The sequence below is a fragment of the Hermetia illucens genome, chromosome 2, assembly GCF_905115235.1.
Source record: "Hermetia illucens chromosome 2, iHerIll2.2.curated.20191125, whole genome shotgun sequence".
Classification (NCBI taxonomy): domain Eukaryota; kingdom Metazoa; phylum Arthropoda; class Insecta; order Diptera; family Stratiomyidae; genus Hermetia; species Hermetia illucens.
In genome coordinates, this window is record NC_051850.1 from 134,105,364 (window position 1) to 134,238,127 (window position 132,764).

A 132,764-nucleotide genomic window follows, 5' to 3' on the forward strand; every position below is an offset into this window, starting at 1 on the left:
TCGGGGATATGGGCGTGCGGTCATCAAATGCAACATGCAATGAAATACATATCTTCTTCATACCATCGAAGACGAACCTCTCTTGCAAATATTTTCAGATCGTTATAACCCCATATCGATCGCGGATATCCTCATTTCGGATGTGATCAAAAAGTGGCACACCACTAGTCCAACCCAACATATTCGTCTTCATTACCCAAAGACGCCATTCATTGTCGTTTATAGTCGGCCAACGTTCAGAACTATAGGGAGAGACAGAATGGACAACATTGCCACAAATTTTAGATTTGAGACATTTGTTGATGTGTCGATCGCAAAGAACATCAGTTGTGAAACGCCACTTTATCCAGGTTGCGCTAAGGCGTCAAGCAATTCCATAACACAGTTCTCCATTGTCTGATAGCATTGGCCCGAGATATTTTAATCAGTGGGTTGATGTGTCCGAAAATAAGTGGTGTATACGTGTACAGCTGCCATTTCACGTCCGCGGACTTAATTTGCGGCGACCCATGTCTATTGCCAGATTGTTGCGGCCAGTTGATAGTTCTCTTTTCAGGAGAAAAAAGCTCTGTGTTGTTCTAAAAGAGACGAAGTAAGAAAAGTGATTGTAATTTCAGAGAATATCAACCTGACACTTCCTGCTGCAATTAATTGAGTTCGCTAAAAATATTTTTAACACACAATGACAATTCAGTCCGCGATATCGTTCCAGTTGAAGTTTGAATCAAAATGCTCACGATTAAATGGAACGAGAACCACGCCGCAGCGAGCGCCACGACCTACAGCAGCAACGTAGATCAAATCTAACATTGGGTGAATTTGGAGTCATATTTACTCAGTGAGTCATGGCTTAAAGACGAAAATGATAAAACGAATGGTCATAGAAACTTCAGTTGAATTAACAACAGAATGTTCATTAATATAAAGCTCCATTTCTTATAATAACGTGAAAGTTTTCATTCTATCCTTTTTTACCCTTATTTAAGGTGGGACTATGAGAAAAAAAAACCACAATCAGACCCTCTTTCCAGAAGCAGAAGATAGGATAGTTGGAGAAACAATTAACAAGTAGACTAATTAAATCATTGTAGGTCACCACCAGTACAGAAAACAGTGAATGATAGGAACAAATGTATGTTTTTCACAAATATTCTACAGTCAGTTAGAAGGAAAAATAAAAAATTGACAAATTGGTAGTTTTGTCTAGACCTCTCCTCTTCCGTGGGAATATCTTGGTGGAAATTAGTTTCTAGGTGTTTGCCGCGCACTTATATTTAAATTCAATTTCTACTGCAAACACGAAAGATAGCACTTCAGTACGGATCTTTCTCCACAAGCTAACATTGTTTTTGCATGTTTGGAAGAAATTATTCTATACATTTTACATTTGTAAAAAAATGTCATTATATAGTTTCGAAAGCATGCCACGAAAATATCACTTTGAGGTGTTTTTTTAAAAGGGCTCACCAACTTCCAGGACAACTAGATTTACTTGCTTTAGTTTCCAAGAATGACAAAAGTAAAATTATCCAATGAAAGTTCTTCTAAATAGATGGAGTCCATTGAACTCCAATAGGTAGTTAATTATATGTTATTTCACCGGGCTCTAAGGCTTAGATGCATTTCGAAGTGTTTAGTACAGCATTAGATGCAATTTGATAAATTTTCTGATCCGGAAAAAAAATAGTAATAAGGTCACATAATATACTCATAAGAAATAACCATTGTTGATCCTAATAACAATTTTTCCAAGCCGATACTTTTTCAACGAAGTTAGACAGTAATTGGAAACTTTGGTTCAAAGCAAACTTCTTGTATTATATTTTATATTAAAGTCGTATTATTTATAATATATTTATGTATATTTGCATTATAATGTAGATCCTCTACGAGGAGGTCCTAGATTTCCTGAATACACAAATTAACAATTCACTTTGAACCACTAGCATTTTTTGACGGTGTAAAGTACCACAAGTACCAACGAAAACAGAAACGAATTCTACCACGATCTCACTGCATTTATAATTAATTAGCAACAAATTGCTACATTTTGGATCAATATACACTTTTCTATTTTATAAAATAATTATGCATCAAACTATTGTAAACTTTTTAAACCGAAGTAAACTACTAAGATGAGTCTGACTCATAACATCGGAAGCAACGACTTACCTGCTTCACGCTCTTAACACACGAATTGTAAGTCACTATCTTTCACTCTTCATTTATACTAAATTTCTCCGAATCTATCAAAACGATTGCTAATTCCTAACCGAATATCATTATGTTTACTGTCATTAAAAGATTAACAAATTTTGTACAACATTTCATACAGATTAATTCGCGACCTGATAAGATCAATTGAAACTGATTGACGGTAAACCGGTATGGGTTGCCGGATATTTTTAGATATTGTAATGATAGTTAGTAGTGATTGAAGTGTTCATTATACACGCATGTGGATCGGATCTATTATTAGTTCTGCTACCACATAAATAAACAAAAAGTTAAACACTGTCGAATGGGTTCAATTAATTTCTAGAGAATGATACGTCTGATAGTCGTAGCGAAAAAGTACGTACGCATGGATTCGCTATTCTTTAAGGATCAAACTAAAAGTATTGATAAGTTCTATGATTTTAAGTCATTCATTTAGAACTACCATGTCCATATGCATACTTATAACTAGAGAGGGGACTTTCCCGAGAAATTGTTAATCGTCTGCATATTTATTTGAAGAGCTTGGATGGTGTGATTTTAGTGTTATTCAAGAAATAATAATTTCGATTCTCAATAAGTACTCAGAGGTTGAAGTACCACTGCAGCTCTTTTCAACATACTTAAGATCCACTTGAATTAACAAAATAAATTGAACCTTAGGTATTTCTTTTGTTTCTATTTGTGAGCATAGAGACTCCACTTCTCTGCTTTGGTATAATTGTTTTTTAAGGTTTTGTGTAAAACGGAACCTCATTAAAATTGCTTCACTGTCTGTCTGTCTGTCTATCACACACATTTTTCTAGGAAATGGTTATACCGATTGACAATAAATTTTATGGAAAACTGGAAACTGTAAACGCACACGCATGCAGTGAATTAAATCGTTCTACGTCAATTCAAGTGGACAGTTGGGCGTCGAATTTAAGGAGGATGGGAATTTTTTTCTCACCAAAGATAGCCATGTTGGGTATCAGATTTTCAAAACTGATCTCAACTGTGACATATAATTTACAAGGGGGAAAGGAGGGGACTGAAAAGTGGTCATTTCTTTCACGGATCTACTCTCAGAACCTACCCAAAAATCTGGAAAAAATTAGGAAGCTGCCACTGCACAGTGCCTTTGCTCCGAAATACCCTCCCACCGATATTTGATAAAATAAAGTTAATAATAGTATTTTACTATAATTTTTATTAATTGACTGCAAAACCCCCCATAAGTTCATTCTAGAATAATGAAATTGAACTGAAAATGCAACAATATAGGTTATAATATAGAGCGGGATTCAACTAAGTTTGGTGGAAATCTATCTACTATTACTATTATTACTACTACTAATAAAATTATAATAGGTTTGAATGTTAGTATTACGCAAAAGTGGATTTCTGACATAATATATACGTATACATTACGTGCTAGGTACTAATGGAGCAATTGTACACAATTGTACAATGATTTTATAAAAGAAATGCACAAAACCTTTTATATCTCCAGCGTCCAGCTTCCGTTTTCCCGACTTGTTTAATATTTCTTCTTCAACGAGATTGCGTTTTAGTGTCATTATCACCGCGCTTAGCTCTGCAAGTGACAAACATACAGCAGGGCAAGCACCAAAACTACAACCATCTATGACCGACATGAATTCGAGCCCAGGGCAACGGGGTCGAGAGACTGACATTCAATTAACACAGTCATCATAACGTCGTTACTTCAGATCCTATTTTTAAGTTAGGTAACAAAGTTCAATTCAGAATATGAAATAAATATATTTAATATAAAAAAAATTTTATAAAAAGTATAAAGTTGAAACACTGAAGATAAGTGAACTTGATGATCAGGAAAATTGCCACGATGAAAGATAACGTGGTGATATATCAGGCAATTAAGTAAATAACAATAGAAATTATAATCTTGATATGAATAAGGATAGCAGCAAGTTTGGGAAGAATAACACAATGATTTGCCCAAATATATAGGCATATGCGGAAGTGTTTTATTTTTAATTCTCATTCACATATACCATCGTAAGAATGGAGATTATGATTGTAATACAATATTTTGACGCCAAAAAACTGAAATTAATTCATATTTCATGGAAAAATATCCAAGAATAGTATGGCAAGTGAAGATATGGATAAGAAAATTGAGTTCGGTTGGTTGTATTCCTTGCACGTCGTAAAGGGCCAGCAATCTGAAACTCTATCTCTCTGCTACTAGGCCCCCAAACTGGGTTGATTTTTCGAATACGACCTTTTGCTTGCATCAACGGTGGGACCCTGATGAGTAGTTCTCTCTCCCCGGCGGCCAGAAGTAAACTCGAATCCGATGTTGGGGTGATCACCCGCTAGGTGTCAGGCAGAATACTAGCTGCAAGATATTGGCGCAGGATGAGGAACTTTTCAATAGTGCGATGTTACGCGCCAGCGGAGACTTCGTTGCAAAGGAGAAACAATGGTGTTCGGGAGAGGCTTCCTAAAGGTAACGTTGCGATCGTAATGGGAGAACTTAATATAAGGTGTTGTCTGATAACACCTTGGTCGGATTTATGTTGAGAAGATAAGGTGTTCCGTCCCGTCACGATAATGGTGGGAGATTTGTGGCTTTCTGCAGCTTCCACCACCTCGACATTCATCATCATCAATGGCGCAACAACTAGTATCCGGTCTAGGCCTGGCTTAGTAAGGAATTCCAGACATCTCGGCTTTGAGCCGAGGTCCACCAATTTGATATCCATAAAAGCTGTCTGGCGTCCTGACCTATGCCATCGCTCCATCTTAGGCAGGGTCTGCCTCGTCTTCTTTTCTACCATAGATATTGCCCTTATAGACTTTTCAGGCTGGATCCTGCTCAGCCATAGCCCATAGGTGACCCACCCACTGAAACCTGTTGAGGCGGATTTTATCCACAACCAGGCGGTCATGGTATCGCAGGTACTTCCAACAACCATACCGTGCGATACTGCTTACTGAATAATCCACAGTCCGTTATTATTGGTATCCTTATGTAAGTTATGGGAGTCAACATATCGCCTGAATACGGGCTCTCCCCCTACGTGACTGTTAAAATCTCCAAGTATGATTTTAATATTATTCTTGAGACAGGCTTCCGCTCAACTGCCTCGTAGAAATTATCCTTTTCCGACTCTGCAGTCCCAACAGTAGGGTCGTGAACGTTAAGGATGATTATATTGCTAAATTTGTCTCGCAAACGCAGAGCGCATAACCGTTCGCTTATGTTTTCAAACTCGATAACAGTTGGTTTCTTTTTCTGGCTGACTAGGAAACCTACTCCGAGCACATGGTTTACTGGATGGCCGCTATGATATATGGTGCCGTGGCTCTTCACCAGGAACCTAGTCCTTGTGCAGTGCATCTCTTTCAACGCTGTTATATCAGCCTTATATTGGGACAAGGTATCGGCTAGCTGCTAAGCAGCATTCGATCTGTACAGAGAGCGCAAGTTCCATGAGAAAATGCGTAAATCGTTGTACGGTTTTCGTTGCCTTGTTTGCGGTTGTGAAATAACTCCTGTCCGAGGCTCCTTCCGTGCCTTCGTAACTTGGGTTTCCGTGTAAGAAGGACCAGTTGGTTGTCCCATTTTTAGGCACCTCCTCGTCATTGTAGTACATTGTTTAAGCACAGAGCTTGCCATAAGGTAAGTTGGGTCTTAATTGACTGGCAACATATATCTAATAACATCGACCACATCGCGATCAGCAGAAGATTTAAGAATTTCTGTTGAGTGTGCGAAAAAAGTGAGGGACTGACATCAACCTCGAGCGAGACCATAATTTGATGCGTCCGTATTTCCATGCAAGCATGGCGAGCGTTGACCCACAAAGTTCAATACGGTTCCCTTACGGGACACGGTTGTCGTTCGACAGTGGGAAAACTAACAAGTTCTCTTCTCCCCAATGTAAATAATGTTGTTAACCACGTACCGAAGGGTCTAGCACGGTCTAGCTGACTGCTGGAACAGATGATGGAGAAGCCTATGGATCTCAAGGCTCTTATTGAAGCTACGTATGAGGATGAACGTAATGCACTTGAACTCTCGGTATCGCGGAAAATCCCGGAACGTGAAGCGTAGCGTGCACCGTGACAAAAGGGAATTTATTATTTTGCCATCCAGTAAAATAGAAGTTGGTAGGTAGGTAAAGCAATTCATCACGGTGCTCAACAGTATCATATCTGGTGAACTTCCATCTCTTATAGATGATATAGCTAGACACCGTCACATGCAAATACGAACTACTTTTCCCGCTGGGTCTGGTTTCCCCACGGAAGTGTTCACAGTTGCCCCTCATTCTTCCACTCATCCGTAAATCCTATGAATCTAAGATATTTCCCAGTGAATCGAAGAAGAAGATGGTAATCAAGATGCTGAGAAGAGGACCTGCTCTGAGTGCGACATTTGCAGGAATATTTGTTTGCTTCCGGTTGTCGCAAGATCTTCGAAATAAAATTTCTGATGAATTTGAAATTCAAAGCAAAATTCGACAAGGTTTCATTTTATCGCGGATACTATTCCTTCTTGTTATCGATAGCGCGTTGGCGTAGCGGATGCCCTATGCTCCATTTAGGAGACAGTAGCCACCATATAAAAAGCAACGACCCTTCTCCTGCCTTCCCCCTATGTATAGATTAATGGGACTATCTGGCAGCTCATGGCACTTTGTATTTAGCCCATTATGCTGCTGTGACGGCTTTTTGCACGGGAAGAATTCACCTATATATATACACATTTAATTTCCGCGTCCGACCATCGATTAAGGAGTGTAAAGACGATATCCGCCATTTAAGAACGGCCCCTTATGTATCCATTTCCATTATTCCACCAGGCATGTATACTTTCAAAAGGACTAGTGCGAAGTTTCCCATAATATTAACACTTTTTAAATACCGCTTATAATAAAGCCGCTTTCCACAATGAAGTTAATTTTTCCGTTGTGGTGCGTTTATATCATATCTCAGAATTTTCGCTTACTAATCCTAACCAGTAACTCATCACTTATACTCATACTTCCCATTTTTTACTGCACTTTTCAGCTGCTTTTTCGCACCTAATCAGAACAATTTTCCCAATATCGGTGCATCCCTGCTATTTTGAGAATATATAAACGTACATACTTCCTAGCAATGTTTACTTTTTCATTTAAAAAAATGAATCTTATCCACTGAGACATTAATACACCTGCACGATATCGATTAAATGATAAAATGAAACACAATAGCGTTATCTCTGAAATTTGGTACAGATTGTGCATAACATGTAATTTCTTGCAATTATCAGCTTAAAGCCCTTGGTAACCGATATTCGCTAACGACAAAACTGATAAAATTAAATAACAAAATATTAGCGTATCGCCATAAGTGGTTTAGTATCTTTTTTTTACAGAAGTAAAAATTGAGTGGCTGCTATCCCATAAGACCACCACAAAAGTTGTCACAAGGACAAACTGTGCGCTGCTTAATATTTAACAAAACTCCTTTATCACGCATTACAAAACTGATTAAATATCCTTCCAATTCATGGGAATTATCAAGCAACGAGGTGGACATGAAATTATAAGAAGTTTAGAAAGTTCGAAATAAATAGAAAACAACCAGTCGAGGATCGTATTCAATATAGACCAAACTTTAGATTTTATGAATTTGAGTTCTATTTGAAGGGCGGACAAAGGGTAGTATAGGTCCCAGGGCGAAACATGAATTGGAGCCTCAAGCAGGATGGATTTTACAACGACGAACCCAGCAACGACAACGGATTAACGATTTGAGCATTTTTTCATGGAACGTGCGCCCCCTGTACAGACCGAATACTGCTGAGCAGCTAGCCGATACCCTGTCCCAATATAAGACTGATGTAACGGCATTCCTAGAGATACGATAGACAGAGACCGGTTGCCTGGGTGCTCGGAGTAGGTTTCCTAGTCAGCCAAAAAATGAAACCTGCTGTTATCGGCTTTGAAAATATAAGCGAAAGGCTATGCACTCTGCGTTTGCGAGGCAAGTTTAGAAATATAGGCCTCAGAATCGTTCACGCACGAGGAAACTGCAGAGTCGGAGAAGGATACTTTCTACGAGGCAGTTGAGCAGACCCTCGAAGCCTGTCCCAAGTATGATATCAAAATTCTCCAAGTATGATTTTCAACAGTCAAGTAGGGGCGGAGCCCATATTCAGGCAATACGTTGGCTCTCATAGCTTGCATAGGGTTACCAATGATAACGGACTGTGGATTATTCAGTTAGCAGTATCGCACGAAATGGTTGTTACAAGTACTTGGTTTGCGCGGAAAGCGGTTCACAAACATACGTGGGCCTCTCCAGACAGGATTACTTTCAACCAAATTGACCACGTGTTGATTGCACGCCGCCACCTCTCAGCCTTTATGAATGTCAGAACATGTAGGGGGGTCAATATAGACTCGGACCACTATCTCGTTGGCATGGTGCTCCGAGCTCGAATTACGACACCACCCAGAATCCCCTCTAACAATCAGATTAGAGTGAATACCTAAGCCATTCACAAAACAGCCCTCTGCGACACTTATAAGAGTCTTGCTTCATCCAGATCGAGCAGGCGGCGCGAGATCTTGGGCTGCACATTAATGAAGGCAAGAAGAAGTACATGGTGGCAACGTCAGCGCCAAAACCAAAAGAACGAACAACATCGAATCGCACAGGTCAAATCAAAGCAATGAAGATTGGAGACTACAACTTTGGGACCGTTGAAAATTTCTCATATCTAGGGTCGAAAATCACGACCGATAGCAGCAATGACGATGAAATCCGCGCGCGGTTGTTGTCAGCCAACAGAGCCTATTTCAGCTTAGAAAAACTGTTTCGCTCGAAACGTCTTACCATAGGGTAAAAGCTCTTACTGTAGAAGATTATGATCTTGCCAGTCCTTACGTATTCCTCGGAGACAAAAAAAACTGCGCACTCTTGGCCGCGTTCGAGAGAAGAATCCTCCGAAGAATTTTTGGCCCCCTACATAAGGATGGACGATTCCGGCTCAACAGGTTGCATGATCCCACCCGGAAAGTCTATAAGGGCAATATCTATGGTAGAAAAAGAAGACGAGGCAGACCCTGCCTGAGATGGAGCGATGGTGTAAGTCAGGACGCCAGACAGCTTTTAGGGATATGGAATTGGTGGAAATCGGCGCAAAATCGGGATGTTTGGAGTTCCTTATTAAGGTAGGGCTAGACCGGATACCGGTTATTGCGTGGTTGATGGTGGTGACGATTTGAACATACGAAAGTGGGAAGGAAGTGAATGGCGAACGAATTTGGTATTTTTCTCGGTCATAGGCTTAGTACGCTTGAAGTCGAAAGGCTCTCAGTACCAGTACCAGTAGCGCATCGAAAAAATCATTATTTTGGTCGGCAGTAACTTCCCAACGACTTCGGTGTTAAGACCAATTTAAGCTGTCAGTGCAAATTACATAACTAGACCATTTTAGAAGCTTCTTTCGCAACTTTTATATTTTTTGTGTAATCCCATATCGATCGCGGATGTTGAATTTAGCATATGATTATAATAGGTGACGCCGCTGATCCAATGAAACATCTTCGCTTCCATTACCGCGAGGCTGAGTTCACTGTCTTTGAAACTCGCCCAGAACCGTAGGAAGCAATAAGGAGGAATATACTGAGGTAGATTTTGAATTTAAAATTTTCGTTGATACGTCGCGTACGAAGAACACCAGCTGCGGGACGCCACTTCATCCAACTTGCGTTTATGCGTGAAGCAATCTCATAACGCAACGCCAATGGCTGTTGATCCGACGTATTTAAATGGCTCAGTTCTCAACAGATTGGTGTCATTGACAATAACGATGCCGGTTGTATCGGTCGTCAAAAAATCGGTTTTATTCAGAATCAGTCTCAGACCATGTCACGTGAGGTGATTATTCCACTTTTGAAAAAGTCGCGCGAGATCAGCTTTGTTGCGAGACGCTAGGAAAGCATCGTCTTATAGGTCAGTGCAGTGCGTAAGGCGCTGGACGTTTTGACAAAGAGGAGGGGTGAAATAGCACTCCTTTGATGAACATCGATAGAGATACGGTAAAGTCAACGGCGAAACGGCTTCTCTAGATCCGAAAATACTATGTAGAAAGGGTTATGCTTCTCTTGATCTTTTTCCATGAATGACTGCACAGCTTGTATTGCATCAGTAGTTTTGTAGCTAACACGGTTTCCTTTATGTTAGTTTCAACGATGTGATGCGGCCTCAAAATAAATCTCGTCCCATTATCTACTCAAATAAAGTTAATAATGGTATATTACTATATTTTCGAAATTTATCAGTAACTCCGCATTTCATTCAGCTTCAGCTTCAGAGTTACAAAAATTGGAATTAGTATAAATGATAATAGATGACATGATTTAGCTGCTATCATGCTGATATCATGCTCAAAACATATTCTATATATGTAGTAGGTGCGCAATTAAATTCACACATAGATGAGGATAACATCATATTTAGGTTTTTTTAAATGTCTAAAGTTGTTTTTACTGCTTGGACATCTGTCAACAATAAACTGTCATAATACAAACGCATCATATTTTTTTAAACATTGTAAGATGCCAAATAAAGGGCAATTGCGGGAAGCTTTGCTTTTCAGCTTTAGCTTACAAACGAGTCGGGAAACCGAAAGCTAAGCGCTTCAGGTATGAACGGTTTTTGTGTATTTCTTATATAAGCACATTTAAGTGGGCATTTATCCCATTTATTCCTATCTCGTAATGTTTATGTATTTCCTTTGCCAAACCATTCACTTTAGCATGGTAAGAAATTTGCACAAAAGTGACAACTTTGACCTATTATAACCATGTTAGTAGTGCGATATGCACCAAACTTGGTAGTATTATGCTCTGCAGTATAACCCATATTACTGATGATTCTAGATTAAAGATAAGTCAATTTGTGTAAAAATATTCTATTTTGAGGTCTAGAAACCAAGTGTATGGATCACCATATTTCTTTTCCGATGTTTGGGTTAGGTCGTTTTTGAGAACGGTTCCTTGAAGTAACTGACCCAGTTCGGACCTCCGCACTAATTCCCTTTTGCAACCAACGTCAAAACTAATATTGGTTTCGGAAAGTACTAATCAAGACTATTTGATCCCTCCAGTGAAAAAAAAAATTTTAGCACCCCCCTTTTGCATGCTTTAGGCGGATATAGTGGTTATCGAGGATGCTTCCATCGATTTAACCATGATGATTGTCCGAACTGGCCGATTTGCAAGTGCGTAACGGAGGATGCGGAACATGTACTTTTCTATTGCCTAAGGTTCACACAGAACGGAAATGGAAGTGGTAGCCAACACCCTTATCAGCGGGAAACATAGTGGATAATATGTTTAGTTCGATTGAGGTATTGAAAGCGGTGGAACAAGCAATAAAGAATATTCCCAGAAAGCGACGCGGAGGAGTTTAGAAGGAAGAAAGGGAGAGGATCACCATCTCGAATAACAGTTAAATACTGATCCAGTCCCGCAACGTAATACCATGCGGCAATTCCGCGGAGAGAGTGGATGGAGAAGGAAGTGGTTTTAGTGAGTAAAAGTTCCACATAACCGTATAGCAGAAGTCAGCGGTAGCTTTTAAAGCTTTCCGCCTATCATTAGAAAAAAGACGGACGGACGGTCAGACAGAAAACCGATTTTAATAAAGTTTTGCTTCACACAAAACCTTAAAAATGTAGCCAAACCACGCCATTCATACTCTTCAAAGTATTTCTAAACGTCTACAAGCCACGGTAAAAATTCAAGAAGGAAGGAAATGGGTGGCCATGAATGAAGAGAGTCAATGAATGTGAAATAAATGGAGAATTGAAGAGTGGCTTTCGAAACTTCACTTTTGCGGTATAAAAGACAGAGTTTTCTCTATTTAATTTTTTACTGGTTATGAGAAATGGATACATTTTGAGAATCCCAAACCCAAACAAGTCGAAAAACTGAAAGCTGGACACTTCGGGATTGAAAGGTTTTTTGTATTTTTTATATAAAAATATTTGTGTAGACATATGTATCTAGCACGCATGATATGTATATATTATGTCAAAATATTCCTTTTACCATAGCATAATACTGACATTCACATTTTAGAATTTGAACTGAACCGATAACCTTGACCTATTATAACTTTGTTAGCAATAGTGCGATTTCCTGTCGATCTATGGTTCTGAGTGTTGGCCGACTACAAAAGCCAATGAACGGCGCTTTGCGGTAATGGAAACGAAAATGTTGCGTTGGACTAGTGGCGTGACACGTTTTGATCACACCCGAAACGAGGATATCCGCGATCGATATGGAGTTGCACCGATCATGGAAAAATTGCGAGAGAGGCGTCTTCGATGGTATGGTGACATAATTCGCGGTAACGCCAAGGTTGGTCTCAACATCGAAGTCGATGGTAAACCAAGAGTCCGGCCGAAATAACAGCGGTTTGATACGCTGGATGAAGACTTAAAAGCCTCGAGATTGCATCCTGATCAAGCACAGGGTCAAATGGCGAAACCGATCACAACGAGCCGACCCCACTAGTGAACGTGACTAAGGCTGAAGAAAAAGAAGAAGTAATAGTGCGATTTCCAACAAGCTTAGTAGAATCATGCTTTATAATATAGCCTATATTACTGCATTCATGATACTAGGATGAACTTTTAGAGTCAATTACTAAAAGTAATAGTAATATCTAGACAATTATTAACTTTATTTGAACATCGGTATCGGTATGGAGGGTATTTCGCAGCCTATACACGGTACAATGGCAGCTTCATGATTTTTTTTCAGATTTTTTCATTGGGTGGGTTCTGAGAGTGAGTTCGTGAAAGCACACCAATTTTCCAGCACAACACATATATATCAGTAAACATAATCGATGAGCCTTCTGATGTACTGAGAGCCGGATGGCAGCGCCTTACTACGCAGTCTCCATTTCATTACAAGTTCAGGTGCTCGGGTTCAAGAACCCTATTTTCGCTAATGGCGTGAGAGGGACTGAAGTGCGAAACAATCAACTCACCTTCCCGAACTGGCCAGCAAAGTGACTAGTAAGTGCATGCCAGACCTGAACCTGAATAGTTAAGCTGCATGATTGTTTGATTATCCATAATTCTGGAGTTTATCACAAACTTTCCCTCCTTTTTAATCAAACGTATAGGGATGAGGCAAATTTCTTACGACACTCCTCCCTTCAAGCGAACGAATATGATAGTTTCCGAGCGCCGGCTTACGGCAAAAAGAATCTTTCATACCGCAAATTCACAAATGAATGTAACGGAAACGGAATTTTCTTTTTCTTTAGCCTTTGTCCTGTTTACAAGCGGCGCCAGCTCAAGTGATTGCCATTTTGTTCTATCAAAGGCCTAATCTGGATGCAGTCGCGAGGCCTTAAAATCCCCATTCAGTGTATTAACCCACCGTTGTTTTGGCCGGCCTTTTGACCACTTACCATCGACTTCGATGTTCAGACCATCTTGGCAATTGAATTCACGTTGGTGCACATTAAGTGACCATACCATTGAAGACGCCCCTTCTGCAATTTTTATACGATCAGTGCAACTCCACATCGATCACGGATATCCTCATTTCGGATCTGCTCAAGGCATATTAAGACGCTAGTCCAACGCAACATTTTCGTCTCCATTACGGTGAGACGCGATTCATTGTCTTTTATAGTCGCCCCAAGAACAGTGGTGAGGGGGCAATTCCTTGATGAACACCGATAGAGACACGAAAGATTATGACAGCGCAATTTAAACCTGCGCACGAGTTCTTCTGGCACTAAGTGTTATCGTAGAGCATACCAGAAGAGTTCGTGTGACACACGGTCAAATGCCTTCTCAAGATTCGGAAATTCAATATAAAGAGGGCGATATCAAGAAAATAAAATACGATTTGTAAAAAGAATTCGCATAGAAAACGAGCGGTTGAAAATGGAATGGAAATAGAAACTTTACCGCCTTTCTTGACGTAGATGCACGATAATAAATTAAGGGTTCCAGCGTTCAATGTTACCAGATTTCATCTTCTTGAACTTTTATTTAAAATAAAGAAATCTTATTAACCCTGACGTTATCTAACTCCTCTTTAAGATTTTGTGTAAATCTCTGTCTGTTACACGGACTTTCCTCCAAAATATATGGGAACTACGAAATTGAATGTTGGAGCAGTATCCATTATAGAAACAGGAAATGTAAGAAACCCTTCTTCATAAGAAGTGGTGATGTTGGTTGGGAAACTGGTGCTGTAAAGGATATCCTACTGGTGGACCTCAATGCAAAACCTTAGTGTTTCCTTTCACTCCTTGATAAAAGCACAACAACGAGGCAAACCCAAGACGAACACAGAGACAGAGCAGCGAGACCAACCATCGCGCCGTCAAAAGCTTGGCGTTTGCACATCCTCATTAAGACTGGTCTAAACTAGATACCAGTTATTGCACCATTAATAATAGTGATTTGAACTTCAGTAAGCATATTAGGAGGAAGGATTTTGCACTTTCTCTAGAATGGCTTTTAATGTACATATAGTAATAAATAATATTCTGTCTACTCTAAAGGACCAACTAAAAAGCAATCTACAAATGGATGGTATCAACAAACGTTATTCTAAACTTTTCCACCTTTTTTTTATGTTAGACTAGATTACAACGCAAATATTATTATCAGGATATGTTGAATCCCTGGATGATAATGATCAACAGTGGTTTCTAATTATCTATTGTCGTCCAAATCAATTAAAAAAGTCAAGCTGAAATATGACGTCTTTACGTAGATATGAGTATGTTTCTCTTATAAAATCGTAACAACCAAGCATTATGACGTCTACTGAACAAATAATAATTAAAAAATGATAATCTGAATGTAGCGTCAATGCATCAACTGAATGATAGACGTGACATTTTCATGCCATATGCGGCTGAAAGAAGATTAGTAAGGGACTTGAATTCGGGGTATTTAGTCAAGTTGGTCTGCAGAAAACTACTTCCTATTCCCTAATCCTCAACCAAGTTAGGGAGTAAGAAGCATAATCGGATACGGATGACGTTACCCTTTTAAGGCTATATTCAAAGCAAAGCCTTACCAACCTTCAAGAAGCACAAATTAAATTTCAAACAGTTAGATACGCCCTTGTGAGATTAAAAATTAGAAGAGATAATTTTGATAATTATCCAAATGTTTTATTGTAATAAGAGATATGAATAAAATCTTCACATCAAAAATAGATAACTAGGAAATAACTCGACCTTACAAAGTAAATTAAGTTGTTTTTCTATCTGACCACATCCCTTATAATGAACCCAAGTTCATAGGGGCAGCCAAACAACCATCCCAAGTTGACGTTCGTCAACCATGGGCCAATTAAATTGTACTCAATGCCTGTTAGCAACTTTGCTTTTAATATGGTCTCAATGAACATAGCCCATTGGATTATGGTTCAGTTGAAGTTGAACTCCTCTGCTCGAACTGTGCACCTACTTTATTAAACATTTCCCGCTTTTATACATTCTGTATATGTGTATCGAAAAGATTTGAATTTCAAATTCTCGTTAGTTCTTCATTTTGCTACACCATAGAGGCCTCCTGATGTAGTCTGATTTCGAAAAAACCTATGCAACAGTGATGCTGGAATCAGAATTCATAAGAAGGCAAGGCGTTTTGACTAATTTTTTTGCCGTTTGCGTAATTTCCCAATTGGCGCCCAATGTGGGACTACCAAAAAAGTAGGTGGTATACCTATAAGTTCTGTGAGTACGATGCAATGCTAAATTATGCCAGAAGGTACAAAATAGTATAATAAGTAAGCGTTCATAGTAGTTATTCGAAATGTTCGCCACGGTTCTTCACACAAACTTCAGACGCTTAGGCCACTCATCGATCGTTGCACCAACTCTCTTCAGCGGCATTTCACGCGCGGCTTTCACTATGCTGGCCTTCAAAGTTGCAAATTGGAGTGCCGAGGACGACACGCGCAACGGATTCAAGTCGGGGCTTCCGGTAGGCCAGTCAGCCAACGCTATGAAATTTGCCACGTTCACCTTCTTCTTTTCTTCTTCTTTTTCTTCAGCCTTTGTCCCGTTCACAAGCGGGGTCAGCTCGTCGTGATCGGCTTCGCCATTTGGCTCTATCGAATGCCTGATCCGGGTGCAATCTCGAGGCTTTCAAATCCCCATTCAGCGTATCAAGCCACCGTTGCTTAGGTCTGCCTATTGGTCGTTTACCATCGACTTCGATGTTCAGACCAATCTTTGCAAGTGAATTCTCGTTTGTACGAATTGCGTGACCATACCATCGAAGACGCCTCTCTCGCAACTTTTCCACGATCGGTGCAACCCCATAACGATCGCGGATATCCTCATTTCGGATGTGATCTAAACGTGTGACGCCACTAGTCCAACGTAGCATCTTCGTCTCCATTACCGCGAGACGCCGTTCATTGTCTTTTATGATCGGCCAACACTCAGAACCATAGAGAGCAACTGGACGGACAACATTGCGGTAAATTTTAGATTTGAGACGTTCGTTGATACGTCGATCACAAAGGACACCACACCACGTTCACCGATAACCAAATTTGAATTTTCTTGATCTTGAGAGCTGGCGCAGAATCCTGCTGAAAGCACTAATCATCACCCTCGGACAAGCTATCATTTAGAGGCTCAACTGCCGTCTCTGTTTATACACCACCGAATTGGTCTTGACACCGGTTCCACAAAATGAATGTGGGTCACACCATGGTAGAAAACTCCCCACCACACCGCCACTGAAGGAGGGTAGTGCCCCCTTTGACCGCATGGTGCTCGATCCTTAGCCTCATAACATGGCCTTCCAAACATCCGATCATTTCAACGATTAAATTTTTTTTCGATAGAAAAGATTTTTCCATCCGTAGAAAGGATTTTGTGATGTTAATTTTTTCCGAAGCGTTTTATCAATTTTTTGCATCACTGAAAACAGATTTTTTTCAATTTAGGCGTAAGTAAACGTGTGTCCGGATAGCTGAGTGGTTAGAGTACAAGGCTATCGTACGGAAGGTCGCAGTTCAAATCTCACTGGTGACAGTGGGATTTGTATCATGATTTGACGTCGGATACCAGTCGATTCAGCTGTGAATGAGTACCTGAGTCAAATCAGGGTAATAATCTCGGGCGAGCGTAATGCTGACCACATTGCCTCCTACAGTATTCTGTAGTGTACCGTTTCGATCTTGCATGAAGTGCTCTAACACACTTCAAGGCCCTGATCCAATATAGATTGTTGCGCCAACAATTATTATTATTAAACGGCTTTCGCAGCATCTATAAGCCCCTAATGGGAGACCGCCGCGCAAAATACGATTCATTGTATGCGTGGAGACGTTCATTTCACTCGCTAAACGCTTCTATTTGTGCAGTTTGTGCACGAACAGCCTGCACAAAGTTCGGCTGTCGGATGCCCCTCTCTCTTTCGCCGATCTTCGATGTCGTCTGCTCCTCTGTACCGTTGTAACGTTCGGTCCATGAATCGTTTACTTATGGATTGCGGTTTATGAATCTCTTTGGCCATCTTTCTATACTTGTATAAGGCAACAATAGCCACGTGTTTCTCGTACTTGACGAACCTCATCGTTACGCTGCTCACGAATGTCGGCCTGAAAATTAAGTGGGGATAAGAAGGTATCCTATACTACATTTTCACAGTGTTGCCACTGTTTTTCGTTTCTTATTTCTCTTGCTACGATATTTCGCGATTTACTGACAGTACTTACGGGTATACTATGTACAATGGTTATGACCAGTGTTGTCTTTCTGTTACCAAAGGAAACACTTTTGAAGTTGACCAGCAGCCCAGCACTATTTTTCATTCTTCAGTACTTTTTAGGCAAATAAGTACGTTAAAATGTTTTCCAATGAATGACAAAATAAGTAAAAGCTCATTAAATTGTACTCAATGCCTGGCTCAGGGGTGGACTTATGCGAACCGTCCTCACCGAAGGAACCAGTCGGAGAGTATTTGTATGCAGCTATATTAGCTGGTTTGGGAATGCAAATAAGGTCCTGGTAACGTTACGCTGCCCGCAGTCACCTCTTGGAATAAATCAACATTTTCGCAAAATCGGACACCATAAAAGGTATAAAATAACCCACTAAATTGGACTAGACGGAGGAAAATTTCAAGCCATGCATGGGCAGACAAGTTCGCTTTTAGAACATATTCCACCTTAGGCAAAGAACAACCATTTGTCTTCCAGCAAAAAAGCAATGTTGTTTGTTTTAATCTTTGCATTTTATCGCATCATACGTGTTTAAGTGTGTGTTCTTCAACCCTCTCCTTGCTAGAACAATTTCGCAGTGTACGGAAAATATTGGTAGTCACATTGCAAGATATACATGAGTATGACACAAATTAAAATAACAACAGAGGTGGAAATCTTCTATTTTTCTTTGAAGCTAATTATTATACATTCAAATAAAAATATCATGAAGTACTTTTTTGTCACGTTTTTTGATACTTTTTTTCATTTCTGATAACACTGATACTGATCCGATTCAAGGTCTTAGCGATTATTCAGATTGAAAGCTAGAAATAGCACTTTACGACAATTTGATGTGTGGACATTCGATATGGATGAATCTCTTACATTTGCGCTATTTACAGATATAACTGTTTTGAACCCTGAGAGGAGTTAGCTTCAAGATTAGCTTGAAGATTAGTTAATAGACTTCTCAATTGAATGGATTGATGGCCTCTTCCAATTCACGTTGAGAGGCGAATAGTAACGATTTGATTTGGTAGCATTAGAACCGGAGCATCTTTCCTTTGAAGTAGATATTTTCTTTCCGAACCAGCTAGCTGTTTGATGGCCGCTGGTGGAAACTTCTTGCTGGTTGTACTACGCACCCCAAATTGTAGGAGGGAATATATCATTATATTATTTCTTCTATCTAACTCAGCAGGAGTGTTAAATAGGCCAAACCAGCGTATGCTAAGCGTAGGCCAGCGCTGGTGGACCGATATTTTCTTAATATCAAAGTGAGAGGACGTTAAAAGATATTATCCCTTTTCTGGTTTTAGGTCGTTTCGGTGGGGGCGGTGGAGTTACAAATTCGTGTCTTTCTATCCTTAGATGTAATGGTCCTAATATTTTTTTCAATTAGATGCTCTTAACAATGTCAAACAAACAGTTCCATTTGCTTACATTTTATGTTGCACGTAGGCAATAATTAACTTTTTAAGGTTTTATGTAAACACAACACATGTAGGGTATCAAATTAAAGGTCTCGGTTAGTATTTTTCGAAGCCGATCTTAGTTTTGATATTTGTTGGAAAGGTGTGGAGTGCGGGAGGTTGAAAGGCAGGAAAACCCCCTTAAGTTCCTCCTAGAATCACGAAATTTTCCAGTATTGTAGGCTACAACATAGAGATTTGGTGAAAATCGCACTATTACTAACAATTATAATGGGTTAAGGCAGTCGCTTCTGTGCAAATTAAAGACTTTGAATGTCAATATCACTTGAAAGTGGATATTCTCACATAATATATGCATATATTACATGCTACATACTAATGGGACAAATGCACACTCAAATCTCTTTATAAAAGAAATACACAAAGCCTTTCATACCTGTAGCGTCTAGCTTCCGGTTTCCCGACTTGTTTTTCATTTTTTTAACTCCCACAAAAAAAAAATAATCATTATAAATCTTCACCATTTGATTAGTTCTATTTACCGTATTCTAGTTAATTTCAGTATTTCAATCTCCTTATATATATGTTATATGGTTGCCGTTTACCCCTTGGTGGGATATAGTGCGTCAAGCACACTTACGCGCCATCGTTTGCGGTTGCCTGAAATACCACCCAACTACCCCTATGACTTCCCGAGACACCCGCACTCCCTCTCTTCTCTTCTGGGCCACGTGCCGTCGAGGCTACCCACACGTCGGACATCTTGGGTGAGTGGAGTCCACTGTTTGGCGCAGATATCAGATGTCGTACATATATTTCAAAGTTATTCCAACCCCCAGCTGACAATAACATAGCCAAAGATCTACTTCACCACTTCATCTACACAGGCGAATCCGTCAAAAAATTAAGTCTAGCATAAGCAGCTTTAACAAGAAGATATCTCTCAAGCAGAATTTGCAAAATAGGCCCCCTTGTAGTTTGTTACTTCATACCTAAAAATCGTTATTTCAAATGTTCCACACCATTTAAAATATTAATTCATTTCATTTATTAAGTTCTTAAAATAACCTATTATGGACAAAAAATAATACAAATGCCGAAGAAATTTGCACCTTAGAAGATCGAAAATCCACCACGAAGATAAGCAAATACTAATAGTATGGCTACCCATCGGCTGATCCCGCTTCTCGCGCAACCATTTCCGTGACTCCCCTTTGCAGCATATCTTGTGCAAAACAAGTTTCCACAGTCTTCATCGACGAACCTTTCATATCTTTTCGTTAGGTCTTCTAATCTACATAGTCCATTAACACAGTTATCCATCTTCAGAGCCCGTTGATTTAAGAAAAATTTCAATTTAGGTGAGGGATCACTTTCGTCCTTTGAGCAACTAGAAAATAACGAAAAAACGTGTGAATCAATTATGGTCAAATCAAAGCAGTAACATTTTAAATACTCATATTTGATGATCGCATAATTTGCGGCAAACGGATCCATTTTACTAGAACGCCATTTCCTATTTTCCATGGAGTCATAATTAGTACTCGTCATTCGGGAACTATCCTCAAAAATCCCTAAAGACCAAAAAATTAAATGGATTGCTCCTACCAAAAGGATGTTTTTCAAATACCCAATGCAGTTGCAAACATTTGAAGAAATGTAGAGTGCGAGAAATAAGCAGTTACACGTGGTTCCTCATCTTTAGCCATACGACTCAACATGTCCTTCATAACTTCACATGGTAGGTTGTAATTGTAATCATTACCATACCCGCTTTTATATTGGTAAAATAAATCGTAATCATATTCTATGATTTTAACTTGATCTAGTGTAAGCACCTAAAATTGCAAGAAGTGTTCATGTTTGCAGGCATTTGGTATTACATCTAACATAACTTACCGAACACCAAGGACTTGGTTTATCTAAAAACCAAGCTTTTTCGTATGCACACATGTTATAAATCAGCTGTGCTCGTTTGAAAGTCAATGGTTTGTCGAATCTGTTGGATATGTTTTTTTACAGTGAGTTGAAAAACCAAAAACATTTTGAAACAAAGGCATATGGAAAGGTCTCTAAAACCTATCATAAAAAGCAAGAGGCATATATTATCGAATTGCGCCCATGTCCAAGACCAAAGCAGTAGTGTCCAAGTTAGAAATACTCACTTTCAGCTCGGCCCAACGATTCAGTGATATTCATTGTAAATCTGAACAGGCTAACATTAGGAGAGAACTACTTCGTCATTGATAGCACACTGTTCCACTGCTGGGCTGCCCAAAGGTCATGAAGGTCGCGATATAGGCACAACCACAATCACCATGGGGCTCCCACAATGGTGTCAACTAGAAATAACCGGGTCGAAAGCACATCTTCCAGGAATTATCCTGGTTTCCATGGTACCAGATAACCTCCGTTGAGGCTTCGTGACAAGAGTCACATAAAGTAAGTCCCTTAATAATAATCGTTGGCACAACAATCCATATTGGATCAGGGCCTTGAAGTGTGTTAGAGCACTTCATTCAAGACCGTAACGGTACACTACGGTATACTGTAGGAGGCAATGTGGTCAGCATTGCGCTCGCCCGAGATTATTACCCCGATTTGACTCAGGTACTCATTCACAGCTGAGTCGTCTGGTATCCGACGTCAAATCACGATACAAATTCCACTGCCACCAGTGAGATTTGAACCGCGACATTTCTTACAGCAGCCTTGTGCTCTAACCACTCAGCTATCCGGACACCCGGATAGGTGAGAGTTTAATCGTCTTCCTCGAATACTTGGAAAAGCACTACCCAATGACTTGATGGAAATGACCCCCATACGCTGAACAGACTCAGAAATCAGTTCTCTAAGTCTGCCTGCACACAATACAAGTCTGCCTGAAGGCAAGTTTCCGCGAGTACAGAAACTCATTCAAGCTAGCATCCCCCGTCAGAAGGATGCCCATCTCGATCACAAAGTGAAACTCCCTCAGGTAAACTCGCATTTCATCACCTTTCCTACTTTCGTGCTGCCTCTCATCGAACCGCTTTCTGACCACCAGATCACTGCTTATAAGATCTGTTTGCTCCAAAGGCACGCTCCCTTCTGATCCTGAACACCATGCATACCATGCACTTCATCTAGATCAAGAGGAAGGTCACCCGAAGATACCAGCATTACATATAGTGCAATGTACGGAAAGATACGGCAACAGCGCAACTCGCGGGCAAGCGTAAAACTGTTTTCTACCCCTCACCATCATCACAAAGTCGTACCAGGGAGGAGCCCCTACGCGGCACATGCAACAAATATACCGCGTTCACACTTCATTAACCGCCTGAGTGCTGCGGGGAAAAGTACATATATGCGTTATTCAGATCATTTCTTCCTTCTTCTCACGAAATCGCCACCATTTAATGCGCGCTGGTCAGTGTGTTCCTCACGTTATTCACGCTATTCGGCAATCAACGATCAATATTACGGTGCGATGGTCTCATAGGGAACGACTTTGCAATCAGTGACGGTGGTAAAATATCGGCGTCTTATGGGAGTATAGTCGATTCGCGTTTTACTTTTCCCACTATAAAATATAGGGTGATCAGACAATCATGAACAATGTACATATTCATAAGTACAAGTGCAAGTACAAGTCCGTAAAATCAATTATACGCTCGCCGCCCCCATTGCGCGCGCTAAATCGCTTCCCCCCATGGCACCTGTTACCGTCTACCTTTTTACCAAACATTACCATTATAATTCCTGCAGTGATGGTATGTCAGAATGCATTTTTCTTGGCATCAGGTCGACACGCATATCAGCTGGTATAATAGTTAGCTTCGTAAGCCGGTCATCAAATCGTTCCACTTCTTTAATGGCGTCACGGAAATTCTCTGAGATGGTAATGCTAACATCGTATAAAGTGTATGTGCCACCAAGCTAGAGAAGTTTATAGCCATTTTCACCACGTTCGCGTTCTATGTCGCAGCTTTTGCAATCAAACCATCGGGTTCCTTGTAGAGCGGAGACAACAATGCGCCTTTTCCGCAGGGCTTTTGCGATGTTCTTGGTCTTTCTAGTTAGAGTGCCAATATTTAGCGTGCAGGCACGTATTTGTTTTGCTTATTTACGTCCTGACCACTTCTATGCGTCAAAAACCCTTGCCCATTTATCGACAGAGCCGGGGCCCATCCAGCCGCGTCGACTAAGGTACTAAGGGATGCCTTAGCTTTTCCCCGGGGCTTGTAACTCATTCATGTTGTTTTTAACGATATTGGATGCATGTTGTCACGGGACCTGTCACCAAGTGAGAGCAAGTACCATTACTAAACTAAGTATTAGTTTCCAATTGATTTCTTCCTCTTCCTCCATGCGCGACCTATCCACTGCCACTTCTATTTTCTGATAAACGCGTTTACCATTAGTGGGACGCATTCCGATTGTGTCGATCTAGAGTACCCCGATAACAAGGCAATAACATCTGATAAGGAACAACTAAACCTCCGAATAACAATGACGGCTGTTCTTCAAGTGCTGCAGCCATCAAATAGCATAAAAAGAATTTCGGTGAGGAATAAACACAAATTGATATAGTTGTTGCGGTAACTGCATTTTCCAGATTTTAAACAAAATAGCGAACGCTTCCTAGATTTACACTTTTTTGACGTCCTCAATTCTCTGAACATTTCCGGAATGTTCCTTCTGCATAGAGGATTCAGATAGAATCTCTGTCGAGCACTTTCTCGAAATGTTAATATTGTCGGTGAAGGAAAATTCAGAGTTGAAATTAGCCCGCTCTCTCTCGACCGAGTTATCAGGTGTTCTTTAACGCATTTCAGGACTACATCAGCTATTATTCTTGGGACATTAAGAAGCCACCGCTCTTACATTGAAGGCTTCCGTCCTTCTTCTTAAGTTGGTGCTTACCGCACCAATGGAATGGTGGATTCTTTTCTCACGATAATGGAGCTCTATCATGACGTACCGATGAGCTGTTCTTCTGGGACATAACAGAGTAACGACGCGCAAGCGAAGGTAAGCAATCATCAAATGATGTTCACTTTCAGGCCGATTTTAGCACTTTTTTTGTTATGTATATTCAAAAGACAAATTTGTTTCTGGTCACCCGAAAGCCAACTGATCTTGTGACAGGTCCTGTGCTCGAACAGCGTACCCCCGATGATGAGGCGGTGGTATTCATAGAAGTCCACCCACTCTTCACCCTAGCCGGTCGACCGACAGTTTCTAATATCAACTGAACACAAATTTTATCCCCAACTTCTCCCTGAATGTTTCTTGACGATTCAGGCTCTAGTTACTCTTCTTGACCCCTTTTTCAAGGCGATTGGTGACTGCTTTTCCAACAACATATGAAAAGATGTTTTAATATTACGAATCAATGAAAATAAATGTAAAAAAGACTGGAGTTAAATGTTAAGGGTCCTTACCCAAGACGCTTGCCCACATCATCTAGCATTTGCGCAACTAGCGGGGATGTTAAAAATTTACTCGGTGCCGAATCAGGTGCTTTGAGATTATTCAAGACAGCCGACCAGGAAGGACAATTTTTCACTGGGACCAGAAAAGAATCATTTTCAGGACGAGCAGGCTGAGATATGGCATTATACGCTCCAGGCCCAAATAATCCTTCTATGAATGCTTTCATGCTCGCTTCCGTCCGTTGCTTTCCCGTATGATGAAACTAGAACGAAAATGGTTAAACTAATGGCAACCTTCTAAATAATATAACCAAAAAGATAACTGAAGTCCGGAATAAATTCCACAAGATTATTTGCAGAAGTTATGATTAACTTAAACCTTCAATTATTATTTACCAAAAATTTACTTGGTTCATATTCTCTTCCAAGTAACTCCGGATAGACCTTTTTGTAATCTTCCGCAATTCCTTTCAAATCATTCCACCCCTTGGAGAAAAGCAAGAAAATAACTTTGGAATTGGTTACTTTTTAACAAGCAAAAAAAACAGATGCAGAAATTTTACCTGAACTGTCAAATATTCATCTTTATCGTTAGTTATATTTCTATCTATTACCCAGTCTTTTAGCAATTTCAAATCTTGGACGCAAAGAGCTCCCTTTGCAGGTGCTGATTTTTTAACTTCATAATTTTCGATAATTTGATCACGGAGCTGTTGATGGCAGTAAAAAGTTATAAAAAATTTGTTTCATAATAAAAAGAGAGACTAGATGGTGTTCAAATGCTTACAGATATTAACTCCGAAATGGCTTCTACTTCCTCTCTCTCTGGTAACCTCGTACCATGTCTAGATAGCAGCCAAAATCGTACTGGCTTACAATCTGAAATGAAACCTTGAAAAATGTTGTATTGCACGCTGAAATGGCCATACTCACTTGGTACCATGTACTGATCGGCGTAGTCAGTTCCTTTTACTAACTGGTAAGCTGAGTTGCTTGAGCGATGCTTTATCTGCTCCTGATCTTTATCCGTACTGTAGCAATATTCTTCGCAACATTCAGCTCCAAAATGTTTTCTTGCGAATGCATTTTGATAAAGTATGGCAGGAACCAAGAACATAAACAGTTGTTTTTTACCCATGTCGGGTTAAAAAGGTAGAACTGTGTAAAAAAGCTATATATACTATAAGCTACTATTACTTAACAATTATAATTAAAAAAGGGAATGGTTTCTTCACGGCGGAGATTTGAAAATGACAGAAATAAAGTATTTTGGTATTGATATCAATACTAGCAGGATTAAAAACCTTGATCACATTTAAAAATTATTCATGTTGAAGTTGAAGCAAACTGAGAAGACTAGCATGTTAAAACACATATTCGTATATTTATTTAGGACGAATTATCGCTCAGACTGATGAAATGCAAGCTGAGCATTACATATCATGTTGAATGCTAAAATGAAACACTCCATGGTCCGTTGATGACTTTCCACTTATTGAAACGTATCTTTTCCTACTAGATTATGTAGTGCCCGCGACTTGTCCAATGACAACCTGACGAGAGAGTGCATTTACTAATACGCAGCATTTCTTCTTTTTCTCAAGTGTTTAGCACTTTTTAGTTTATTCCAATATGCTTCCTTTCCTAACTCCCATCCCGACATTCATTTATATCCAACATTTAATATTTAAAACTATTGATTTTATTTTATTTATAAGAAGCTACTGCCTGGTACTTTTCCTTAAAAATCTGAAAACCCATTTCCATCTAAATATTTTAATTGTACCATAATAATTCCCTAATATGAAGTGTTAGTTGAGGCGAATATAAATTTATTTTGTGATCAGAAAATTTTGCGTAATTTTTGTTTTTACACGAGGTCGGATTAGCGGAACTGGACCGGCTGGGGAAGACGGACCGGTGATCAGCTGTACTTAGTGTGGAAGAGTTTATAGACGTTCTTGCAGTGATCGAGAAAGGAGAAAGTCGCTAGTAAATTTATGATGTGTAGTTCGAAAGGAATATTAGTTGAATATATTAGATAGTTCATAGTTCATATATTAGATACATAGTTCGTCGGAGGGAGAGAGTAAATACCAATTATTGAAACAAGTAAGACTGCGCGGGGATGGTTAGGTGTTCTCACGGGATGCGGTCAACCTTAGTGTTCTTCGTGGAGCTTAATTTGACTTATGTTCGTTGCACTCGCATCGACCGTCAAAAATTAATGTAAATTCATAAATGCATTTATTACTGTACTAACTTTATAAACGTATTGCGCCTTTGTATGGGGATCGGTAAGCGCCTGGGGATTATATGCGTTACGATGTTCTTCAAGTGAGATTAAAATGAGGAAACATTTCAACTCCTTTGGAACCGACATTGTATATATTCATCATCATCATCAACTTCGCAACAACCGGTATCCGGTCTAGGCCCGCCTTAATAAGGAACTCCAGACATCCCGGTTTTGCGCCGAGGCCACCAATTCGATATCCCTAAAAGCTGCCTGGCATCCTGACCTACGCCATCGCTCCATCTTAGGCAGGGTCTGCCCCGTCTTCTTTTTCTACCATAGATATTGCCCTTATAGACTTTCCGGGTGATATCATTCTCATCCATACGGATTAAGTGACTCGCCCACCGTAACCTATTGAGCCGGATTTTATCCACAACTGGACGGCATGGTATCGCTCATAGATTTCGTCATTGTGTAGGCTACGGAATCGTCCATCCTCATGTAGGGGGCCAAAAAAATCCGTAAAAATTGTATATATTGGCTGCCCTTAAAGCTGGTATATTAGCATCCACCGCGACCACTATGGCCATTAGCCTATCATAATTCAGACAAAGCAGCGTATAACAACTCCACCCGTCGATGCAATGCAGGACGAACGTATGTATTAGCGTATCTCTGACATAGTCCAGAAGGATGCTTTCTATTAGCAACGGCACGTAGTTCAGAAGAGGCTTACCGAAGGTGACATTGTGATCGTGATGAGTAAACTGAACGCCAAGTGGGACAACAGGTTGCTCGTTTATGTGCTAGAGAAGCACAGTCTGGACGACTGCAACGATAATGGTGGTAGGTTTGTGGCTTTCTACAGTTCCCATCACGTCGTAATTGGTGCCACATTGTTTGAACACAGAGCTCGCCATAAGGTTAGTTGAATTTCAGCTGATCGACAACGTACGAGCGCGGATGTGGGTAACAAGAGAAGAGCTGACAAGCAGCAAGCGACCATTAGATGATCAGCCTTAAAAAGAAACACCATGTAATGATCGCTTGAGCACCTGTTGCGTCCGAAGTTTCTCGCAGTGTTGGGGAGCTGCAGCCCCGAGCTCAACATCGATCGCTTATATCACCCAATTGTTGGGAAAGCAATCTTGCTGATCAAATAGCAGACATCTGAGAATATTTATAAGCCTTCAGCCTCCAATAAAAATGTTTTTTTCTGGAATGCTAGGCCGGTCAACAATCATACCTTTAAGGGGGTTCACAAGATTTGCTTAGCTCCGAAATAATGGAAGCGAATTGGAGAATGTAAGGTATTGAAGGTTCTACTGACCACTCCCAACGTTAGTGATCGTCACGGGCTCCAAATCCGATGCCGTACAAATTCTCGGAAAGTTCACCTTAGTGTGCGCCGTGTGATTTGTTTTTGTTGTTTGTCGGTCACGCTTCGCCACAATTGTTAAACACAATCGCATCCAATTAAATTCCTTCTCTTGTGAATTAAATAGTTAGTCGCTGTAACATGTGAATATTGGCTGCTTGTCCAAGTAGAAGAGAAATCATCTCGACAATCAATGCACTCAAATCAAGCAAAACCGTTGGACTTGGCGTTCTCAAGTTAGAGTTATTTAATGCTGCACCTGCAGTTTCCGCAAATCTACTACTTCCACTAATACAGAAATCCTGGGAATCCGATCGATAAAATTCCAAAGAAGTGCATTTGTCTTGAGTACTGCAATTAGAGGGGTATCTGCGTGCTCCCTGCCGTCGCAAAGATAATAGCTAAAATAATACTGGAGCGCCTCAAGAAATATCTCGAAAGATTGATCGATAGACAGCAGGCTGATTTCCGCTTTGGATCCTCCCGTATTGACCACATCAATACCTTACAGAACATTTTGGAACAGTGCATGGAGTTCAGATGTTCGGTTAAGCTACTCTTTATCGATTTCTAGAAGGCAGCGTGAATAGGGAGTATATCTGGCGTATTCTACGCAGAGATTCTAATAGCTATTATCAAAATGTATCGAGGTAAAACCTCGGAGTAATTGCATCTTCTCAGCGATATTCTTCTCCTTGCTATCGGTGATCTAAAATTCCTCTCCTACCTCTACCACGCTCATGACATCTGCTTGCTCTTTCATCAAGTCATGGACTTTGCAAAATGTCTCTGAATGAACAAAACTAAGGTTCTTAGCCTGAACCTGCATTAATGGGCGGAGCATCGAAGGCATTGATCAATTTGTATATCTAAGAAGCGCGATTTGTGCCGTTGTACCAAACTGGATATCGCTCGACGCATTAACATGCCTCCTCTGCCTCATCTAAAATTTGCAAATGCACCACCAAGTTCAAGTTGAGACTATTTGTAATAATGTTCTTTCCATGCTGCTGTATGGGAGTAGCACATGGAAAGGGAGCCCCATTGTTACTCAAAACCTCCAAGCCTTTGTCAACACTTGCCTGTGGCGTACCATTGGAGTACGCCGACCCGGTACTATTTCGAACAAAGAACTTGGTTGACGATGTGATCAGAAGGATAGGTCATACATTAAGGAGGGGCCACAATTCCATTGCTGGTATGTCATGCAGTGGAACCCACTACCCTAAGATGGCGACGACTGGGTTTCCTCAAGAGCACTTGGCGCAGAACAGTATAGGAAGAGTGGAAATGTCTCAGGAAGTCCTGGGGAAGTTGAAGAGCATTTCAACGAGCCATGAACGATGGCACATAGGCATTGTCCCATCAAGAGGTAAATGTGAACCACACAGGAGGCAAGTGCAAAGCAGAAGGATAATTATTCATAATGTCCATATTGCTCATTGAAGGGCAGAAGCTGCAGCCGCAAGTGCCAGAAAAATAAAAATTATAAAGATACAACTTTAGAAGGTGTTACTGGGGAGGTTTGAAAATGATAAAATTGAAATACAAAAAAAAATGTGTAACTGGCTTGGGACGATCCGAGAAATTACTGGGTAATGAGGTACATCACTCGACGATAGTAGGGATGCATGGCCGTTGAAGTCATATGTACGATATTGATTGTGACGCTAAGAACGAAGATTCTGAGGAGCAAGTGTTGGCTACCGTTTAAAAACTAGCAACTTGCGAATCAGGTCTTTCTAATTGATATCACTCGGTTTGCAATGATACCATCGACACTTCAAAAAATTAACAGAAGGTCATATTGCTGATTTGGCTTCAGTAAGGACCTCCAAAATCAAGATAATTTTCGACATCATTCTGGAATATTTGCCCGTCTAAATTGTCTCTGCCTCGGCTCTGGGAGCAGCGTGACCGAAGTGGTGGTCTGATGAGTTGCCCCTGCCCTGGACGAAGCAGCAAGTCGTCATTTTTTTAATTTTGGGGTTCTAGCCCAGAACAGAGGGGTTTTTTTCCGATTAGTACGGTCCGCCATCAAGTGCGTGGCGAACTCCCATATATTCTTGAAAAGTTAGTCAGTATTAAAATTTATAAATTATTCCAAAATCCCCGTATGGCTTCCCTCGATATTTTAATTTTACAGCAACTTACAAATAAATTAATTTTAAAAATAAATGATTTGTTTCCTCCGTCCACCAAGCGCTTCCGCACAATCCGTCCCGACATAATTGGCTCCTTGCAAGACTGTCAGGGCTTCACAATCAACGGTAGGTTAACCTGGTGGCCTGAGGCGATACCTCTGAAAGAAATTTCTGCATAATTTTTATTCCATACTTTGGCGTGCCGGCAATTATAACCAACGAAAAAGGAACGCAGTTCGAGGCAGAGTTCGGCAAAATCGCGATGAATTTGTTACAAGTCTTGCGGGTGCTCAAAAGTAGCGATGAGGAAGACGGCGCAGCAATCCTGTCGCCAAACCAAAACCAAGTGGCCGAGGTAAACCTCCATAGTGGTGACACTGGGAAACGCTGTATTCACTTTGGTTTGTCAGCCTTGGTGCAGTAGCAAATGTTCCAAGCTGTAGCAGGGCGATCAGACCCGAATCTACACGGGAGCTTATCTGAAGCGGCTTTAGTCACGAAACCTTATCAGGGGATAGCCCCTGAATTCATATGTTCCGGGAGAATGTTTGGAGGATGTGAATTCAGCTCGGTTGTTGCGGTTGATGATGAAATCCGCGCACGGTTGTTGTCAGCCAACAGAGCCTATTTCAGCTTACAAAGACTGTTCCGCTCGAAACGTCAAAGCTCTTACTGTACAAGACTATGATCTTGCCAGTCCTCATGTATTCCTCGGAAACTTGGGTTCTTAGCAAGAAAAATTGTGAACTCTTGGCCGCGTTCGAGAGAAGAATCCTCCGAAGAATTTTTGGTTCCCTACATGAGGATGGGCAATTCCGTAGCTTACACAATGACGAAATCTATGAGCGATACCGTCCGGTTGTGGATAAAATCCGGCTCAATAGATTACGGTAGGCGAGTCACTTAATCGGTATGGATGAGGATGATCCCACCCGGAAAGTCTATAAGGACAATATCTATGGTAGAAAAAGAAGACGGGGCAGATCCTGCCTAAGATGGAAGGATGGCGTAGGCCAGGACGCTAGACAGCTTTTAGGGATATCGAATTGGTGGACCTCGGTGCAAAACCGGGATGTCTGGAGTTCCTTATTAAGGCAGGCCTAGACCGGATACCGGTTGTTGCGCCGTTGATGATGATGATGTTGCGGTTGTAGCTTTAGTAAGAGCTTCATGGAGGTTGTGATTGCGTTCAAATAAACAGGAACACTTAGGCCTCAAACGTGGTATTGCGTCTCAACACGGGTACCGTACTTGCATCCACCAATATGAATACTGAACCATGCACTCAGTATAGACTGGTACCGTTGCGCTAGTCACGGTGGGGCTCTGATTGTGGTCACAAAATCAATCTGTGTGTTAAGAATTGACAAGTACTCACGGAAATCCTCAGAGACGTAACTGCGAGTCTTTTGGAGCTGGCATACAGGGAAACGTGAGACTACTTAGCGACTTTGTACTCGACACTAGATTAAGCCTCAACACCCCCTGATTATTGCGTTTGCTCAAGGACATCAGCTTTACGATATCCTCCAAATCACCTAACCTAGCATACGTTCTTTCTTTGATATTTGTAGAAGTTTGCCTAGGTCATAGCTTGGATGTGAAGTTCATCAATGCCGCACGCGACTCATAATGAGCTTCTTTTTTTTCTTGGTAAATAAAAATGTTTTCCACTACTGTTGGCGGTAGTATCACAGAAGAATACTTCTGGTACTGTCTCCGTATAGTTTTGTGAGAAACTTGGCGTCAACCGATACGTAATACGTACGCTCAAATTATATATGTATATAAGTAACGACAGAACACGGCTCTCAATTATTTAGGCAGGACCCAGGGAAATCACCAATTTAAAGATGATGTGAAGTTATCATTATTATTAATTTTATAACCAGTTTTATTAAAACAACTTTGGATTAGGTCGGATTAAATATCACTTTTTACTATATATCATCTAACTCCGTCTTCTTCGAGATACTGGCCCAGTAAACATTTTATTTGGTTCCACTTTTTGTTATATTTCGTTTAAATAATGAGGGCGATCTTGAGTATTGACTGGCCCCCGCTTTGCTTAAAGTTCCTCACGAAAATTTTAAACTCATCGCAAAGAATTAAAAAAAAAAGATACGATCTGAAACAATTATAGGTTTTTGCTAATGTAATTTATTTTACTCGCATATACCTATATTTCGGAAAACACTTGCTTTCTTCATCAGTGCTAGATGTCCTTGTAGAGAAAAAGCAAAGAAACCTCTAATTATTGCAAATAATTTAATCGTTAGAAACACCCCAAGATTACACTTAGAATCTTCTATTTCTTTGTTCGGTTTGGAATAAATCATGGTGAATGTGTAATAAGCCATTGGATTTTTCACTTTTCTGAAAAGATACGCTAATTCTACTATTTTAATTTTGAAATCCACGCCCAAGTGTATATGAGAAGTAATTATTGAAGTTGATACGCGGGGCTATGTTTGGGCTGGGGTTCGAGTCGGTAAAATGCGTTCGAGTATAAATAATTACAATTGAGATGACAATTGACAAAATGCACTCACCTAAAAGTCCTTAACGTAAGTTTACAACATTTGAACCGAAAGATTTGGATTCATTCCACTATAAGGGAACTCTGAGCAAAAGTATTCTCAGCACCGAACTATTAGACTGAAGGGCCTAAAAGTCCATCCTAACTTGACTGAATCACCGACACTACCATTTGTGGTATCCCATACTAGATTTCTATAAAACTTGCGCTTATGAACTTTCCCAATATTTCGTCGTATGAATCGTTTATGTTTGTAGCTTTGACCATATCTTCAATAAACATGCTATTATAAGACACTTTTTGTACAAAGAGCACGCCCATACATACTATACATATGTGATTAGCATATCGCAAGCAATGTTGTGATTACTACATGTTATACATTGTCAAACAATGGCCACAATCGCCGTGCGTCTAATGCACGTTAGCAGCCGTTTGAGGACATATTTACTTACTTCATTGGAATAAGGTTAGCTGCTACTAAAATTGTCGCTAGGTCTCATTAGTGGATTACGAAATTTACCATAAATAGAGCTGACATTTGCAAACTCGTTAATATATAAAGCTATTGATTGGTTAAGGATTGTTATTTTCCATTTATTAGTGTCCGAATATGTTGAATGATGAACTGTGTAACTATCCATGTGGACAGATGCGTGATGCATAAATTGAAGTGATAAAATATCTTAGGAATTGGAAACCGGAAGCTCGGCGCTTCTGGAAAGAAAGGTTCCGTACACTTTTATGTAAGAATATTTGAGTGCACGATGCTTCTATATATACATCGCTGGTAGTGTATATTCGTTGAGGATATCCGACTGGTCACTTCAATGTAATGCTCGGTGGAATGGTGTAGTCACTTGGGCGAAAGAGACAACATTGACCTATCATAGGTTTGCTCCTAATAGAACGATTTCCATCAGCATGAGGCTCCATATTATCGCCTACAGAATTGCAAAATTTGATGGTTCTATGATGAACTTAATAAGGTTGGCAGTAAATTCATTAACTTTATTTGAACAGATATCGGAGGTATTTTGAGGCCTATTTGTCACATGCGCCTGCATACCATCGTTTTCCTCAGATTTTTTCGATTCCTTTGTTTTTAAAAATGGGTCCTTCAAATAAGTCACCACTTTCAAGCCACTGCATTGCGTCCTTTACAGTTTATGTTAAAACTGAAATCATTTTGGGAAAGTATTAATCAAGACTTTTGCATGACTATATTGGGTGATAAAAAATTGTACGCATGTATGGCGACCTTTCCTAAACTCAACTTGGAACGATGTTATTCGCTTTATGTGTGGGGGTTGGCAATTCCAATTTTTTTACTAAATTCCGTATGCCAACCTTTGCTCGAAATTTCGTATCGTGACACGCAAACAGTCTAGGCCCCACAAGAATAATAGGGAGTAACGGTTTCATCCAGGCCAGAGGCAACTCATCAGACGCTGCCTCACCTCTGCCCTGGGAGCAGCGTGACCGTAAGTGGCAACGCCCCTTTATATATTCGCAAAAACACGCCAAGGGTGCGACTTATATCCGGTAGTCCCTATTTTTAAATGCTTGGGTGCCATACCCCAAACGAGGGATCTGTGGATTAAAAAACGTGAGAATAAGTTGCTCTCCATTTGGTCCGGTCCAACATCAAGTGGATGTCGACTTAGGATGCCTCACTATCCTAAACAATAACCCACAAGAATAGTCCCTCACCATGCAGCCTTCGCCTTGAGAACATCCTCCCTAGCAGAGAAAGCTTCTGCTTGCAGAGTGAAAATGAGATGTCTAATAATCTTCATGGTTCAAGAAAACCGAGATGCTGGGGACGGGCTTTCGGAAACCCATAGAAGCTTTCAAAATTTTTTTGATGTTCTACGGGTCACCAAGCCATTGAACACCTTCCCAAAGACTGTAAATGCAAATCCCATTTAATCCAAACTCTAACAGTTACAGACGAGATATGGCTAAGGCATGCTAACAATACTGCTTACAAGTCAGTTGAAAAGACTTCACTTTTATGGCATTTGACGCCATTCAAAGGGATAATCAGACTTAGTGTGCCTACATATCTCCTGATGTCAACCTTGATAGATGCTTTATCTAAACGAAATCTCCAACATCACAGCATCATAATCATTAGGCCTTATGGAGGGCTAACCTTAATGGCGGGAACTTGTTTATTTGAAAAAATCATAAAACAATAATTTTTGGAAATGTAATTTCAATCAATCCATTCGAAAGTTTTGTTCTACTTTGGCCAGAGTGTCCATGCTGATATTAGTAATAGCAGCACGAAGATTGGCCTTCAGCATACCAAAGGCCTTTGGACGATTAGTATACATCAACGATTTCAGATATTCCCTAAAAAAATCACAGGGTACTAAGTCTAGCAAGCATGCTAGCCATTCAAGATCTCCCCTCAAAGAGATAAAAGGTCCAGGAAAATGCTCGCGCAAGAGAGCCTTTGATGTTCGAGCCGTGTGAGCTGTGGCGCCATCTTGTTACAACCACACATCCCTCAGATTCATTTTTCAAGTTTGGGAAGGAAAAATTCTTAAATCATCTGGATATAACGGTCAGAAATAACTATAGTTGCCTTGTCGTTTTCTTCAAAAACCCAGAGCCTAATGATTTGAAGTTTTAGGTCTTCATGAAGAATTCCTGTTACTGTGCGATCAAAAATCCTAAGAGCAACTGAATGTTTGCGTGCTAATCGCTTGGAGGATTTCAAAATCGCTTTCCGTACCTTCTCGACGTTCTCTGGACTCCTGGTGGTTTTTGAACGTCCTGGCTTTTTTTAGACACACACTGTCAGTATCCCTAAACGTGTTCACCCACTGAACAATCAATTTCCGATGAGGAACAGGACTGGTAGGCGCGATTTTAAATTTTGCAATAATCGAACGATTGTTAGAAAAGTAAATCACCACGGCGAACGCACGCTGCTCTCTTGTCCACTGCATGGTCGTTACTAAACTAACCGTACAAAAAACGTTTCGAATACGCACACGCCCACTTTCGTAAGACTAATGGCCGCTGTGTGGCGCACAATTCAAATAAGGAGTTCCCGCGCCGTAACCTGTCTTTGTAAAATATAATATTTCCACTTGTCCAATGAATTATATACTTAGTACTTAAAACTTTTATTCGTTTCAGTCGTAATCATCAACGGCGCAACAACCAATATCCGGACTAGGCCTGCCTTAATAAGGAACTCCAAACATCCCGGTTTTGCGCCGAGTCCACCAATTCGATATCCCTAAACGCTGTCTGGCGTCCTGGCCTACACCATCGCTCTATCTCATGTTGGGTCTGCCTTGTCTTTCTCTTCTACCACAGATATTACCCTTATAGACTTTCCAGACTGGACAGGAGTTAAGTCACCCGCTCCCGCAACCTTTTGAACCGGATTTTATCCACAACAATATCGTTCATGGTATCGCTCATAGATTTCATCGTTATGTAGGTTACGGAATCGTCCATCCTCATGTAAGTGGCCAAACATTATTTGGAGGACTTCTCTAGAACTCGACCAAGAATTCGCGAGGAATACATGAGGACTGGCAAGATCATTGTCCTGTACAGTAAAAGCTTTGGCCCTATGGTGAGATGTTACAGCGAAACAGTTTTTGTAAGCTGGAAAAGGTCTGTTGGCTGACAACAACCGTGCGCGGATTTCATCGTCCTAGCTGCTATCGATTGTGATTTTCAACCCTAGATAAAAGAAATCATCAACGGTCTTAAGGTTGTAGTCTCCTATCTTTATTGTTCCCGTTTGGCCAGTGCGGTTTGATGTTGTTGGTTGGTTGCTTTTTGGTGGTGACGTTGCCACCATATGTCTTGCCTTCATTGATGTGCAACCCAAGATCTCGCGTCGCCTGCTCGATCTGGATGAAGGCAGTTTGTACGTCTCGGGTCGTTCTTCCCAAGATGTCGATATCGTCAGCAAAGACGAGTAGTTACACTAAAAGAGGATCGTGTCCCTTGAATTTACCTCCGCATCACGCCAAGTTAAAGAGGGCGCATGATAGGGCATCCCCTTGTCTTTAACCGTTGTTAATGTCGAATGGTCTCAAGAGTGATCCTGCTACTTTTATCTCTCGCACATTGGTCAGGGTCAGCCTAGTCAATCTTATCAATTTCGTCGGGATACCGAATTCTATCATGGCCGTGAAGAGTTTTACCCTGGCTGTGCTATCATAGGCGGCCTTAAAGTCGTTAAAAATTTGGTGCGACTGAAGTCCATGTTCCAATATTTTTTCATCGCTTGCTGCACAGAGAAAATCTGATCTGCTACTGATTTGCCTGGAGTAGAGCGTCGTTGATATGGGCCCATGATGTTCTGGGCGTATGGGGCTATCCGACCTAGCAAGATAGCGGATGATAATTATGGATGGTACTCAGCAACGTGATACCTCTATAATTGCTGCACTTCGTGATATCTCCCTTTTATGTATGGGACAGATAATGCCTCGTTGCCAATCGTCAGGCATTGATTCGCTGTCCCGTACTTTGAGCATAAGTTGACGAATCGCTTGGTGTAATTGCTCCATAATTAACGAATTTGGCTATAATTCCATCGGCTCCTGGAGACTTATGGTTTTTAAGCCGATGATTTGCACGGGCTGTTTCTTCTACACTTGGTGGCGGCAGTATTTGTCCGTCGCCTTCAATTGGCGGGTCCTCCAACTCGCCGATATTCTGGTTGTTGATGCGATTGCTCCCTGTAATTTTCGAGTTCACAAACGAGTTGATTCTCCCAAGCTTCTTTTTTCCGTCTGTGAAGTCGCTTCTCCGCTCGACGGAGTCCGTAATAAGTCTCCGCGCGTGCCCGCGTCTTTTGAGAATACAACATTACTCGGTATGCGCCATTCTTCCTTTCCGTTGCTAGCTTAGATTTATCGTCGAACCAGGCGTTCCAACTTTTCTTGCGATTGAGGCCAAGTATATTTATGGCCGTATTTACGATATGAGGTGAAGACAATTTGTTGATGCTTCATCTCTAGGATCTCTGTTGACCGTGGTTATTACGGCATCGATTTCCTCCTTGTAGATGCCGCGAAGGGCTGTGTTATGGATGGCTTCAGTGTTACCTCTCATCTGATTGTCGGAGGGGATTCTGAGTGGTGTTGTTATTCCAGCTCGGAGCATCGTGCCAACGAGATAATGATCTGAGTCTATATTGGCCCCCCTAGATGATCTGACATTCATCAAAGCTGAAATGCTTCATAACAATTTGTTTCCCGTATAGGGTTGTCAGCCCTACCCAACCCCCAACCTGGATGACCAGTTGGTACAATTTGTCCCATTCTCGACTCGCCTTTATCCTTCTCCGTCTGCAGCTTTTCGTTAAGAAAGAGCTTTCGGCGGTCACCACGTGAAGGTGGAGGTAGGGTTTAGTAGTAGAGCTGCTGGTGTTGATTCAGCAGGCGTTTCCCAAGTTTTAGGCTCCATCGTGGGGTACTAATCCACATTTCGCCCTGGGAGCAATACTACCCTTTGACGAACAGTGTCCGGCTATTTTCATATAGTGAAAGACCAGCACGGCTTTATTAAGCGTATTTCCATTGCCTCCAACCTTCTCGACCTTACCAACTTTGTCACCAAATGTCTAAATCCGCGGCAAAAAGTGCATACCTTTTAAACTAACCCTCCGAAAACCTTCGCCACTCTAAATCACAAGATACTTCTGTCCAAACTGTCGTCTCTAAGCGTTCCCATACCAATTGTTTTATGGTTTGTCTCTTACCTTTCCAACCGATTCTGCCGCGTCTCTTTTGATGGCTGGACATCCCGCTCCTTCTCTCCCTCTTCTAGCGTCCTACAAGGATCTATTCTGCATCCTTTGTTATCTTTATTTTTTATCAACAACCTTCCTCTTCCTTTCTTTTTCCTGTTTGCTCTATGCTGACGACCTTAAGCTGTTTTCCGCCATATCGTCCCCTATGGACTGTGTTTCCCTTTAATCAATCCTAGACGCTGTGGTTCGAAGTCACCAATCGTGCAGCAAATCTTATACTTCGTTCCTCATCGGATTTTGACTACACCCAACCCTCCTTACCTCTCTTCAATTCCCTCGTGAAGTGTACCCTCGAATATTGCTCCGTGATCTAGTCACCTTCCCATAACTATGACTTTCTTGCCCTTGAAAGTATGCAATGTAAATTCACCCGTTCCTTCTTCTTTAGGAAAAACTTGCCTCGTGTGGACTATCGCGCCCGCCTCCGCCTCCTAAACCTCCTCTTCCTACAACAGCATAGAACCTATTTGGATTTATGCAGTTTGAGGGACTGTTTCGCCTCTAACGACATCACCTGCCGTCCTGCGTCTTAAAATACACGCAACGCAGACATTTTCAGCTTGTCCTTCCCAAAGTTCGAAGTCTACTTCCATTCCCCGATTCCTAGACTTTGTCGAAGTTACAACACTCTACAGCTTGGTCCTTTAAACTTCTCTTCCCTAAGTAAGCGTAGGTTGAGATTATTGCTTTCTCCTCTTCCTGAGGGCAATAAATAACTAGAGTTTACTCTGTTTGTTGTCCGTTAAATAAAAATATAAATATCATAAATGCTTGTTGTTAGGGCGACATCTGCAAAATATTACGAGCTATATCCAAAGAGGAGTCCGCTGCGTTTGCATCCTGTCACCGATACATTTTCTTCTCGTTATCAGAGCATGGGAGACCCATGCGGTGTTCGATTCACTATGTCGTCTTTGAAATGAACTACACTGATCTACTTACAAGCCCTTGGGGCCTTGGCCAAATAGTTCTGCATTTGGGGAAGGTTCATGTCTGCATCGTGTTATCGGGATATTCTGGCCTGGGAAAATATTAAATGAAGGTTTCCATGAGAAAGAGAGTGTATATTTTTTCGCCAAATATAGCCATGTGGGGTATCAAATGAAAGGTCCCGGTTAGTACTAGGCCGGTGTCAGTCCTGGCATTTAATGTACAATGAGGGAGGGCAGGGGCTGAAAAGTGGACTTTTTTTTTTCTTTCTCAGAACCTACTCAACCGGAAAATCTAAAAAAAAAGAGAAAGCAACCACGATTTAGTGTCTAGGCTCCGAAATACCCTCCATATAGATATCTGTCCAAATGAAAGTAATAACAGGACATCACTATAATTACTAGTAATACTCCCATCATGAAATTTAGCAGTAATATAGAGTATAATATAATATATAATAAGCAGAGTCTACCAAGTTTTGTGAAAACCGCACTATTACTAACAAGGTTATAATAGGTGAAATTTGTCGCTTCGGTCCAAATTGTAGTACTTTCAATGTTAGCACCACACGAAAGTGAATATTCTGACATAATATATGCAATATATTACGTGCTAGGTACTAATGGGCCAATGTCCATTCAAATGTTATATAGGTAATACACAAAGCCTTTCATATCTGAAACGTCCAGCTTCCAGTTTCCCGATTTGCTTTCAAGTGAATTCACTGCATCGTAGAACATTAGAAAGAACTATTTGCGTAAACGGGTTGAATTTGTAAACACGTATAAATGGAGCATTCGTGTACCCAAAGTTTCTCACACGAGAAGAGCACAAATCCTTTCATAATTTCCATCCATTTGACTCATATGATGCAGTGATTTCATATCCCCTGCGAACTGCATGGTCGGAAATCATATACACGCAAGAAAATACAGAAATGATAATAGCAACATAGTGTATGAAATACTACCAAAATTATTATCGCTGATTATTGGAAATTGATATAATTGATCACACACTCGTGAATGGTACCGCAATAATTTAACAAAGTCAGGGCTACTTTTTTCTATAATCGACAAAAAAATCCTATCAAGGGCAACTATTTGTTAATATTGTACTTATCAGAATTCTGTATAACTGAATTGATTCACAACAATGAGACCTTAACAAAGTACATATTTTTATTTATATATAAAACTTCGACGTACGTTTTTAACCCACTATTAACATACTAGCGTTGAATTGGATTACTGAGAAGACTATAGATAATTTCATGCATCAGTCGCATTGCCGCCAGTAGAGAAAGCAACAGAAACTGGTCAATAAATTATTTTGAAAAAAAAGCAGACAAAAGAAATGTGTATTGAATGTATACTCAATAATATACATATGTGTACACAGAAAAACCTTTTGACATATCCTGAAAACGAATTGTAAGCCCGGCCTACAAATTTATCCGTCTGGCAATATTTTCACATGAACCTGATTTCGAAACGATAGACTAAATATGTTTTCAATCAGCCCATAATACTCTAATTACCTTGGGAAGTTGGACATATACATATAAGATAAATTTTCTTATTTCATATAATACATAATTAACTTTACCGCACAAAATATTTTAAAAACAAAATTGGAAACACAACTTACCCACAACGAACTATAGTAAAATAATGTCTCTGTTAAATGAATCGGTCACTGTAACTTGATCCAGTTGAAATGTTGATAAGTAGATGGTCAATTTGGAAATGAGCGCTGAGTGTGTAATAAACAAACAAATGTTTCAGATACAAACCTAATCCAATCAATTTTTTGGATCGTATTGGAGTCGGATGTTATTTATATAAATCATTTGCTTTTATAGAAGAAAAAATATAAAATGTTCCTGCATGCCACAGTAAGTTGTGAAGCATGTTTTTTTAACCCTTGCTCCAGCCCTGATTAAAAATTAAGGAAATTTTCTTGTTCAGTTGAAGTACTCTACATATAGGGTGTTTCAAAAACCAGTTACCCACATCTCCTGCATTGAGAGGCTTCAGGATAATTCATACTTCAAGGTGAAGCAAATTCCTATAAATGTTACAGCGGGTCTTTTTGTTAGCATTATAATGAATTGCGCCAATATCAAAACGAAGGCTTGCTGAGAAAGTCCTATTTGAGCCCTTTAATTTAGTATGCAACATATTGGAAAAAAAGATACAATTTCTCTAAGGACCCTCCTCCCCCTAAAACTCCACACAAAAGCATGCCATGTGCTGCCTGCTTAGCACTTAATAATTTCCTTTTTTTTCTTCTTCTACGACACTGCAGTCCAATGTCGGTACTCCGCCTCCCAAAATCTTCGACTCGACTCTTTTCGGCCGGAGGAGTGACTCCTCGGAAACTGAGCGTGTAACTTGCAGTGTCCACTACGGGTCAAGCAGCGCACTGCAGGATAGACTAACGCGGAACATAGCTCCCTGAGGCCAACCTATCTCTATCTGAGGATGAGCTGTCTCTCCTCTTGGGCGATGCGTGGCTACCAAGACCTTTAGTGAGTGGTGATAGCCACACCCTGTACGAGGTGACCCTACTATTAACAAAACGCTACGGATCTAGACTTGGGAGTCGAAAAACACCTCCCCCATTCAGGGTGTTATGCGAATCGTGCCCATTGGATAGTTCGCAGTCGGGGGTAACTGACTGTATTCGAAAGGAGCCTCACTGATACCTGGCCGCATCAGTGAGTAAGTTAGACCTTACCGTGCTACGGGGGGCTATGGCACGGCGGACTTCCTAACCCCCATACTTGTGGGAATCAAACGAGTACAAACAAAAAACAAAAATCAAAATGAAAACCAACTAAACGAGGCCCCGTACCGCACAAAAACTAGTTAATCAGCCGGAGGAACATCTCCGAATTACTGAGAGCCAGGTGGTTACACCCAAGAAGGGAAAAGTTGGGACGTTAATCAGTGGATCCAAGGTTAACATTGGTATACTGCGTGGACAACAACCAACGAACGCCACTGCTCAAAGAACAGGGACCAGCAAAAGCACGTCTGAGATAAATATAACAGACGTAAGGAAGGAGACAGGTCTCAGTCGCGCCGGTGTTAAACTGGCCATAGTACCAAAAATGTTTCCCGAGCAAATACTCACTCGTGAGGAGCAGGAAACCATTGTGCAAGGGATGGACTTTGAAACTTGTATTCACCAGGATACGCTTTCGACCAGGCTTGGTGGACTGCGCGACGGAGGACACTGCAGAATGGATTAGATCCATAGTTTCTAGATTGCCAAGCTGGGAAGGGTTGGAACTATCAACATGTGCTGGGGATAATATACCAGGAGCCCGCATGGTGACAGTTCTTCTGGAAAAACGGAAGACCTTATGGGCCTCCTAATCACCCAGAGTGAAGATCTCTATACCCGACTATGGAGAGTCTTCAGAAGCAAGGTGGAGGGCAAGGGTAAACGATTGGGGTAGATGACCGATCCCTGGAGACAATTAAACGTCGGAGTTGCCATATCAACTACCGATTTAACAACATACCCGTGCGCGGGGAAAAACCGAGGAAAGATACCTCGAAGGGAACACCGGGTGAAAAACATACCGAGTTCCCCGAAGAAGTCTCGAAAGCCATAGAGGCGGAAAGGACTGGATCAACCAGAAAGTAGACCTGCTGCCCAGTGAAGAGCAGACGCTGGACGACCTAGACCTCGGACTCCTAGGGCTCAGGGTGGATAGCAATGCGCAGGAAAGGGCCATGTCGGAGGAGGAGGGTGATACTCCGACAGCCGAGAAGAGTTCCAAACAATAACGGAGCCAATGGCCAACACTAAGATAGCTCAGATAAACCTCCACCATGCGAAAGCTTCATCTGCAAGGGCAAGTTCCAAGGAGAACATTGGAATAATGCTGGGTAGGAACCCAGGGTGTACCGGGGGAAGATTCGCGGTCTGCAAGGAAGAAGCATGCAGGTAATTTGGGACTCCTCTTGTGAAAACCAAGAGCTTGCATAATTCTTAAACGTAATTTAAAATACATATTTCTTTCAGAGTGCCTGACCGGGAACCTTGTGGCTATCCAAGTCTCATTGGAAGCCGGGAGGAGCACTACTTTCCAGGAGAAGAAATCCGGGCTCCACCGGCACAAGTCGCAAAACGGACGAAGTATTGTGAGAAGAGGGCGTTACCACTTCTCCTCGGCTGCGATGCCAACGCCCACCACGAAGTCTGGGGAAGCAGCGACATCAATCTTAGAGGCGAGTACCTTCTTGAATTTATTCTTAGCAATAAGTTAGAAATATACAAGGTAGGGAACACTCCAACATTTGTGACCAGCACCAGACAGAAGGTACTAGATATAACTTTAGGAAATACCCTAAGGAACTAGGATAATCAGATCCGACATTGACGGTAACTCCGAAATAAGAAGAATAATAAGGAATCCCAGGAGAACGGATTAGGAATCCTACGCAACGCACTTAAGCAACAACATTGCCCACCTTCAAGAGGGCGGTGACATCAGGAGCGAACTGGAATAAAAAACGGTGGTGGAAAACCTCATCACAATCGTCATTGACGCACATGAGGCCTGCTGTCTGCCTACACCCCAACAACGAATAATAGAGGAAGGAAGGAGAGCTGGAAACTAACAAAAGAGGTATGCTGAGACGCTAGGCTAAGATGGGCAGTGGGAACTTTTAAACCTATGAAATCTCCCGGAGTAAATGGCATTTTCCCAGGACTTATCCAGAGAGGCCTAGGAATTATCTTAAAGTCACTTCTGAGGGTGGTAAAGGGGAGCATAGCACTGGGATACATACCAAGGGCATGGAGACGGGCAAAAGTGGTCTTTATTTCGAAAGCGGGTAAAAAGGATCCTTTCACCCTAAATCTTTCAGACCAATTTGCCTAACATAGACAACTATATTAGAACTAACGTTCTAAAGCGTAATCCCCTACATCACTGCCAACACGCTTACCGGGCAGGACGGTCAACTGAAACTGATCTGTATCAGCTGACAGAGGTACTACGGGATGCCATAGAAACAAAAGAAATTGCACTGTGCGCGTTTTTGGATATCGAAGGAGCATTCGACAACACATCGCACACAGAGATACAAGATGCCCTGAGCCGCAAAAGACTGCGGATCAACCCAGCCAAAACCACTATAGTACCATTCACTAGGAGGCGTAAGCTTGATCATCTGAGAGCCATAACATTATATGATATGGAGGTGAAACGAGAAACAGAGGTCAAATATTTGGGAATTACGCTAGACCAAAGATTACTCTGAAAGACACATATCGGAAACACTTGTCGGAAAGCCACGAGGGCTCTGATGACTTGCAGATCCATAGCAGGAAAAAAATGGGGTTGTAGCCCGAAGATACTACTTTGAATATATACTGCAATAGTAAGGCCAATGATTACCTATGGAGCGGTAATCTGAGCAGAAAGAACCGAACTCAGCACACAAGCTAGGGAATTACATAAGCTCCAAAGATTGGCTTGCGTGTGTATCAGTGGGGCAATGAGAACATGCCTAACGGCATCCCTGGAGGTCCTTCTGGGATTAACCCCTCTCCATCTGCACATACAGATGCAGGCAAGGAGGTCAATATTCAGGATGGCCGGTAGTATGAGTGAGGCGGGGAGCTGCCTAAATCGAAGGAAGATTGATATTCTTTCTAGGCGGTATCCCGAATTACTGATACCAAGGGATAACATGACAACGAGGTTTCACTTCGATAAGAAGTTTGAAACACGTTGGAGTAACAAGGCAAACTGGGAGAGCGTGGCTGCGTCATACGGCTTAAACCAGCAACTGATTACTTGGTACACTAACGGATCCCTTACAGCAGAGGGAGCGGGTGCCGGTGTCATTGGTCCAGGGAAAATGTACTTTGAGCCAATAGGCAGGTACACTAGCATATTCCAGGCGGAAATTTACGCCATTGACAAATGTGCCTCCTTTAATCTGCAAAGAAACTACAGGGGGCAGAACATAGCTATTCTCACCGATAGCCAAGCAGCGATCAAGGCACTTAGGTCCAACCAGGTGAACTCTAAACTGGTATGGGAATGCCTTGAGAGACTGAATACACTCAGCTCGTCCAACAAGGTCTGGATACTTTGGGTTCCAGGCCATGCTGGGTTGGAAGACAACGACGCAGCGGATGAACTAGCCAAGAAGGGAGCAGGGATGCCTTTACACGGGCCAGAACCCTTCTGTGGAATCGGAAACGGTTTCATGGCTATGAATCTAAGAAACGAAGAGAAACGGTTGAGGGAACTATATTGGGCGGGCCTACCAGGGATGGAGCAGTCCAGGGTGCTTATTGGGGGATACGAACCCATGCGTACAATGGATTGCTTAAACCTCACCAAAAAGAACCTCCGAATCATAGTGGGAATTCTCACTGGTCATTGTCGGCTGAACTATCACCTACGGAAGCTAGGGATATCTACGGACACTGCCTGCAGGTTTTGTGAGGAGGAGGACGAAACCTCTATACACGTCCTGGGACAGTGTCTGGCACTTGTGCAAAGTAGGTCGATACATCTGGGAGAACACTTAATACCAAATGCAAAGCTGATAGATCTGAAAGTAGGGAGCATACTAAAGTTCCTAATGCTTATAGGCCTGCTTGAGATACTATGATCAATAGATACACTATTATCAGTAAAAGGGACACAATAGTTCTTCAAGGACGCATGGCGACTTTCCCTTATATAAATAATCAGACAAAATAACTGTAATATATAGGGGCTAAGCTGATAATGAGTATAATGTTGAGATGACTAAAATGGCCACCCGAGTATGGTCAATTAGAAAGGCAAAACTACCCCAAAAACCTGAAAATATCAAAAATTTACCATACATGTCTGCTAGCACCTAAAGGCAGTTCTTCTGAAATGCCCCATCAACATACGCTTGCTTGGCTCGGTACTAACTAAACTCACAAATGTGAAAGGAAAACAGCGAACCAATATACCTACATACGAACGCTGAAATTTGAAAATAAAGTTGGTGACTTCAACCAACGTGAGGATGCAAATTCTCATATAACCCGGAATCGAGACCCATAGAAAAGAATCCATAACGATTAAATCTTCAACTTCATTCTTTCTAGGGTCTCTCGTGTTTATAAGGCGCAACTACGGGGTTCCCACCCACCATTGGCATCTTTTAGCGGCAATATGCAAAAAAGCTCTAAGGTTCACCCATAGGTCGTTTCTCATTAGTTTAGTTTTTTAGAGAATCCATGGAAAAAGTGACATCGTTTTTTAAACTGCATTCCTGGCGTAATTTCATTTTCAATTTTAGCCAACAAAAGTCATTGCTAAGAAATAAAGTTTTCCCCTGTCTTTCTTTGTAGAGAACAATTTCCTTCCTCATCCTGTCGCCGTCATATACCATGAAGACTCGGTATTCTTGTATTTATCTCGCGATTTTTTCTCCTTTGTCTGGGAAGCGGGTCTAGTGGGTTTCTCCGTATTCAAGAGATAATTCTTAGTTCGTCCTCTGATTTGAAACAGGGAAAATTGCGGTTACTGATCCACTTTACCGTGTATTCCATGGAGAGAGGTAACTCGTCTCATTCTTCTTCAATTTTGACAAGCAGTGCATACTAACCTAATTCGAGTCATATTTGTTTGACTCAGATAAAAGCAGGAATTTTAATATTTTAGAGCATTTGTTTTTGTTTTTATTAATGTTCGGGGTCGTCGGGATATTAGAGGCATATTTTTCCACTCCTACTTCTTCTCCCTTCTGCCCCCGGGGCACTTGGCGCAGGACCGTAGAGAAAGAGTGCAGAGACCTCAGGAAATCGCGAACCATGGCGCGTAGACGTGGGGTAAATGGCCACCATATATTTAAAACAAAATTGTATTTGTTTCGGCCAGCTTTATTGACGAATATATTTAAGAAACCAATTAATACCTGGCCGCCAATTTCAGTCCCCTTACTTACAAGGCAGAGGTAGGGCAGTATCTTTCGCCTTTCGCTACTTTCGGGTCTGCTATAGTTATTACTCTCACGAAATTGGTGTACTATTCAGCCAGAGGACCGAGATACAACAGCCTCAAGGGGTCATATCTGTTTGGAAAATACTTTTTCCTCACTGTTTCTTATTGGCTTTAAATCTAAAACATTCCTAGATTCACAACCAATAGCAATCTTGTTTAAAAACAACTTAGAAATATTTTTCAATTTAATTTTTCTGGAGTAACTTCTAAGAAGAAACCACAAGGAGACTTGGCACTATGAGAGCAAAATATAATTGTGAAAGGGCAATTGTGTGATGCTAAGATAACAGAGGGAAGTTAAAAAAATGTTTTTGAACCATATCATTACGATTTCAGCAAGTTACAGCGTTTTTACACTTTCAACTCGCAAAACCATGTTTTCGAAATCGACGAGCAATATAACCCAAAGACTTTGGATCAAATACTGCCTAGGTAGGTGAAAGATATTGTACCACGCTTCCAGATGATGATCCAAAGCGGTTCTATTGCTCGCCGCGTAGGACCTTCAAAAAATCAGTCTTCCAGCCGCCATTTTGTGAAAAATAATAATTTTTTTCTTACTCCTGAAGAGTTACTTAATCGACCGGTATATTAGTGTGGACGCTTCAGGTATGAAAGGTTTTGTATTTTCCTATGTGAGGAACTTTGAGTGCCAAACAGTTCCAAAGGTACATAGTTAAATATTCAACTGCGCGCTATTTTTAAAGATCCTCAAAAAAATTGAACTGGATAGCACTGCATTGATAATAACAAACCTTCTAGGCTTCACACTAGGAGTTCAATATTATTCAAGAATGCAACGAAGTTAACCTACAACACATACAAACAAGTCGGGAAACCGGAAGCTTGGCGCTTCAGGTATGAAAGGTTTTGTTGTGCTTCTTAGTTGCAGTTAACACGTTACACGATAAAGTCAATTTTGAGGTACTGTAACTTTGTATGTAATAGTATGATTTTGATCAAACTTGGGGATAATATGCTTCACATTATATTCTATACTACTATAAACTTTTATAAACCTAGGATAAACTTAAGGACGTTTCTACTCAATTTCTCCAAAAATATGGTAATGTACTATTATTAACTTAATTTGAACAGGTATTGATATGGAGGGTATTTTGGGCACCATCTAGAGGTAGCTTCATATTTTTTTTCAGATTTTTTGGTTGGGCAGTTTCTGAGAATGGGTCCGTTAAAGAAATCATCACTTTCCGCCCCTCCCACTCCCCGCCTTGTTAACAAATGTCAAAACCAAAACCGCTTTTGAAAAGTACTAATCGACTCTATTCGGTTGAGAAAAAATTTTATATCCCCTATTAATCTCAACGTGGAAGGATATCACTCACTGCATGTCTGGGCGTTCCCAATTTCTCACCAAATTTCGTGTCAATCGGTATAGTTGTTTCTGAGTAAAGTGCGTGTGACAGATCGACAGGCGGACAAACAGGCAGACATTGAACCGATTTTAATAAGAACTGTTTTGTTTTGCAAACAAAACCTTAAAAAGAACTGGAGAGAAGTAAATTCTTCATGAAGCGTCAATTATTCTCGTTAATTTCGACTTGCATGGTTTAATAATAATAATAATAATCGTTGCCGAAACAATCCATATTGGATCAGGGCCTTGAAGTGTGTTAGAGCACTTCATTCAAGACCGTAATGGTACACTACAGAAAACTGTAGGAGGCAATGTGGTCAGCATTGCGCTCGCCCGAGATTATTACCCTGATTTGACTCATCATGGTATCCGACGGCAAATCACGATACAAATCCCACTGCCACCAGCGAGATTTGAACCGCGGCCTTCCGTATGACAACTCAGTGCATGGTTTAGGGTGCAGTTAATTCGTACAAAATTGATAGGCTTGAAATGTTGTAGCTTTGACACTAACAACCGGATTTCCATGAAACTTGGTATGCGTATGCGGGATACTCTATACTCGTGGAAAATTTAGTACTCCTACGATGAATTTAAGGGGGGTTTTTCAGTTAATTTCTAAAAGTTGGTAATATACTATGAGTAAGATATCGGAATGGGACATACTTTGAGATTTCATATAAGTGCATCTTCCTGATTTGTTCAGATTTTTGGGCTGGGTAGTTTCCCAAAATCTAATCGAATAAAAAGCATTTCACCGATCCTGCACGGTCCTTATTGATTCAATGACACCTTTATGTGAACTGACATAAATGAATGAAAGAATAAAAATCCAAATATTAACATGTCACTTCAGAAATTTCGAGGTGGGAACCCGAATAGGCAAATATCTGATATAACAACGTATCTTCAAGGAATATCGACATTTCTGGAGTTTTCGCCTAAAAAGAAACTACAAAACCAATGAACCACCAGGAAATGTCATGCTCTCTTACAGTTTCCTACCCAATACCTAATAATTTTCAGTCAAATGTTTCGCACCATTTAAAATATTATTTTATTTTATTTATTAAATCCATAAAATAAAGCATTATGGACAAAAATAATGCGAATATAAAAGAAATTGTCCGGATGGCTCAAGTGGTTAGAGCGCTGGGCTGTCGTAGCGAAAGGTCGCGGTTCGAATCTCGCTGGGGGCAGAGGAATTTGATATCGTGACTGGATGTCGGACACCAGTCGACTCAGCTGTGAATGAGTACCTGAGTCAAATCAGGGTAATAATCTCGGGCGAGCGCAATGCTGACCACATTGCCTCCCACAGTGTACTGTGGTGTACCGTTACGGTCTTGAATGAAGTGCTCTAACACACTTCAAGGCCCTGATCCAATATGGATTGTTGCGCCAACGATTATTATTATTATAAAAGAAATTTGCACCTTAGAATATCGAAAATCCACCACCAAGATAAATAAATACTAATAGCATGGCTACCCATCGGCTGATCCTACTTCTCGTGCAACCACTTTTAAGACTTTCACTCCACCTCCTTGCAACAGGTCTTGTGCAAAACAAGTTTTTACAGTCTCCATCAACGAACTTCTGATATCTCTTCATTATGTCTTCTAATCTATCATACATAGTCCATTAACACAATTATCCATCTTCAGAGCTCGTTGATTTAAGAAAAATTTCACTTTGGGTGAGGGATCACTTTCGTCCTTTGAGCAACTGGAAAATAACCAAAACAAACGTGCGAATGTTCTTCAATTATGAGCAAATCAAAGTATTAAGAATTTGCATACTCATATTTGAGGAGTGCATAATTGGCGGCAAACGGATTTATTTTACTAGAACGCCATTTCCTATTTTCCATGGAGAATTAGTACTCGTCATTCGGGAGTTATCCTCGAAAATTCTTGAAAACCAAAACATTATTTAGGTTGCTGGTAACAAAAGGATGTTTTTCAAATACCCAATGCAGTTGCAAACATTTGAACAAATATAGAGTGCGAGAAATAAGCAGTTACACGTGGTTCCTCATCTTTAGCCATACGACTCAACATGTCCTTCATAACTTCACACGGCAGGTGGTGATTGTAATCATTACCATACCCGCTTCTATATTGGTAAAATAGATCGTACTCATATTCCATGATTTTAACTTGCTCCAATGTAAGTACCTGAAAAGTGCAAGAAATGTCTTTAATTGGAGCACATGCGATATTACATCTAGGATACCTTACCGAACACCAGGGACTAGGTTTATCGAAAAACCAAGCTTTTTCGTAGGCACAGAGGTTGTATATCAGCTGCACTTGTTTGAAAGTCAATGGATTATCGAATCTGATGGAGATGGGTTTTAAAATAAATTGAAATGCATTTAAGATGGAAGAAGATGGAGGAGTCTCTATGGCCTAAACGACCGAGAAACAAAAGAGGGGAACCGGAGTACCATATACCCCAACACACAAATGACTTCTTTACAAAGTTAAATTAAAGAATTGGTTCACTAAGTCGACGTGAAAGGTGCTTAGTAGTAATGTACGGTAGTAAATTGCAAATCATGGAGTTAATTTGCTAATGAAGCCTTCTCTATGCCTAGCATAAGGTCGAACTTTTCGGTTAGAATTTAACCTACCGAATAATACTCAAGATTGGAACAATAGTATCGAGGTTATCCAGGATATTCACCTCCTACTTGATACAGAAATTGTATTCTAAAGCGATATTAGTCTTAAATCCGAATAAGCTGACATTAGGAGAGGGCTTTGCGAAATTGAAAAATTTTAACCCAATTTCAATAATAGCAAACTAACTCATAGTAACTTCCCTACAAAAAAGCAAACGAGGGTTCGTTAAAAAAAAAATGTCAACGCCGCTCAAAAGCAGACACTGATACTACCTAGATTGGGCATAATAATATTATAATAACTCCGCCGTAGCCGATCCCAAGCCCGGTTGTGAAAGGAGGAGGGATGGAGCTTCAGCCTGAATGGCTGTACGCCACCGTAGCGTCTGAGTGGGGTAGGTGAGGAAAGTGCGGGAACTTTGCAGTCCTGCAAATTACTCACTGAGGAAGCTACCCCACACCTGGCAGTTGGGGATAAAATGCAAATCCATCCAATGAGAAGAAGGAGAAATTTGAGATCCGGTACGGATAACCGGCATTAGTCATCGGTCGTCGGTGACTGGGTCGGGCTCTCGTAATGGACAGCACGGCGTCGAAACCGCTAATGGTGGGGCGGTTCGACATCTAGACGCCACGACGACCAGGAGCATAGCTCCGCCTGCTGCAGCTGTTTCGCCACAATCAGTGGCGACCACTTCAGCAGGTTTGCGTAGGCACTGGGATGAAATGGACTTAAGAAATGAACCTCTTCATCATCCGCTACTACCCGCGGGGGCGGGTACAACATCTTACAGGTACAAGATCTAACAGAGATTCGACGAGCGTTTCCCGCAATTCGCACACGTGACTGTGCAGCGCGTCGCAGGCCAGTACCGCTTTATTACTCGCAACGATGCAATCCCGGATACCATCAGAGAGCGTGTCCGACTTAAGGTCATCGGGGAAACTGGTGACCGAGAGTCGAAGGGGCAGAGGCAGCGATATCAACCACACCACGCCGCAATGCAAGCAAAAGTTTCAGTAGTCGCCGAAGCACCCTTCTCCACAGTGCAGCTGAGGTTTCTGCTGAGGTTCGGGACGGATTCCAAAGAGCGTGTATAGAATTCTCGGATATGAATCCTTTGCATAGACCAGATATTTCCAGGCCCTATGCATCTCCAGGAATTCTATCTCAAATTAATGATGAGGTTGCATCTCGGCTATCTCGCTGCCGCGAGAAGAAGAAGAAGAGTATGCAGAAGTCTGTTTCGAATAATAGACATGTTCAGCCGTGATATTCGGATGGAATTTCGATTAGACAAGTGTCGAATCCAAGCCATCCGCAAAGGTCATCACGACCCGCATGCCGGACATACAATTGGTGACCCCACATCGAAGGAGGAACCCATGCTCGAGTTGGTGATCTGAAGGATTCTCTGCTGTCCGAATTCCTGCGACGTGTAAAGCTGGTGCTGAAATCACATTTCTCGGGGAAGAATTAAATAAGCGCATTGAATGTATTCGCTATCCCTTCACTGGCTTATGCATTCGGAATATTGCCGTGGACGATGACCGATTAGGAAAACGTCCAGCGGTGGATACGGACAACTATGTCCAAATTCCGAATGCATCATCCAAAGTCTACCGTGGAGCGTATGAACTTGCCTCGTTACATCGGAGGTAGGAGCGTGGTTGAGGTGGCGGCACAACATCATCGCCAAGTCGACTCGCTGCGCGCTTATTTTTACAGCAAAGAGCAGGCGAGTCCCTTGCATGCAGCTGTCTGTGGACTGACTCCACTTAACTTGAAGGATTGATCTTTCGAGCGCAATGCTGACCACATTGCCTCCTACAGTCTATGCTCTAACCCACTTCAAAGCCCGGTCCAATATGGATTGTTGCACCAACGATTATTATTATTATTGATCTTTCAATCCTCTGAGTGGGGTGAAGTCGGACCAAGAGCGAATTGATGAATGGAAGTCGATGGCTGTGTGCTGGGGAGCTTTTTGCTGAGACAGAGGGGTTCATGTGTGCCACCCGAGCTTATAAAAAGCTCATCATGAAAGAACGGGTGGAGAACGACCAGTGCAGAATGTGTGGTTCGGCGTTAGAGATATTGGACCATCTCATTTCTGACTGCACTCTTATGGGACGAGTGCGATACATCACCAGTCATAATATTGTATGTAAGGTGATCCAACAAAACCTTGCATACAAGCAGTGCTTGAAAGTTCTATTTGCAGCATGCGTTGGAACCGGCAAGTTCTTTGATCGCCAAATTCCACATAACAAGCCTGACGTACTGTTAATTGACAAGACAGGTCACTCCTATTATATTATTGATGTTGCTATCCCCCATAATAAGAACATCGAACGGAAATACGTGGAGAAGAAGGTGAACTATGAGCCACTGGCTCGGGAAATCAAAGAAATTTGGCGTCTCGAGCGGGTGGTTGTAGTTCCCATAATATTGTGGTGGTCAACGCGAGGTATAGGTCCCAGGGCGAAACGTGGATTGGTAGCTACGATGGAGCATAAAACCTGGGAAGCGCCTGCTGAACCAACACCAACAGCTCTACTACCAAACCCTACCTCTACCTCCACGTGATGATCGCTGGGAGTTCTTTCTTCATGAAAAGCTGCAGACGGAGAAGGATGAAGGCGAGTCTTCTGCGCCTAAAAAGGGGCGAAATGTGCTAACTGGTCCTCCAGGTTGGGGGTTGGGTAGGGCACCGATGTTACGAAACCACGGAATCCTCGGAAAGGATGGATTTTACAACGATGAACCCGGCAACGACAACGGACTAACGATTTGCGAATTTTCTCATGGAACGTGCGCTCCGTGCACAGACCGAATTCTGCTGAACAGCTAGGCGGTAGCCTAAGGTATCGATAAGGCTCATGGAACAGCGTTGCAAGAGATGCGATGGACAGGGACCGGTTTCCTGGAGAAAAGCCGCTACACCATATATCATATTATTGTGGTCATCCAGGAGAGCATGTGCTCGGAATAGGTTTCTTAGTCAGCCAAAAAATGAAACCTGCTGTTATCGGCTTTGAAAATATAAGCGAACGGCTATGCACTCTGCGCTGGCGAGGCAAGTTTAGAGATATAAGCCTCATAAACGTTCACACTCCTACAGAGGAGACTGCAGAGTCGGAGAAGCATACCTTCTACGAGGCTGTTGAGTGGACCCTCGAAGCCTGTCCCAAGTATGATATCAAAATCATACTTGGAGATTTCAGCAGTCAAGTAGGGGGGGGGGGGGGGGGGGGGAGCCCGTATTCAGGCAATACGTCAGGGATAGGGATACCCATGGTAACGGACTACGGACTATTCAGTTAGCAGTATCGCACGAAACGGTAGCTGGAAGTACCTGGCGGTCCACAAACATACGTGGGCCTCTCCAGACGGGACCACTTTCAATGAAATTGACCACGTGCATAGTGAACCTAGCTCGAATTACGACACCACCTACAATCCCCTCTTTGACAATCAGGCGAAAGTGAATAGCGATGCCGTTCACAACAAAGCCCTCCACTACACCTATAAGGGCGAAATGAATGCCGCAACAACCGCAGTGAACAGAGATCCTGGAGACTTATCACGAACTCCATCGAGCGGAGAAGTGACTTCACAGACGGAAAAAGGAAGCCTGGGAGAACCAACAATTCTGTGAACTATAAAAGCACAGGGAGTAACCGCACCAGGCACGGAAGTTGTACCAACAAGTCAGCAGGATGAAGTCTTATACACCTCGATGCTCGTTCTGTCGAGACAAAGAGGGAAATCTGATTTCTGACAGAATGGGCATATTGGAGCGACAGGTTGAGTATTTTGATGAACTGCTCAACAACCGAAATATCAGCGAGCTGGAGATCCCGCCAACTGAAGACGATGGACAAATGCTGCCACCACCAAGCATAGAAGAAACAGTCCGTGCTATTTATCGGTGTGGTTCATCAACTGATGCTCAAAGTATGGGACAGCGAATCAATGCCTGACGACTGGTAACGAGTCATTATCTGTCTCATACATAAAAAGGGGGATATCACACAGTGCAGCAATTATTGAGGTCTCACGTTGCTGAGTACCATCTATAAGATATTCTCCTCTATCTTGCTAGGCCGGACAGCGCCATACGTCCAGAGCATCTTTGGCCCATGCCTGACGGGGGGGGAGCACTCCAGGCAAATCAGCAACAGATCAGATTTCCTCTCTACGGCAAACGATGGAAAAACTGTTGGAATATGAACATCAGTTGCATTTTTATCGACTTTAAAGCCGCCTATGATAGCATAGACAGGGTAAAACTGTACACGGCCATGAGAGAATTCGATATCCCGACGAAATTGACAAGACTGACTAGGCTGACCCTGACCAATGTGCGAGGCTAGATAAAAGCAGCAGAATTATGCTCAAGACCATTCAACATCAACAACGGTCTAAGACAAGGGGATGCCGTATCATGCGTCCTCTTCAACCTGGCCCTGGAGAAAGTGATTCGAGATGCCGGTGTAAATGCGAGAGGCACCATCCTCTTCAAGTCCACCCAACTACCAGCCTACGCTGACGATATCGACATCATGGGAAGAACAACCCGAGTTGTACAGAGTACCTTCTTCCAGATCGAGCAGACGACGCGAGATCTTGGGCTGCACATTAGTGAAAGCAAAACGAAGTACATGTTGGCAATGTCAGCGCCAAAACCAAAAGAACGAGCAATATCGAATCGCACTGCTCAAATAAAAACAATGAAGATAGGAGACTACAACTTTGAGAGCGCTGAAAATTTCTCCTATCTAGGGTCGAAAATCACATCCGATAGCAGCTATGACGATGAAATCCGCACACGGTTGTTGGCAGCCAACAGAGCCTATTTCAGCTTACAAAAACTGATTCGCTCGAAACGTCTCACCAGAGGGTCAAAGCTTTTAATGTACAAGACTAGGATATTTTGTCATTACGTACTCCGAACGGAAGAGAAACCATCTGGGTCATCAATACACTTGAACGGAACAAAGCCGCGATGCTAATCCTGCTAATATGGAAATCGTGTGAATCCGAGACCTTTCCCATAAAGTGGAAAAAGGATATGATCATGGAGATTTCGAAAAGACAATGGATTACAAGTAATCCTGACACGCACTAAACAAAATTTCGGAGCGTTGGTCGACAGGAAGCAGGCTGGTTCTGTATCCTATTGAACTGACCCCTGTCATGTTCTACGGATCATTTTGGAACAACGCCCGCAGTTCAGATCTACGATTAACTTACTTCATCAACAGAAAGCTTTTGACAATGTGAATTGGGAATGTATCTGACGTGCCCTGAGCAAGAATGGCATTTCGAAGAAACTAATAGCTATTATCAATCGACATATGTCGGGTGCTTCATCGAGGTAGAATCACGGAGGGACTTTAGATGCAAAGCGAAGTCCGGCTGGGTTGAATCTTGACACCGATATTATTTCTTCTTATTATCGGTACCGTTTTTCACGCTGCCTTTCCGGATGACGTGGAGAAGTTTAATGGACAATGATGACGTCATATGTTGGCTACTTCATCGGACCGTGGCCATTGGCCAAATACTAACAGTTTGAGGAGTCATCGTTTCCTTCCTATTTGCTTTTATGTGCAGAGTGGTCTAGGCCACAGTTAGATACTAGACAGCTACCTCACTCCCCCTTGCCCCTCAAGGGGGGAAATCAGTGCGAGTACACACGATTTCAAATTGTTTTGCCCTTGAGCATGAGCGAGATGTACCGAAAACCGGATCAGCTGTGTTTGATATACCGCCCGGACTTGCCAATGTATTGGTGAGATTTGCAAGTTTTTGCTTATGTATAAGTGAATACGTGAAACAACTTTTTGCTATATGGGTGAGCACGCCGTAGTACCAGAATAACAAAAGCTCACCGATCTCTCTCTTACCAATACGATTTGACGAAAATTATGCCTTTTCCTTGTTTAGCGTCTCAGATGTGTACAGATAAGCTTCTGCAAGCACATTTGCAAGTGGGGTCATTTTTGTAAGGGTACTGCCTATAGTAGATCTACTGTGGTCTAGGCATCGTCGTTTCTTCTCCTCCTAAACCTTTAGTTTTAGGAGTTTCGAAAGAGAAACAACAATGAGACACAACTGAATAGGTCCAGTTTCATGTTACATCGCCTTTAAAAGACTTCCAGGAGAATATCTTCCAAGCCTAAAAACACCACGTCCTGAAGTGAATAAAACGAATGAATGAACAATAGAGCAAATCTGTCGAACAAATTTTGCCATAACAAAATTATAAACGGCTATAAATGCCAGTAAGTTTCCAAGATTTTCGAGTTTTTATGCTGGGAAACTATTTTCCCTATCCGGACTGGTTGTAGGCTATGCTAGAAAAGCTCTCGCTGGGTAATATAAATTATAGCGTGTGCGCTTGAAATTTTATAGTGAAAAGCTGGTTTTAGCCTATGATAGAAAAATACAGTGTAAGTTATATAAAGTATACTGGACGATGCACTCAGATTTATACTGCGAAGAATCGATTTAATAATTAAACAGTGTGGTAATATCACTGAAGTTGTCTCTCTTTTCCAATAATTTGGACCGCTGACACTTCCACCTTCTGATGCACACCGATGAAGTTTTTCGTTTATTATTGTCTTAGGCCAGAATACCCTGATCATACAATGCTGACATCAGTTGATTAAAATAGCGGTTACTCTCCATAGCCGCATTCCATTTGGAGCACCTACTACCCCATACAATGACACAAAAAAAAATTGGCACGAAATATGATATAGTTCAATAACATATAAAAAAATTATATTCTTTATTATTTTTAATTGTTTAAATGTTCTGGTTAGTGTAATCTATATGAAATAGGCCAGACTGCAATTGCAATTCATTACGTTTCATTTTACTTCTTTGCAAGTTGTCATTCACATAGTTCAATAAATTAGGTCAATTAATTACATTTTGCTCTCATGCAATTTCCTTGCTTGCATTGCAATTTATTCGCACAATTTAAAGCTAAGTCAAGACTGCATATAAACCAATATTGCTTAGATTAAGAATCAGTGTAATATAAATGGTTTAAAAATCACCGACTTCTTTTACCATTTTCTACACTCACTCAATATATGGAATTCTATCCTCTGCCACAATTGAAAATAGTATTCTCATTATTAAACGAATCTCTTTGACCGGAGCGGTCAAGCAAGGGAATTTATCTTACAAGACTCTTGATGTTGATGCTGACATAGCTATATTTCCAGATTTTCCGCAAACCAAAAAAAGAAAACGAATTTAGCGCTGTCAATACATCGACCGACATCAAGTTCGAAGTTCAACGCTTCTGAAATATCGTTGATTGATGACTTCGCTATGGATTATATGAAAGCCTATGTCATCTTTCCTCAAATATCTCGATGAAGAGAAGATGTAATCTCGTTGACCCTAACAACCATGATTTAAGGTTTGTAGATTTATACAACTTCCACCTCGTCATTGATAGCACATTGACCGAGCACAGGATCTGCCACAAGGTCAGTTGGGCTCCGATCAACCGGCTACGAACATCTAACCAGATTCACCATATCGCTCTAAGCAGTCAATTTAGGAGTTGTTTTCTGAATGTGCATAACAAAACAACTACAGGTATCGACTTTAAAAGGAACAATCATCGGATGGTCGCCCACCTTCGCTTGCGTTTCGCTCCTGCTTCTGCTTCCATGAGAACTGGGTATCGACTCCAAAGTCAATAACAACCGTTTACGTGATTCGGCTACCGTTTAACAGTGAGAAAACTGAATTTCTGTGCAAACGACACAATCACTAAACCTACTACCTGAAAATATTAATGGGCACGTCACCGCCATCAAAAGTCCCTTTGTCTCTGGAGCGGATGAAATTGTGAGAGGTTCCAAGAGCTGACTGAGTATCGTATCATTGAACATAAGAGACTGGGCTCTGCTAGTTTACTCATCGTGATAGGATGCTGTGGAAGTGGAAGGAGTGAACTGCTCCTTCCACACACATGGTTCTCCAAACACGAACGAAATAACTTTTGTCATCCACACGCTCAAACCGAGTAAAGTCCTCGGTCTTGATGATTTCTTTCCTGAACTTTACCTTGCAGCCTCTGCAGGTTTGTTACTTCCATTTATACTCAAATCCTAAGAATCGTTTCTATTGCGTGGTGCAATGAATGAAATGATCGTTAAGATTTCGAAGGACCTAAGGCAGGGCATAAGTGCGATAATTCACGGAATATTTGTGTACTTCCCAACGTCACAAAGATAAAAGCTGAAATAATCCTTAAACGCATCAACAAACATTTCCAACGCTTAATCGAAGAGCACAGACGGGTTCCCGCTCTAGCTCCGTCTGTACTACATTAATACTATTTGGAATACCACATAGAAAGGGATTGTCACTGTTGTTCGAAAGCACCAAGCCTTCATCAACCATGTCTACGTCGTGCACTGGAGCATTCTGGCTTGAAAACTAACTACCAGAAAGAGGTAACGATTGCGGATACGTATGGTTGGCGCGAATGTCTACCACAAGATTTTATGACAATTGTAACAATTAGCCACTTCATAAATATCGGGTAATTTAGTACCTCAGCAAACATCTGTCCTGTTGCTGCCGTTCTATTGTGTGAAATTCAGAACTTTTTAACGAGTTCTCTTGTAAAACCCCCCATACTTAAAATATCTATCGCAATGTGCTGAACGATTTGATATGATATGCTGAACTTGTTCGTTATCTAGCTGTTCCATTCAACTTTTTGTGTTAAAACAAAACCTTATTTGACGTTACCCTGAGTATTTGAAATTTATAAACGCCTATTTCATAACCGTTTTTGAAGGCCTTTAAGGGGGTCATCCGGGGTGTCGGATCCGTGGAATCGAATTTTTTTTGGCAACAATGATATCTAGATATAGTGTAGAATATATGGGCAAAGTGATTTTTTGATATTCGGAGTCGTTCGAAAATTATAGTGTTACACACGTGATAAGTCACATGCCGGATTTATGTCGATCGCCGTAATAAAGCACGTATTTATCAGTCCGAATGACGTTCGAATGACTTCGCTAAAAAGACAAAAATTAAAGCCAAGGCTGTACATGTGTTTCTTGAAGAAACCTTTACTATGGACTAGGTATAGCAGATTAATGGCCAGTTAAGGCTTTATGGCTAAAAATCGCATTCTACTTTTTAAATGCGTTTTTTTCGAAACTGCATGTTGAAAATCGGCTGCCACCATAGCCCAAAATCTATCCAATGAAATTCTTTGAAATTTTTACGACTTATTCAGAACATATTTTTAAGGTCCGCAAACTAGGATAATTACGATTCATTCAGTAGTTTTTTTTTATCAATTGGAGAAGCCATGAAAAAACACCATTAATTCACAAAAAAAATTTAAAAAGTCTGTACGGTAAAATGCCGTTTACTTTTTTTCTTAAGATGATCGCAGATGATAAGATGATCGCAGCGCCTTTTAGCGTGGCAGCAGAAAAACACCTATTTTTGGAGATGTGTGTATAAATTGCTCTGTATTTCAATAACGAACTATGCGATCGGGCTCGAAAAATTACTATGAAAAATTCATATTTGTATCTTTATCCGATTCTTCACGAAAAATTTCTAAAGAAAGCGAAAAAAAACGGCCTTCACACAGGATGACCCCCTTAATCCCAAAAAATTTATAGAACAGATGTTCTAAGTACCTTTTGGGGATATTTTCAAGCAATTGGCGTAACAAATCGATGTGAATCTAAAAAGGAAGAACAGAGTGTAATACAACCCTGCAACTGACAAGTAGTGAAAATTACAGAAGTAAAAAGATTTTTTGATAGTTTCACCAACCTCAGGTGTCCCCCACAAAATCAGAACCCACCTATACCTATATAATATTGTTGTTAAAATATAATTTTTAAGGAACCTGTTCAGAGTTGTTTCGTCGTCTTATATTGGCCTGTCTCTTAGGCAACTACACTGAATGTTGTCATAACTTGATTCTTTCAGGTTTCACAATAATTTCTTCAAAAAACCTTTCTTATTTCAACAGAAATATCATCATGAAAATTGAATAGGAAATCGTGCTAGCGATTAAACTATAGAATTTTATTTATGTTGAAGTAGCAAACACGTGTTTCGGACACAACATGTGTCCTTCTTCAGTGCTTACTTTATAATGATTTGTTTTATTTAACTCTGCGCCTTATGTACCCCCCCCCCCCCCATCCCTTCTTCTTGCTAACAACCCAGGTCTCCGAGGAATACATGAGGACTGGCAAGATCATTGTCTTGTACAGTAAGAGCTTTGACCCTATGGTGAGACGTTTCGAGCGGAACAGTTTTTGTAAGCTGAAATAGGCTCTGTTGGCTGACAACAACCGTGCGCGGATTTCATTTGGTGCTCCTAGCAGCTCTTTCCATTCCTACCAGCACAAATTCGCGGTTTTCCACAGCATGGTATATAGAATACTAAAAATTCCTCTAACCAGGTCGAGATATATTAAAAACTGGTTTATATAAAAGACACCACGAGAAAGAACGGTTATAGCACCGACATTATAGACGCTATAATAAGGAAGAAATAGGCTATCTATAACAGGAAACAATTGACGATAAGACAACAGTGAGATCTAGAATTACATACACCTCGTTGTGGCCTAAGATTAGTAATACGCTTAAAGGATTTACAATAGAGGCTGTCCTAACAAGTAGACATGCACTACTCAAAACGCGACTTAGGAGTATAAAGGACCCAAAACCCAAGGAGGAAGAGAGCGGGATCTATAAAATCACTTGTCCGGAATGCACCAGTACATATATTGGGCAGACTAAGCGATTGGTAAAAACAAGATTCGAGGAACATACTAAAGAAGCGGAACTAGCGACTAAAAACCCAATACAGCACGTTAAGTCTGCAGTCGCAAACCATATAGTAGACAGCGACCATAACATTTAATGGGACAACGTGGACATCATGCAAAAAATACATAGTCCACAAATTAGACGCCGCAGAAAGTCTGGAAATATTTAAACAAAGTAATGCCAGGTTGTTGAACACGGATATGGGCAATTGTTCATCTAGTTTGTTCCATGTTATTAAGGGGGTATTACAATTTCAGATAAATTAGAAAATTAAGTATTAGTTATCATTGTAGTTGGTCTAATTGGGAGGGTATATAAGGCACAGAGTAAAGTAAAACAAATCATTACAAAATAAGCACTGAAGAAGGACATATGTTGTGTCCGAAACACGTATTTGCTACCTCAACATAAATAAAATTATATAGTTTAATCGGAAAACTTTCCTTTTAATAGTTTTCTTTTAAACGGAACTATAGTAAACTAAGGAACTATTTTTATAAAACTTATAAACTGTAGTTCCTCTTCACTACTCCCCTTTTAGGGCGGATTGGCTTCGCCTTGGAAACGATATGTTAAAACATATGTTGCACTGACGGATCATATTGACAAAAATATTAATTTGCAAATTGAAATCGAATGGAAATAAATAAAAACGAAATTAAATGTTTATGGTTCTCACCCAAGACGCCTGCTTACGTCAGCTAGCATTTGCGCAAATAGCGGGGATGTTATGAATTTATTCATTGCAGATTCATCAGATGTTTTGAGATTATCCACGACTGCCGCCCAGGGACGACAGTATTTCATTGGTATCAGAAAAGAATCATTTTTAGGACGAGCAAACTGAGATATGCCATTGTAAACTCCCGGCCCAAATAATCCCTCCATGAATGCTTTCATACTAGCTTCCATCTGCTGTTTTCCCGTATGATAAAACTAGAAGGAGAATGCTTAGTTTCCAATGACCGAAAAGTTCACTGAAGTCCTTGGGCAGAAAGTTATAATCGACTTCCACCTAAACTATTATTTACCAAAAATTTATTTGGATCATATTCTCTTCCAAGTAGCTCCGGATAGACCTTCTTGTAATCTTCTGCAAGTCCTTTTGCATCGTTCCATCCCTTTAGGGAAAAAATTAAAAAAAAACTTTTTAATTGGTTGTAGGAAGCAAAAAAAATGGCGAAACTTTACCTGAACTGTTAAATATTCATCTTTATCCTTGGTTATATTCTTATCTACTTCCCAGTTTTTAATCAACTGTAAATCTTGATCGCAGAGTGCACCCTTTGCAGGAGCTGATTTTTTAACTTCATAATTTTCAATAATTTGGTCACGAAGCTATGGATGGTAGTAAACATATATATATATATATATATTCCCTTATGCAAGGAAATGAAAAATATTCTTGGATAATAAGAAGAAAGGCTTGATGGTGTTCAGATGCTTACCGATACTAACTCCGGAAGAGCTTCTATTTCCTCCCTTTCTAGTAGCCTTGCACCATGCCTCGATAGGAGCCAAAATCGTACTGGCTTACAATCTGCAATGAAAACTTGAAACATTTTGTATTTCAGCCTGAAACGACTATACTCACTGGGTACCATGTACTGATCCGCATAATCGTTCCCTTTTACTAACTGGTAGGCTGTGTTGCACGAAAGGTATTTTATCTGCTCCTGATCTTCATCTGCACTGTAGCAATATTCTTCGCAACATTCATTTCCAAAATGCTTTTTTGCAAATGCATTTTGATAAAAGATGACAGAAACGAAGAACATGAACAGTAATTTTTTACCCATTTAAGCTGAAAACGGTAGAACTATGTATATATGTATAAGTAGAACATTCTATAAGGATGTAACTTAAATAAGTCGGAAAACCGGAAGCTAAACGCTTCAGGTATTAATGGTTTTGTGTAAACCTAGCTCGTAATGTTTATGAATTTAGTTTGTCAAACCATTCACTTTAGTATGAGAATGGTGGCTTCACCAAATTTATGTTCCTCCACGGAGAAATCTGTGGAAGACAGGATAGGCTCTCCACTTCAGCGGAAAACCTACACCCAGTGTCTACAGCGCGGTCAGCGAGAAAGTATAGTACAGCAACTCCCTTGATGAGAGGAATTGAAAACCTGACTACGTCCGGCCTGTCGATGACACTTTTGACTAACTCTACTAAAATACGGGAGAAGAAGGCTCGGCGGACGGAAACGTTTGCCGCAAAGAAGAAGGGACTACAGGGTTGGCTGTCAGAACCATCTACTCCGCCTGTACCCAAAAAAAATGGAAGAAAGGGAAGCTGGTAATGTGGACGCAACTGGTCTAACGCCGGTATATGGAAACAGATCCATGCAGCCTGGACTCCGTGATCCTGGGAGGGCTACTAACCGACGACAACGGAAGGCACTACGAATGAAAGCGAAGTTTTTCGTGAATGAGGACATGGACGTTCCTACAACACCAAGTGTGGCGATATCCAGAGAAATCGGACGCGAGAAAGCGGAACTTTCGGCGGAAGGTGAGGAAAGCTGGTAACCCTGATGAGATCCACACTAAATGCTGCAGACTTTACAGTTAACGACGGTTTTCATATTAGACTGCATTTATGGCTACAAGCATAAAAGTTAGTCAAATTAACCTGGCGGCAAAGACTAGCAAAGTTGCAGGACTATCCTTATATATTTCAGGTTCAAGATCCATGGGTTCGTTTCAACAGAATCTGTGGTATTGAATCAGTCAAGGAGACTAGGATTTTCTTTGATGAATGATCCTCGAGACCGAGAGCCTGCGTCCTGATGTCAAAATTGTTAAAGGCAACCATGCTGAGACAATTCTGTTCCCAAGACCTAGGACAATGGTAAGAGGAGAAATGTCATAATTACCTCTGCCTACTTACCCTATCATTCATTTTGTCCTCCGCCGATGCAAGAACTAAGGGATCTGATAGTGTAGACAGAATCAAGTGGTCTTAAACATTTAATAGGTTGTGATGCGAACGCTCAGCATATTTCTTTGAGAAAAGAACCTGTTTCATTTTATCACTTCACCTGGTCTAATGATCGCGAACGTAGGGTGCGCCCCTACATTCACGGGGCCAAAAAGAACAGATGTAATTGACCTAACAATCTGCACTTCAAAGTTGTTAGAGTTGATTAGAAATTGGCGAGTGCTAGATGAAGTTACTCTCAGATCAACGTTACTTAGAATTTAGTCGGACTATTGCAGGCGAACAGCCTGTAATACAAAGACGGAATCCTAGGAAAACAAATTGGACGAAGTTCAATGAACTTCTTGATGACAAAATTGAGCTCCCTAAGCGACCAAGAACTCCTGTGGCAATAGAAGATCAATTGAAAACTCTGAATCACACACTTTTAGAGTGCTTTGAAGAGGCTTGTCCTATTTCCCGATGCCAACGTGAAATGATTCCATAGTGCAGAGAGTGGAGAGTGCAGAGACGATTTCTAAATCGTGCTTGCAAAAGCAATAAAGATGGAGACTAGCTAAACTTCCGAAAAGCGGCTCGCAAAACGTTCGAAACGAGAGAGCATACTGTGAGGAACTGGAAGGTGAAAGACTTCCAGACTATGCAGAGTCCTTAATGAGTCGTCCAAGTAAGACTCTCTAAGAAAACCGGATGGTACTTTCACAAGCTCCAGATTTGGGTCTATACAGACTCTCTTGGAAATTAACCACCCGGAAAAAGAGGTCCCAGTAGTGGGAAGAAGTGAATTGGTGGTTTCTGCAATCCCCAGAGCCAGAGGGGTTGTTACCAATAAAAAGGCGAGAGCTGCTATACTATCATCTGAACACTTCAAAGCACCTGGCCTGGATAGCATCTACCCAGCGATGCTAATGGGTATAGAGCATTTAGCGCAACTTTTAAGAAATATGTTTCGATGATGTCTTGCTCTAGACTACGTGCCTTCCTCTTGGCAGAAGGTGAAGGTAGTCTTGATACCAAAGACTTGGAAAAATGACTATTCAAATCCAAACAACTTCAGGCAAACCAGCTTACCAACATTTTCATTGAAATGTCTGGAGAGACTGGTTGAGCGTCACATTCACCAGAAGGCGCTAAGGTCGCACCCACTAAATGGAAACCAACATGCTTACCAACGTCCTTATGAGTCTGCTCTTCATTCTTTGGTTTCAAAGATAGAGGATGCAACTCTGAAGTGTGAGTACGCGATGGGGGTGTTCGTGGACATTGAAGTGGTTTTTGACTGCGCGCCCTTCCAAAATCTCTGTCATGCCGCCAGAAGGATCGTGTTGACGAAACTCTAATAAAGTGGATCTACGCTATGCTAATGCAGAGATTGTTGTGTGCTGAAGTAGGTGTTGATCGCTACCTAATAACAGAAGCGACGAAAGGCTGCCCTCAAGAAGGTGTGCTATCGCCACTTCTGTGGAGTATACTGATCAACTCACTATTATGAAAACTCCAAAAAACTGCCAATATACTCGTACGTTCAAGCTTATGCGGATGACGTGGCTGTACTGGCTGTTGGTCGAGATCTCGGAATGGTGTGTAGAGATACACACAGCGCCGTTGATCTGATTGATAATTGATGCCTGAGGCATGGACTTTCAGTAAATCCAAATAAAACCACAATGGTATTATTTACAAAAAGGAGGAAACTAAATTGTCTTTGCCTTCCAGAGATGAGGGGTATAACCCTTTAACTCTCTGAGGAAGTGAAATATCTGAAGTTATTCTAGGCAAGAAGTTTCTTTTAACAAACATGTAGAGATATGGGCTGTGTATGTGAACCTTTGCCTTGACACGGGGCCTTAGGCCTGAGGTAGTATAGTGGATATATGTTGCTATCATTGGGCCGATGTTCGTTTATGCATCCGTAGTGTGGTGGGTCAAGGTGAAACAAAAGGGGTTCCGCTGTAAACTTGCCACACTGCAAAGAACTGTGTGTCCGGGTATCGTCGACACCATCTTAAACTAACGAATGTGATTTTTGTAGTTTTCAAGAGAGTAAAATAACTGATGAATTTCAATTTTTTATAATAATGCAGGATATTTTTCTTAATTTACAATTAATTATACGCCACATGGGGTTCCATTCTAATCCTGTGTTGTTGTTTTAATATTAATTATTTATTAACAATGACATTGTTTATGCTGTACATTTGAATCATATTATTTCACATTTGTTAGTTTAACATTGTGTCGACGGTATCACCGGTGCCATGAGCACCACATCTCGCGCAGTGCTGAATGCATTACTCAATTTGCAGCCCTTGGATTTGTTTATTCAGAGCACTACAATGAGGGCAGCTCATAGACTAATTCGATTAGATCTATGGGAAAACAATGGACGTGGGGGCACAGAGCATTGGAAGAGTCATTGGGAGAACTGAATTTAGTTTTCGCAATACCTTCCGATTCTCAGATCCCCATACATCTGTTTGGTAGAAGATATCTTCAAACGGAGAGAAAACTTTGACAAACCAGAAGAATGCGTATCAGGATATACTGACGTCTTTTACACTGATGGCTCGAAAACAGAAAATGATTCTGGAGCAGGAGTCTACCTCTCGAATAAAAACGAGAAGTGGATTTTTCCTTTGGGACTATACACAACAGTTTTTCAGGCTGAAGTGAAAGCGATCCTAAAGGCGGAAACCTGGATGATTGACGAGCGGTTGAAGGGCAGGCGCATCGCAACCTGTGGCGATTGTCAAGCTGCTTCAAGGGCGTTGAGTAGTATTTTGATCACTTCAAAAATCGTTCGGGAATGTAGAAACTGACAGATATCTGTCACTAGATTCATAACGGTGGACGGATGAGCCACTAACGTCTGAGTGCTCAAAGGCTTTGTCTCTCCGCCACCTCAAACACAGACACACATACTATTAGTAATAGTGTGATTTCCACCAAACTTGGTAGTATGGTGCTCTATAGTACGTGTATATTCCTTACTGCTGCTAAACTTGAAAATTTTGCGGTAAACTTAAGGGGAGTTCCCAGTCAATTTAAAAAAATATATTTATAATGAATATGATAATGATCTATTATAAATTTAATAGAAAACTGTATAGACACGGAGATTATTTTGAGGTCTAGATACCAAGTGCATGAACCACATGAGAATTTGCAGCATTTTGCTGCACCAGAAGAAAAATATCCTCAAAAAACGGGGTGGCCCTATAAATATGGGGCAGTAACTTTTGAAGAAGAAGTGTTCGAAATAGGTTTTAGTGAGGGTAGAAGGGCGGAATCAGGAATGGTGCTCACATTCTGAAAATTATGGAAAATGCCACCCAAAAAATCAAATATTGGAAGATCCAACTGACATGCACGGTGAGTGTCAGCCAGTAGCATTGCTAAAATATCTGAAGAAGAAGCCTCGCCATCGGGAATAATAGGAATCAGAGCTTATATTTCAAGAGCTGCTGAAACATGAGAAAAACTGAATGCATTATTTAACAACCTGGGAATTTGAACTTTCACTTGAGGAGGTGTCGGACCATCTCATCAACTTGGTGTAGAAATGACAAATCTTAGAGCAAAAGCGTCTATTTTCAGAGCTGCTGTAATTCCCGAACAACAGGAGCTGAGCGCTCACGTCTGTTTGTCGGACTGTCACACCCGATTTACTTGGAAACGACTGAACCGATTGTCACGAAATTTGGTGAGAACATGTGGTCTGTATGTCCCTTTATATGTGTACTGTAAGTTGCATCATTTTGCGTTAGTAGTAAGGGGGGACGCTACCCATATATACAAAAGGAGGTCAAGTGAAAGGCTCGATTAGTATATTTAGAAATTGATCTTATTTTAAATAAAAAGTGAAACAGGTCTCGTTCTCAAACCCTATACAACTGGAAAAACTGAAGAAATTGGCACTGGTGCATTTATACGAAATAAAAGTTGGCTAGTTTTCCGTTGCCGACTTGAACGAATAATTCGTATGATGCAGTAATTTCATATCCTGCGACCGAAAATCATATAGATATAAGGAGATGTAGAAGTGATAGTAGCAATCCGGCTCAAGAAACACCGGCAAAAATATTATGACAGACTGTTATTAATGAATATAACTGGTCATAGACTCATAAACAGAACTACAATAACTTGGCCCGAATCAACAAAAAACCTTATCAACAGCAACTATTCGTTAATATTGTGCTTATGAAAATTCCACATGAATGAATAAATTCGCAAGGATGGGACCTTAATAAAGTGTACATTAAAATATGGATGTACGTTTGCTACCCAATATGAACATGCTAACATTGAAGTTAATTACTAAAAAGCTGAAGGATAATTTCAGACAACATGCATCGCCTCAGAAAGGAACACACATTGATCAATAAATAAGTGGGCAAAAGACTTTTATATTGAGATTATCTATGTAGTGTTGACGAAAATTTTTTCGTTATACCCTACAATCAACTTGAAAACGCGGTCTAAAAATTTATCCGCTCTGGATACACTTTTCTAGTTCACATATGAATAACATACCTAAAGCTTCGGTAATAAACTCGAATTTTCTTAAAAATGTCTAAATACAAACGTATAAAAGCATAATAAATATACTATGTATACCCCGAGTCCTCCGTTTGAAGCATATCTTCATTCATTTCTTTTCACATTTATCTAATTTCGAAACAATAGACTGAATCAGATTTCAATCAGCCCACAATACTATAAGTACACTGGGAAATTGGGCATATATATATATCAGGAAAATTTTCCTTATTTCATATAATAAATAAATAATTTTACCGCACAAAAGTACCTAAATTATGAAATTGGAAAGACAACTTACAACGAACTATGTAGTAAAACAACGCCTCCGTTAAATGAATCGGTCACTATAACTTGAAATTGACCCCCTCAAACTCCACGCGAAACCCTGACATTTACTACTAGTTTGGGATTTTATAACTTCCTTTTACTTCTTTTTCTCTGACACTACTCCAATGTCTCCAAAGTCTTCAGCATCACTTCTTTTCGATCGAGAGAGGGGCTCCTCAAATTTCAGAAATTAAGCAGCGTGTAACTTGCATTGTCTACCAGATCCTCTTATCTGTTACTGGTTCTTTTCAGGTGGTAGTTCAACTTCCACCTTGTCTTTGAGTAGTCGTCTACGAATTCTTCTAGTGTCCATATGATCTACATGGCTTGCCCGCTGAAGTTTCCGAATCTTAATATGAATTATGGCTTCTGATCCGTAATATAATACGTACAAATCACTGTTGCATCTCATTCACCCCACGTAGAAGAATCGAATATGTCAATTTCGTTTTCTAGGCCGCGAAAACATGCATTTTGTATGTTTCGACCTGTTCAATGAACGCTCTAGGAGCACCAGTTTTAGACAGGGAAGGCACGTTCCACGTTCCGAAATTGTTATCCTTTTTCCATTAGTCGTTCTATTTCCGATCCGACTCAATTTTGAGTTACATATCATGGTAGTTAACTACTTTCTGTCGCAAACACTTTTTAGTGTATTGTGTGAAACAAAACCTTATTATAAGGGAGACACCAAACCCTATCTCCACCTTCACGCGGTGATCGCTGGGAGCTCTTTCGTAACGACAAGCTGCAGACGGAGAAGGATGAAGGCGAGTTGGGGGTTGGGTAAGGCTAACAACCCTACATGGAAAACCGAAGTTACGGAGCCACGAAAGGAGCCTCGGACAGGATGGACTTTAAAACGACGGACCCGACAACGACAACGGATCAACGATTTGCGCATTTTATCATGGAACGTGTGCTCCCTGTACAGAGATGAAGCTGATGACCAGCTAGCCGATACCCTGTCCCAATATAGGGCTGATATAAAAGCATTACAAGAGATGCGATGGACAGGGACCGGTATATTATAGCGGTCATCCAGTAACCCATGTGCTCGGAGTAGGTTTCTTAGTCAGCCAAAAAAGGAAACCTGCTGTTATCGGCTTTGAAAACATAAGCGAACGGCTATGCACTCTGCGCTTCCGAGGCGAGTTTAGAAATATAAGTCTCATTTACGTTCACGCCCCTACAGAGGAGACTGCAGAGTCGAAGAAGGATACCTTCAACGAGGCAGTAGAAGGAACCCTCGAAGCCAGTCCCAGATATGATATCAAAATCATACTTGGGGATTTTAACAGCCAAGTAGAGAAGGAGCCCGTATTCCGGCGATACGTTGGCTCCCATAGCTTACACGAAAAAACAAATGATAACGGACTGCCGATTATTCAGTTAGCAGGGTCACACGAAATAGTTGTTGGAAGTACGGGCTCCAGACAGGGCCACTTTCAACCAAATTGACCACGTGTTGATTGAACGCCGCCACCTCTCAGCCTTGATGAATGTCAGAACATATAGGGGGGCCAATATAGACTCGGATCAACATCTCGTTGGCATTGTGCTCCGAGTTCGAATAACAATACCACCCAGAATCCCCTCTGACAATCAGGTGAGAGTGAACACTGAAGCCATCAACAACACAACCCTCCGCGACACCTATAAGAGGGAAATGGATGCCGCAGTAACTGCAGTCAACAGAGGACCTGGAGATGAAGTATCAACAAATGATCTTCACAATCACCTGAAGAACGTTATCATGGATACGGCCACAAACATACTTGGCCCCAGCCGCAAAAGGAGTCGGAACGGCTGGTTTGACGATGAATGTAAGCTAGCAACGGAACGGAAGAATGCCGCATACCGAGTAATGTTGCATTCTCAAAGAACGCGGGCACGCGCAGAGACTTATCACGAACTCCGTCGAACGGAGAAGCGACTTCACAGACGGAAAAAAGAAGCCTGGGAGAACCAACAAGTCTGTGAACTAGAAAAATACAGGGAGCAACCGCACCAGGCGCGCAAGTTTTACCAACAAGTTAGTAGGATGAAGCCTTATACACCTCGATGCTCATCCTGCCGAGACAAAGAGGGAAATCTGGTTTCCGACAGAATGGGCATATTAGAGCGATGGGTTGAGTACTTTGATGAGCTACTGAACAACCAGAACATCGGCGAGTTGGAGGCCCCGCCAACTGAAGACGACGGACAAATACTGCCACCACCAAGTTTAGGAGAAACAGTGCGTACAATTCATCGGCTAAAAAATCATAAGTCGCCAGGAGCCGATAGAATTACAGCCGAATTGGTTAAATATGGAGGCGACCAGTTACACCAAGTGGTTCATCAACTTGTGCTCAAGGTATGGGACAGCGAATCAATGCCTGACGATTGGCAACGAGGCATTATCTGTCTCATACATAAAAAGGGAGATATCACACAGTGCAGCAATTATAGAGGTATCACGTTGCTGATTACCATCTATAAGATATTCTCCACTATCTTGCTAGGCCGGATAGCCCCATACGCCGAGAACATCATTGGCCCATACCAAAGAGGTTTCACTCCAGGCAAATCAGTAACATATCAGATTTTCTCTGTGCGGCAAGCGATGGAAAAACTGTTGGAATATGGACAACAGTTACACCATCTGTTCATCGACTTTAAAGCCGCCTATGATAGCATAGCCAGAGTAAAACTGTACACGGCCATGAGAGAATTCGATATCCCGGCGAAATTAATAAGACTGACTAGGCTGACCCTGACCATGCATCCCCAAGGGGATGCCCTATCATGCGTTCTCTCTAACCTGGCCCTCGAGAAAGTGATCCGTGATGCTGAGGTAAATGCAAGAGGTACGATCCTCTTCAAGTTCACCCAACTACTGGCCTATGCTGACGATATCGACAACATGGGAAGAACCACCCGAGACGTACAAACTGCCTTCATCCAGATCGAGCAGGCGGCGCGAGATCTTGGGCTGCACATCAATGAAGGCAAGACAAAATATATGGTGGCAACGTCGGCACCGAAGATGAATCAACCAACAACATCAAACCGCACTGGTCAAACACGAAGAAGAATAAGGATAGGAGAATACAACTTTGAGACCGTTGACACAATCACAACCGATAATAGCTACGATGACGAAATCCGCGCGCGGTTGTTGTCAGCCAGCAGAGCCTATTTCAGCTTACAAAGACTGCTCCGCTCGAAACGTCTCACCATAGGGTCAAAGCTCTTACTGTACAAGACTATGATCTTGCCAGTCCTCATGTATTCCTCGGAGACTTGGGTTCTTAGCAAGAAAAATTGCGAATTCTTGGCCGCGTTCGAGAGAAGAATCCTCCGAACAATTTTTGGCCCCCTGCATAAGGATGGACGATTCCGTAGCCTACACAATGACGAAATCTATGAGCGATACCATGACCGTCCAGTTGTGGATAAAATCCGGCTCAATAGGTTACGGTGGGCGGGTCACTTAATCCGTATGGATGAGGATGATCCCACCCGGAAAGTCAGACTCTGCCTAAGATGGAGCGATGGCGTAGGTCAGGACGCCAGACAGCTTTTAGGGATATCGAATTGGTGGACCTCGGCGCAAAACCGGGATGTCTGGAGTTCCTTATTAAGGCAGGCCTAGACCGGATACCGGTTGTTGCGCCGTTGATGATGAAGATGATAAGGGAGAGATGGACCTGATGTTGACAATCGGCATCATTCCCGGCAATGAGAAACCTACAAGTATATCGCGGTCCTTGCACGTTCGCATCACCCTTGCCACAACTACACTCGCAAGTATGCTCTATGTTGAGTTTTCCGTCTATCATGACCCTCAAGTATTTGATGGCAGGCTTGGAAGTGATGATATAATACTACACCGGAACCGGAAGGTTAAGTACATCATTATGCATGATGTTCCACAGTAGTGGACCCAGTCGGTCTGTGCGTCTGTTCATCTGTCAGTCTGTCCGTCTGTCAACGAGATTGGCTCCCAAACAGCTGGAGCAATCATCATAAAACTTGAGGAATATGTGGCCTGTGAGCTACTACAGTCATTTTATCCTAGGCGCTCAATTTGTGGTAGTTAAAATAGGTTAAATGAAAACCCACTCATTGAAAAAAACAACAAATTTATAATCAATACGTATACGCGGTATTTTTAGCAATCAGTTTTTAGGAATTAAACTAACAAGTCTTGTTAGCACTGATGAAGAGAACAAGTAGGTCCGAAATATCGGTATTTGCAAGAATAATTATCTACACCAACGAAAAAGAAACAGCAAGTTTTTTATTATTTCAGAAAAAACAATGACATCAAATTGCTGAAACCAAAGACAAAAAATATGTAATAACCTTTCATACGCCAGTTAATGGACACAATTGATTTTCGTTAACTTTGGTTCATTAGAAGACACCATTAGAAGTCCGCATCCACTTGATATCGGACCGGACCAAATGGGAAGCAACTTACTCCCTTTTTTTGTCCAGGGATCCTTCGTTTAGGGTTTAGCACCGTAAGCTTCAAAAATATTAGGCGAAGACGGTTTCACGGTTTCTTACCAGGGCGCAGGCAAATCCTCAGACGCTGCCTAACTTCTGCCTTGGGAGCAGCGTGAAAGAAGCGGCTCACAGATGTTGAATGCTAGGGGATCGTAGCTTCCCCTCGGACACGACTTTGTCCTGATGGGAGAGTCTGTAGAAGTTTACTACTACAGAAAGGGTGCCCAAAAACATGAATATGGATTTTAACTATTCAAGTGGTATGAACTCGCAGACTTCGAATCCACTCATGATCGTGATCATTCGGGTCGCGGCCGAAGCGAAAATTTTGGAGGCCTCACCAAATTTGGAGAAATCTGTAGGAGGCATACTTTCCAAATCAATGGAAAACTTGCATTTAGTGCTTACAGCGCAACCAAAGAGAAGGGAAAGTATGGCAACTTTCAGTTTACCAGAAACTAGAAATCCGAATCCCGTCCGGGGTACTGCAGCCCAAATCTAAACGGAAAAGGAAGACTCGGCAGAAAGAAGCTTTAGTCATCAAGGAGGACGAATCCTGTCGATCAGAACATTCTACTTCACCCTCACCAGGAAGAGCGGAAGGAAAGGAAGCTGGTGGCGGGGACGCTACTGATTTAACGTCGATATGTAAAAACAGAGCCAAGCGGAAGAAGGTCAAGCACCTTGGGAATGAGGACATGGGCGTTGCTGAAGCATCAGGTGTTCTTAAAATCAAAACAGAAGTGGGCTGACGAGCGGTTGAATGGCAAGCGCATCGCAATGTGCAGCGATAGCCAGGCTTGCACTGAGGGCGTTGAGTACTCCTTTAATTACCTCGAAAATCTTTCAAGAATGTAGAAACCGTTTGAACCCTATTTCTAGATTTAATATGGTGGAATTACTATGGGTAAATGGTCACTATGGTATAGAAGGAAATGAAATTTCAGATATCCCCCGGGACAAGAACCAACAATTGGAGTATCAGTAGCATTAGCTAACAGTGTCTTCATAAACTGAGAACGAGCTTCCCAAAATGCTAGGTGGCCAAATACTGCTAGAAACACCAAACTTTTCCTGTCAGGACCTAACACGCATACCGAAAAGTCGATCCTGCCGAAAAGCAGGAAGACTTGCATAGGTATTGTGGGCATTCTGACAGTTCATAATTCACTAGTTGAGCTTATGTTCAGAAAAGGAAGTGAAAGATTTAACTGTGAAGATATTTCCCCTTATTGGGGGACCAACTCCATTTTCGGGAACCAACTCTACCTTTCTTCAGTGTTTTATCTTCTGAAAATTGTTCATTATGAATTGGGTTTTATTATTATAATATATTAATTATGCTTATTTCTAGTTTTTCCACCAAAGTAGAAAAGTTGTTATCCATGTCCGTGTTTAGCCTTCTGAATAGGAATTGTACAAAATGATACATGTCCCTCATGTAATGAGGAAGCGGAATTCACGGAGCGTCTTTTATGTGAATGCCCAGCCTATGGACGCGTCAGACGCCAGATCTTTTGTGCTAATGTGTTACACTTTTTGGTGGTCATATTTGGAGCCCTTACTCCCTACGTTTCAATATGGTTCGTTCAATCAGTTTGACATGACCATATTCTCTGAAAAAAAAATTGTGTGCCCCCCTCCTTTTAAATATGTATGGGGAGCCTCCCTTTAAACTCCACGAAAATTTATGTCACTCACTGCATGCGTGGGTTTTAGCCGTTTTGGACAGACAGTGAATCGAGTTCAATAAGGTCTTGTTGGACCATAAAAAAAGAATTAATTTATTTAATCTTTACAAAAATACACAAAATAATACATTGTGATTAAATATAACTGCAAATTAAAGAAAAGTTGATGGAGAACCTTCTACAGGAATAATTGATTATTAGTGACTGCGCTGACTCATAGTCCAATTGCAACATCTTCACTTGCATCCTGGCATTCTTCACAGTCTTCATCTAAGTACCTCTTGTAAGTTTTCAATACGTCTTCTAACCTACATAGCCCATTAGTACAGTTATCCATTTCCAGAGATCGTTGATTTAAGAAAAATTTTACTGTGGGTGAAGGATCATTTTCGTCCTTTGAGCAACTAGGAAATAACAAAACGTGAATACACTCTGAACAACAGCAGTAATATTTCACTACAATAAACACATACTCATATTTGACGATTGCGTAATTTGAGGCAAATGGATCTATTTTACTAGAACGCCATTTCCTACCCTCCATGGAATCATAATTTGAATTCGTCATTAGGGAACTATCCTTAAAAACGCCTGAAAATCAGACAATCGGTTAGATTGTTTAAAACAATAGTATTATATTATCTGCAAGTACCCAGTCCAATTGCAAACATTTGCAGAAGGGAAGAATGCGAAAAATACGCAGTCACACGTGGCCCTTCGTCTTTAGCCATACGATTCAACATATCCTTCATAACTTTACATGGCATATCATAATTTAAATCGTTCCCATATCCACTTCTGTATTGGTAAAACAAATCGTATTGATACTCTACGATTTTAACTTGGTCCAGTGTAAGAACCTGCAAGGAAAGGAAAAGTTCCAGCTACAGGAGTTGTCATTAAATCTAGGATTACATACCGAACACCAAGGGCTTGGTTTATCAAGATACCAGGCTTTTTCGTACGCGCACATGTTGTAAATTAGCTGCACTTGTTTGAACGTCAATGGTTCGTCAAAGCTGTTGAGTATGATTTTAAAAAATAAAATACAAAAGAAATGGGAAAACCATGAGAAAACTTTACTTATCTTAGTTAGAAAAAAATGGATATAATGCTAATGGATGCTATTACCGCAATTACTCCGAAATATCCATAATTCTGTGGTAGGGGGTAGGGGAGAATATAGGTGCACAAAATACCCTACTAAGATACCGACTCTCCAATAAGACGGAAGTAAGAATTCTCCTATCTAGGGTCGAATCACAGCCGATAACAGCTACGATGATGACATCCGCGCACGGTTGTGGTCAGCCAACAGAGCCTATTTCAGCTTGCAAAAACTGTTCCGCTCGAAACGTCTCACCGTAGGGTCTTACTGCTCTTACTGTACAAGACAATGATCTTGCCAATCCTCATGTATTCCTCGGAGACTTGGGTCCTTAGCCAGAAGAATTGCGAGCTCTTGGCCGCGTTCGAGAGAAGAATCCTCCGAAGAATTTTTGGCCCCTTACATGAGGATGGACGATTCCGTAGCCTATATAACCGGTTACCGGTTGTTGCGCCGTTGATGATGATGATGAAGAATTCAGCCAAAACACACCCAAGGACTGATGCACCCAGCTACTGAAAGTGGAAGATTTTGGAAGATGTTGCTAATAAAATTCCAAGCCTTGAACCAACACAACCTAGGATCTTAACCACAAGGACATCAATAAAACCGAAAATATTGCGAACTTCGACCGTTTAGGTCGGTCTGCAGCAGTAACGAAACTCCGAGACGCACTTACTTTCCTCTTTACTAACTATTATAATTCAGTCCTTCGTAAAACGCACACTTAGGTAATGGATCTGAGCGGTAAAATATCGTTACGTACATTTTGTCTTTGGTTTGCTAGATAGATTTAATTTCGTAGTCAAATTGGATGCCTATTTTGAACATCCCCCAGTGTCCGGTTCATTACACCAAGCCAACCCCACTCTCTTGTGCCCCAAATTCGAATCCTTGTGCCCCATGGACTTTTGTCTTTGTGGTGATCCCGCTGTTGTAGTTTTTTTTCCCTACGCAGTATTGAGTTAAACCAAAATGAAATTAAAGGACAGCCTCATTGAAAATAAAATAGAAATAATACGAAGTGTACATATCGAGTTATCGCTAATGGGAAAAATCGGGTTTCGACACTTGTACACGTTATTTTACGGAGGAAGGGACTATGTGTATACCCTGTCCTCCACAAAGCGATGAACAAGAGGCATACCCGCTACTCAACCACCATTCACAGAAGAACAGGAAACAGGAAGCCGACGCGAAGCCGAGAGATTGGTGGAAAGGGAACATGCGCCCCGCGCCCGAAATTTTCTTGGAGGCCCGAAAAAAAGAATGTATAAAAAAAGAGGATAATAGCTTAGTCTGCATAATTTTTTCCCCTGACCCGCATACTTTTCACTCCTGGTCCAGTTTGCCTGGGCCGGATTTCCTCTCCACAGCTCCGGCGATCACACTTGGAGCATCGAAGCAAAGTAAGTTAATGTCACTGTGGCGGAGCGAAACCTATAAACTCACAGGAGGTTAGTCACATTACACAAGCACATCTTGGAAATCTATCAGCCAGGGTGTATAGATGTATTGAGAGCATAATTGAAATGTCAAATGTGTCGCATCGTCGCAATGATGGGAGCCTTTAGATATGTGTACAGTCCATTTTTAGGTTGATCACCCCTCGCCCTTGTTGGACGGGAAAAGCTATCCTTTATGTCACAATTAATGAGTTGAACCGTCAGTTATGTATATTATATCGCTCTTCAAGCTGTACAAGTGACGCACCTACATCAGCGGGACAGCCATAATCATCCATGACCACCACCATGAGGGGTGTCCAATTCTTAACTCTGCCATCTTCCTGCATTCCTGATAATAATAGTTTTGAACTATACATGTGAGATGAAGTGGCAGTCCATAGCTGGTGTTCTTTGTGGTCGACGTATCAACGAACGTCTCAAAATTTACCGCAGAGTCGCCCGCCCTGTGGGCCACTGTGGTTGAGTGCTGGCTGACTATAAAAGACAATGAATGGTGTCTTGAGACGAAGATATTGCGTTGGACTAGTGGTGTGACACGTCTTGATCACATCAAAAAGGATGATATCTGCGATCGATATGGGGTTGCGCCAGAAAATTGTAGAGAGGGTTGTTTGGCGGTATGGTCACGAATTTGCGCAGACGAGAATTCACTAGCCAAGATTGGTCTGAACATCGAAGTGGTAAACAACCGAAGAATCGGCCAAAGCAACGAACGCCTGATACGCTGGGTGATTTAGAAGCCTCGCAACTGCATCGAGATCAGTCAAATAACAGAGCAAAATGTGGCAACTGATCACAACGAGCTGACACCGCTAGTGAATGGGACAAAGGTTAAAGAAAAAATCAGTGGTGGGTTGGGTCACATAAAATACATCATGAGGCTATAACATTAATCACCAAACTAGAAGCAAATCATGTCATAAATGGTTTTAAAATATAGTAGAGGTTCTTGAAAATCTTCAAATAGAAAGCGGAATTGGTTTATACAGAATTTTAGTAAAGGAGCGAAATTCGGGATACTAGTTATGAAAGGAAACCACAGAGTGATACATATATATATGTAGATTGTAGGCTGGAGGATGATGAAAATGAAAAAAATCAAAATGTTCATATTTTCATTGTAGTGCAGAATTTCTTGATAAAACATCAGAGGGGAAAAAAACCGTGAAGTGATATTAGGGTTCCGTCCGTTTTTAAATTTCGTGATCTCCATCCTAAAGGGGAAAGGGATATTTAAGTTTGGGATCAATAATTTGGAATAATCAAAAGACTTTAGTGAACTTTAGTTTATAGTGGAAACAAAACTGCAAAGTGGTTGGTAGGGTGGGGGCTCGAAAAACTTATGGAAAATTTATTACTATACAGAAATCAGAGAAAGAATTTATGACCATCAGCAGGGAAAAAAGCTACCAGTTGTTACAGAGGTGGGAGTTGGAAAGATTGGTTAAAAATCGATAAATCTTTTAAAAAAATTTCAAACGTCAATATTTCCATTATTATCCAGAATTAGGGGGAAAATGTCAAAATCTGTCAAGTATCAGAGTAACTGAGTATGGACAATATTTCTTTTACGAAAATTGAAATTAAATAGAAATTAAAAAGATATTACCCAAGGCGCTTGCCTATATCAGTTAACATTTGTGCGACCCGCGATGAAGCTATGAAGTTACTTGTTTCTGAACCCGGTTCATTGATTTTACTCAAACCAGTCGACCAGGCAGGACAATATTTTGCTGGAAGCAAAAAAGTATCGTTCGCATATTGAGCAGGCTGAGATATATTCTCTGAAGCTCCCGGTCCAAATAGTCCCTCTATGAATGCCATCATACTAGCTTCTGTCCGTTGGTTTCCTGAATGATGAAACTAGATTAGAATAAGACAATTGAGTCAACCTTCTGCCGAAAATTTAATAAGATTCTTTGAAGAGAATCGATTGTTGAAATTCATTTATCTTAGATTAACTACCGCATATTCGCTTGGTTCGTATTCTCTACCAAGCAATGTTGGATAGGCCTCCTTATAATCCTCTGCTATTCCTTTTAAATCGTTCCATCCCTGATAAAAAGAGAGGAATATAAGTTACTTTCAAGGAAAGAAATAGCATGTAGACAGCTTACTTGATCCGTTAAATATTGATTCTTGTCCATGGTGATATTTTCATTCACTACCCAGTTTTTAAGCAACTCCAAATCCTGGCCGCAGAGGGCACCCTTTGCAGGTGCTGTCTTTTTTACTTCATAGTTTTCGATTATATTATCCCGAAGCTGTTGATGATAATGAAGACTCAACTGAACATCTGTTTATACCAAGAACTTGTCTTCTTTAAGGAAAATCGCAGTATAAGCTAAGGTACTTACCGATACTAATCCCGGAATACCTTCTATTTCCTCCTTTCCAGGTAATCTTGTACCATGCCTAGATAGGAACCAAAATCGAACTGGCTTACAGTCTGCAATGAAATGTTGAAGGATGTTACAATATAAAGAGCAAAATTTGCTTACTAGGTATCCCAGACTGATCAAAATAATCAATCCCTTTCACTAACTGATAGGCGGTGCTGCTTGATCGGTGCTTCATGTGCTCCTGAACTTTATCTGTGCTGTAGCAATATTCCTCGCAGCATGCGGCTCCAAAATGTTTCTTCCCAAATACATTTTGATAATTTATAACAACAATGAAAACTGCTAACCAAAAATTTATATTCATTTCGCCTATAAAAAAAAAGAGAGGAAAATGTATTTAAGTAGGCAATAATCGAGTTTGAACTAATATGCAAATCAACAGCTAGCTTCTCTTTTGGGCTGGACTTGATACTATGATCTCAACTTTTTTAGAACACTGGCAGGAAGGGATCTTCATTGGTATGCAGATGTTTTCTGTAGAAAAAATATAGAATTCATCAATGTTCTTGTTGCAAAGAAAATGGTGTAAGTACTGCCCATTGTCAATGGCGTCAGTGCCGAAAGTATGTCCTCTTCTTTGAAATATATAGAGTCAAGATGAAACGAACACTCAGTTTGTGAACTATGCAGACGCACTTTTACTTCAACATGGGGACTTATGCCTCATGTGGTAATGTGGATGAATATATGTTTGCCTATGCATCTGTATAATCGTTCGTGGATTATGGTGGGACAGAAGGGTTTTAACCGCGCTTATTACTGGCGCCCTGAGCATGCCTTAATTCGCAATTCAGAATACTCCATACTCACAGACTAATTTATTTAGATCTATGGGCAAACGGAAAACGTAATAGGCATAGAGCATTGGGGTGAATATTAGCAGAAGTAAATCCAGTTCTTTCAATGCCTTCACCATACATCTATTTGGTAAGTAATATAAAATTATAAAAAATATAAAAACTGGGATAGACCAGAAGAATGTGTGGCAAGGAATACCAAAAAACTGTGCAAGATACTGTAGCGATAACCAAACAGCATTGAAGGCGTTAATATAGAAATCGTTTGAAGTCAATATGGTGGAAGTACTCTAAGTGCATGGTTACTGTAACATAGTGGAAAATGAAAGCTCGGATGCCTTAGCAGCCTCGGTGTCAAAAAGAATGACTAATAATGCTATCAAAATATGGAAATAAGGTTCTCTTAAGATGAAGAATGAAATATCCCATATGCCGCTAAACACATCAAACATTTCCTGTCATAGCCAAGCAAACAAACAAAGTGGTCTATTCTTTCGAAAGGCAGGAAGACGCAGGGGTAGTGTGGGCATTCTAACTAGCCATAACTCACTAACTGGACATGTTTAGAAGCAAACGCTAAATATCCATCCTGTAACGAGGAAGTCAAATCCGCGGAACACTTCCTATATAAATAGTCCGCTTATGGGGGCGTGTGTGTGTGAAGCTACAGCTTCTGAGCACTCAGGCCGTGTTGGCCCATTGTACTCGCGTCCCCGTCTAACGGAATATTCCGGATTCGTTAACGTATCGTAGGATTTCCGTTAGTGGATATGATGCTACCCGTCGTAATTGGAAAACATCGGCACCAAAGATTTGATGCCTGATGCGTCCATAGGCGGGGCATTCACATAGGAAATGCTCCGTGGATTCCGCTTCCTCATTACAGGAGGGACACGTATCATCTTCGGTAATTCCTATTCTGAACATATGCCCAGCTAGTGAATTATGGCTTGTCAGAATGCCCACAATACACCTGCAAGTCCTCCTGCTTTTCGACAGGATAAACTTTGCGGTACGTATGTTGGGTTCTGGCAGGAAAAGCTTGGTGTGTCGAGCAGCATTTAGGCTCTGCCACTTGTCATTATGGGAACTTGTTCCCAGTTTTTGAAAACAGATTTAGCCAATGCTACTGATACCCCAATTGCTGGCTCCGGTCCCGGCATAGGGGAGATTGACCCCTCTTTCGCTAAAGCGTCCGAGATTTCATTTCCCTCTATGCCACAGTGACCAGGTACCCAGAGTAGTTCCACCGTATTGAATCTAGACATAGAGTTCAAACGGTTTCTGCATTCCTGAACGATTTTCGAGGTGATCAAAGGACTGCTCAATGCCCTCAGTGCAGCTTGACTGTCACTGCAGATTGCGATGCGCCTGCCCTTCAACCGCTCGTCAATCACCCAGTTTGCCACCCTTAGGATCGCATAAACTTCGGCTTGAAAAACCGTTGCATATTGTCCCAAAGGAAAAGCCCACTTATCGTTTTTATTCGAGAGGTAGACTCCGGCTCCAGAACCCTCTTCTCTTTTTGAGCCATCGGTGTAGAAGACTTCCGTATATCCCTCCACGCATTCCTCTGGGTCTTCGCAGTCCTCTCTATGCTTCAGGGTAACTACATATCTTCTACCAAACAGATGTATGGGGACACGAGAATCGGAAGGCATTGTAAGAACTGGATTCAGTCCTCCCAGTAACTCTTCCAATGCTCTGTGCCCCCCACATCCGTTGTTTTCCCATAGATCTAATCGAATTAGCCTATGAGCTGCTCTCATTGCAGTGCTTTGAATAAATATATTGAGTAGTGCATTCAGAGCTGCGCCGGATGTCGTGCTCATGGCACCAGTGATACCCAGACAAACAGTTCTTTGCAGTGCAGCTAGTTTACGGTGAAAACCTTTTTGTCTCACCTTAACCCACCACACTACGGATGCATATACGAACATCGGCCTAATGATGGCAACGTATATCCATGTCCCATGTCGAGGCAAAGGTCCGTCTGCACAGCCCATAAGCTGTGAGAGCTCGTTTCATCTTTACCTCTACATGTTTGTTCCAAAGAAGTTTTTTATCTAGAGTAACCCCCAGGTATTTCACTTCTTCGGAGAGTTGAAGGGTAGTACCCCTCATCTCAGGGAGGCATAGTCCATCCAGTTTTCTCCTTTTTGTGAATAAAACCATTGTGGTTTTATTTGGATTAACTGACAAGCCATGTCTAAGGCACCAACTGTCTATCAAATCAACGGCACGCTGTATATTCCTACACACCGTTCCAAGATCCCGATCAACAGCAAGTACAGCCACGTCATCAGCATAAGCTTGAGCGTGTGGCAAATTTTGCAGTTCGCATAGCAGTGAGTCGATCAGCATACTCCACAGAAGCGGCGAAAGCACACCTCCTTGGGGGCAGCCCTTCGTCGCTTCCGTAGTCAGGTAGCGATCGACCCCTACCTCAGCGCACAGCAACCTTTGCGTTAGCATAGCATGGATCCACTTAATTAAAGCATCATCAACACCATGCGCTCTGGCGGCATCACAAAGTTTTTGAAAAGGCGCACAGTCAAAAGCCCCTTCAATGTCCACGAACACCCCCATCGCGTACTCACCATTCAAAGTTGCATCCTCTATATTTGTGACCAAAGAATGAAGAGCAGACTCACAGGACTTTCCACGTTGGTAAGCATGTTGGTTTTCACTAAGTGGGTGTGACCTAAGTGCCTTTCCACGAATGTGACGCTCCACCAGTCTCTCCAAACCTTTCAGCAAGAATGAAGTCAAGCTGATCTGTCTGAAGTTCTTTGGATTAGAATAGTCATCTTTCCCAGGTTTCGGTATGAAAACTACTTTAACCTGTTGCCAAGAAGAAGGCACGTAGCCCAGAGCAAGGCATCCTCGAAAAATATTTCTTAGAGGTCGCTCTAAATGCTCCATACCCTCCTTTAGCATTGCCGGATAGATGCCATCCATGCCAGGTGCTTTGAAATGTTCAAAGGACAGTATCGCAACTCTCACCTTTTCAAGGGTACCAACCGCTTTCGCAGTGTTCCAGTTCCTCTTGCAACACTTGCGTGTTGAAGGGGTTGCAAGAACCGTCAACTCTCCCCCTACCACTTCTCTCACCCGTTCCCCCGGGTGGTGTACTTCCAGGAGTGTCTGTACTGAGTCCAGTCTGGAGTTCGTGAAAGTACCGTCGGGTTTTCTAAGAGAATCCAACTTGGCCGACTCATCCCTTTTGAGGACTCTGCACAGCCTTGAAGTCTCCCTTTCGCCTTCCAGTTCCTCACAGTACGCTCTAAAGGAGTCTCGTTTCGAGCACCTCACGAGCCTCTTATATTCACGTTGTGAGTTCCTGAAATTTAACCAGTCTTCGTTCTTGTTACTTTTGCAAGCACGATTTAAAAGTCGCCTGGTTGATTTCCTGCAGTTCTCGGTTCCACTAAGGAACTGTTTTACCGCTTTGGCCTCGGGAAATAGGACAAGCCTCTTCATAACACTCTAAAAGTGTGTAGTTCAGAGTTTTCAATTCATCTTCCAGCACCAAAGGAGTCCTTAGTCGCCTAGGGAACTGTACTTTATTGCCAAGAAGTTCATTGAACTTTGCCCAATCCGTTTTCCTAGGGTTCCGTCTTTGTACTGCAGACTGTTCGCCCGCAATAGTCAGATTGAATTCTAGATATCGGTGATCTGACAGTGAGACCTCGTCTAGCACTCGCCAGTGTGTAATCAACTCTAACAATTTTGGGGTACAGATTATTAGGTCAATTACTTCGCTTCTTCTCGGTCCCACGAACGTAGGGGCGCACCCCACGTTTGCAGTCATAAGACCAGCTGAAGTGATGAAATCAAATAGCTTCTCTTCTCTTGGATTGCATTTGCTACTGCCCCAACAAATATGTTGAGCATTCGCATCGCAACCTATTAAGAGTTCGAGACCACTTGATTCTGCATACGCCACTAGATCCCTAAGTTCTTGCGTCGGTGGAGGATACAAAGAATCATAGGGTAAATAAGCGGAGGCAACTATGATGTTTTTCCTCTCGCCATTTATCTGGTATTGTATGATGACCGTAGCTAAGTCCTGGGAACAATATTGTCTCAGCATAGTTGCCTCTAACCGTCTTGACATCAGGACGCAAGCTCTCGGTCTTATGGATCTTTCGTCGTAGAAGATCCTAGCCCCCTTTACTGATCCAATACCACAGATTCTTTTAAATCGAACCCACGGTTCTTGCACCAGAAAGATATAGGGGAAATCCTGTAGCTTTGTCATTCTCGCTGCCAACAGGTAGGAGGGAGCTTTGGCATGCTGCAGGTTGATTTGACCAATCTTTATGTTTTTCGACATAAACTTAGTCTATTGTCTTATGGAAAACAGTTAGAAGCGTATGCGGCAGTCCGCGTATGAAGGGGTTTCCCCCACACCGTACCGCCAGAGACTCGATCCCCTCGTGATTGATTTCTCTGAGAAAAGCCGTACTTGGGAGTACCGCAATTCCCATGTTCTCATCCACGAAAGATCTCACCTCATCCCGCAGAGCATTCGTCTGTTTTCTACTTAGCACCTTACTTGGTTTGCGGTGTCCGGGTTGCATAGATTCGATCACTCGAACTGGCATCAAGTCAGTTTCGTTCACGTCTCTGGCTTCCCTTCCTTCCGCCTGTTCCTTGGAAGGTGTAGGAGAAGTTACTAGCAGGTAGGATTCACCCTGTAGTCCCTTCCCCAGTGCGAGCCCCCATACGGGGGTTCCGCCCCTGTATGCACTATCCTCCGCGCACGTCTCCATTGTGGGAGAGCGCACCGAAGATGCTGCAATTTGCTCTATGTTGTGTGAGTCGAAGACCATCATTGTTCTTCGCTCTCAAAATGGAGATGATGCCCTACAGTTTCCTGATATGACTGAATTTCAGTCTATATAGGAAAAAGTGGAGCACCATATGGTGACTTCCCCTGAGCACATTCAGACTCTGTTGGTCCAGTTCGAATACCAAGTTGAAGCCCTCCACGTTTGTAGATTGGTCCTTCCTGGCATTCATGAACTTTACCCTCCAGTGCCCAAAGTCCATGCCCGGGTTCTGTTCACCCAGCAAGCGGATGATGTCCTCTGCCTTCCTTCGAGGGCCCGGTAGCCAACATCCGACATGTTCTGTCCTGCGTAGCTCAGTGTTCACAATAGTGAACTTGGGCCGACCGCCGGAACTCAAAGTTGGGATTACCTGCTGGAGCCACTTTAAGGCAGCCTCGTCAGCGCAATCCAAATGTAGAAGCCCATCACGAAAACCTTGATCGTTAAATCGTGGCTTCGTTCCAGGCTCCATCATTTTCTTCCACAGGCATTCCTGGAGGATGGTAAATTGTCCCTCTGACATTTTGCCATCCTTGGAGGAAACTCCCACGGCAGCAGTCAGAACAGAGGCCGCAGCTTGCGCATACGTCCTCTTCCTTCCCGCCTTGGTGTTCATATTCCTGTGGGAGGGACCAGCTTCATTGAGATCTCTCTCGCTGATTTGATCACCTCCCGGCACACCGGTCCTAATCCCCGCGAGACGCGTGGATGTAAGCCCTGGTGCGGAGCACAATAAAGCGTTGGCCATAGAAGATGTGTTGGTCTTACGCTTCTTGCGCGCATTACCGCTGACTGAAGAGTCTGGTGCGTCCAGTGTGGATCTTACCGGGGTTTCCAGTTTATCCCCACCTTCCGCCAGAGATTCCGTTACCTTGCGTCCGATTTCTCTGGGCGTTACCACTTCCACATACTGGCGTTGAACCAGTAGCGTCCACGTCACCAGCTTCCCGTTCTTCCGCTCTTCCCAGTAAGGATGGCGGAGAAGGTTCTGTCAGGCAGGATTCAGCCTGTAGTCCCCCCTCCTTAGTGGCCGAAGTTCCCTTCTGCCGGGCCTTTCTCTTCCGCTTGCGGGTAGATTTGGGCTGTAGTACCGCGGACGGGCCGACCGTAGTCGGATTTCCAGTTTTTACCAATTTGAGAGTTTCCGTACTTTCCTTTCTGGCTAACTTCGCCGTAGGCACTAAATGCAAACTTTCCACTGAGTCGGAAAGCATGCCTTCTGCAGATTGCTCTATAGGCAAATATGAACGTGGTGAGGCCTCCAAAATCCGCGCCTCGGTTGCAAAATGATTGCTCATGGTCGAGGGTGGATTCGAAGTCTGTGACTTCTTACCACTTAGAGAGTTTATATCCATCGTTTCCATATTCATATTTTTGGACACCCTTAGTGTAGTAGTAAACTACTACAGGCTCCCCCACCACGACAAGGTGGTGTCCGAGGGGGAGGCCTATGGGGGCAATATACATCAGATTTTTTGTGCTGATGTACTCCAACTGCAGCAGGTAGCATCATATCCATTAATGATGATCATAAGACACATAGACGAATACAGGATATACCGCTAGACGGAAGCATCGAGACCTGATAATTCAAAGACTATGCCTCCCCCCCACCCTACACACACTCCTTGCAAGATCTTACACCGAAGGAGGAAAGAACTGGTTCCAAGAGGGACAGTTTTTAAGGTTTTATGTAAAATAAAGCCTTGTCAAAATCGGTTGACGATTTGTCTGTCTGTCATAAACGGTTTTCTCCAAAATGGCTATACCGACTCAATGGAAATTTGATAAACACACGGAAACTGTGAAATCCCATCATACAACGAGTGACATAAATTTAGGTTGACTTTAAAGAGAACTCGCCATGCATTGAAAGGGAAATTGAAAAAAAAAATCACCTAAAATACCCGTGTGGGGTATCAAACGAAAGGTTTCAATTAACACTTCCACGGATTTTAGTTTCATAAACATAAAACGTAGCAACGTAAATTGCAGTGAGTGAGTGAGAGATCAAAATCTGCAAACTTAAGTTGAGGCAGGACCCAGTTTTGGTAACTACCCAAATCAAAAGTCTGAGAAGGGATCAGGACGCATTCCAATATCTGCTCACATAAACTTACTAATAGTATATTATTAACTTTTTGAAATTAATCGGAAACCACCGTCAAATTCATCGCAGGAGTACCAGGCTGTGCAGCACATTGACTATACTCACGCACTCATGCATAATATTGGACATTTTCGTGGAAAACCGTTTATTAGTACTAAAGTAATAGCAGTACAAAAATCAATTTCGCGGGAATTTTCTGAATCTTAAGCCATGGAGGTTAGATACTGTCCTTTTTAAGGTTTTGTGCGAAACAAAACCTTATTAATACCAGTTAACTGTTTTTTTGCCAATCTCTCCGTTCGTCTGCCACATCCACTTATTCAGGAAAGATTACTCCTATTGATACGAAATTAGGTGGAAAGTTGGGAATTGTAAATTCCCTTACCTGCAGTGCCTAACATTACTCTACATTGAGGGGGGGTTTAGAGGGGGGAGGACGGATTTCCATTCATTCAAAAGGGGCTGCAAAATTGTTTTCCACGGAATATAGTAATGTGGGGTATCAAATGAAAGGTCTCGATTAATAATTTCAAAATTTGTCTTTAATTTGACATTTGCTGGGAGTGGGGGAAGGTGGGAACTGGAAAGTGGTAATTTCTTCCAGAGACCCATTCTTAGAAAGTATTCAACCGAAAAATCTGAACAAAAATCATTAAGCCGCCACTATATCACGCTGTCCCGATATTAGTTTAAATGAAGTAATAAAAGTATATTATTATATTTTTTCCGAGCTATCGAAATCTCAACGGAGGCCGGATTTTACCTAATACTAGCACTAAGTGCGAAGCGTTTAGGCTCGGACGATCCTACCTACATAAAAGATAAAGGGGCGCTGGTAGTGGTGGCCAGTGGTAGGTTAGTGAGAGAATCAGTCGAGAACTTCTCGCAACATCGAATATGTGAACAAAATGGCATATTTCTGCATGATTTGAACCAGACTGTGTGTCCCAGGATACCAAGGGAAGCCGTGAGGGATTTAGGTTCAATACCTGAAGCTGACAATATTATGGGAACTACAACCACCCGCTCGAGACGCCAAATTTCTTTGATTTCCCGAGCCAGTGGCCCATAGTTCACCTTCTTCTCCACGTATTTACGTTCAATGTTGTTAACATGAGGGATAGTAACATCAATAATGTACACGGAGCGATCCATCTTGTCAACTAACAATACGTCAGGCTTGTGTGGCAGGTGGCGATCAGTTAGAACTTGCCGGTCCCAATATATGCTGTAAGCAGAACTATCAAGTACTGCTTGCGGCTTATCAGTAAATGAGACATGTTCCCGTGGTCAGCGCATGCTTGTATGCAAGGTTTTGATGAATCACCTTACATACAACATTATGCCTTGTGGCGTATTGCACCGATGTCATTACAGTGCAGTCAGATATGAGATGGTCTAACGTCTCTAACGCCGAACCACACATTCTGCACTGGTTGCTCTCCACCCGCTCTTTCATTATGAACGTTTTATAAGTTCGGGTGGCGACCACGCCCGCCTGAATGGCACACATATTTGTTATTACTATTTTTTTTTTTTAATTGATTAGTAGCCACCCTTAATTTTATCGTAGAATCATCTGGTAATATAGACTGTAATATAGAAAATGAGACTAAAAAGTTATCTCTTGTACAAATTTACTGTAATCCAAAACACCAAATATCAATATCACACTAAAGTGAGTAACCTGACGTGGTAAATGCATATATATTAGAAGCTACTTGCAAACAAGACAGTTTTATACTCAAATATTCTTACACCAGAAATATACAGAACCTTTAACATTTTAAGCGCTTCTCGTCTTGTTTATTTATATTTACGAATTGGCTCCTCGCTCAAGCGAGTCATCCCGTGTGAAGGTTGCTTTTTTTCGCTTTTTTCGTGAAGAACTGGATGAAGATACAAATAAGAATTTTTCACCATATATTTATTAATATTTTGAGCATGCGTAATAATTTATTCAACCCGATAGCATAGTTCATTATTGAAATACAGAGCAATTTATACACCCATCTCCAAAAAAAGATGTGTTTCTGGTGTCACGCTAGATGGCGCTGCGATCATCTCAAAGAAAAAAGGAAACGGCATTTGAACGTGCAGACTTAACTACAGTCCACAAACGAGGATTATTAAAAAATATTAAAAGCTACATTTTTGGTGTCGTGTTAAACTTTTTTGCGAATTTTGGTGTTTTTTTAAGGCTTCTTTAATGAAAAAAAAAAAAACTACTGAAGGAATCGCAATTACCCTAGTTTGTGGACAGTAGAAATATGTTCTGAATAAGTCATGAAAATTTCAAAGAATTTCGTTGGTTAGATTTTGGGCTATGGTGGCAGCCGATTTTCAACATGCAGTTTCGAGAAAAACGCATTTAAAAAGTAGAATGTGATTTTTAGGCATAAAATCTTAACTGATCATTAATCTGCTATACCTAGTCCATACCCCTTAGGTTTCTTCAAGAAACATATGTATAGCCTTGGCTTCAATTCTTGTTCTTTTAGCGAAGTCATTCGAACGTCAATCGGACTGATAAATGCCCGCTTTATTACGGCGATCGACATAAATCTGGCATGTGACTTATTACTTGTTCAACACTATCATTTCCGAACGACTCAGAATATCAAAAAATCGCTGTGCCCACATATTCTACACTATATCTAGATACAATTGATGCAAAAAAATTCGATTCCGCGGATCGGACACACGAGATGATAATTTTATATATAACCACTCAAAAGATTTGAAAATTTTGAAATATTTTTCAGACGTCACAAATCACGCATATTTTTACAATATAAAAGAAAACAATTTACCCCAACGTAGGCTTTTTCTAAAACATCAATCATCAAATACATCCTGCCTCCCTTTTTGTGTAAAATAAAGCAGGAAGAACCCCCATTAATGCCAATAGTCGCTTAACGTTATAGCTATCAAATAGAGGTGCTATTAGTACATATTCATGATCGATGACTAAGAAATTATGAAAGATTAATGTACATCACTCAATCAAAACTAATTTATTGGAGCAGACATACGAAAAGATTGAAAGATAATTGCATATATCAGTCATTGGGTGATGATAAAGTATTTAAAAAACAATTATTTTTTCATAGTAAAGTAGTACATACTCAAATATAAATAGCCTTTATATTAGAAAGTTAGTGTAGAGATTCAAATAAATTGACCTTAGAATTTATCGCCAAATTAGGTATAATCGCGGACCTAGCACACCGAATATTTTAAGGTATAATTAAATGGAATTATACCGAATACGAAATGGCAAAGTCAAAGAATACCATGATATTAAATATGTATATCGACACGACCCTTCTCACACGGCCCTATACCACAAAGTAGGACAAGAATAATAATAAGGCACCTCCAATGTGATATAGCGAGGACACGGTCACGTGCGGTTTAAGCTTGATAGGTATCTATATTCGATCATCTAAATGGCAAAGAAACCCTTTTGATAAAGGTCCTTATTGAGCTCATTGCTGAACAACATGTTCATCAATTCTAACAAACCGGTTATATACATTCCAATTCTAAATATACAATATAAGGCCTACCATCCACCAAATTTTCTCCAATATTATGAATGCAAAAACAATCTTTACCGCTGAAGGTACTACTATAAAAATCAATGAAATAGAAACACTACTTACTCACTGCGAGCTATCTACAATACTAACTACAATTTCCTGAGTGATTTGGTCACTGTAACGAGATTTATTTGAAACGTTGATAAGTAGATGTCCAAATCAAACATTACCATTGAATGGATAATAATCACCAGTTGTATCAGATATATTATACTATCCACAGTCTGTCGTTCAAAAAACGTATAGAGCAAAAACAAGTCGGAATACCGGAAGCTCGTGCTTCGGGTATAAAGGTTTTGTGTTCATCTTATCTAAGAAATTTCAACGCATATTTTTCTACCCGTATAAAGCTACAAAATTACGAGACATACATACGTACATATTACAGCCGTATATGTTACGCTCACCCTAAACAAACAAACTGCCTATTTTCGAATACTGTACACATATATGCACGTACATAAATTGATCGCACCCATATTTCCGATTTACTTCTCATATCTATCTGAATTAGGCTCTACCCGCAAAGTTCATTAGCACGCATATACCATATACCTACATACACACATGTCTCGTTGGAATAATTGATATTCATATACAAATGATTAAAGAACTAAAACAAAATAATTCTTTTCCACCCAATTCATACGAACCTACTTCGTTGTGGTATTGACAAATTGATATGTCATGATGACGTCATGCAGGTTGTAGAGTGCACGAAATTCACAAAAAATTGTAAAGTTTCACCCCCTATAACTTTGTTAATAATGGTTGGATTTTCTTCAAACTTGACCAAATTGTGGATTATGTTCTTCATTATACGTATGCCAAATTTTGTACTTCTGGAATGAACATGAGGGGGGTGCCGGCTAAATTTCTAAAATGTGGAAATATACTATTATTAACTTTATTTGTGCAGATATCGGAACCGGATATATTTTGAGGCCTAGATTTTGTAGAGATGCACTACTGAGATTTTTTTCAGATTTTTCGGTTGGATAGGTTCTGAGAACGAGACCTGTTATACTTTTTGGGGGTCATATTTTGAGCCCTCACTCCCCTATGTTTCACCCAATATCAAATATTGAACTAGTTTCGAAAAGTACTAATTGAGACCTTTCATTTGATACCCCACATGGCCACATTTTATGAAAAAAAATTTTGCACCCTCCTTTCACATGTATGGGGAGCCCCCCCTTAAACTTAACACAAAATGGCGTCAGTTGTTGCATGTAAAGGGAACGGCAGATCACATACTCCTACCAATTTTCGTGATAATCGGTGCAGCCGTTTCCGAATAAATCGGCTGTGACAGACAGACAGACAGACAGACAGACAGACAGACAGACAGACAGACGGACAGACAGACATCGAATCGATTCTAATAAGGTTTTGTTTCACACAAAACCTTAATAAAAAAGATACACATCGATAGCACCGCACTTCAGGTGTAAAAGGTTTTTTGAGACTTTATTTAGCTGGAAATTCAATTGTGTACTTATTTTGAAGACCCGATATATGTTGAGTTTGTTCTGGTGAATACTGCATCGAAAATAACCTGGATAATGCTATCTTTTTTGTTTTCGATTAATTATATTATTACTTTTTGAAAAAAATTATATTATTTTTTAAAGACGAAAATAAATATCAAAATACATAAATTTAAAGAAGGATTGATCTCACCCGGAGGCTAACATGTTTGCACATTGACATGGCAGTTGTAAATAGAAGAAATCACTTAGCAGAGAACGCACGTAGCATGTAGCGAAAATTAACAAATTAGTCCACAATGACCTCCTTAAGGGGGTCATCCCGTGTGAAGGCCGTTTTTTTTGCCTTTCTTTGAAAAATCATTTTGAAGGACTGGATAAAGATAGAAACGTGATTTTTTCACCAAATGTTTATTGATATCTCTAGTATATGTGATAAACTTTTCAGCTTGATTTCGCTGCTACTTTTCGGAATAGCTGTTAATTTATGCACCCATCTCCGAAAAAAGGTGTTTTACTGCTGCCACGCTGGAGGGCGCTGTGTTCATCTGAGGAAAAAAAACTAAACGGCATTTTAATGTGGACAATATTCCACGGTCCGCAAACTAGGATAATTAGAAAATATTAAAAGGTAAATTTTTGGTGGGCTTTTAAACTTAATTTTTTGGATTTTGGTGTTTTTTTACGACTTTTTTTATGAATAAAAAAAAACTACCCGTCCGATTGAAATTATCCTAGTTTGCATTTGAAAATTTAAATGTGATTATCAACAGTAAAATTTTAGCCCACCAATCATCTGCTATACCTGGTCCATAGAGAGCACCCTCCGTTTCTTCAAAAAAGTCTTGTAAGGCCGATTGTTGCTCTCTGGTGTCAATTGTGGCTCTTTTAGCGAGGTCAGTCGATCGTCGTTCGGACCGCCAAATTAGCGCTTCATTACAGCGGTCGGCATAAACCTGACATATGTGACCAACTTGACATCCCATTGTCACTAGGACTTTGAGAATGCCATTGAATCCTTGATTGAAAATAATTACAGCCAGAAAAGTGGGTATTTCTACGACCTTGGCCCCAGAATGAAGGTGTTTAGGAGCGAAAGTTCAGATCAATGCATTTAACGTCTCATTGGTATTCTGGGTCTCTGCTCATAAACATCTGTTCAAGAGATCATCTCGTGACAAATTTTCATAGATTAGTTTGATGACTGTTTGAACTTCTTCAGTCAAAGGTGCCTTCTCGTGGTGAAAACTATCCAGTTCTCCTTTAGCTTCCGCTTTGCGCCATTTGCACCAACTGTCCTCGCCTGCTGGACAATTTTGATGCTGAGGATTTTCGTCTGTAGAACATATATGGAACAAAGTTTCCGAAATTGCTTGCTTCATTCCTTCTATCGAATTTGCGTGTCGACGAATAGCTAGCCTAGAAAATGTAGTGAGGTCCTTATCAGTAAGTTTTCCAGCCCCTTTTCCACCAATGCCTTTGTGATTCTTCTTTGCATTTCTAAGCCGCGTTCCCATTCTTTTCTCGACATGTCTTACGTATTCCTTTTTTACTACTACGTATATTTTATTATTTGCAGAAATACCGGAGAAAACTCCAGCAAAATCCAATATACAATATACAAAACTTGTCGCAATTGGAACATCCATGTTCATGTTTGCTAAAAGTTTCTTTGCTGATGTTGATGCGAAGTCCTTTTTCGCCTCTGATAAGTATCCATTCCCATGAAATACTCGTTTTTTAGTGCGAGCATGACGTTGAACGTTAAAGCGATCTCCCTTGGTACGATCCATTTAAAAAAATCACTGAACACACAAACAGCACAATACTTACAACAAAGTATAACTGAATATAACTTGAAAGGCTTTCAGTGCTCACTCTAGACTGGATTATCCTTTTTATTCCAAACAGCAAATAAGTTTAGACAATTGATTGATTTTCCATCTGTTTATCTTTATACCTGTGTTCGAATTTATAAGGCTCAGGTAAAAAACTAACAGGTAAAAAAAGATTCGATGCTCTTTCTCATCGAGTACTCTAGCCGCGACTGCAAACTCCTTGCCTGTTTAACTCTGTAATTTCTGAAGGACTCGGAATATCGGAAAATCCCTTTGCCCACATATTCTCCACTATATATAGATACAATTCATGACAAAAAAAAATCGATTTCTCCAACCCGACACACGGGATGACCCCCTTAAGGGGGGAAATAAGTTGAAGGAAAGATGTTGGACGAAAAAAGTAGCGAGGAAATTCGGAAAGATTTTATGTATCTCTTATGTAAGAATATTTGAGTACAAAATTGTTCCATTTGTACGTAGTTCGTTATGTATAGACGCTTAGCATGTCAGGCTACCCACTTTAGTAAGATACTGATATCCAGTATTTTGTGCTGCGGTGAATGTACGCGGAACGGACAACTTTGAGCTATTGTAACTTTGTGAATAATAGTAGATTTTCATTAAACTTGGGGACATTATGCGAAGGGGCGGTTCCTAGTGAATTTCGTTGAGAAAATAATATACTGCTATGCAATTTATCGGTATGGTCTTACCAGAATGTCCATCGAGATCATTCACGCAATAACACTCGTTGTCTCGCCTGAGATGCATAATCTGCGACTATATCTTGGTACTCCAATGTTAGGCATCCGTGCCTAGTCCAGCTGTCCCTTGAAAGTGATTTTAGTTTCAGTCATCAGTCCTAGGTATATGATAACCGGCCTTGAAGTGATGATGTGGCCACCAATACGAATACCAAGTCTTTTGTTCCAAGGTCAAGCTAACCATCTCCAGCTACGCTTTTATGGCACAAATGCTTTCGTTAGCGTACACTTCAACGTCTTCGAGTTGTTTCGTGACGACAACCATCATGGCCTCCTTTGGCACGGGAAGGACAAGGACCCCATTGTCCATCCCACAGAAGGAGAACCAACACTGAGCCCTGTAGGACTCTTGTTGTAACGGTGTTCTGCCTGAGCCCCTCATCCGTTTTATACCAAAGTGTCCTTTGATAATAATAATAATAACTCCGCCGTAGCCGGTTGTGAGAGGAGGAGGGATGGATAGTTTCAGTCTGAACGGCTGTACACCACCGCAGCGTCTCAATGAATAGGTGAGGAAAGTGCAGGAATTTTGCAGTCTTGCAGATTACTCACTGACGCAAACCCAAAAATGAAAACAAGGAGAAATTTGAGGTCCGGTACGGATAACTGGCGCGAATCATCTGACTTGTTGACTGGATCGGGTTCCCGTAATGGGCAGCACGGCGTCGAAACCGCTAGTCGTGGGCGGTTCCACGTCTAGGTGCCACGACGACCAGGAGCGTTGCACCGTCTGCTGCTGCTCTTTCACAATCTGTGGCGACCACTTCAACAGCTTCGCGTAGGCAGCGGATGAAGTAGACTGAGGAAATGAATCTCTTCATCATCCGCTCTTACTACCAAATAACGGCGGGGGCGGGTACATCTTACCACTCCTTGTTGCACCAGCGATTCGTCGAGTTTTTCCCACAATTCGGTCCAGTACCGCATTATAACTCGCAGCGGCACAATCCAGGTAATCATCAGGAACGACTTGAGGTCGTCGAGGAAACTGGTGACCAAGAGCAGATGGGGGCAGCGACGGCGGCATCAACAACACCACGCCGCACTGCAGGCAACAGTTTCAGTACTCATCGAAGTCAATTGACCAGCGTTTTATCATCGACAAACTTGTGGTAGAGGCATTTCTCTTTATGCCCCTTCATTTCAACATCGTCATTATAAAGCCAAGTATTTCGGTTGATATACCACTTACCTGACTTGGTGACCTCGAGGATTGCAGAAGCTACTTTGTGGATCGTGTCTCTAATTTGGTTCCACGATTCTTCCACATTCATAATGGTTGGTAATCACGTGAGATCATTTCTTCCTTCTTCTCACGAAATCGCCACAATTTAATGCGCGGTGGGCTAGTGCGTTCCTCATGCTGTTTTATCGGTGACTTGATTCGTAGGACGACGAACAACGGCCGATGTTCAGGTACGATGGTTTGATAGGGAACGGCCTTGCAATCAGTGACGGTGGTAAAATGTCGGCGTCTTATGAGAATATATATTCGATTTGCGTTTTACTTTACCCGCTATAAAATGTAATGTAGGAAGTCTCAAAGATGAGACAATCGTTTAATGAATCATACATTCATGGTACAGGGTCATGGGTTTTCGCAAAATCGATTATACGTTCGTCATCCTCATTGCGGGTTCCAAACCCTTTTCCGCCATGGCACTTGTTACTGTCTGCCTTTTCACCCACATGACCATTAAGGTGGCCGGCAATGATGATATAGTCATCAGCAGGCACGCTGCATCGAGAAGTTGCCAGAAGGCATCTTTCACGGCACCTTTAGTGCATACGCAGTGATGAATTGAACAATGCGATCAGCTAATATTTATAATGGTGAGCTTGATTGACCGCTAATCAAATCCTTGAGAGGGTGTGTGTGCCAAATAGAGAAGTTTGTAGCCATTTTTACCGTGATCGCGTTTTAAGCCGCAGGTTTTGGCATCAGATCATCGGGTTCCTTGCAGAGCGGAGATATCAATTCGTCTTTCCCGAAGGCTCTTGCGAGCTCCTCGGCCTTTCCAGTTAGGGTGCCAACATTTAGCGTGCAAACACGCCTTTGTTTTGCTTGAACTTACTTACTTCCTGATGCTGTCCATGCGTTAGAACCCTTGCTCATTTCTCGACAGTACCAGCATCCACCCCGTCGAGAAAGGCGAACACCCTAGCATTTTCCCCCTATATTTGGCAGCAATTCGCCCTGCAGTCCAGTGCTTGACCCCCAATTCCTGCCCGAGTTCTGTCCAGACTTTTTGCAAAAGTCTCTAAGAGTAAATCCAATTCCATCCTCCCTACCATTTTTCCGAAAAACCCTCAAGTCTTTTTAGAAGTTTTCATGAGCCATCCCTCACGCGAATTTCCAATTATTAGAAAAAGACCCACCATTTCAAGTAAAACAACGAAGTTTCGAATGATTTGTCAATTTATTACGATCTAGAAAATAACTTAGTACACTTCAAGTGTTGATCATGCCATCATGAACGTAAAATTAAATTCGTGAACGGAAATGTACAAACGGTAAGAAATCAAGGAATGAATGAGAGTTGGATCCGCAACTCGGCGTGAAATTACTTTAAATATTTGGTAATGTGAACAGAAACTACAGTAAATTAAGTCTTAACAATATTTTCCATTTTTAGCTAACCCCTAACGCGCTCGTTCGTCTCGCAGTCCCACACAGTCCTTGGCTCCTTGCACACCACTACAACGCGGCAAAAAAATCGTTTCAACACTCGCTCGAAATTTGATTTTCTCTAAAGACTAGGAAACTAGAGATCGTCGCCGTTTAGTCAACTTCCTCCATGTGGGAAGCGTCCTCGGAGTCGTCGACGAGTGGTGGCATCTCGCTGTTGGTGCTGGCGGGAGCCTCCTCGGTGGCCATTGGTTCGTCCTCGTCGATGCCCAAGCCCAGCTTGATCATGCGGTAAATGCGTGAGGCGTGCACCTGAGGATCGTCCAGGGAGAATCCAGACGAGAGGAGCGAGGTCTCGAACAGCAGGATGACCAGATCCTTGACAGACTTGTCGTTCTTGTCGGCTTCGGTCTTCTGGCGCAAGTTCTCGATGATTGGATGGTCGGGGTTGATTTCGAGGTGCTTCTTGCTGGCCATGTAGCCCATGGTGGACGAGTCGCGGAGGGCCTGGGCCTTCATGATACGCTCCATGTTGGCGGACCAGCCGTATTGCGAGGTTACGATACAGCAGGGCGAGTCGACGAGACGGTTCGAGACTACGACCTTCTCAACTTTGTTGTCCAAGATCGACTTCATGACCTTGCAGAGGCCTTCGAACTTGGCCTTGTCCTCCTCGCGCTTCTTCTTCTCGGCCTCGTCTTCTGGGAGTTCCAAACCTTCCTTGGTTACGGACACAAGGGACTTGCCTTGGTAGTCCTTCAGGTGTTGGATAACGTATTCATCGATTGGTTCAGTCATGTAGACGACCTCGAAGCCACGTTTCTTGACGCGTTCAACGAAGGCCGAGTTGGCAACTTGATCCTTGCTTTCACCAGTGATGAAGTAGATGTGCTTCTGGTTCTCCTTCATGCGGCTGACGTAATCGTTCAAGGAGCAGTATTCGTCGCCGGAGGCCGATGTGTGGAATCGGAGGAAATCAGCGAGTTTGGCACGGTTGCGGCTGTCTTCGTGCACGCCGAGTTTCAAGTTCTTGCTGAACTGGTCGTAGAACTTCTTGTACAATTCCTTGTCTTCAGCCAGCTCCTCGAAGAGTTCCAAGCATTTCTTGACCAAGTTCTTGCGGATGACCTTCAAGATCTTGTTTTGTTGGAGCATTTCACGAGAAATGTTCAATGGCAAGTCCTCGGAGTCGACGACGCCCTTGATGAAGTTCAAGTAGTCGGGGATGAGGTCCTGGCAGTTGTCCATGATGAAGACTCGGCGCACGTACAATTTGATGTTGTTGCGCTTCTTGTTGTTCTCGAAGAGATCGAATGGAACGCGGCGTGGGACGAAGAGGAGGGCACGGAATTCGAGCTGACCTTCGACGGAGAAGTGCTTGACGGCCAAATGGTCTTCCCAGTCGTTGGTCAAGGATTTGTAGAATTCGCCGTACTCTTCCTTGGTGATTTCGTCGGCGTTGCGGGTCCAGATGGGCTTGGTTTTGTTCAATTCCTCATCCTCGGTGTACTTGACCTTAACGGTCTTCTTTTTCTTCTTCTTGTCTGCGGAGTCGGCATCCTCGTCCTCACCGACATCTTCGAGTTTTGGCTCATCGCCTTCGCCTTCCTTCTTCTCTTCCTTTTCCTTGTCTTCACCCTCGGCTTCATCGTCACTGACTTCCTTCTCGCGCTCCTTCTCTACCAACAATTTGATGGGGTAGCCAATGAACTGCGAGTGTTTGGTAACGATGGACTTGATCTTGGCTTCTTCCAAGTATTCCATTTGATCTTCCTTGATGTGCAGGACGATCTTGGTACCACGTCCCAATGGCTCAGAGTGGTCGTTGGAGACAGTGAATGAGCCACCGGCAGCAGACTCCCAGGTGTATTGCTCGTCATCGTTGTGCTTCGACGTGACTGTGACCTTGTCGGCGACCAAGTAAGCAGAGTAGAAACCCACACCGAATTGACCAATCATGCTGATGTCAGCGCCAGCCTGCAAGGCTTCCATGAAGGCCTTGGTGCCGGACTTGGCGATGGTACCGAGGTTGTTGACCAAATCAGCCTTGGTCATGCCGATACCAGTATCAATGATGGTCAGGGTGCCGGCAGCCTTGTTGGGGATGATCTTGATGTACAGCTCCTTGCCGCTGTCCAATTTGCTGGGGTCCGTGAGAGATTCATATCGGATCTTGTCCAAGGCATCCGAAGAGTTGGAGATCAATTCTCGGAGGAAGATTTCCTTGTTCGAGTAGAATGTGTTGATGATCAAGGACATAAGCTGAGCAATCTCAGCTTGGAATGCGAAGGTCTCGACTTCTTGTGTTTCCTCAGGCATCTGCAAGGGAAAAAAATTGAATTTAGTTTGATGGAAAAACTTATCTCAATGCTCGAGTGAGAAATTGAAAAAAACCGCCCAATCATGCCGGCCACGAGCTTCTTTGTCACAGAGATTGGAAAATCGATTTGTAACGCATTTTGTTCAAAACATGAGTAATCCCCACAATAAAGGCGCGGCCTTTATTCCACTATGCAAATTTGGCTCAGATGCCTCATTTCCTTTTAAGAACGACTCATGGACACAGAAACGGAAAAATTCGATTTGAAGTTGAAAATTAGGCGTTGCATCAATAAGAAAAAGCGACGCAGGAAAAATTTCAAAATATAACCGCAACCGCAGGATAACCGGGAAATCCTTGATTGCGTGTGAAATGAGCTAACTGGAAAACGGAAATCAGCGAAATACAACGTGAAAACCATTTAACGAAAAAACGGCCGGAAAATGTCCTCCATTATTGTCCCTGCACAAGGTAAAAATCCACAAAAACCTTGTAATTAAATACACACCTTGAATAGTATTTCTATTTACGCTTCTTCACAATATCTTTCACAAAATATCGCAATTTCACAATTAACTTTTTACACAATTTCCTCTTGTTCACTTGGATTCGCTTAGATCGCTCCGTACGCGCTCTCTGACGTTTTGAATTCAATTGACGTACGCGGAACAGGCCGCACACTGTATAAATACGAAATTGCCGATGTTCCAGAACATTCGAGTTTGTTCTAGAAGGTACGCATGCCGGTTCCGGTCAAATCAAGGCAAAAGTTCGAACTGATTTAAATTTTCTGTGATAAACCCTATCCGAGGTGAGGTGCAAAATTTACATTTTTGGATAATATTTTTTATTCAGAGAAACTTAATTAGGGGAATCTAATATTTTAATGTATATTATCAACTAAATTTGACTTAATATGTAGGAAAACTCTCGAACTGACATCACCATTGGCCCTCAAACTGTGCTTATCTGACATGCGCTGAGGCTTCCCTCCAATAAGAAAATCAAAGTGCGAAGGTTTTTTTTCTTAATTTTTGTTGATATTCCTCAAATTATGAATGAGCCGAATATTTGTTTCAGGTAAAACGGCATTTATCAACATATGCTTCGTTTTGACTTCGGGGTAACTTCTTTATTAAGTTATCTTTACCCAGTATTCCTGCAATTTTCAGAAAATGTCCGATTGGAGATTACTTTGCTGAGTCATGAGAATTTCAAATAATTTCGCTATGAAACCCACGTTTCGCATGATAATTGGATAAAGGAAAGCATAAGTTAAATAGAAGTATGTGCAGAATCTTCGAAACAGCATTTTTAGGCCAAGGACTGCTTCAAGCAAGCAATTTCGCATTCGATTTAGCCGCGAGCTCTGGAAACTTCTCAAATTAGTTTCCATTTTCTGAGCATTGTTGAATCATTTGAACAAATTCCATATTCTATTACAGAGAATACATTTTATTGCAACGGAAGCGTTTATCTTCCATTCATACATTTCAGCAAAACATCCCATTCCACAATTCCGGATGGTTGTGGTCATCCCCTTGGGAACGCCGGATACCGCGGCTCCCATGCGGTTATTGATTAAAATCAGGGAAAATTCTCGATTTTCCTGTGCTTCTGCCATAATAAGCATTTCTACGTCGTCATTTATATGGATTGCAGCTGAGGTAAGTAAATAAAGCCGATTCGGGAATTTTCGAGATATTGCCTACTGCATTCATCTCGATAGCGTGGGTGAATATGCGCATGAATTTTGTTTACATGGGAAAATGTCATTTGAATGTCAAAATGGCATCTGATTCTGCTAGTGCTGCCAAAATTCTGGAAGCTAGAAAATGTCAAGCATGACATTTTATAGTTCACTGTTTGAAAAGTAGATGGTACTTGTTTCGACAGAGGGAACAATATTAGAGTTTCCTTTATGAACATCTTAATTTTCGATTGGCCGGAAGAAAAAAATATACTAACTTCCACCAAACGCCGATAAAATTAGGTAACCTTCAGTGTCACTCCCCCGAGGAAAAAATATCCGCCTGCGTAGACTATTTCAGCCACTTATTAAACTCGGTGGTCGCCAATGCTGGTAGCGATAAAAGGTTGAGCTTGAAAGGGTTTTACCTTTGCCCCTTTTCTCCCAGATGCCCGGCTGATACAGTCAGAACAGGCCCGTTCGTCTCCTTCTTTACCTCCCTAGAAGAAGTTGAACTTGCCATCTTCCGGTGCAGCAATAAAAAATCTTCGGGCCCCGATGGCATCTCTAACTTTGTTCTAATCCAGTCCAATTGCCCCCTCCCCTTATTCAGAATCCTCGCAGACTTCATCTCCAACAGAACTTGCCACGTGCGTTTCGATGGACTACGCTCCAGCGACTTCCCGGTAAACTCAGGAGTCCTTCAGGGATCTATTCTAGGCCCCAAACTTTTTAACATCTTCCTCCACGATATTCCCCTGCCTCCCGTAAACTTATCCCCAACGACAACGGCAACTGAGGCAGCCCTTCTCCCGCCCTCTTCCCCCAACGACAATGGTCCTCCCGCGTCAGGAGGGATCCTCTTCGCTGATGACACCATCCTATATGCGAGTGGTCTCAGGCCCTCAATAGCCTCCCTCTCTCTCAATATCCTAACCAATAGGATCATCGCTTATTTCAACCGGTGGGCCCTTACCGTTAATTCCCTTAAGTCTGAGGTTATTTGCTTCAGAAACCCCAGTGCAAAGTGCCACTGGCGCACAGTACTAGAAAGCAAAAACCTGCATCTACGCATTGCTAACCACACACTCAAGCCGAAATCAAATATTAAATACCTGGGAATCTCCCTCAACAACAAACTCAAATCCAACCCTCACGTCAGATTTGCTATCGCCAAGGCCTCTCAGGCCTCAGCTATCTTAAAAAAAAACCTCTCACCCCGGGCCCTGTTCCCCGCTACCAAAACCCTTTTATACAAAACTCTCATTCGTCCAATCCTGATCTACGGTTTCCGAGAATGGACTACCATGACACCGAACGTAGCAGAAGCCCTCCAACGCTTTGAAAGGACGATACTCAGGAAATTCACGGCCAAATACAGAAGGCCAAACCTAAAATTTTACCAAAACTCTCTTCTGTACGACCTTTCCGGGGTTTGCCCCATAATTCTGCACATGATCAAGTTGTCGCGCGTCAGATTGAAAAAGTGGCTGTCCCACCCTAGTTAGTTAGTTAGTTTAGTTAAATGGGGGGAGCCGCAGCTCCGAGCACTCAGGCCATTATTAGGCCCATTGTACTATCCCCGTAAGTTGCCTATTCAATGGCTTCCTGCCTACGGTGTTCGCAGGCTTTAGCGAATCTGAGAACATTCTCAAGAGGCAGAGAGTGTGCAGATTCTTCATTGAAGAAAACCTTGCCAAGGTGTCTTCGTCTGAGATCTGAGGATGCCGGGCAGCTGCATAAAAAGTGCAGGGCAGTTTCCTCCTCCTCCTCACATTGGCTGCACACAGCCGAAACCACTACCCCAATCTTTTCCATATGGTAGTTTAAGGGGCAGTGTCCCGTCAAAAGCCCTACTAGGGTTTTCATGTCCCACTTCTTAAGGGACAACAAAAATGCCGCTCTAGTGGCCCTAGGCTCCTTTACAAGGATTTTCGCTTGCCGGCAAGAGTCCAAATTTCTCCACTCGGTTGCGTGAATCCTTGCAATTTCACCTTTCAGAGTAGACTTGACAGTAGATGGTCGGATTCCAAGAGCTGGTTCTGGGCCCACAATTGTGGATCCAGACCCTCGGCGAGCCAGTCTATCAGCCCCCTCATTACCGGCGATGTTAGAGTGCCCCGGCACCCACATTAGGAATGTTTCGTTCAGTCGGCCAAGTTTCAGCAGCACCTGACGACAACTCCACACCAACTGGCTTGATATGTTGTTGCCATCTAGTGCTGATAATGCCGCCCGACTGTCGGAACAGATTCGAATGGTGCGACCCCTCCATTTTTGTCGCAGACATTCTTCTGCTGCCAATGAAATGGCATATATCTCCGCCTGGAATATGGTCGTCATTTTTCCGAGGGGTCGGGCCAGTTCTATAATCGGATTCTCCGAGAACACGCCTGCACCCGATCCATCCTCCGTGACTGACCCGTCGGTGAAGATTATTAGGTCTGTAATCTGAAAAGACTCATGGCCACTTGTCGACCATTCTTCTCTTTCGGTGATTACGACAGTGTATGTCTTTTCAAAGACGAATCTGGAAACCATATGATCGGTCGGCATCAGGGCTACCGGATGTTTTTCAAGGAATTTCCATATAGACGCATGCCCGTTGGATTGGCCGCCTTTCCACGCCCCAATGGTATCGAGCCTATATGCGTCGTTTGCTGCTTTCCGTTTCACCTCCAAGTGGATGGGGGTAAATTTAGGATGGCTTCAAGTGCCGCAGTCGGCGTAGTACTCATTGCTCCAGTAATACTTAGGCAACCAAGTCTCTGAATCTGCGTTAGCAGCTTCCTGCTGTTAGCAAAGTTCAGTCTTGGCCACCAGACGATGCATGCATACATCAAAATGGGTTTTATTATGGATGTATACATCCAATATATCCGTTTAGGTGAAAGTCCCCAGGTCTTACCTATCGCATTCCTACAGCACCAGAGCAATCTGCAGGATTTCTGGTATTGTTCCTGGATATGATGCTTCCACGTTAACTTGGAGTCGAAATGTACTCCTAAGTACTTGACTGTTTGTGCCACCTGGATTTCCGCCCCTGCTAAGGTGGGTAGCGTATAGCTGCCCCACCTGACATTCTTAGTGAACATAACTAGTCCAGTCTTTCTAGCGTTCACCGTGAGTCCATTGCGGAGGCACCAGCTGTGGATTACATGCAGAGTTGCACTCAAGCGGTCACATACTGTGTCCGCAAACTTGCCGTTAATTATTACGGCTAGGTCGTCCGCAAATGCTTGCGCGAAGACTTTTTTGTCCTCCAGGAGCCACAGCAGGGTATCCATCACCAAGAGCCATAACAGTGGAGAGAGAACCCCTCCCTGTGGGCAGCCCCTGAGACATCCTGCTTCAATAGACTTCTGGCCGACCGATATGTGGATTTTTCTCCACTCTAGCATGTGAAGGATCCAATTGATTAGCAGCGGTTCGATTCCATGCTGTCTTGCCGCATCACAAATTGCCGCAAATGAGGCATAATTGAAGGCACCTTCGATGTCCATGAATGCGCCTAAAGCGTATTCTTTATCGGACATCGCCTTTTCAATTTTTGCCGTAAGTTCATGGAGTGCTGTCTCCGTGGATTTGCCTTTCTGGTAGGCGTGTTGCCTATGGTGAAGTGGCCATTTAGGAATGTGTGTATCCCTTATGAACCGATCTACTAATCTTTCTAGTCCTTTTAGCAGAAAGGACGTTAGGCTGATCGGTCGAAAGCTTTTTGCGTCTGTGTAGGTGGGTTTTCCTGGTTTGGGAATGAACAACACCTTCACATCTCGCCATCTAATTGGAATATAAGCGTGTGCTAGGCATGTCCGATATATGATATATTCCGAATGTGTCGACCCAGGGCATCCATTCCTTCTATTACTAGCGCAGGAATGATGCCATCCGGACCTGCAGACTTATATCTGTGGAACGAGTTAAATGCCCATTTCACTCGCTCCAGTGATACTACTTTGCATGCCAGATTCCAATCTCTCGGCTGAGGGCTGTATGCACCTGTTGGCCCCGAGATTAGATTTTGGATGCTGCCTGGGAAGTGTACTTCAAGCAAATGATTTGCCGTTTCTTCGTCGCTTTCTGTGTACTTCCCATTCTGTAAACGTAAGTAACCCAGTTTCTGGCTACGTTCTTTGACCAGAATCCGCTTCAGCTTTGAGGTTGCCTCAAGAGAGTTAGTCTCTTCGGAAAAGCGTCTCCAAGATGACCGTTTGGCCGATCTTATGCTCTTCTTTAGAGCCTTCTGTGCCTCTTTATAGCGATTCCAGCTAGTGCTTGATTCGCCCTTCAGAGCACGATTAAGGAGCATCCTTGTCGTTCTCCTCTGTTTTGCCAAATCCGAGTTCCACCATGGTGTTTTACCCTTCTTTGGCATCCTGAGTGGACAGCTTTCTTCGAAAGCTTCTCTCATGCTAGTTGTGATCATCTGGGTTGTCTTCTCAATTCCAGCAATGGATTTGATGCGCCTCCCAGGGATCGTGACTCGGGCGTTCAATTCTGTTTGATACATTACCCAATCTGTCTTCCTCGGATTCCGAAATGGAGTGGGTGGAGGTAGATCCATGCCCATAACGAAATCAATGCGTCTGTGATCCGAGAGTGTGACATCGTTTGATACTCTCCACTCTCCGATCAGAGCCGCGATGTCAGGAGATGCCACCGTGATGTCGATGACCTCTCGCCTGACCACGTTGAAGAAAGTGGGTTCATTACCCACATTTAGGATCTGCAAATCGGTTCCTACTAGATACTCCAGTAGTCTCGATCTTCTTGCATTGATGTTCGAACTTCCCCAGCATATATGGTGAGCGTTGATATCACATCCTGCTATTACCCCCATGCCTCTACTTTTGGCATATTGGATAGCTCTGATGAATGTTCCACTGGGAACGTCTTCTGCGTCGTAGGGGAAGTATGCAGAGCACCATAGTATCTCTTTATCTCCCTGTTGACTTTTTATGGTTAGCTTAGCCGATGTGGTGTCGCCATCACATAGATCATTAACCAGGTTAGCCTGGAAGTTTTTGGAGACTACCATGCAGGTGCGGGGTCGATCGCTTCCATTGGCATACAATAGGTCAGCATGTTGGAAGTTTAGGCTCCTGACTGCCCCACCAACAACCCACGGTTCTTGTATGAGGTATATAAATGTCTTGCAGCTATTGATCCGACGACTGATAAGTGCAGTCGCCGCTTTACAATGCCGCAAATTTACTTGGGAGATGTGGCACCTCATCTATGTTTCAGATGTAGATGCCGGGGGCTGCATGTCCCCTTCAATGGTTTTAGGAGCCGACACTTGTAACGTGACGGTCCCCAGCCCATAGTAGAGCCGGCAACCCGATTTTTCCCGAACTTTCTTAACATCAGGTTCGGGAACGCCGATAGTGAGAAAAGTTCCCGGCCTATCGGTTCTCTCTCCTGTTTTGCTGCCTAGCAGCAACCAGGTGGAAGTGTTAAGGTTGTTCTGTACACCAAGTTGTTCCAGAACCCCGACACCATTTCGCTCTTCTTCTGGAAGCCAGAGAAAGCACTTTTTGATCGATGGCAGCTCAGAGACCCTTTTCAAGGTTAGTCGCGCACCCTCCCACACATCGTTAAGGGAGGAGCAGTACTGCCTGAGCCACTCGCTCGTGTCTTCGTCGGCAAAGTTCAGCCGTAACATTTTACGGTATACACCTACCGACTCAAAGCAAAGCTTAATGCCTTGCGCGGACGCAGTCCTTACAGCTAGGAGGAGTTTCCTTCTAAGCTGTTCGCACTGCTCAGTATCGTAGCCGGATGGGTTAGAGTCGTCATACAGGACCCATCCGTCGGCTTCGATAGCCTTGGCTGCAAATGAAGGCCTAGCCGTTGCCGGCCGAGCCCTCTTTGCCGCCTTTTGTGTCGAAGAGTTAGGATCGTCCGAGGACCGCTGCCGCTTCGGTTTCCCCTTAGCCGCAGGTGCCCCGAACGCTCCTTTCCCCTCAACCTTGGCACAGCTCTTTGGTTGTGCGTTGCCCGGAGGCGGTTTGCCCGAAGGCGGTTTGCCCGAACGCGGTTTGCCCGGAGGCGGTTTGCCCGAAGGCGGTTTGCCCGGAGGCAGTTTGCCCGAAGGCGGTTTGCCCGGAGGCTGTTTGCCCGAAGGCGGTTTGCCCGAAGGCAGTTTGCTGTCCGTGGACAGGTGCTTACCCATGGGCAAGACTTTAGCCTCAGCAGGTGGCGCCGATTGGAGCCTGGGGTCAGGAGTACTGACAGAAGGGGCCTGCATCGGCTCATCCGTTAAGGACTGGGTCCCAATTGAATTGGTTCCCACTTGAATAAGTGGGGAATCTGAGTCTAGACTCAGGTTCTCCATCGATGAGCTCAGGGTTGCCCCTTCACTCGGGGTTGGATCGTCACGACCGAAGTTTATTTGTGTTTGCTTAGTAGATTTGTGTTTTTGTTTTTTTATTTTTTCATAATTGGCTGCCATGGCCTCAATTTTTCCGGGGAAAGTAAGTCGATCTCGGCAGAGCCCCTTTTTGCCGAGACAAGGCTAGTTGAAACTGGGGGCCGCCTGGTACCCAGAGTTCACCGTTTACGGCCACATCTTAACCCCTGTGACCATTCAGCCCTCGGCACGGTAGTCACACCTTGGCTTGGGGTTTTGATTACCGCTTGGCTTCAGGTGTCACCTCCCGTTTTCTGGAGGATCTTCCTTACTGAGCTCCCTCACCACGTCAAGGTAGGTAATCGTCGAGGGAGCCCCTAACTCGCTGATAAAAAAAATCGCTAAACGTAATGCACTGTTACGCGAGCAGAGGTACTACGTGTCAGGGCTGACTCTCCTCTCGGACAATAACTCTCCTCTCAACCATCACGCCTCCCCTCCCTCCTTCATCCCCTCCTTTTATCAAAGCTCCTCCCCGGACTTCCACAGAGGCTAAACGCCTAAGTCCAATGTTCTGGCAGTCAATCCCCGCGCAGGTGTAGATCACCTGCTATTATTTTTTTCTTTACTTAGTCCAGATTAAGACAATAGACACTAATGAGCCTGTACATAATGTAATACCTCCAAGCATTAACTTCTTCCCTAAATTAAGGTCCCTCCTTCTACCAATTAAGCCCCACAATACATGCCCCGCAATCCCACGGTCCTTTTCATCCCTCCCGCCTTGGGTCACTGTCCTCGCACAGGCCCAAATCGAGTAAAAGGTAGCCCTTTCTCAGAATGCTAACACCATTGAGAAAGGACTGCACTTTACTCCAATTTCGTTGATCAATCCTGTCCACCGGTGGCTAAAAACTCCGTTTTTCCCGTTTTCCAGTACGGAGTACTATTTTGTGTTATGTTTGTTTAGATGTAAGTTATAAATTATTCTTAGGTTTAAGCACATGTCAAATGTCAAATGAGCACTGACATGCACCACCTTTTCACTTTATAACATTTAACCGGCTAGGCCGGATATCTCCGTAGGTTAGCGTTACATACTTAGTCACGCTTGAGCTTTTAAGTTATTATTCATTTTGTACCGCACATGTATTTCTTTTCTTTGCTCAATAAATAAATCGGAAATCTGAACATCTTAATTTTTTGATAGAAAATGGTGGTGATAATCGGGAAATTCTAATCCTATTTACATTGATGTCTTTAGCAGCTATTTACAGTCAACGAATTAAAAAGTTGGACAGTTGCGGCAATACACTTTGAACTCAATGATGATATTTTTTTTTAAATTCTTGAAAGAAAAAGACTTTTTTGTGTGTTTTTTTACCGTTATTACTATTTTATTGATAATAATCGTTGGCGCAATAATCCATATTGGATCAGGGCTTTGAAGTGTGTTAGAGCACTCCATTCAAGACCGCAACGAGACACTACAGTACACTGTAGGAGGCAATGTGGTCAGCATTGCGCTCGACTGAGATTATTACCCTGATTGACTCAGGTACTCATTCATAGCTGAGTCGACTGGTATCCAACGTAAAAACACAATACAAATCCTATTGCCACCAGTGAGATTTGAACCCCGACCTTTTGTACGACAGTCTTGTGCTCTAACCACTCAGCCATCCGTGCATATTAGTGTTATTTTTAACAGAAAAATAGTGATAAAATCAAACGAGTCGGGTAACCGGAATGAAAGGCTTTGTGTATTTCTTTTATAGAGACATTTGGGTGCGCATTTGTCCCATTTGTACCTAGCATGTAATATATGCATATATTATGTGAGAATATACACTTTCGCGTGATGTTGACATAGCTTACACAAAAATACAAATGATAACGGACTGCGGATTATTCAATTAGCAGGGTCACACGAAATGGTTGTTGGAAGTACCTGGTTTGCGCGGAAAGCGGTCCACAAACATACGTGGGCCTCTCCAGACGGGACCACTTTTAACCAAATTGACCACGTGTTGATCGAACGCCGCCACCTCTCAGCCTTGATGAATGTCAGAACATATAGGGGGGTCAATATAGGCTCCGATCACTATCTCGTTGGCATGGTGCTCCGAGCTCGAATAACACTACCACCTAGAATCCCCTCTGACAATCAGGTGAGAGTGAACACTGAAGCCATCCACAACACAACCCTCCGCGACACCTATAAGAGGGAAATGGATGCCGCAATAACCGCAGTCAACAGAGGACCTGGAGATGAAGCATCAACAAATGATCTTCACAACCACCTGAAGAACGTTATCATGGATACGGCCACAAACATACTTGGCCTCAGCCGCAAAAGGAGTCGGAACGGCTGGTTTGACGATGAATGCAAGCTAGCTACGGAACGGAAGAATGCTGCATACCGAGTAATGTTGCATTCTCAAAGAACGCGGGCACGCGCAGAGACGTATCACAAACTCCGTCGAGCGGAGAAGCGATTTCACAGACGGAAAAAGGAAGCCTGGGAGAACCAACAAATCTGTGAACTAGAAAAGTACAGGGAGCAACCGCACCAGGCGCGGAAGTTTTACCAACAAGTCAGCAGGATGAAACCTTATACACCTCGATGCTCATCCTGCCGAGACAAAGAGGGAAATCTGATTTCCGACAGAATGGGCATATTAGAGCGATGGGTTGAGTACTTCGATGAGCTACTGAACAACCAGAACATCGGCGAGTTGGAGGCCCCGCCAACTGAAGACGACGGACAAATACTGCCACCACCAAGTTTAGGAGAAACAGTCCGTGCAATTCATCGGTTAAAAAATCATAAGTCGCCAGGAGCCGATGGAATTACAGCCGAATTAGTTAAATATGGAGGCGACCAGTTACACCAAGTGGTTCATCAACTTGTGCTCAAGGTATGGGACAGCGAATCAATGCCTGACGATTGGCAACGAGGCATTATCTGTCTCATACATAAAAAGGGAGATATCACACAGTGCAGAAATTACAGAGGTATCACGTTGCTGAGTACCACCTATAAGACATTTTCCGCTATCTTGCTAGGTCGGATAGCCCCATACGCCCAGAACATCATTGTCCTATGCAAAGAGGCTTCACTCCAGGCAAATCAGCAACAGATCAGATTTTCTCTCTGCGGCAAGCGATGGAAAAACTGTTGGAATATGGACAACAGTTGCACCATCTGTTCATCGACTTTAAAGCCGCCTATGATAGCATAGCCAGGGTAAAACTGTACACGGCCATGAGAGAATTCGGTATTCCGACGAAATTAATAAGACTGACTAGGCTGACCCTGACCAATGTGCGAGGCCAGATAAAAACAGCAGGATCACTCTCAAAACCATTCGACATCAACAACGGTCTACGACAAGGGGATGCGCTATCATGCGTCCTCTTTAACCTGGCCCTCGAGAAAGTAATCCGTGATGCCGAGGTAAATGCAAGAGGTACGATCCTCTTCAAGTCCACCCAACTACTGGCCTATGCTGACGATATCGACATCATGGAAACCACCCGAGATGTACTAACTGCCTTCATCCAGATCGAGCAGGCGGCGCGAGATCTTGGGCTGCAAGACAAAATATATGGTGGCAACGTCAGCACCGAAGACGGATCAACCAACAACATCAAACCGCACTGGTCAAACACAAACACGAAGAAGAATAAGGATAGGAGAATACAACTTTGAGACCGTTGACAATTTCTCCTATCTAGGGTCGAAAATCACAACCGATAACAGCTACGATGATGAAATCCGCGCACGGTTGTTGTCAGCCAACAGAGCCTATTTCAGCTTACAAAGACTGTTCCGCTCGAAACGTCTCACCATAGGGTCAAAGCTCTTACTGTACAAGACTATGATCTTGGCAGTCCTTATGTATTCCTCGGGACCTGGGTTCTTAAACAAAAAAAATTACGAAGTTTTGGCCGCGTTCGAGAGAAGAATCCTCCGAAGAATTTTTGACCCCCTACATGAGGATGGACGATTCCGTAGCCTACACAATGACGAAATATATGAGCGATACCATGACCGTCCGGTTGTGGATACAATCCGGCTCAATAGGTTACGGTGGGCGGGTCACTTAATCCGTATGGATGAGTATGATCCCACCTGAAAAGTCTATAAGGGCAATATCTATGGTAGAAAAAGAAGACGAGGCAAACCCTGCCTAAGATGGAGCAATGGCGTGGGTCAGGACGCCAGACAGCTTTTAGGGATATCGAATTGGTGGACCTCGGCGCAAAACCGGGATGTCTGCAGTTCCTTATTAAGGCAGGCCTAGACCGGATACCGGTTTTTGCGCCGTTGATGATGATGAGTTTAGTTTAGTTTACTGGGGGGAGCCGCAGCTCCGAGCAAACCGAAAACCTTGCCAAGCTGTCTTCGTCTGAGATCTGAGGATGCTGGGCAGCTGCATAAAAAGTGCAGGCCCGAATCCTCCTCCTCAGATTGGCTGCACATAGCCAAAACCACTACCCCAATCTTTTCCACTTCTTAAGGGACAATAAAAATGCTGGTCTAGTGGCCCTAGGCTCTTTCACAAGGATTTTCGCCTGCCGGCAAGAGTTCAAATTTCTTCACTCGGCTACGTGAATCCTTGCAATTTCGCCCTTCAGAGTTGACTTGACAGTGGATGGCCGGATTCCAAAAGTTTGTTGTGGCCCCACCATTGTGAATCCAGATCCTCGGCGAGCCAGTCTGCAAGCCTCCTCATTACCGGCACCCACATCAGGAATGTTTCAGCAGCACCTGATGACAACTCCACACCAAGTGGCTAGATATACCGTTGTTATTTAGTGCTGACCCCTCCATTTTCGTCGCAGACATTCTTCTGCTGTCAATGAAATATCTCCGCCTGGAATATGGTCATAATTTTTCCGAGGGGTTGGGCCAGTTCTATAATCGGATTCCCCGAGAACACCCCTGGTCCCGATCGACCGTCCATGACTGACCCGTCGGTGAAGATTATTAGGTCTGTAATCTGAAAAGACTCATGGCCATTTGTCGACTATTCTTCTCTTTCGGTGACTACGACAGTGTATGTCTTTTCAAAGACAAATCTGGAAACCATATGATCGGTCGGCATCAGGGCTACCAGATGTTTGTCAAGGAATTTCCAGATTGGCGCATGACCGTCTGATTATCCGCATTTCCACGTCCCAATGGTAGCGAGCCTATATGCGTCATTCGCTGCTTTCTGTCTCATCTCCAAGTGAATGGCGGGTAAATTTAGGATAGCTTCAAGTACGGCAGTCGGAATAGTACCCGTTGCTCCAGTAATACTTAGGCAACGAAGTCTCTGAATCTGCGTTAGCAGCTTCCTTCTGTTACTAAAGTTCAGTCTTGGCCATCAGACGATGTATGCATACATCAAAAAGGGTTTTATTATGGATGTATACATCCAGTATATCCGTTAGAGCGATCTGCAGGATTTTTGATATTGTTCCTGGATTTCGGTGCTTCCACGTTTACTTGGAGTCGAAATGTACTTCTAAGTACTTGACTGTTTATGCCAGCCGGATTCCCGCCGCTGGCGTTCCTAGTGAACATAACTAGTCCAGTCTTCCTAGCGTTCACCGTGAGTTCATTGTGGAGGTACCAACTGTGGATTTCATGCAGAGTTGCATTCAAGTGGTTACATATTGTGTCCGCAAACTTGCCGGTATTTATTATGGCTAGGTCGTCCGCAAATGCTTGCGCGAAGACTTTTTTGTCCTCCAGGAGCCACAGCAGGGTATCCATTACCAATCCATCCATTAACAGTGCAGAGAGAATTCCCCCTGTGGGCAGCCCCTGAGACATCCTGATTCAAAAGACTTCTAGCCGACCGATATGTAGATTTTTCTTTACTCTAGCACGTGAAGGATCCAACTGATTAGAAGCGGTTCGATTGCATGCTGTCTTGCCGCATCACAAATTGTCGCGAATGAGGCATAATTGAAGGCACCTTCGATGTTCATAAATGCGGCTGAGGCGCATTCTTTTTCGGACATCGCTTTTTCAATTTTTGCCGTAAGTTCATGGAGTGTTGTCTCCGTGGATTTGCCTTTCTGGTAGGGGTGTTGCCTATGGTGAAGTGGCCACTTAGGAATGTGTGTATCCCTTATGAACCCATCTACTAGTCTTTCTAGTCCTTTTAGCAGAAAGGACGTTAGACCGCTCGGTCGGAAGCTTCTTGCGTCTGTGTAGTTGGGTTTCCCTGGTTTAGCAATGAATAACACCTTCACATCACGCCATTTAGTTTGAATATAAGCATGTGCTAGGCATGCGCGATATATATTCCGAATATGTAGACCCAGGGCAACCATTCCCTCTCTTACTAGCGCAGGAATGATGCTAGCTGGACCTGCAAACTTGTATCTATGGAACGAGTTAAATGCCCATTTTACTCGCTCCACTGATACTACTTTGCATGCCAGATTCCAGTCTCTCGGTTGAGAGCTGTGTGCACCTGTTGGCCCCGAGATTAGATTTTGGTTGCTGCCTGGGAAGTGCGCTTCAAGCAAATGGTTTGCCGTTTCTTCATCGCTTTCTGTGTACTTCTGTTCTTTAACCAGAATCCGCTTCAGCTTTCAGGTTGCCTCAAGAGAGTTAGTCTCTTCGCAAAAGCGTCTGCATGATGACCGTTTAGCCTTATGCTTCTTTAGAGCCTTCTGTGCTTCTTTATAGCGATTCCAGCTAGCGTCTCAATCACATTTCAGAAGACAATTGAGGAGCATCCTTGTCGTTCTCCTCAGTTTTATCAAATCCGAGTTCCACCATGGTGTTTTACCTTTCTTTGGCATCTTTAGTGGACAACTTTCTTCGATAGCTTCTCTCTTGCTAGTTGTGATCATCTGGGTTGTCTTCTCAATTCTAGCAATGGATTTGATATCATCCCAGGGATCACCCAATCTGTCTTCCGCGGATTTCGAAAAGGGAGTGCCCATTACGTAATCAACGCGTCTGTGATCCGAGAGTCTGATATCGTTTAATAGTCTCCACTCTCCGAGCCGCGATGTCAGGAGATGCCACCGTGATGTCGATAATCTCTCGCCTGACCACATTGAAGAAAGTGGGTTCATTACCCAAATTAAGGATCTGCAAATCGGCTCCTACTAGATACTCCAGTAGTTTCGATCCTCTTGCATTGATGTTCGAACTTCCCCCGCATATGTGGTGAGCGTTGACATCACATCCTGCATAGCATATAGGATAGCTCTGATGAATGTTCCATTGGGAACGTCTTCTGCGTCATAGGAAAAATATGCAGAGCACTATAGTATCTCTTTATCTCCCTGTTGAATTTTTATGGTTACCTTAGCCGATGTGGTGTCGCCATCGCATAGATCGTTAACCAAAGTAGCCTAGAAGTCTTTTGAGACTACCATGCAGGAGCATGGTCAGCATGTTGGAAGTTTAGGCCCCTGACTACCCCACCAACAACCCACGGTTCTCGTATGAGGTATAGTAATATGCTATTATTAATTTCATTTGAACAGATGTCAGTATGGAGGGTATTTTGGAGCCTAGAAATCATATAGTGGCACTCTTTCGATTTTTTTTTAGATTTTTCGGTTGGGTAGTTTAAGAGAATGAGTCCGTTAAAGAAATGTCTACTTGCGAACCCCTGCACACCCTACCTTTCCAGCAAATGTCAAAACTAAGATCGGGTACTAATCGAGGCCTTTCATTTCATACCCCAAATGGCTATATTTAGTTTATTTACAACCCTCTTTTGCATGTATTGGAGCCCCCTTAAATTCGACGTAAAAAGATGTCACTTATTGGATGCACAAGCGTTTACAGTTCCCACCTTTCCAGCAAAGTTGCTGTCAATCGCTTTAACTGTATGCGAGGAAAATGCGTGTGACAGACAGAAAGACAGACAGAAAACCGATTTTAATAAGGTTTTGTTTTACACAAATTAGTATTTGGTGTGGTGACCATTAGCTTTTAAAACTGCAAGAAATCTTCTTTTTGTCGATCCTACAAGTTTTTTGGAGACTTTCGCAGGAATAGAGCTACAAACATCCTTTATGTGATATTGTAAATCCTTTTTGCTCTTTATCTCTCTTTTCCGTAGCTCCTCTTCTACGTGTGCCCACAAGTGCCCTATCGAATTTAAATCCGGGCTCTGAGGTGGATGAGGAAGGGTCTTTTTGACATGATAAAGTAGGCATTCCTTAACGACTAACATCATATCTGATGGCAACCCCAACATCACTATCGTAGCTGGTATGTGCTGCCTTAGTATATTAAGGTAGCCCTCTTTAGTGATGTTTTCTTGGTTTATTTGTAGGGACTCTGGTTCTCTAGATGCCAAAGCACTCCACACCATGATGCTGAAACGGCCGTGTTTAATTGCTGGTACAACGTTATCGTATTCTAAGGTAGTGCTCTCTCTTCTCCACACCAATTGCCGGCCATCTGAACAGAAAATATTAAATTCTGACTCTTCGCAAAAAATAATTATTTTCCAAAACATTTCTGGCTTATAAACGAACTCTTTAGTATATTCAAGCCGTTTTTAATAAAGGAGGGGGCTTCTTCCTCGGAGAATAAGCCCTGTATCCCCCCCTATGGATGAACTGTCACTATACCTTTGTTCTCCAAATTCTGTACAATAGATACTGCAGTTGTCTTCAAATTGTTCCTTATGTTTGTTCCGACTGGATTTTCGTAGGTCTACCACTACCTGTTTTGCAATAAACGGATCCACTTTCCTTAAAAAATTTTATGACGCAATACACAGTGGACTTTGGCTTTTCTATTCTTTTAGCTATTCCCTGTACACTTTTACTATTATTGAAATATTTAAAGATTAGCTCTTTTAAATCACGAGACAACTGCATATTGTTCATTTTCGGACCTTTATCGCGGGATACTTGCAAGGAACTAACTATTGTAGTAGATGCTAGAAAGCCCAGCATTTCTAGACACAATAGAAAACATAACGATACTCTTTTTCAACAGCAATTACGTTGCGTGTTGCCGATATGAAATGATAACTCGAAGTGTCCAAATTTTTTTGGCAACGATAAATGCTAACTTTTTTGTTTTTTACCAATTTTTCTGTCCAACATAAAATAATAAAAATAATAATAATGGCAGAAAACACACATGAAATATTATTGCTTTCTCATTTATAACTCATTTAAAAATATCAGCTGGTTTTCGAGATATTTAACCTCAAAGTATATTGCCGTGACTGTCCAACTTTAATTGGTTGACTGCAAATAAAGTCGCAGTGCGTCTTTTATACTCTCCCTCGGAAATCATATTATCGTGGTGGGAGAGCTTGTGATAGTTTACTACTACACTAATCTATGAACACAACGCACGAAGGTGGAATCAATGGATTGTAACTCCCCAAGTGGTAAGAAGTCAAAGTCTTCGAATCCCTCCCCGCCCTTAGGTCGTGGATGGGGTACGGATTTTATTCCTCCACGGCAAAATCTACGGAAAACAAGCTCCCCATTTCACCTGAATCCGGTATATACGGTGCGGTCAGCCAGAAAGGATACTATCCTATTCCCTTAATGAGGGGAACTGAAAACCTGACGGTAACCGACCTGTCGTGACTCAGTGGCCTAACTCTTCCAGAAACCGAAAGAGAAAGGCTAGGCAGAAGGAAACTGCAGCCGCAAAGGAGAAGGGGCTACAAATTTGCCTGTATATATACCATCAACTGTGGCGATATCTAGAGAAATCGGACGCAAGAAAGCGTAACTTTCGGCGGCAGGTGGGGAAAAGCTGGTAACCCTGGTAAGATCCATGCTGAATGCAGTAGACTTTTCAGTAAACGGTGGCGTTAGAGTCCCAAATTCAGTTTTCTTCAATTTTTCAAATTCATATATTCTTCCTCTTTCCTTTCCTGTTCTTCTTCTTCTTCCTTTTTTCCCCTCGTTTTTTTCTCCGAAAAAAAAAAAGCAATTCCTACATGGCTGTGGAAAAAAAATCGATTGAACTCTGTTTCTAGATTCAATACGGTGGTGCTCTGAGCACACGGTCATTGTGGTGTAGAGGGAAATGAAATCTCGGATGCTTTAGCAAAAGAGGGTTCATTTTCCCCCATACCCGTCCCGGAACCAGCAATTGCTATCAAAAATTGTGAACAAGCTTCTCATAATGACAAGGGGCTGAGCCTGAATGGTGCTAAATATTCTAAACTTTTCTTGTCAGAAGTAAACAAACATATTGCAAAGTTTATCCCGTCGAAAATTAGGAAGACTTGCAGAAATATTGGGATCATTCTGACTGGCTACAATTCACTCGCGTCCATCCTGTAATAAAGCGAGATCTGTTTTCTTTAGATTATCAATATTTTAAATTTTAACCAAATTCAAGCGCACTGAAAAATCTGCGTTTTGTTGTGTGGCGTCAGAAGTGAAGTCAAGAGTACAGTAGACCGGCAGCTGGCAGTTGCTCATAAAAGAATGAAAGTATCTCTGTTAATTTCGGCGGTGACATGTTAAGGACGGTGAAATAATGTTCTGTGCATTGCTGCACAAATAACCCCACAAAAACCCCACTGAAAGCCGAAATCGGGTCTCTTTGCAAGCAGGTTTATATAGGGAGGATCATTTCAATATGAATGAATATTTTGTAAATTTAAGCCCCAATCTTGATTAAAACTCCGCTGTAGACGTAGCTCTAGTCTGCATGACTGTACAACACCGTATCGTCTCAGAGGGTAGATGAGAAAAGTGCAGAAACTTTACAGTCTCGCAGGTTACTTACTGAGCAAGCTACTGTGGCGGCACATCGGAGGTACGAATAACGAGCGCATCGCCGTAGTGAATTTGCCTCTACCGACGCATTGAACGGCCGCGGGCACAGCTGACGGCCTGGCAGCAGGCTAAGACGAGAAAATGTCAACTGACTGACACGCTCTCGAGATTGAATGGTCGAAAGTGGAAAGCTGAAATTATTACTAGTTTTGTCTGAATTGTATAATTTTTCTATTCTATTTAACTTAAGATAGCTTTTTAAATGCGATTATATAGTTGACGTAACTATTGCACATTATGACAAATAAACTGTTTATTCATAAAATCAAAAACAAAAGGCTAAACTACCATTACACTTGGCAGTTAGGTATAAAATGCAAACCTTAAAATCAGGAAAGGGAGGAATTTGATTTCCAGTTTGGATAACCGTGGGAGTCGTCTGACTTGGTGATTGGGTCGGGCTCCCGTAATCGGCAGTACGGCGTCGAAATCCGTGTGCTGCAGTTATTTTGCCACAATCTGTGGCGATCACTTAAGCAGGTTTGTGTTGGCAGCAGATGAAGTGAACCGAAGAAATGAATCTCTTTATCATTCGCCTCTACTACGACATAACGGCGGGAGCAGGTACAGCATCTTACCGTCACTTGTTGCGATTCGAGCTCGTCCCGCAATACGTGCAACGAATCGCAGACCAACGCCGCTTCATTACTTGCGGCGACACAACCCCGATAAATCGCGGAAACTGGTGACCGAAAGTTAACGAGGCATATGTGGTGGTATCAATAACATCACGCCGCACTTCAGCCAACCGTTTTAGTACTCTCCGAAGCACTCTATTTCACTGTTCAGCTGAAGGAACGGCAGGGTATTGTTAGGGTAACTCAAATCAGCACTGGCAATGCCAGCAGACGGGTGAAGAATAAAGTGCAGAGGGTTTACAGGAACTTTGCCATCTTCAGTGAGACATCTGCGCTGTGTGGATTACCGCCGAAGTCACCCGCCATGCCACTACGTCATAAACAGCTTGAATAACTGTAGGGGCCCGGGTCTCGATCTATTGCAGAACTTCTGGTATAAAGAGTTCAGCCGCCGGTGGGAGGAATTTCCACCATTCATCACCGCAGGGAATACCTACCGTATCCCTAAAAAGGACATGGTGCAGGAGCCCGCAGACCCAAGACCAACTACTTGCTCCCAAGTAATACCTCTACAAATTCATAACGTCTATTATTAGTGGAAGGGTCAATTCGCACCTCGAGACTAACAAGCTTGTGTTCGAACAACTCATTATCGACTCGGTAGCTGTATGACAAGCAACTAGAAACGAAAGAAACCTCTTTAGTTGATATATCAGTGCCCTACCTCTGTATCGCATTGACCCCAAACTAATGAACCCCTTTTCATGGCTACTGAATGGTGCAAGAGGGCTTGGCTTTACAATAAATTGCAGCCTACGTGCTAGGTGCTAGCTGACATACTTGATGTCCTAGACTGGTACTGAAATTGCATCTCTCAGGGAAAAATAAGCACATTGAACGTGTCCAAATTTCGAATGCTTCATCCAAACTCTGTTGTGGAGCGGATGAATGAAGAGGAGGCGAGTTTCTTGCATGCAGCTGCTTGTAAGGCAGACCGTGGGCTGACTTCACTTAACTTGAAAGATTGATTTTTCAATCCTCTGAACGGGATGAAGTCAGACCATGAGCGTATCGACTGAAGTTGTAGGCAATGCACGGTAAACACGTGAAAACTGGCTGCCAACGTTTGTCGAACAGATGGCTATGTGCTGGGGAGCTCCTTGCTGAGTCGGAACGCTTATAAAAACGTCATAGTGAGGGAGCGCGTGGAGAACGACCAGTGCAAAATGTGTGATGGAGACTTACTTAATGCTGTATGTAAGGTAATTTACCAAAACCTTGTATACAAGCATGGGGTGATCACAGGAACATTACCGGTGTACTGGTATGAGCTGCAGACAGTACTTGAAACTTCTGCTTGTAGGATGCATTACAACCGGCAAGTTCTAACCGATTGCCATACACCACCCAACAAGCCTGACGTACTGTTAGTTCACAAAGGGGGTCGCTCCGCGTATATTATTGATATTGCTATCCCTATAATAGCAACATTGAACGGAAATATGTAGAGAAGAAGGTGAACTATGAGCTCCTGGCTCGGGAAATCAAGAAATTTGGCATCTCGAGATAGTGGTTGTAGTTCCTATAATATTGTCAGTTACAGGTATTCTACCTAAATCCCTTATGGGTTGCCTTGATGTCTTGGGGCTCTCACACAGCCTAGTTCAAACAATGCAGAAGAACACCATTCAGCATACGTGCTTGATTTTTCGGGGAGTTCTCGACGGATTCTTTCACTAACCCCCGCACCGGCCACCACAATCGGAGCCCCTTTATCTTTGAGATAGGTAGGGTCGTCTTTGCAACATAGTGTTAGCTTAGGTAAAATTCGGCATCTGTCGAAATTGTGACAACTCGGAAAATAATAATCTTTGCCGCGACAATCCAATTGGATCAGGGTCGTAGCGATACACTACAGGATTATAGTACCATCCGAGACTATTACACTAATTTGACTCAGGTACTCGTTCACAGTTGAGTGGGTTGTTATTCCACGTTATATAACGATACAAATCCCACTGCCATCAATGAGATTTGAACCAGTTTCGGTCTACAATTTCTACAGTGTATTGTCAACATATTCTGCTTTCCAAATATGTATATATAAAATAGAAAATCGGCTTCTGGTGCTATAGGAAAATCCCGTTAATGCTGGTACGAAGAGTGCGGTGACCAGTCAGCCTGACAACCTCGTTTTTAGTAATGTTTATCTTCAATCCGAATTTGGTTTCAAATTTATTTTGTCTCTGCGTTTGTTTTGTTATTCTTGTAAATTGCCCAATATGTGTTTTAACTCAACCTGTCTTCGGAGTTATTTGCAACATTTGGAAGGGTATAACAAAGTTACCAGGGACGATGGATGAAGTGCATTAAACGTTCAAAGGAACGACTCTCTTGCTCAGCCGCTTCTAGCGATACAAGGTTTTTCTAAAAAACAATAAATGTTAAAAGTGTTGTAATTCATACCACCCACCCACCCTACAAGTACGGACATAACAGTGATATTATTATGTATTAAATTCCGTGAGAGAACTGACCTGCACCTTGAACATGGAACCTTAAGCCCTCACTTCAAATTAAACAAACTTCGCTTGGTTGGTTAATAAACAATTCCCTGAAAAGTTTCCATCGCTGCTCTTAGGATTTCTTCCAAAAGCCGGATAAGCATTAATCGATTTAGACACTCCATTACACTGAGCTGCTTGCAAGTCGCCGACTTGGTCTTCCTCCTTATTTTCCCGAAAACCATTTTCATTTAAAAGCACTTTCATCCGGCAAACAAATGTCTCTTCCATGTCGCAAGAAAATTCCGTGAAACTTATGTCCTGTGAAATTTCGTCAGGTACCAAAATCATTGCGAATAAAGTGGTCGAAAGCATGAAGCGTTAAGAAAATGGTTCCTTTGTCCCCGCCGTTACGAAGTCAATGAAAAACTCTGTGAAGTGTTGGGAAGTCATCACCCGGTGAAGAAAATTAATTTGACGATAACAACAGAAAGCTGCGACGAAAACAAGGCGAACCAAATTTCTTGGTGCTAATCTGGTCGTTTTTCTCATAGTCATCGCGTTGTAAAGGAGGAATTAAATTATAACGCCAGGATGCACGCCCTCTTGCTTCCTGGGAACTTCTTGTCTGGGGAGAACTCTACCGTCGCAACTGATTATCAATTACGGTCGCGAATTATGATAATTTTGTTTGGGGTGGGAAGGAACCACAGGGACCGCAAATGGTGTGAGGGCGGTCTAATATCTAACCACATAAAGTTGAAGTTTTTTGGAACTTTGGATGGGGTTACCAATTTAATAAGTCTCTCCCAAGACGCTAGAAGGTAATTGACTTTCCTTTGTTGTTACGACTGGAAGGCTAGTACAGACTTCCTTCTTCAGCATTTGCATAACAGAAACAATGGTGAATCCGATTATATCTTCAGAAGCTAAATTCAATTTACATCAAGGATCAACTCTATTCAAATTAACCCCAGGTAAACTTTCTGTTTTCATTTGCCTCACTTTATCAACTTTCCAGCTGTTTAGCCGAAATTGATTGGTAACATTGAATACAGCTCCCTCCCCACCTACGTGAGCCTCTGTTCGACGATAACATAAAAGGCGCTCGTCGTGCCGTGATAAACTCTCATGGGAAGAATTAAGGCAAATTGCACAATAGAGTTGACTATGGATCCAAACAGAACCAGGAGGACGAGTGAGGCCAAAGACTGGAAGCATCTGAGCGTACCGACTTCTGAAAACATCAACTTGGTGGAAACTCCCTGAACCATTAATAGATAACAATAAGGTGGCCCTGAGCAGCCTGCATTAAATTCTCATCTTCCTTAGGTCTCGCGCTCCTCGCATAATATGACTTCCGTTATTTTCCCGCCAACATTTCAGATGTTTTCCAGGACAAAGTCTTTAAGGCTTTTTACCCGCACCCACATACAAGGACGTCGTGGGTAAGGATGGAAAGTGAAACCGCTTTCTGGTATTGCGGGTAGTCAAGTTGAGTAAAGTCAATAAATTCTTATAGCACCCAGAAAGATCCCTGGTGTCTACTTTTCAATTCCTTATCCTTCTTTGGGAAAAAATGCCAAAACGCCGACAGTAACAATTTGAAATGCTCAACAGGGGAATGTTAAATTGTATTTATTTCGTACGATTTGCTATCGACTTTAATGGGGTTATCGCAGTAAACGAATCAGCCTAGGATAAAGGAATCAAGGACAATGCCGTAACGACATTGAAATAAGCTGGAGGCGAAATTCAAATTCGAAGCCAATTTGGGATGGACAAGGATATTATTACAGTGCGGCTGTTGTGTTTGCGGGCAGGAGTAGGAAATGGAACAGAAATTGGCATTAGAGTGTTGATATTTAATGGTGGATTGGTTTAGGCTGTTTCTTTGTTTATTTACTGGTTAGAATGTACTCGAGAAGGAAATTTTTTTAGTTTCAACGCCGAAATACTCCGCAGTTGGTTTGTTCGTACATTTTTGTTACGAGCGTGGTTATTTATATCGTTCAAATCTATTAAACTAAGAAGACAGATTGACCTGTTTGCGCCTAGGTTTCATTTTCCAAATTATACCATATTAGCCAAATCTGGCCTGCACATTGTAGTACATATAGCGTTGCCTTTCACTCCTTGGTGGGGTATAGCGCGTCAACCATACCTACGTGCCATAGCTCATGGCTACCTGAAATGCACTTCAGCCTCCTCCCACGACTTCCCAAGACGCACTCACTCCACCTCTACTGTTCTGCGCCAAGTGCCCTTGAGGTGATCCACCCGAGGCCGAGGATTCCACTGCATGGTGTAGCTCGCAATGTTGCACCTCCTTAAGGTGTGACGTATTCACAGCGAATTCCGTTTTTCGATCATAGTGCGTATGAGTGCTAGGTTCTTGCGCCCACCAAGTTCTTCGATTGAGGTAATGTTGGGCCAGCGTACTCCGAAATTACGACGTAGCCAGGCATTAACGAAAGCTACGAGCTTTTGAGTAACAGTGGAGTTCACCTTCCATGTGCTACTCTCATATAGCAATACAGAAAGAATACTAGCACAGAACAGTCTCTACTTGGTCTTGGTGTTGAGATAACTGCATTTCCAGATTTTTGAGAGGGCAGCGAAAGCGGATCGGCAGAAACCACACTTCCTAGAAATACAAATTGATCGACGATTTCGATGCTCTGCCTATTAATGCAGATAGGGAGAGTGAGATGACCATTCCATGGTTTTGTTGGTGTCTATCCTCAGTTCAATTCTACTTGCCTCGCTTTTCAAATCCAGAACCCTTTGGCCAAAGTCCATAACTCGTGAGAGAGCAAACAGACACCATTAACGTAGTTGAATTGTTTGAGGGAACATGCCATTGTCTATTGCATTCCTCCGCGTCCTCCAGATAGGGCAGCATGGAAAACATCACTAATAACAAGAAGAAATAATTTCGGTAACAGGAAGAAACCTTAGCGGACTCCGTTTTGGACCTCAAAATCCTTCGAGATTGTACCACTCACTGGGAAAGGTCGTGGATTCCCAAAATATCTGTACGAGTGGAGGCGGCAGATTTGCAGTAACTGCAGGTGCAGCGATAAATAACCTGCGGGGAGCCCAAGGGCTCTACTCGGTTTTAGTGCATTGATGGCTGAAGTGATTTCTCTTTTGCTTGGAGGAACAGTCCATATTCGTATGTTTCGGTGACTAACCATTTCATCCACAAGAGGAAGAACCCCACGGGATGTACTACATTTAAGGTTCCTTGTGAAGACCGTTGACGTCCTTCACAGAAGCATCAAAATATTTGCGGCCACATGCAAGCTCTTTCGTGTTGCGGTATAGATTCCTGAAATTATTGCCATCTGCGACATCGTCTGCCCGCCTGACCAGTGCAATAGCAAATTTTCCCATGCTGCGGCGCGCACTACGCAGAACTTCTCGGAATTTTGCTCGGTATCGGAGTTCGGCAACCTTCAACACCTTTCGTTCATCGATTCGCTTCCACGACTCCGTAGCAAGCTAGGTCTTATGACGACCTAGTGGAACGTGGCTGACGACCTGGTTAGCACCCGAGAAAAGAACATTTGTAATGGTGGCACAATCTTTATCGATATTCTCAGGCGCGTTATTCAGTGTATCTGCGGTTGGATCAGCAAGATAGCTCTCTAAATGTCGAGCGGCAGCTGAGTCGTACAAGCGATCGATATTGAACTTAGGAGGTCGCAGCTCCCCAATTCTCCGAGAAGCGACGGATGCAATACTCAAGCGAACGTGACAAGTGGTCGATCTAATTGCTCGTACGGCGTCGGTTAGTTAAAACCCAACTGACCTTATGGCAAGCTCTGTGCTCGAACAGTTTGCCACCAATAACGACGTGGTGGAAGTTGCAGAAATCCACGAACTTCCCAACGTGACGGTCGCCAAGATCGTGCTTCTCCATCACATGTCCGAGCAAGATGTTGTCAGATCCCACTTTGGCATTCAGATCATCCATCACGATCACAATGTCACCTTTAGGAAGCTTTTCCTGAACCGCGTTTAATTGCTCGTAGAAAGCAGCGCCTTGTGGTAGCCGTCAAAAGCAACCGGACACCGGACTCATGGCTGCTTCAATTAGGCTTTCCAGATACAAAAGCACATTAGCGCAAGGGGGAGGGGAGTACTCTCCAGAGTCTCCCGCTCAAGTTGGGGAAAGCGCGCATTCTGAGGACCCTCGCTACCGTTATCAACGAGCGTGCGCACATTCCGCGCACAAACCAATCATAATTCGTTTTCGATAGCCGAAGGTCGTTCCTGTGAGGTCAGCCCCTATTCGAGGCGCTGTTGACATTCCGGTAGCAGTAGAGTTTCAAAATTTGCACGTTGCTAGTCCACAAATTTCTATCCCTTCTACTCACCTCTTACGTCAAGCAGGGAAGGCTTTGAGTGTATTCTGAAGCTTCAATTCACTGGGCAGATACTGGAGTGGTGTATAATAATGTTTGTCTAAGGATTACCTACCCAGCTTTAGTCCAGCTTAGACTAAAACAACCGGCGGTTCAGTTCAATATAATTCGCAACCTTGTCGTGTTTTAGCGATGATATAAGGGAGCTTTTCCACCTGTTGCCACTTTCGGTCACGCTGCTCCCAGGGCAGAGGGGAAGCGGAAGCGGGAAGCGTTCCACATATGATACGAAATTTGGTACAACAGATGAATTACCCTTCTAGAAAAGGCATTCGAAAACATCTTCAAAAGTCTGGTGCCCTGCAGAATGGTAAAAAGGGATTGCCATCGTGGTGAAATGAAGATCGGAACAACCTCAGGAAACTATCCATGGAGGAATTTAACATCTGGTATAGACACAAATACTTGCAACCATGCAAGGATTGTCTGAAAGGGGCGAATTGTTAGAATATTGAAAGTACCAGCGAGTCTGCGAGGCTCAGTAAGATTCTGACCAATAATCATAGGAACCCATTCTTTCTTAAAAAATCGAAAGGTTCTCGGACGGAATCTTCTGGTGAAACTCTTCATACACACATCACCGCCAGCAAAGAGGACTCTGAGGCAGAACCTTGCTTGGAGGGTATACAGCACCAGTTGACACAGACACAAGCTTTCGGTCTTATGGATCTTCCATCAGAGTAGATCGTTCCGTAAATAATCCAACGCCACAGATTGTACCAGAAAAATACACCTTTGTCGGCTTCGCTGCTACCAGGTAGGAGGAAGTTCTGTTTGGCATACTGCAGGTTTATTTGACTAACCTTTATGTTTTTCTACATAAGGTTAGTCTAATGTGTAGTAGAAAAAAGTGAGATGCATATGCCACAGTGGGCATGAGATCAGGTTTCCCTTACATCGTACCGCGTACATCGGAAATTCCCTCATGTTTGATTTGAAGCGAAGCTGTGCTCCATAAAAGCTCTCATCTCATCATGCAAAGCATGCTTCTGTTTTTCACTTCACCTTCACTGATCTGCGGTGTCTGGTATGAACAGAACCGATGATACAAACTGGCATCATATTTCTGACTTTCCTTTCTTCCACCTGTTCCGTAAATGGTGCAGGAAAAGTTACTAACAGGTAAGATTTCACCCAACATGCGGGTGATATCCCATGCCTTTTTTCGAGGGCCAGGTATCCAATATCTAACATGTTATGCCTTGCGCAGCTGGGTATCCTCAATAGTGAACTTGGGTCGATTGGCAGAACTCAAAGTTTGGGTTACCTGGTGGAATCACCATCAGTGCACTCCAAATAGAGCAGCTCATCGCAAAAACCTTGTTATTAAATCTTGGCTTCGTTCCAGGCTTCAGCATTTTTTTCTACAGGCACTCCAGGAGGATGGTAAATCGTCCCTTTAACATTTTGCCATCTTTGGAGGTAACTCCCACGACACCGGTCAGGATTCAGGCTGCAGCTTCAACATACGTTCTCTTATTCCTGCCATCTTGTCCGTATTTCAATGGGGGATCAACTTCGTTGAGATCTACCCCGCTGATTTGATCACCTCCCGGCACACTGGTCCAAGTCCTTGTAGGACGCGCGGATGTAGGTACTGGTGCGGAGCATAATAAATATACCACCACATATGTGTTGGTTTTATGCTTCTTGCGCGTATTACCGGTGACAGGTTGCTGCGTCCAGTGTGGGTCTCGATAGGGTTAATTGTGTTTCCCGATCTTCTGCTGAAGATTCTGCTTCCTTGTGTCCGATTTCTTTGGACGTTACTCCACCTGATTGCGCAGGCGCGTCCAGGTTCTCATTCTTAAGGTGCTGCACCTTCTTCTGCAGGGACTTCCTCTTTTTTTTTTTTTTTTTTTTTTTTGGGTAGGGTAGGTGAATGCATTTACGCACACAGTGTTGGACTCCCGATTCGGTACATCGTCGGACTACCAACTAAACACCTCTCCATCGTCAGAGAGCTAGCCTGGAACCGTTTGTCACATTACTTCGGGCCAGCCCCCGATCTCTCCCGCCTTGCGGAGCCTTCAAATCAGGGAATTCCTTTCACCAACGGGAGGGGAGAGGAGGAAGGGAACTGTCAGTTCAAGGAACTCCCTGCCATCCGGCTCCTCCACCGGTCAAGTTCTATCTTCTTAGCAACGAGAAGGGCCCGAACGTAATGGGCAACACGGTTCCAGCTGTCAGCAGTCCTCAGCATCTCTTCCACAATGTTGTCTGGAGAGAGATCCCCTGTGTTTAAATAGAGCTGCTGACGAACCCCATCCCACCTTCCACAAGAAAAAAAAGTGTGGTGGGCATCGTCCACAACTCCATTGCAAAACACACAGTCCGGAGAATGCGCCTTTCCAATCTTGTGCAGGTAAGACTGAAAACTTCCATGCCCACTTAAAAATTGGGTAAGGAAATAGTCAGTCTCACCATGCTTCCGATTCAGCCACGCACCTAGGTTGCCGATGAGCCGCGCAGTCCATCTGCCTCTAGTTTCATTTTGCCAAGAGAGCTGCCACTCGTCTAGAGTGTGTTGCCGTTCTTCGCGAGCAACCACCTCCCTTGGCTCATCTCCCTTGCGCTTGTATATGGCCTGACGCTCCCCAGCAAGAAGGGCAACGGGGATAACTCCCGCGATCACCATCACGGCCGGTTCAGAGACTGTGCGGTACGCAGACGCCACTCGTAAAGCTCCCCGTCTCTGTACTTGCGCGAGGCGTCTACGATATACCTCCTTGTTAAGAGCGCCAGCCCATACCTCTGCGCCGTAGAGCAGGGCAGACTGCGTTGAGCTCATCAGGAGACGTCGCCTACTAGACGTAGGACCCCCAATGTTTGCCATTAGCCTACTTAACGCCGAAACTCCAACCGCAGCCTTGTTCGCTGCTGTTTGGATTTGCTCAGAAAAGCTCATCTTTGAGTCAAGAGTCAACCCGAGGTACTTTACCGCTGATTTTGACTCGATTATCGACTCGCCGAACGATATGGGACACAGGGTCGGAATTCTCTTCTTAGTCAGGATGACTACTTCGGTTTTTTCCAGTGCAAGGTTGAAACCATGAGTAGTCATCCATCCGCTTACCCGTCGCATCAATATGCCGAGTCTGCTTTGCGCCTGTTCGACAGTGCGTCCAGCAACAAGCGCTGCGACATCATCTGCGTAGCCGACCAGGCGCGATTCTTCTGGCATGTCGAGTTTAAGCAGACTGTCATAGGTAGCGTTCCAGAGGTCCGGCCCTAGGATGGATCCCTGTGCTACCCCCGACGTGACCTCCATCCACCTTTGACCCTCAGGGACTTCCTCTGCTGTCGACTTCGAGCCCTCCCTAGCGTGACACCGTGACGCTTTCACATACCGGCGTTAAACCAGGAACATCTATAACACCAGTTTCTTACATTCTTCCTGGTAAGGGTGAAGAAGAAGGTTCTGGCAGGTATGATTCAGGCCGAGGCCTTATTAGTGGCTGAAATTTTCTTCTGCCGAGCCTTGCTTTTCCGTTTACGTGCAGGTTTGGGCGGACGCGCCGGTCGTAGTCGGATTTCCAGTTTCTTCCAATGTGTCCCTTTCTGGCTGACTGCGGCGTAGTCACTAAATGCTTGCTTTCAATTGAGTTGGAGAGCAAGCCTTCTTCAAATTTCTCAGTAAGTGGACGTGAATTTGGGGAGGCTTTCAGAATCTGCAAATCGACGGCCACCTGATTGCTCATGATTGCGAGTGTCGGAAGGCTGACACTTCTTACCAGTTCAAATCCAAAGCTTCCACATTCATGTTTTTGGATATCCTTAGTGTAGCAGTAAGATTACAGGCTCCTCGACCACGACAAGGTGGTGTCCGCGGCGGAGCTATTTTATTAAGGCTTTGTTTGCAAAGCAAAACCTTATTAAAATCGGTTCAATTTCTGTTTGTCTGTCCGTCTGTCTTTTTTTTTTATACGTTGGAAGATGGAAAGGTTCAAAACCTACCGCTGGCTCCTATCATACTGTTATGTGAGACTTTTACTCACTAAAACCACCTCCTTCGTTTACCCTGCTGGACTGTCATTTCGGTATTACATCGCTGGGCAGACTGAGTTAAGAACTGCGGCTCCTGCCGTTATTTGTAACTTTCCTCAGAAGCTCCTCCCTCCTCAGCAGATTGTGGATCGCCTTCATTAATTTTTTAACCGCCCCCCAAGATGTTTCAGAGGCTAGCATGTGGTCGACGATATTCTCGGGTGTCAACCGTGCCTCGGCGTCAATTTCCGTCTCCGCTCTGTGTGTGGCGATCCACGGGCAGTTAAAA

General features: G+C 42.5%; 6 protein-coding genes across 9 annotated transcripts in view; all 6 read right to left on the minus strand.

Moving 5' to 3' along the window:
• The window catches only part of LOC119650083 (multiple inositol polyphosphate phosphatase 1-like), a 6,124-nt gene extending 3,809 nt beyond the window's left edge, over positions 1–2,315 (minus strand). Inside the window, exon 1 of the mRNA XM_038052587.1 lies at positions 2,173–2,315. The gene's annotated coding sequence lies outside the window, so the exon portion shown is untranslated. The remainder of the gene's footprint in view (positions 1–2,172) is intronic.
• An 18,200-nt stretch (positions 2,316–20,515) lies between these two features.
• Positions 20,516–25,080, minus strand: LOC119648563 (multiple inositol polyphosphate phosphatase 1-like). The gene is made up of 5 exons (XM_038050333.1): positions 24,832–25,080; positions 21,302–21,401; positions 21,033–21,240; positions 20,859–20,976; positions 20,516–20,792 (listed from the first exon to the last, which is right to left on the minus strand). The coding sequence occupies exons 1-5, from the start codon at positions 25,047–25,049 to the stop codon at positions 20,516–20,518; spliced, it is 921 nt and encodes a 306-aa protein (XP_037906261.1). The 5' UTR covers positions 25,050–25,080.
• Positions 25,081–25,203: 123 nt separating this feature from the next.
• Positions 25,204–25,993, minus strand: LOC119648564 (multiple inositol polyphosphate phosphatase 1-like). The gene is made up of 4 exons (XM_038050334.1): positions 25,756–25,993; positions 25,610–25,701; positions 25,386–25,532; positions 25,204–25,308 (listed from the first exon to the last, which is right to left on the minus strand). Exons 1-4 carry the CDS (start codon positions 25,958–25,960, stop codon positions 25,204–25,206), a joined length of 549 nt encoding a protein of 182 aa, XP_037906262.1. The 5' UTR covers positions 25,961–25,993.
• Positions 25,994–51,217: 25,224 nt separating this feature from the next.
• LOC119648565 (multiple inositol polyphosphate phosphatase 1-like) lies at positions 51,218–64,548 on the minus strand. The gene is made up of 7 exons (XM_038050335.1): positions 64,344–64,548; positions 64,198–64,289; positions 63,941–64,087; positions 63,781–63,870; positions 63,429–63,685; positions 51,497–51,596; positions 51,218–51,433 (listed from the first exon to the last, which is right to left on the minus strand). Exons 1-7 carry the CDS (start codon positions 64,546–64,548, stop codon positions 51,218–51,220), a joined length of 1,107 nt encoding a protein of 368 aa, XP_037906263.1.
• A 12,276-nt stretch (positions 64,549–76,824) lies between these two features.
• LOC119650278 (multiple inositol polyphosphate phosphatase 1-like) lies at positions 76,825–97,243 on the minus strand. Of its 4 annotated transcripts, none has more exons than XM_038052903.1 (10): positions 97,132–97,243; positions 81,837–82,046; positions 81,693–81,784; positions 81,453–81,623; positions 81,301–81,390; positions 80,945–81,198; positions 77,678–77,777; positions 77,411–77,618; positions 77,232–77,349; positions 76,825–77,162 (listed from the first exon to the last, which is right to left on the minus strand). In XM_038052903.1, the coding sequence occupies exons 1-10, from the start codon at positions 97,187–97,189 to the stop codon at positions 76,973–76,975; spliced, it is 1,491 nt and encodes a 496-aa protein (XP_037908831.1). In that variant the 5' UTR covers positions 97,190–97,243; the 3' UTR covers positions 76,825–76,972. The 4 variants fall into 4 exon arrangements, with proteins under 4 accessions (XP_037908831.1, XP_037908834.1, XP_037908833.1 ...); XM_038052906.1 differs by lacking the exon at positions 97,132–97,243 and adding an exon at positions 93,151–93,196 and having other exon boundaries at positions 76,826–77,162; XM_038052905.1 differs by lacking the exon at positions 97,132–97,243 and adding an exon at positions 93,055–93,156 and having other exon boundaries at positions 76,826–77,162.
• Positions 97,244–99,583: 2,340 nt separating this feature from the next.
• On the minus strand, positions 99,584–102,799 carry LOC119647439 (heat shock protein 83). Its single transcript, XM_038048358.1, has 2 exons — positions 102,640–102,799; positions 99,584–102,130 (listed from the first exon to the last, which is right to left on the minus strand). Exon 2 carries the CDS (start codon positions 102,128–102,130, stop codon positions 99,965–99,967), a length of 2,166 nt encoding a protein of 721 aa, XP_037904286.1. The 5' UTR covers positions 102,640–102,799; the 3' UTR covers positions 99,584–99,964.
• Positions 102,800–132,764: the final 29,965 nt, after the last annotated feature.

Coding starts and splice junctions, on each gene's coding strand:
- LOC119648563 (XM_038050333.1), bottom strand. CDS start 25,049: ATGAAAGCATTCATAGAAGGATTATTTGGGCCTGGAGCGTATAATGCC. Junction 21,241..21,301: donor AACCAAGTCCTTGGTGTTCG/GTAAGTTATGTT, acceptor TTGCAATTTTAG/GTGCTTACACTAGATCAAGT. Junction 20,793..20,858: donor TATGCGATCATCAAATATGA/GTATTTAAAATG, acceptor GTTATTTTCTAG/TTGCTCAAAGGACGAAAGTG.
- LOC119648564 (XM_038050334.1), bottom strand. CDS start 25,960: ATGGGTAAAAAACAACTGTTTATGTTCTTGGTTCCTGCCATACTTTAT. Junction 25,702..25,755: donor CGATCAGTACATGGTACCAA/GTGAGTATGGCC, acceptor GTTTCATTTCAG/ATTGTAAGCCAGTACGATTT. Junction 25,309..25,385: donor ATGAATATTTGACAGTTCAG/GTAAAATTTCTG, acceptor CTTTTCTCCAAG/GGGTGGAATGATTTGAAAGG.
- LOC119648565 (XM_038050335.1), bottom strand. CDS start 64,548: ATGGGTAAAAAATTACTGTTCATGTTCTTCGTTTCTGTCATCTTTTAT. Junction 64,290..64,343: donor GGATCAGTACATGGTACCCA/GTGAGTATAGTC, acceptor TTTTCATTGCAG/ATTGTAAGCCAGTACGATTT. Junction 51,434..51,496: donor AACCTAGTCCCTGGTGTTCG/GTAAGGTATCCT, acceptor TGCACTTTTCAG/GTACTTACATTGGAGCAAGT.
- LOC119650278 (XM_038052903.1), bottom strand. CDS start 97,189: ATGCATCTCAGGCGAGACAACGAGTGTTATTGCGTGAATGATCTCGAT. Junction 77,778..80,944: donor GATATAGGCAAGCGCCTTGG/GTAATATCTTTT, acceptor CATACTCAACAG/CTTTGACGAACCATTGACGT. Junction 77,163..77,231: donor TACGCAATCGTCAAATATGA/GTATGTGTTTAT, acceptor GTTATTTCCTAG/TTGCTCAAAGGACGAAAATG.
- LOC119647439 (XM_038048358.1), bottom strand. CDS start 102,130: ATGCCTGAGGAAACACAAGAAGTCGAGACCTTCGCATTCCAAGCTGAG.